General features: G+C 43.7%; 2 protein-coding genes across 4 annotated transcripts; one reads left to right on the top strand and one right to left on the bottom strand.

Moving 5' to 3' along the window:
• Window positions 1–41,290: 41,290 nt before the first annotated feature.
• SLC46A3 (solute carrier family 46 member 3) lies at window positions 41,291–90,847 on the top strand. 3 transcript variants are annotated; one of them, XM_049867783.1, is made up of 6 exons: window positions 41,291–41,488; window positions 69,199–69,411; window positions 75,247–76,117; window positions 77,966–78,049; window positions 81,397–81,553; window positions 89,796–90,847. In XM_049867783.1, exons 2-6 carry the CDS (start codon window positions 69,223–69,225, stop codon window positions 89,878–89,880), a joined length of 1,386 nt encoding a protein of 461 aa, XP_049723740.1. In that variant the 5' UTR covers window positions 41,291–41,488; window positions 69,199–69,222; the 3' UTR covers window positions 89,881–90,847. The 3 variants fall into 3 exon arrangements, with proteins under 3 accessions (XP_049723740.1, XP_049723741.1, XP_049723742.1); XM_049867784.1 differs by lacking the exon at window positions 41,291–41,488 and adding an exon at window positions 52,498–52,725; XM_049867785.1 differs by lacking the exon at window positions 41,291–41,488 and having other exon boundaries at window positions 69,391–69,411; window positions 75,108–76,117.
• A 25,106-nt stretch (window positions 90,848–115,953) lies between these two features.
• Window positions 115,954–136,085, bottom strand: POMP (proteasome maturation protein). The gene is made up of 6 exons (XM_049867346.1): window positions 135,886–136,085; window positions 132,873–132,970; window positions 131,120–131,180; window positions 126,978–127,079; window positions 121,206–121,299; window positions 115,954–116,460 (listed from the first exon to the last, which is right to left on the bottom strand). The coding sequence occupies exons 1-6, from the start codon at window positions 135,886–135,888 to the stop codon at window positions 116,393–116,395; spliced, it is 426 nt and encodes a 141-aa protein (XP_049723303.1). The 5' UTR covers window positions 135,889–136,085; the 3' UTR covers window positions 115,954–116,392.
• Between the last annotated feature and the right edge of the window lie 2,834 nt (window positions 136,086–138,919).

Raw genomic sequence — 138,919 nt, 5'->3', positions numbered from 1 at the left:
GCACCACCAGGGTTCAGAGCCACACATAGTGAGCAATTGCAAAGTAAGCACAGTCTTGTCTCCCAGCCTCCTTCCGTTTCCACTTTCCTTGCCACTTTGGGAGCTCAGACCTCCAGGTGGTGACCCTGCTCCTCTCCTCGTCCCTGTTGCCTCTGCTACAAGCTCCTCTTTCCTCTGCTTCATCGAACTGGTGACAGTACTTTGCACGTGTCCAGTTCAGTACAGAGTTATGACACACTTTCAAATTGGTCTTCCACTTTGGATTTTGATCTTCACACAGCTTTGTGAGATGGTCATCAGCCTCACCTTTCAACAAGGAAAATGAGGCTCTGAGAGGTGGTAATTTGCCAAGGTTCAAGGAGCTCACCTTCCTTGTGCCTCCTTTCCTTAAAATCTTTCCAGCCTCTAGTAAACTAATTTATCCAAATAAATAAATAAATAAAACCAAACTCATCACAGTAGAGTCTATTCCAACTCATAGCGACCCTATAGGACAGAGGAGACCTGCCCCATAGGGTTTCCAAGGCTATAATCTTTCCCGAGGCAGACTGCCACATCTTCCTCCCACAGAGCCACTGGTGGGTTCAAACTGCTGATCTTTCACTTAGCAACCGAGTGCCTACCCACTGTACCACTAGAGTTTACATGATGGATGTCTTCCTCCAAGAAATACTGACTTTTATAAGAGGGGATTTTTTTTTTTTTAATTTTTATTTGCTTTACATGAACGTTTATAAATCAAGTCAGTCTATCATACAAAAACTTATATACATCTTGCTATATACTCCTGGAAACCCTGGTGGAGTAGCGGTTAAGTGCTAAGGCTGCTAACCAAAAGGTTGGCAGTTCGAATCCACCAGGTGCTCCTTGGAAACTCTACGGGGACAGTTTTACTCTGTTCCTATAGGGTCGCTATGAGTCGGAATCGACTTGATGGCAGCAGGTTTTTTATATACTCTTAGCTTCCCTCAAATGAGACAGCACACACCTTCTCTCTATTCTCTATTTTTGTACCCTTGCGGCCAGCTTCTGACCCCGTCTACCCTCTCATCTCTTTTCCAGACAGGAGCTGCCCACATAGTCTCATGTGTCTACTTGATTCAAGAAGCTCACTCTTCATCAGTATCATTTTCTATCCCATATTCCAATCCAATCCCTGTCTGAAGAGTTGGCTTTGGGAATGGTTCCTATCTTGGGCTAACAGAAGGCCTGGGGGCCACGACCTCTGGGGTCCTTCTAGTCTCAGTCAGACCATTAAGTCTGGTCTTTTTACGAGAATTTGAGGTCTGGATCCCACTGCTCTCCTGTCTCCCTCAGGGGTTCTCTGTTGTGTTTCCTATTAGGGCAGTCATCGGTCGTAGCCAGGCGCCATCTAGTTCTTCTGGTCTCAGGCTGATGTAGTCTCTGGTTTATGTGGCCGTTTCTGTCTCTTGGGCTCATAATTACCTTGTGTTTTCGGTGTTCTTCATTCTCCTTTGATCCACATGGGTTGAGACCAAATGATGCATCTTAGATGGCCGCTTGCTAGCGTTTAAGACCCCAGGCGACACTCTCCACAGTGGGATGCAGCATGTTTTCTTAAAAGATTTTATTAAGCCAATTGACTTAGATGTCCCCTGAATCCATGATCCCCAGACCTCTGCCACTGCTACGCTGGCCTTCTAAGTGTTCAGTTTATTCAGGAAACTTCTTTGCTTTTGGTTTAGTCCTGTTCTGATGACGTCTCCTGTATTGTATGTTGTCTTTCTCGTCACCTAAAGTAGTTCTTATCTACTATCTATCTAATTAGTGAAAACCCCTTTCCTTCTTTCCTTCCCTCCCCCCTCTCATAACCATCAAAGAATATTTCCTTCTCTGTTAAAACTATTTTTCAAGTTCTTATAATAGTGGTCTCATACAATATTTGTCCTTTTGCTACTGACTAATTTCACTCAGCATAATGCCTTCCAGGTTCCTCCATGTTATGAAATGTTTCACAGATTCCTCACGGTTCTTTATCGATGCGTAGTATTCCATTACGTGAATATACCATAATTTATTTATCCATTCATCTGTTGGTGGGCACCTTGGTTGCTTCCACCTTTTTGCTATCGTAAAGAGTGCTGCAATAAACATGGGTGTGCATATATCTGTTTGTGTAAAGGCTCTTATTTCTCTAGGATATATTCCAAGGAGTGGGATTGCTGGCTCGTATGGTAGTTCTATTTCTAGCTTTTTAAGGAAGCACCAAATCGATTTCCAAAGTAGTTGTACCATTTGACATTCCCACCAGTAGTGTAGAAGTGTTCCAATCTCTCCACAGCCTCTCCAACATTTATTATTTTGTGTTTTTTGGATTAATGCCAGCCTCACTGGAGTTGAGATGGGATCTCACGGTAGTTTTGATTTGCATTTATCTAAGGGCTAATGATCGTGAGCATTTCCTCATGTATCTGTTAGCTTCCTGAATGTCTTCTTTAGTGAAGTACCTGTTCATATCCGTTCTCCGTTTTTTAACTGGGTTGTCTTTTTGTAGTTGAGTTTTTGCAGTATCATGTAGATTTTAGAGATCAAAAATGTTATAGCTAAAAACTTTTTCCCAGTTTGTACGTAATCTTTTTACTCTTTTGGTAAAGTTTTTGGATGAGCGTAAGTGTTTGATTTTTAGGAGTTCCCACTTATCTAGTTTCTCTTCTGCATTTTTAGTAATGTTTTGTACACTGTTTATGCCATGTATTAGGGCTCCTAGCATTATCCCTATTTTTTCTTCCATGATCTTTATTGTTTTAGATTTTATATTTAGGTCTTTGATCCATTTTGAGTTAGTTTTTGTGCATGGAGTGAGGTATGGGTCTTGTTTCATTTTTTTTTTTTTGCAGATGGATATCCAGTTATGTCAGCACCATTTGCTAAAAAGACTGTCTTTTCCTCATTTAGCTGATTTTGGGCCTTTGTCAAATATCAGCTGCTCATATGTGAATGGATTTATGTCTGGATTCTCAATTCTGTTCCATTGGTCCGTGTATCTGTTGTACCAGTACCAGGCTGTTTTGACTACTGTGGCAGTATAATAGGTTCTAAAATCAGGTAGTGTGAGGCCTCCCACTTTGTTCTTCTTTTTCCGTAATGCTTTACTTATCTGGGGCCTCTTTCCATTCCATATGAAGTTGGTGATTTGTTTCTCATTAAAAAATGTCATCGGACATAATGAGAAGGAGAAACAAATCACCAACTTCATATGGAATGGAAAGAGGCCCCGGATAAATAAGGCATTACGGAAAAAGAAGAACAAAGTGGGAGGCCTCACACTACCTGATTTTAGAACCTATTATACTGCCACAGTAGTCAAAACAGCCTGGTACTGGTACAACAGATACACGGACCAATGGAACAGAATTGAGAATCCAGACATAAATCCATTCACATATGAGCAGCTGATATTTGACAAAGGCCCAAAATCAGCTAAATGAGGAAAAGACAGTCTTTTTAGCAAATGGTGCTGACATAACTGGATATCCATCTGCAAAAAAAAAAAAATGAAACAAGACCCATACCTCACTCCATGCACAAAAACTAACTCAAAATGGATCAAAGACCTAAATATAAAATCTAAAACGATAAAGATCATGGAAGAAAAAATAGGGGCAACGTTAGGAGCCCTAATACATGACATAAACACTCTGCAAAACATTGTAAAGCATGTAGAAGAAAAACTAGATAACTGGGAGCACCTAAAAATCAAACACCTATGCTCATCCAAAGACTTCACCAAAAGAGTAAAAAGACTACCTACAGACTGGGAAAAAGTTTTTAGCTATGACATTTCTGATCAGCACCTAATCTCTAAAATCTACATGATACTGCAAAAACTCAACTGCAAAAAGATAAATAATCCAATTAAAAAAACGGGCAAAAGATATGAATAGACACTTCACTAAAGAAAACATTCAGGAAGCTAACAGATATATGAGGAAATGTTCACGATCATTTGCCATTAGGGAAATGCAGATCAAAACTACAATGAGATTTCATCTCACTCCAACTAGGCTGGCATTAATCCAAAAAACACAAAATAATAAATGTTGGAGAGGCTGTGGAGAGACTGGAACACTTCTACACTACTGGTGGGAATGTCAAATGGTACAACCACTTTGGAAATCGATTTGGCCCTTCTTTTTTTTAAAAAAAAGCTAGAAATAGAACTACCATACGATCCAGCAATCCCACTCCTTGGAATATATCCTAGAGAAATAAGAGCTTTTATACAAACAGATATATGCACACCCATGTATATTGCAGCACTCTTTACAATAGCAAAAAGATGGAAGCAACCAAGGTGCCCATCAACGGAGGAATGGATAAATAAATTAGGATATATTCACACAGTGGAATACCACGCATCAATAAAGAACCGCGAGGAATCTGTGAAGCATTTCATAACGTGGAAGAACCTGGAAGGCATTATGCTGAGTGAAATTAGTCAGTAGCAAAAGGAGAAATATTGTATAAGACCACTATTATAAGAACTTGAGAAACAGTTTAAACTGAGAAGAAAACATTCTTTTGTGGTTATGACGGGGGAGGGAGGGTAGGAGAGGGGCATTCACTAATTAGATAAGAATTACTTTGGGTGAAGGGAAAGACAGCACACAATATAGGGGAGGTCAGCACAATTGGACTAAACCAAAAGCAAAAAGTTTCCTGAATAAACTGAATGCTTCAAAGGCCAGCGTAGCAGGGACAGGGGTATCGGGACCATGGTTTCAGAGGACATCTAAGTCAAATGGCATAATAAAATCTTTTAAGAAAACATTCTGCATCCCACTTTGAAGAATGGCATCTGGAGTCTTAAACGCTAGCAAGCAGCCATCTAAGCTGCACCAATTGGTCTCAACCCACCTGGATCAAAGGAGAATGAAGAACACCAAGAACACAAGACGATTATGAGCCCAAGAGACAGAAAGGGCCACATGAACCAGAGACTACATCATCCTGAGACCAGAAGAATTAGATGGTGCCAGGCTACAACCGATGACTGCCCTGACAGGAAACACAACAGAGAACCCCTGAGGGAGCAGGAGAGCAGTGGGATGCAGACCCCAAATTCTCATAAGACCAGGCTTAATGGTCTGACTGAGACTTGAAGGACCCCTGTGGTCATGGGCCCCAGACCTTCTGTTGGCCCAGGACAGGAACCATTCCTGAAGCCAACTCTTCAGACAGGGATTGGACTGGGCAATGGGTTGGAGAGAGATGCTGGTAAGGAGTGAACTTCTTGGATCAAGTGGACACTTGAGACTATGGTGTCATCTCCTGCCTGGAGGGAAGATGAGAGGGTGGAGGGGGTTAGAAGCTGACAAAATGAACAGGAAAAGAGAGAGTGGAGGGAGAGTGCAGGCTGTCTCACTAGGGGGAGAGTAGTTGGGAGTGTGTAGCAAGGTGTATATGGGTTTTTGTGTGAGAGACTGACTTGATTTGTAAACTTTCACTTAAAGCAAAATAAAAATTATTTTAAAAAATGTCGTTGGAATTTGGATTGGAATTGCGTTGTATCTACAGATGGCTTTTGGTAGGATACATATTTTTACAATGTTGTCTTCCTATCCATTAGCAAGGTATGCTTTTCCCTTATGTAGGTCTCCTTTGGTTTCTCGCAATAGCGTCTTGTAGTTTACTTTGTATAGGTCTTTTACGTCTCTGGTAAGATTTATTCCTAGGTATTTTATCTTCTTGGGGGCTACTGTAAATGGTATTGATTTGATGATTTCCTCTTCAATGTTCTTTTTGTTGGTGTAGAGCAACCCAACTGATTTTTGTATGTTTATCTTGTATCCTGATATTCTGTGGAACTCTTCTATTAATTTCAGTAGTTTTCCTGAGGATTCTTTAGGGTTTCCAAGCCATCCATAAGTTATTGTATTAGTTCATTTTATGTTAGCTTACTATATCCTAGCTTCTTGCTTTGTTTTGTTTTGATATGTCCAAATAGGTTGCTTGAGTGAGCTAGCTTGATTATTTTCACCTTTGAAGCTCTAACATCCTGTCACCAGATGGCTATAGCTGTTACCAGGTATATGAGCCTAGGAGTCCATTCACTTTTCTTGTGTGGATTCAGCTCACGTGTCCAGGTAGTTGGTCATCAAGTGTGTGGTACAGGCTCTGTCCTACAGTCTTAAAGGGGCAGGGGTGATTGGTGTAGGTACCGGTATCTGGTTGCAGCAGGGGGTCACGTTCTGAACAAGGCAGGGGGCTGACAACCATCCCCTGAGTGTCCGTGAGGAAAGCGCATCCCTGTTCCCTCCAGCACACAGGTGGGTGGTTCTGCAGACGGACCTCGCACACCCAATTTTTTGGGTTGTAAGGACTGGGAGGTACCAGTTATCCTTGGACCCCTGTCACTGATGGCTGGATGACCTGAGTGGAGCCACCAGTCCTTAGGCCCCTGATGTGGGTAGTTGAGGACCCTGTTTAACAGGCGAAGTGGTGTCAAACATCAAACACCCACCTCTCCTCCGCACAGCTGAAACAGTTGCAGTCTGCCAACAATGGTCTATTCTCCTGAAATAGGCCCAATCAGATCCACGCCAGGGGGAAAGGTATTCAAAGTCCGTGGACCGTTTATGCCTGGACAGGAGCTGCTTCTGTCCTAAGCTCACCAGGTTAGTGGAGCTGGCAGATTATCTTTTCCCCAGTTGTGAATTTATTCCTTCTCAAAGCCTAGGAGAATGGCTCCGAACACACAGCAGGGACTATCTCAGGCCCAGGGAAATCAGCAGCCACTGAAGCCAGCTTAGGGGCTGAGGACAGGGTAAAATACACTCAAATACTTAGCTCTTGCTGAGAGCACCAGTCTTCTCTAGTTCTGGAGGTGTTAGTAGGCTGTGTGGCTGGCTGTTTCTCCCTGAAGAAACTCTGGCCGAACACTACCACCAGCCCACCACAGCCTGAGGGTTCCCGGCAATTCAGGTCCGGCAACCCCTCTCTGTTTCTGAACTGTCTCTCCCTTCCCCTGTTGCTCAGTCCATTTTCTAACATTGCCTTTGATATTCAGGGCTTCTAGTTTGTCATAAAGGTAGTCGTTTCACTTGTTTTTTTGTGTCTTTGTTGTAAGAGAGTTCACCGGAAGCATCTGACTACTCTGCCATCTTGGCGCCTCCCAGCAAGAGGTGAATTTTTAGAAAGCAACATTGGTATTGGTTATGAATTGAATCATGTCCCCCCAAATATATGCTGAAATCCTAACTCCTGTACTTGCGAATGCAACTTTGTTTCCAAGGGATTTCCTTTTGTTATGTTAATGAGGTCACACCCGAGTAGTTGTTCTGTGTCATTGAGCCAATTCACTTTCAGAGCAACCCTATAGGACAGGGTAGACAGAACTGCCTCATAGGGTTCCCAAGGCTGAAACATTTACAGGAGCAGATCACCAGGTCTTTTCTCCTGCAGAGCCTCTGGCAGGTTGCAACTACTGACCTTTTGGTTAGCAGCTGAGTGCTTTAGTCATTGAGTCACCAGGGTTCCTTATACCAGAGTAGGGTGGGTTCTAAACCTAATCCCTTCTGAGTGGTGTCTTATAAGGAGGAAAACGACACAGCGATACACACACAGGAGGAGACACCATATGATGACAGAAAAATATGATACATGCAAAAGCAGCAAAGAAAAGCCAAGTGTAGCTGGCAGCCACCAAACTGGGAGCGAGGCCCACAGGGACTCAGCACGGCTGAGACCCTGATTTAGACTCGGCCTCCAGAAATGTGAAGAAATAAATGTCTGTTTTTTAAAGCCACTCACTTGGGGCATTTTTTGTTATAGCAGCACTAAGAAACCGAGACAGTATCTAAGAAATGACTCCCAAATCTTGAGACTCTTATCATTGTTGTTTGTGTTTCTCAAGGAAAATAGCTACATGAAGAATCAAGACTGGGCCATGGCGAAATATAAATTATCATATTTTCAGAGAGTGAAGTGATAATTGTCAATGTTGTTGTTAGGTGTTGTCCAATGGATTTTCAACTCATAGTGAAGCGGTAATAAGTTTACATAACTTGCAATTTTTTTATTGTGTTTGCAAATTTTGATAAATAAATCTAAATACTTAAATTTAGAAATGGGAGCAGCATCCTTCTGTGTGCCTTCCAATTCACGACATCTAAACAAGTCTACGTCCTCCTCTAAGCCCCAAACCCCAGGAAGAATATAATGTGCATCTCAAGTTTGGTTACCCACAAGAGTGTTTGCAGAAATGAGCCTGATTGAATTTAATAATCATGCCTTTTTAATAGCCACGGACCATTCAGCAAGACAATTAAATGCCTAACTAGAGTAAAACATGAAGAACTAAAAGAAAAAAGCCTTATGCCCCAAAGCTGGGAAAGCTGGGAGGCCCAGGCCTTTGAAGTACTTTTACAGGGCTCTGGCAGGAGACTTCTTTAAACTGAGGAAACAGGAAGTGCCTAGATAAAATGTTTGTTTTGTTTTCTAAGGGGATGGTCTTTCTAGACACACTCTTCCAGGAAACCAGCCCTTTCCCACCTAGATGTTTGGGTTTCCTGAGGAAAAATAAATAACCTCTCCCTGTGCCTGAGAGAACCCCAGGGCCATCAGTCAGTGATAGAAGCTGCCCTCCTGGGTAATATCAGCACCAAGGAAGAAGAGGAGTGACTTTAAAGAAAGGGCCAGAGGAGAAATGGGGAGACATTGGAACGGTTAGAGACACAGCCAACCACAGAAGCAGTGGGCGGGAAGGGCAGGCAGATAGATTAAAAACCCTCTGCCATCCAGTCGATTCTGACTCATAGTGCCCCTATAGGACAGAGTAGAACTGCCCCCATAACGTTGCCAAGGCTGTAATCTTTATGGGATCAGATCACCAGGTCTTTCCTCCCACAGAGCAGTTGGTGGGTTCAAACTGGCAACCTTTCGGTTAGCAGTCAAGCACTTAACCACTGTGCCACCAGGACTCCTAGGCAGATAGCAGAGGGTATGCTGTCAGCATAACATTGCAAAGGAAGATGGCTACCTCACAGGGTCCCAGAGAGGTCCAGTTCAGACCCAGAGCACTGCAGAACGGAGAGGCTGATGTGAAACCATTCTCAAGAATTCCGTTTTGTTCAGAGCTCCCCGTGAAGGACCGTGGTGGGAATTGTCTGGTTCACGCGGGCCATGGAGTCCCCTGGTGGAGATGGACTCGAACCAAGGCCCCTGGGGGAGCTTCGGGTCTGTGGGGCTGGGCAAAGGTGGAGTATGGCTCAAATGGTATTGCAAAGAGTTGTGGCAATTTCTCCGTCTTCCCAAATAACAGATTATTTCGCTGACAAAGCTAGCTGCAGCCCTATCTTCGTAATACTTCCCTTTAAAGGGTGTTTCCCCTCCACCCCCCACATTCCGCCCAAACTAATTTCCCATCACCTTTAGTCGGCTCCAACATTCCTCCGGGGGCAGAGGTGCTTCAGTGGTAGAACTCTCCCCTTCCATGTGGAAAACCTGGCAATCTGCTCCACTGTGTGGGACAGTTCTGCTCTGTCACATGGGGTCGCCATGAGTCAGAATCAATTCAGTGGCACACAACAACAACAAGCCGATGCTGACCAGGTGTCAGCAGAGCTTCTAGACTAAGACAAACTAGGAAGAAAGGCTTGGAGATCTCATTCAAAATGGCAAAGAGAGAACTTTCTAATCTTTTGCTAACATGTGGCTCTTAAAAACCACAGGCATGTGAGTGAAGTCAGGCCATGAGTCAACATTTCCCTAAAAAAGCAAAAGCCCTAGAGAGAAAAAAAGAAATCAAAATATATCCCAATGTAGGAGGGTGTGTTTCTGAATATATGTAAGAATCGACATGGTTTCTTCATAAATTAGTTCTAATATTTTGAGAGAAGTAAAATTAGTATTTGCCTTGAACCAAGAAATTTGATATGTTTGCAATAGTTCAGAGATAAAAAGCAATACTGTTTTCCTCATAACAGATTTATTTCCATATCAGTTCCAGTACCAGCTGCCATTGAGTCGGTTCCAAACCACGGTGACCACTGAGTCGGTCCCAAACCACGGTGACCACTGAGTCGGTCCCAAACCACGGTGACCACTGAGTCGGTCCCAAACCACGGTGACCACTGAGTCGGTCCCAAACCACGGTGACCACTGAGTCGGCCCCAAACCACGGTGACCACTGAGTCGGCCCCAAACCACGGTGACCACTGAGTCGGCCCCAAACCACGGTGACCACTGAGTCGGCCCCAAACCACGGTGACCACTGAGTCGGCCCCAAACCACGGTGACCACTGAGTCGGCCCCAAACCACGGTGACCACTGAGTCGGCCCCAAACCACGGTGACCACTGAGTCGGCCCCAAACCACGGTGACCACTGAGTCGGCCCCAAACCACGGTGACCACTGAGTCGGCCCCAAACCACGGTGACCACTGAGTCGGCCCCAAACCACGGTGACCACTGAGTCGGCCCCAAACCACGGTGACCACTGAGTCGGCCCCCAACCACGGTGACCACTGAGTCGGCCCCAAACCACGGTGACCACTGAGTCGGTCCCAAACCACGGTGACCATTGAGTCGGTCCCAAACCACAGTGACCCTGTGTGTCAGAGCAGAACTGTGCTCCGCAGGGTTTTCAGTGGCGGATCATCCAGAAGTAGGTCTCCAGGCCTTTCTTCTGAGGTGCCTCTGGGTGGACTCCAGCATCCAATCTTTTTTTTTTTTAACTGTACTTTTTTTAGATGAAGTTTTACAGAACAAACTAGTTTCTCATTAAACAGTTAGTACGCATATTTTTATTGTTTTATGACATTGGTTAACAACACTACGACATGTAAACACTCTGTTCTCGACCTTAAGTTCCTTTTCCCAGCTTTCCTGTTCCCTCCTGCCTTCTAGCCCTTGCCCCTGGGCTGGTGTGCCCCTCCCGTCTGGTTTTGTTTTATGGGCCTGTTTAATCTTTGGCTGAAGGATAAACCTCGGGAGTGACTTCATTACTGAGCTAAAAGGGTGTCCGGGGGCCATACTCTTGGGGTTTCTCCAGTCTCTGTCAGGCCAGCAAGTCTGGTCTTTCTTTTTGAGTTAGAATCTTGTTCTACATTTTTCTCCAGCTCTGTCCGGGACCATCTATTGTGATCCCTGTCAGAGCAGCCAGTGGTGGCAGCCGGGCACCATCTTGTTGTACTGGACTCAGTCTGGTGGAGGCCATGGTAGATGTGGCCTTTAGTCCTTTGGACTCATCTTTCCATTGTGTCTTTAGTTTTCCCCATTCTTACTTGCTCCTGAAGGGGTGAGACCAGTGGAATATCTTAGATGGCTACTTACAGTCTTTTAAGACCCCAGACGCTACTCACCAAAGTAGAATGTAGAACATTTTCTTTATCAACTGTGTTATGCCAATTGAGCTAGAAGTTCCCCTAGATCTTGGTCCCTACAGCCTCAGCCCAGCAATTCAGTCCCTCAGGGAGTTCGGATGTATCTATGGAGCTTCCATCATTGCATCCAATCTTTCAGTTAGCAGCCAAGTACGTTAACCATTTGCACCAATATTTTTGGAGACCTTTTTGATACAGGAACTGAGATAAACAGAGTTTCTTGGAAGTGTGAAGTAATAGTAGTATCTGCTCAATTCTGAAACATCTGAAGATTTCCCAAAAGAAACCTCGTAACATTCTTTTGATAATTGTAAAATAGAATAGGAAGCAAACCTGAATAAGTACATAGGGTCGAAAAACAAGTCAGCGTAGCCTAAATATAAGATACAAGGTAATTCTTTTAAACTTCCAGTACAAAATATACCTCAGACCACAATGAATGTACTGAGTTAACCCAAACAACTCTCGTTTCAGATGTCTGAGCCATGCAATTTCTGGCATAGGGTCAGAGGATGCAGGAAAACCTTAGCATCCGAAAGATGGGCTATAAGGGGTCTGCAAGAACTAATAGGAGTCTCAAATTTATTTTGCCCCTAAAAAAGTTTGTTTTAGAGAATTTCTGAGAAACTACATTAGATCGTTAAAAAAAATAATTCCTGGGCTTTGCCCTGCTGATAGCCAACATAAACACTGCATGCATCCCACTGGAGCAAAGATAATTCCTGGGCTTTGCCCTGCTAATAGCCAACATAAACACTGCATGCATCCCACTGGATCAAAGATACTGCCTCATCAAAGAAAAACTAGACGACACCAGGAATCGAATCTTCCCAACTGTGGGAGAAACACTGCCAAAAGGAGAGGAAAGCAAGGCAGCAGATTTTCTTAAAATGCTGAGAATTTTTTTTTAAGTTCTTTTTTAATACATAAATAAATGATGTTTATTGAGCTGAGTCCCTGGATGATGCAAATAGTTAACACACTCAGCTGTTAACTCAAAGGCTGGAGGTCGAAGTCCACTCAGAGATGCCCGGGGAAGAAAGGCCTGGTGATCTCCTTCAAAAATATCATCCATTGAAAACCCATGGAGCACAGTCCTACTCTGACTCAAATGGGGTCGCTATGAGTCAAAGTTGAGGCAATGGACAACTGGTTGCTGTTGTTAGTTGCTCTTGGTTATTTAGCAATTTGTATGTCCCAGCACTATTTGCTAAGAGCTTTTTTTTTAAAACATACTATTCCACTTAAGTCCCACAACCCTCCTATGAAGTAGGTACTCTTATTATGCCCACTCGACAGATACTGAAACTGATGCACAGAGAGGTTAGTAACTTGCCTAAGGCTACAGGGTGTGCCTGTTGCTGCCCCTTGTACTCTCAGCTGGCTATGTTGTTGTTGTGGTCGTGTGCAGACAAGTTGATTCCCTCTCATAGCAACCCCATGTGACAGAGTAAAACTGCCCCATAGGATTTTCTAGGCTGCAATCTTTATAGGAGCAGATTGCCAGGTCTTTCTCCCACAAAGCCCCTGGTGGGCCCGTAGTGCCAAACTCTCAGCAACTGAACACTTAACCATGGCACCACCAGAACTCCTTTATGTTGTTGTTAAGTGCCATCAAGTTGGTTCTGACTCATAGCGACCCTATGTACAAAAGAATGAAATACTGCCAGTCCTGTGCCATCCTCACAATCTTTGTTATGCTTGAACCCATTGTTGCAGCCACTGTGTCAATCCATCTCGTTGAGGGTCTTCCTCTTTTTCAATGACGCTCTACCTTAACAAGCGTGATGTCCTTCTCCAGGGACTGGTCCCTCCTGATAATATGTCCTAAGTACGTTCCTGATCATACGTTACCTCCTGAAATAGTTGAATGTCGACCAATTCATTTTGGTAGTGTGACTCTGTGTATTCTTTCCATTTTCTTTTGAAGTTTCCTGCGTCATTCAATATTTTGCCCAAAGAATTCATTTTGCAACTTCATGCTTGAATTTTTTCTTCAGTTCTTTCACCTTGAAAAATGCCAAGCATGATCTTCCCTTTTGGTTTTCTAACTCCTAGTCTTTGCACATTTCATTATATTTTACTTTGTCTTCTTGAGCAGCCCATTGAAATCTTCTGTTCAGCTCTTTTAGTTCATTATTTCTTCCATTTGCTTTAGCTACTCTACATTCAAGAGCAAGTTTCAGAATCTCTTCTGACATCCATTTTGGTCTTGTCTTTCTTTCCTGTCTTTTTAATGACTCTTGCTTTCTTCATGTATGATATCCTCAATGTTATCCCACAGCTCGTCTGGTTTTCGGTCATTAGTGTTCAATGTGTCAAATCTGTTCTTGAAATAGTCTCTAAATCCAGGTAGGATATACTCAAGGTCATACTTTGGCTTTCATGAACTTGTTCTAATTTTCTTTGGCTTCAGCTTGAACTTGCATATGAGCAATTGATGGTCTGTCCTGCAGTCAGCCCCTGGCCTTGTTCTGACTGATGATATTGAGCTTTTCTATGGTCTCTTTCTACAGATGTAGTCGATTTGATTCCTGTCTATTCCATCCAGCAAGGTCCATTTATGTTGTTGACAAAAGGTATTTGCTACGAATAAGTCGTTGGTCTTGCAAAATTCTATCATGTGATGTCCAGCATTGTTTCTATCACCAAGACCATATTTTCTAACTACTGGTCCTTCTTCTTTGTTACTAACTTTGTCATTCCAATCGCCAGTAATTATTAATGCATCTTGATTGCATGTTTGATCAATTCCAGGCTGCAGAAGTTTGGAAAAATCTTCAATTTCCTCATTTTTGCCATTGGTGGTTGGTGCGTGAGTTTAAATAATAACCTATTAACTGGACTTCCTTGTAGGCGTATGGATATTATCCTATCACAGACAGCATTGTGCTTTAGGATAAATCTTGAAATGTTGTTTTTGATGCCATTCCCCTTCAACTAGTCATTCCCTGCATAGTAGACCATATGGTTGTCTGATTCAAATGACAAATACCAGTCCGTTTCAGCTCACTAATGTCTATGATATCAATCTTCATGTGTTCCATTTCATTTTTTACAACTTCAGGTTTTCCTAGATTCATACTTTGTACATTCCACGTTCTGATTATTAATGGATGTTTGTAGCTCTCTTCATATTGTGTCTTGCCACATCAGCAAATGAAGGCCCCATAAGCTTTACGCCATTCACGTCATTAAGGTCAACTCTACTTTGAAGGGGTAGCTCTTCTCCAGTTGTATTTTGAGTGCCTTCCAACCTGAGGGCCTCATTTTCCAGCACTGTATCAGACAATGTTCCACTGCTATTCATAAGGTTTTCAATGGCCAGTTTTTTTTAGAAGTAGACCACCAGGTTCTTCTTTCTAGTCTGTCTTAGAGTGGAAATTACACTAAAATCTGTCCACCATGAGTGGCCCTGCTGGTATTTGAAATACTGGTGGCTTAGCTTCCAGCATCACAGCAATACAAAAGCCACCACAGTACAACAAACCGACAGGTGAGCGGTGGTCCTTTATATTACTGTAAAAATGGCATGGGGCCAGTGTCTGACCTCCTCTAACTTCACAAGGGGGAAAGAGAATCAAGATTAACAGCCCAAGGTTGATTCCTATGAGGCAAAGGTCAGACATGTCTCCACTCTCCGTCATCTTTACCAACTCTGACACCAACCGTCCCTCCCACAGCACTGTCTATTGAGTTCGACAATTCATTTCAGTGACCACACAGAACTCACAGACCATACTCAAGATTATGAGGTTTATTAGGGGAGTAACAGTTACAACTCAGGCTCAGGAACACTCAGGATACAGTTCTTCCATTAGAACAGTGTCTTCCCAACTGTGCTAGAGGGCACGCCTCACCTGGCTCTAGGCAGCTCCCCAGAGGCACTCAGCTTTCTCTTTCCGTGGGCCAGGAAGCCTACCTCTTTGTCTCCTGCTGCCAGGTCTCTCCCTCCTGCTACCGCTTCTCACCGTCTTCAGGGTTACAGCGTGCCCTCTCTCTCTCTCAGTTTTCTGCTTCCAGGAGCTTCTCAGTAGCAGGGATCCTGGCTCCGAAGTGTGCGTTCTCTGCTCCTGGCTGTTCTTCCCTGGTGGTGTTAGGATCCTCCTCTCTACTCTGAAATTGGCTCTCTTTAAAGGCAAAACAGACCAATCCCCTTGGTGGCCCACAATTACCCTATCACACAGTTCCACCCTGGGTGGGAGTTACAAGACCATGGCTAGAAAGGCCACACAGAAGTAGTCAATAACACTGCAATTACATTATATTATTTATATATAATATTATTGGTTATATATTACACTATAATATATATGTGTGTGTACCCTTGACAGAGGTGCCATAAGAATGAATGGTAACACAAAGTAGATATTTAAAGTTTATATTTTAATTAACAAATATTTATGGAGTCCTGACAATACACAAAAATTCATTTCAGCTCTTGACTGAAAAATCAGCCAGCTGTTTGAGAAGATGAGAAAATGATTCCTTCTGGTGGTCGTGATAGCTGTTCCCTTCAACTTGGAAGAACTCTCTCTTCTGTCCCATTCCCAGCAGAAAATAAAGATTATACCAAAAGGTAGTGTGATGGCAAACATTACTTGTCAGCTTGGCTCGGCTGTGATTCTCAGTGGTTTGGCAGACACTGTATGATTACGTTCTGTTTTGTTATCTGGTGTGAGCAGCCAATCAGTTGAAAGCGGAGTTTCCTTGGAGTTGTGGCCTGCCTCCAGTATGTACATGGATGTTCTGGCAGTGCTGACACTTTCTCTCGATCCTGCACTCGTCTTGTCACCTGACCTCCAGTTCTGGGGTTGTAAGCCTGCAGAAGTCTCCAGCCTGCCACCTGACCTGCAGATTTTGGATTGGCCAATCCCTGCAACCCAGTGAGCCAGCAGATGCCTCTAGCCTGCCACCTGACCCATGGATTTGGGAGTTCCCAGTCCCCACAACTGTGTAAGCCAGTTCCTCACAATTTCATAGCCATTTCCCTGAAGTAAATCTCTATATGTGTTTATACACACCCCACTGGTTTTGGTCCTCTAGAGAACGCAGACTAAGACAGTTTTTGCAGCTCTGTTTTTACCATTGATTGATTACACCACTAGCTGAATACCAGGATATCAGTCAGGATAGAATAGGTTCTGCTGCTGCAACACACACACATACATCCCAGTGACTTAACACAGCAAAAGTTTATTTGTAGCTCATGCTTCCTGTGCAGTGTAGGTTGCAGGATGGGGAGGTGGAGGTGATGGTGGCACTCTTCTCATCGTAAAGGTCCAGAGATGAGGCTGATGGACAGAAAGAAGATCCTCCTAGGTAAATGCCTCTGTGACACTGGAAACATGTCAACAGAATTGCACACTCTCAATATTGCCTCCAGGAAGCAGCATACGTAACTTCCACCCATGTTTCACTGGCCAAAGCAAGTCATATGATACGCTTAACTTTAAAGGGAGAACAGAATGCAAACTCAAGATGTGCCCAGAAAGGTGAAGAACTGGACAGTTTATTCACATACAGCCCTAAAGACTATGACATTGAGTAAAGAAAAATTGATGTCAGAATCAGGAAGTGTCTAATCACAAAAGACCAGTTGCCGTACAGTAGAACTGTGTTCCATGGAGTTTTTGTTATGCATTGAATTGTGTCCCCAAAAATGTGTGTCAACTTGCCTAGGCCATGATTCCCAGTATTGTGCGATTGTCCACCACTTTGTGATCTGATGTGATTTTCCTGTGTTGTAAATCCTACCTCTATGATGTTAATGAGGTGGGATTAGTGGCAGTTATGTTAATGAGGCAGGATTCAATCTACAAGATTAGGTTGTGTCTTAATTCAATCTCTTTTGAGATATAATAGAGAGAAGGAAGCAGAAAGACATAGAGACCTCGTACCACCAAGAACGTAGTGCCGAGAGCAGAGTGCATCATTTGGACCTGGTATCGCTGCGTTGAGAATCTCCTAGTCCAGGGGAAGATTGCTGATAAGGAACTTTCTCCAGAGCCAGCAGAGAAAGAAAGCCTTCCCCTAGAGCTGGCGCCCTGAATTTGAGCTTCTAGCCTAGGATAAACTTCTGTTTGTTGAAGCCATCCACTTGTGGTATTTCTATTATAGCAGCAGTAGATAACTAAGACAATTCTCAAAGGCTGATTTTTTTGGAAGTTGATCTCCAGGCCTTTCTTCCAAGATACCTCTGGGTGGACTTGAATCTCCAATCTTTCAGATAGAAGCTAAATGGGTTAACTGTTTGCACCAGCTAGGGACTCCTAGTCACAAAAAAAGGCTCCCCTTAACTTAATGGGAAGAGGCCCAGTGGCACAATGGCTAAGCATTTGGCTGCTAACTGAAAGGTTGGTGGTTTAAATCCACCTGGTGGCTCCACGGGAGCAAAACCTGGCCATCTGCTCCTGTAAGGATTACAGCCTAGGAAACCCAGTGGGGCAGTTCCACTCTGTCCTATAGGGTCACTATGAGTTGGCATTGACTTGAGAGCACACAACGACTTTGCAGGTCTTGAGCCCTGCTGGCATGAATGATACTAGTTAATATTTGAGTAGGTGGGTACGTACATGGGAAAAAGGACATGGACGGAGCTGGTAGCTGCCGGTAAAAACAGACACAACAAATACTACTCAGTTTCTAGTTCATGAATTTACAGGTGGGCCCTGGGTTTATCAGATACTTCTGGGATACATGTACTGGCCACAGAAGGAGGGGCATAGAAGCAAATTTTAGGAAGAGGAGAAGTTTGAAACTACTTTGCCCACGAGCCAGTGACTCAGAACAAAATATCTAGAAAAACAAAGCAGACACGTGAAGAGACAAAAACTCAGCTCTGGCTGACTTCGGGTTTTCACTGTGGCCCTTATCTTGGAATCATTAAATTTCCAAAGTCCATGGTCTTCTCTGTGCTGGGCCAGTGGGGTGAGATGACCTTCCATTTCTAATAAAATTTAACTAATGCTCTTTCTAAAATAAAACACCATAGAGGACCAGGAAAATGGAAGACGAACAAGAGCATGTCTTGAGAAGGTAACGTTCACGCCACTGTCCACCGAGGCATCTCTCAAAAGGTGGATGTGGTTCTTTTAGGGCTGGATTTGCCTAGAAAATGGGAATGTTTGTCTCTGATGAAGCTGTTGAATCATCCACCATCTACACAAGCTTTGTTTGCCCTCTCTCACACCACTGGAAAGGTTAAAGCAAACTTTAAAATCTCAAAACAAGGACTCATTTGATTGATAATAGAACCAAGCAGGTTGGCAGCTAAGAGGTTAAGGTTTTTAGCTCTAGCTCTTTCTTCCTGTTGCTAATGGCTTTCTGCTTTGCTGCTATGCATTTATTTGCTTCTTATCATGGTTGCCATTTTATGGGATACAATCTCAATTGTGTTACCAGCTCCACAACACCAAGAGGGAGAAAAGATGAAAAAGCCCTTTCTGCCCAGGCACAAGAAAGTGCTCTAACCTCTGGCTACTCAGCGTGTGGTCCTCTGACCAGGTAATATCAGGATGACCTGGGAGCTCACTGGAAATGCAGAAGCTCAGACCTGCTAAACCAGAACCTGCATTTTAACAAAAGCCCCAAATTATATAAGCCAGAAACCAGTTGCCATTGAGTTGATTCTGACTCCTGGCGACCCCATGTGTGTCAGAGTAGAAACGTGCTTCATAGGGTTTTCAATGGATGGTTTTTCAGAATTGGATCACCAGCCCTTTCTTCCAAGGCACCTCTGGGTGGATACAAAAGGCCAACCTTCTGGTTGGCAGCCGAGCATGTTAACAGTTTGCACCACCCAGGGGCTCCCCAAGTTACAAGTATCCACATTAAAGTGTGAGAAGCACTGTTCTCCAGTGTTTGAAACCACCTGCCATTACTGCTGTCCTCTGTGGAACAGAAGAAACGAGAATCGAGGCCGTTTCCCAGCCTACCTTCTCTCCCTTCTTGCTGGCAAAGCAGTAAAATTCGCACCAAATGCCTGATGCCAAATTCTCCCGCCTCAGAGACTTTATGCAGTAACCAGTGTTTATGTGAATGGAAGGAATCCCTGGATGGCGAAAACGTTTATGCACTTGACTACTAGCCGAAAGGTTGGCAGTTCAAACCCACCCTGGTGTGCCTCAGAAGAAAGGCCTGGAAATCTGCTTCTGAACGATCACAGCAGTTCTACTCTGCACACACGGGGTGGCCATGAGTCGGAATTGACTTGACAGTAACTAACGACAACATATAAATGGAATTGTGCTCGCTAAGAAAGGTCAAGTCCATTTCAGTCTGTCCCTGTAGAATTAAAAGTACAACTTATTTTTTCTTAAAAAAAAAAAAAATCATTAGTTTTCAATGCTTGCTTCCGTAAACAGCATGTTAATTTTCTCCTCGACTTTAGTAATTAGGCACACACGTCAACCATTTCATTTTTAACTTTCTTCTCTCCCTCCATAAACGTTTGCCAAGTACAGACAGGGACAAGTGACAGTTTACATAACGTGCGTTTCTATTTACAGATATTCAGTGGAATGTTGTCCTTGTTTTGTTTTGTTTTGTTTGTTTTATTGGAGACTAACTGGGCAGTCTGGGCTATGTCCTGTTTTACTATATTTATCTGGTCTGGTCTAATATCTGTGTCTGTGGCGTCCTGAGAGAGATCACTGGGGAGAAAGACAGGAGACTTATTCTCTGCATTTTTAAAAAGCTATCTGCCATCACACTTTACCTTAAAATTTGAATGCTCAGTATCAGAGCAGTTTAATTTGAAAATTAGATTTTACCATACTATGGAAAATATCATCCTGATGTATATATTAATTAAGTATCCACCTGCTTTGGGAATTGAAATGAAGGAGCCAGCATTTAAAAAGATATTTTACTTTTCATGAGCACTTATTTTTTAACTCCAAGATGCTTGTTTTTGCCCTCAAAAGATGGCATTGGTACAGTTGATGCAAATTTGTGTGTCAACATTACTGATGGTAACCCATAAACTGTGTTCTCTGGAGGGTTTTTATGACACACTGTTCTCGACAGCCTTTAAATAATCTGTAGTGAAACAGCAAAGACTATATTTCCAGGTGACAATGAGGCTGGAAGTGATGTGACGTTTGTACGTGATGAGGTCCTCATTTTTCTGAAATGAGGAGTCTTGTGAAAGAGGAATTATGACTTGTATTTACAACAACTTTTCATAAACATCCCCAAATTCCAGGCACAAGACAAAAGGCATGAGTCATATCACAGTGGGCATTATAGCTAGGGAAGTGGCCCTTGTGAAGATTGCTTCCCTAATGCCTGAGAATGGCTCTGGGGAGGTCTGTAGGAAGTTGATAATAGGTTATTTCACTCAAGTATCACCAGTACAAATTTGGTTTTTGATCAAGACCATTTCCTTAGCTAAAAATGTTATGCTTCCAGAACATGGCTTGGTTTTTAGGAGGTCATGAGTGGAAAGACTGAAAACAATCCAGATGACTACATTTCATCGGTGTTGGCATTTGTACCTGCATGGTGGAGATTATCCTGATGGGTGACTTGTGTTCTTCTATGTGTTGTGGGTTTGGGGCACAGAAGGCCCTCTCCCCCTTGAATCTCTCTCCCAACAGCTTGTCAGCCTGCATACAATCCTGCTTAAAGGAGATGCTCCTTTGAGTCAACATGGGAGTAAGCACACAAGCTTGTATGCACATTCTGGAACCCCAAGTCCAGAAATCTCAGTTCACATGATCTGAGGTGAGTTTATTGTTGTTGCCTTTGGGTGCTGTTGAGTTGATTCAGACTCATGGCAACTCCACGTGACAGAATAGAACTGACCCATAGGGTTTCCTAGGCTGTAATCCTTATGGGAGCGGATCACCTGGTCCTTATCCTGAAGAGCCACCGGGTACATTCAAACAGTTAACCTTCCAGTTAGCAGCTGAATGCTTAAACATTGCGGCACCAGGGCTCCTGAGTTGAAGTTAGGAAACTGCATTTTTACAAGCACTCTTTTTTTTTTTTCCAGATGACCCTAAGCAGATGGTTCTAAGGAGGTGAATAAGCTTAGAGAAACCTGGCTAAAATCTAGCCAAAACAGAATCACCAAACTGTTGCAACAAGTTGACTCCTACTCAAGGTGACCACAGAGTAGACCTGAGTATCAGAGGAGACCTGTGTTCAACAAGGCTTTCCAGACTGTGACCTTTTGGAAGCAGATCTTCAGGCCTTTCTCTCAAGGCACTCCTGGGTGGGTTCGAACCATCAACCTTTCAGTTAGTAGTTGAGCACTTAACTGTTCGCACGACCCAGGACTCCCAAACCTAGCTAATTCCTTATTCTTCAAAAATTCCTAGATGTCTGAAAGGGAAAGGACATTATGCAAATAATAAATTTTTTGGCTGTGTGAGTTCATCGTTCAGGTAGGAGATAGAAGAATAGGGTCAAAACTCACTTCCGGAATCCAGAATTTATGCAAGTTAAGACGCTTGCCCAGGATCCTACAGCGAGTAAGTGAAATAGCAGGATTTGAATCCAGAGTCAGCTGAGTCTGAAGCTCACCCAGGCCCATCCTCGTGGCTGCCCCTCGATTGTTTCTATTTGGGTGTGAGGAGGAGAATGTCAAGATGACCCTGAGGTTTTCAGTTTGGGGGGCTGAAAGTTTACAGAAGTGGGAAGAGGGAGGAAAAAGTTAAAGGGCTCCCTTTGGAATTCACTCATTCTATTTGGCGAGGAGACAGCAGGCTGTTGGCAATGCTGACCTGGCACTGGATGGAGGTGGCTTTGGGACCTGTTGTTGGACTGATTGGTAAGAGTGGAAGCAGAGAGTGGATAAGCTCAGCCGAGAGGGAGAAGGGGAAGAGGGAGAAATGGGGAGAATGAGAGAAGCCAGGTGGAAGCCACAAAAACCAAACCCATTGCTGCCGAGTCAATTCCATCGAAACCCTAAAAGAGAGTAGAACTGCCCTCTGCCCCATAGGGTTTCCTAGGTCACAGTCTTTATGGGAGCAGATTGCCAGGTCTTTTCTCCTTCAGAGACACTGGGTGAGTTTGAACCGCCAAGTTTTCTGTTAGTAGTTGAGCACTTAACCATTTATATCAACCACGGACTCCTCTTTAGCTATTACCGGCCCCCCCTAAAAAAAGTCTGTTGCCATTGAGTTGATTCTGACTCTTAGCCACCCTATAGGATAGAACAGAACTGCCCCCATAGAATTTTCTAGGCTGTAAACTTTATGGAAGCAGATTGCCGGGCCTTTTTTCTGGCAGAGCAGCTGGTGGGTTTGAACCTCCGACCTTTCAGTTAGCAGCTGAGCAGTTAACCACTGCACCACCAGGGCTCCTTACCACAAGTGGAGGGGTTAGGATTTACAATGCATATTTTGAGGGGACACAATTCAAACCATAGCACTCAGTGGGAAACTCCAGCATTTTGGCTTCAAAGCTGTCCCATAATTCATGCCAAGGCTCCCGGTGGCCTTTAACTAGAGTCAGGGCCGAGCTCTGTAGGATGCTTAATTCTCCCTTGATATTTATCTGCAGAAAACACTACCTACATGGTTCAACCGTGAACCTACAGAAGGCAAGGCAATGATTAAGTAGCTCAGTCTTGATGCTTTTCCCCAATCTGATTCTGAAAAGGTTTTCGACTAAGTCTCTGAATTTCCTGTGCTAATTACATAGGTTGCATATTTGGCTCCATGCGATTTTTTGTTATTTTAAGGACATATATAGGCCTCCTAGAGGAAACAGGACAGACATAAACACACTAACTTTTTGTTGTGGCTGTAGGTGCTGTGAACAATAGCAATTGCTGGGACAAGCAGAACCACTGAGGAATGCGTTCCTCTTTTTAGTGTTAATATTATAAACATGGAGCCCTGGTGGTGTGGCAGTTAAGTATTCAGCTGCTAACCAAAAGGTCAGCAGTTCGAATCCACCAGCCACTCCTTGGAAACCTCATGGGGCAGTTCTACTCTGTCCTGTAGGGTTGCTATGAGTCAGAATCGACTTGATCGGTATAGGTTTTTTTATTATAAACCTTATGTTTACTCCATACCTGTTTCCAAAGAGCTCAAAAGGTTTTGCAGACAATTTGTAAGAGGTTGCCAATCCATCACCTGCACCAGATTGGTGTGGGAACCCTTGGGACCAAGACTACAAATTGTTGTTGTTAGGTGCTGTTGAGTTGGATCCGACTCAGTGACCTTATGTGCAACAGAACAAAGCACTGGGGGGTCCTGTACCATCCTCAGAATTGTTGCTATGTTGAGCCCACGGTTGCAGCCACTGTGTGGATTCAACAAGCTTCTGAATTGTAACAATTCTAACCTCTTTGTTTTGATGCCCCAACCCTAGGGGTGGCATCTGCTCCTGACAGTTACTAGCTCCGTGATGTCTTCCTGTTTCTTTTCTACTTTTTCAGTTTTCCAATACCCGATGAACAATTCTTTACCGTGTTAAGATAACTGGTGTTGCTTCTGTCTCCTGGCTCCACCCTGGACCGGGTGGGCAATGTAGCATGTTTTGAGGATAAAGATGAATCAATAAACAGAAAATTACAGAATTTATCATTTTATTTTAGCCCCTAAGGCTATCTGAGCATCTTTTCTTGGCTCCTGGGTAAACCCCCACAGACTGTTAGTGACCAGACAAAACACTCAGTTATCTGCTCTTGTGTTGTTGTTAGGTGCCATCGAGTGGTTTCCAACTCATAGTGACCCTATGTGTAACAGAATGAAGCACTGCCAGGTCCTTCACCATCCTCACAATCATTGCTATGTTTGAGCTCATTGTTGCAGTCACTGTGTCAATCCATCTCCTTGAGGGTCTTCCTCTTTTTTGTCCACCCTCTACTTTATCGAGCATGATACCCTTCTCCAGGGACTGGTCCCTCCTGATAACACATCCGAAGACAAATAACACTTCAGTATTCCCCTACATCTTCTTACTAGGTCACTGTCTGGCAGGTTAAACCAAATTATCACAGGTCTTTAACTACTTTCTGCTGGGGGACTGTTGCATTTAACGAAGAGAGAAAGATTCCGTGCCTGGAGTTACCCTTGATCATAGGGCCTGGATTTCACTGTAATTTCCCAAAGCAAGGCCTCCCTCATCAGGTTCTGCCTAAAGCGGTCAATGTCCCTTTCTGGGTATGTCTCCATGACAATGATACGTTCAATGTGAATATATCTTCGCTCTCCATCTGCTTTTCAGCAGCTTTAGAGTAAGGGGTGGGTTTCCTTCTTGTTACGGATCGAATTGCGTCCCTGAAAGTATGTGTTGGAATCCTAACCCACGTACCTGTGGATAAGGAGCCCTGGAGGTGCAAACGGTTAAGTGCTCAACTGCTAACCAAATGGCAGTTCGAACCCACTCAGCAGCTCCATGGGAGAAAGACCTGGAGGTCTGCTTCCATAAAGGTTATAGCCAAGAAAACCCTATGGCACAGTTTGGCTCTGTCACCTGGGGTCTCTATGAGTTGCAATGGAGAGCACCTAACAACGCCACCTGTGGATGTAATCCATTTGGGAACAAGATTTTCTTTATTATGCTAATGAGGCCATCTCAGTGTAGGGTGTGTTCTAAACCTAATCATCTCTGAGCTATAAAAAGAGCGGACTAGACACAGGAATGAGGACAAACAGGAGAAGATAGATGCCATGTGAAGATAACCAAGGAACAAAGTGTTGCTGGGGCTACAGAAGCTGAAAAGAGACAAGGATCTTTTGCCAGGCCCAACAGAGAGCCTTCCCCTAGAGCTGTGCCCTGAATTTGGACTGCTCGCCTCCTAAACTGTGAGAAAATAAATGCATGTTCTTTAAAGCCACCCACTTGTAGTATTTCTGTTACAGTAGCACTAAGAAACTAAGGCCCTTCTACTCTATATTCCTCATGGTAGAGTGCCAGGCATATAATACATGTTCAGTAGAGAGGAGATTCTCAGTTAAATTCACTGCACTGTGATTTTCATTTCTGCAATGGTGATTACCCCAAATGTTTTCCTAGATAGTACAAGATAGAATAAGGAAGATCTAAGAAGAACTGATGCCTTTGAATTATGATGTTGGTGAAGAATATTGAATATACCATGGACTGCCAGAAAAATGAATAAATCTGTCTTGGAAGAAGTACAGCCAGAATGATCCTTAGAAGTGAGGAGGGAGATACTTGATCTCACATACTTTGGACATGTTATCGGGACGGACCAGTCCCTGGAGAAGGACATCATGCTTGGTAAAGTAGAGGGTCAATGAAAAAGAAGAAGACCCTCAATGAGATGGATTAACACAGTGGCTGCAACAATGGGCTCAAACGTAGCAATGGTTGTGAGGATGGCGCAGGACCGGGCAGTATTTTGCTCTGTTGTACACAGGATTGCCATGAGTTGGAGCCAAACTGAGGGCAAGTAAGAACAACAAGAAGTGTAGGTCAGGAAGCAGTGAAGCAGTTTTGGGCTTCTGAGAGCTTGAGAAGGGAGCTGTGTCTGACATAAGAACAGCAGAAGTAGGCACATCATATAACATTTGCTCTTATTTGAAACTCTAACTCCTCAGACTACTTAAGGAAGAGCTACCAGGTGACAGTGAGTTAGAACAGGCAAGTCCTACAAGGAACATTAGACACCTTCTGGTCAGACCCCTCCGCCTCTACTTGAATCCCCTTCAGCGTATGAAGATATGTGTTCCAAGCAAGCTTTAACTGTAATGAGGGAGAAAGAGAGATAGTTGCTATTGAGTCATTTCCTACTCATGGCAACCTATGTACAATAAAGCTAAACACTGACGCCTTTGAATTGTGGTGTTGGCAAAGAATATTGAATAAATCACAGACTGCCAAAAGAGCGAACAAATCTGTCTTGGAAGAAGGACAGCCAGAATGCTTCTTAGAAGCAAGGACGGCAAGATTGTGTCTTATATACTTCGAACATGTTGTCAGGAGGGATCAGTCCCTGGGGAAGGACATCATGCTTGGTAAAGTACAGGGTCGGCGGAAAAGAGGAAGATCCTCAACGAGGTGGATTGACACAGCACCGGCAACAGTGGGCTCAAGCATAACAACGATTGTAAGTATGGCACAGGACCAGGCAATGTTTTGTTCTGTTGTGCATCGGGTCACCATGAGTCAGAACCAACTCAACGGCCCCTAAGAACAACAACAACATTCTGCATCATCCTCAAGATGGCTGGCATGTTCGAGCCCATCATTGCAGCTACCGTGTCAGGCCATCTCGTTGAGGGTCTTCCTCTTCTTCACTGAACCTCTACTTTACCGACCATGATGAACTCCTCCAGCAACTGATTCCTCCTGACGACGTGTCCAAAGCAAGTGATCAGACAACGTTCTGTTGTGAGCCATGAGGTATTCACTAGCTAATCTTCAGACTAAAATCACCAGGCATTTCTTCCTACTCTGTCTTAGTCTGGTAGCTCCTCTAAAACCTGTCCACCATGGGTGACCCTGCTGATATTTGAAATACCGGTGGTGTAGCTTCCAGCCTCACAGCAATACCCAAGCCACCGTAAGACAACAAACTGCCAGATATGAGGTAGCACTGTAAGGGCAGCCCTCTTCATATGCTGCAAAATATCCTTCTCCGGAAGTGAAATGAAGGGGAGATGGAGCAGAGGGGCCTGGTTCCCCAGGAAGCCAACTCTGGAACGGAGATTCGCATGCAGGAAGTTCACTGAGGAGTGCTCCAGGGCTGGACACTGGGGCAGAGTGGAGGAAACAGGTCTGGGCCGAGGGAGGAGCAGCAGCTTTAGCTGTTCTCCGGGAGCTCTGGAGCTGGGGTGGCCCCTTAGAATTGTGCTGACTTGAAGCAATGAGCTTGGGCTTCATTCTCCCCTCTCCCCCTCACTGGAGTCCCTGGTGGCACAAATTGTTAAGCACTCGACTACTAACTGAAAGGTTGGTGGTTCGAACCCACTCAGAGGTACCTCTGAAGAAAGGTCTGGGGATCTGCTCCCAAAAGGTGACAGCCTTGGAAACCCTATGAAGCACAGTTCTACTCCGCATACATGAGGCCACCATGAGGTGGAATCAACTCGAGGACAACTAATAACAACAACGACCCTCCCTCACTGACTGGTGCTTAGGTGCAAGTTACCCCCAGGAAGGGGGCTCCTTTCCCCTGTATTTCCCAGGCCGGAGCTGAACCGCAGGCCCAGCAGCCAGTACCCAGTCTGCACGGGGTCTGGGCTGCACCCCCAGCAACCCCTACAGCAAAGTGCAGTGACGTGCAATGGGAGCTGGAGGAGGCGGTTGGGGAGACTGTGAGGAAACCATTGCAGAGATGAGGGCAGTATTGCAGGAAGGATCACAACGATCTGCCATTGAATTGAGCCTTTAAAATGTTGAATAAATTCGCATTTGTAAAACAGTATTTTGGAATCCGAAGGATCTTAAAGATCATCTCCTCGAACCCTTCATTTAAAGGCTGGGAGCAAAGAGGCTTGGAGAAGCTGAGACGCTCCCAAGTTCAAGAGGCAACTTGAAAACTAAGCTGGGAACAGTTCACCTAAAGCCCAGGTGAGAACTTTCACAGATCACTAATAATGACAGAACAATATGGGTGGAGACAGTGACAATCCTGACACAATGCAAGGTATGTAATCAATGTCATTGAACTGTACATGTAGAAGTTGTGAAGAGATGCATGTTTGGATATGTATATTGCCACCAAAAACAAAAAAAATCAGGTGACAAAAAACTAGGTATAATATGACTCCAGTGTTATAAACCTGGAAAAAGGCGAATGCAGGTAATATATTGTTTAATCATGTGTTTGTACTTATGGGGTGTGTATGTGTGTGTGTGTGTGTTCAGATATCTGTATAGTTTAGGATAGATGGAGGAGGAATGGGTACAGAACAAAGGAAGATCATGCAGGAAGATGCAAATTACTGATCATGTCCTATTTTGTTCTAGCTCTTGGCTTGGGTAGTGCCACTATCAGTGTTCGTTATAATGTTTTATTGCTAACGCATGTTACATATAGTCTCTCGTAGGTATTAGCTGATACCTTAAAGATAAAATAAAGGACATATTAAAAAATAGTAGTAAACTGGGACCAAGCCCATTGCTGTCGAGTTGATTCCAACTCACAGTAACCCTATGGGACAGAGTAGAACTGCCCCTATAGGGTTTTTTCCAAGGCTGTAATCTTTACAGAAACAGACTGCTACAGCTCTCCTCAACAGAGCAGCTGATGGGTTCGAACTGCCAACTTTTTAGTTCGCAGCTGAGGGCTTAACCACTGCACCACCAGGGACCAAATGTTACAACTACAGTGGCTGTAAATACGATTTTTAATTAAAGTTCCCAGTTTGAAAGCATAACTCAAACCAAAAACTAAGCCCATTGCCTTGGAGTCAATTCTGACTCATAGTGACCCTAAAGGACAAAGTAGAGCTGCCCTACAGGGTTTCCAAGGAGCACCTGGTGGATTTGAACTGCCGACCTTTTGGTTGGCAGCTCTTAACGATTATGCCACTAGGGTTTCCTGAAAGCATAAACCAGTAAACCCCCATAAAGCTGGATGTAAACTGTGCTGCCTGTCAAACCGACAATGCTATTCACAAGCTGTGCTCTGCCTCTAGTGAGGACAATCCACAAGAGGCCTGAGTATCACCACACAGTATGCTCTGAGTGACCCGTAACAGAAAACAGAGTAAGCTACCTTCTGTGAATTTGTTCCAGGTGGGAACAGGAAAGAACAGGTCTTCCTCTCCCTCTCCTTCTCCCCCTCCCTGTCTATCACATTATCCAGACTTCTTAAGTAACAGAGGCTCGCTATTTAATCTGTGGGGCAAGAGCTCCAGTCCAGAGATGGTAAAATTAAAGCGCCAAATACCTACTGGCCCTCAACAATGCTCATTTTCCCTCTTGCTATCGCATGTGTACAGCAAATTCTTTATAAACGAATGTTTGTTTCTTTTATAGAGAATTTTCCCCAGATAACTGCTTAAGAAATCTTACTGAATCAGCTTCCCCCAAGTCCTCCTGTTAGATACCTTGGCCAACATTGAGGTATCCTGACAGAAATTCCTACAGAAAGTGGTAAGATGTCAAGAGAAGAACCATTTGGCTGAAAGTAGCAGAAAACCCTGGTGCAAATGACTTAAACAGTGTTATGGATGGAATGGTGTTGCCCAAAATGTTATGCTGAAGTCCTAACACCTCCCTATCCCTAAATACAATCCTGTTGGGAAACAGGGCTTTTCTTTTGTTATGTTAACAAGGCTGTGGCTGAGCAAGATGGGTCCTAAACCTAATCCTTTCTGTTGATGTTGTTGTTGGGTGCTGTCCAGTTGATTCCGACTCATAGCTACCCCACGTGACAGAGTAGAGCTGGCCCTTAGGGTTTTCTAGGCCGTAATCTTTACAACAGCAGGTCGTCAGGTCTTTCTCCTGAGGAGCCACTGGGTGGGTTCAAACTGCCAACCCTTTGGTGAGCGACCCAAGTGCTTAACCATTGTGCCACCAAGATCTAAAGTAAGGTTAAAAAGATGTGTATGTGGGAGTATAAAAGGGGAACAGAAAGGGGAACTCATCTGTGATAGCCTCTCTCTCCCAGATTTTCAAAACGTGCAATTTGCTGATAACATTTTCTATCTCTCTGACTTTTGCCCTCTGGTCATTTGACAGTTGCTCCTGAGGGGGTGGGGCGGGAGGTATTACCTCTGTTCTCCTCTGCTAATGCAGATATTTAGACGCATGTCAGAAAAGTCCACCACTCCCCCACGTCAACCCTCTTGCTGTAGCTAGTTGCTGCAGCACTGACTCAGGGTGCCCTCGTGCATAACAACAAAATATGGCCGAGCTCTTAACCATTGCACCACCAGGGCTCCTTGCCCACCCAGTGCCGCTGATTCCGACTCATTGCAGTGCCTCGTAATTCTGAATATCAAGTTTAAATGCCGTAGAAGCAGTGGCATAACACCTAGCGTATCTGACAACTGGAACGAGTCTTTTTTTTTTTTTTCAACCCCCTCTTAACTGCAAACAATAAAATTATTTTTGAAAATTACTAAAAATAATTTTATCCTTATAGTTAATTTTATATTTGTTTGCTTGATGCTTTTTCAGCTTTAAAGCAATTAAAAAGGACACATTTCCATTTGAAGATAGAATTCAAACTCAGCTAAATATCATGTAGGAACTAAAACACGTATTCATCAAACAAAAATATTAAGGCCAGCCCACATTCAGAAGAGGGAAATTTGGCTCCACTTCTTGAAGGGATGAGTATCAAAGAATTTGTGGACATATTTTAGAAGTGGCCACAACCAAACTAGATGCAGTTGACTCTGACTCATGGTGGCCTCCTGTATGTCAAAGTCAACTGTGCTCCATAGAGATTTCTTTCTTTTCTTTTTTTAATACTATTTTGTTGTGTTTTCGGTGGAGGTTTACACAACAGTTTAGGTTGCCATTCAACAATTTCTACACGAATTGTTCAGCGACGTTGGTTACAGTCTTTACAATGTGTGAACATTCTCATTATTTCCATTCTGGTTGTTCTGTTTTCCAGGGCATTTTCAATGGCTGATTTTTCAGAAGTAGATCTCCAGGCCTTTCTTCACACAGCAATTATTTAGAACCAATAGACAGGTTCTTGGGGGAGAAGTATTTGATCACTGGTGTTGTTTAGAATAAAAGCATAACTGAAAAGTCGCTGGTTCAAACCCACCAGCTGCTCTGTGAGAGAAAGGTGTGGCAGTCTGCTTCCTTAAATATTTACAGCCTGGGAAACCCTACAGGCAGTTCTACTCTGTCCTACAGGCAGGGGAAGATTATCCAACAGGCGAGGTAAGCCCAGTGCTTATGGCTGGCATCTGTCTCTCTCCCAACCCCACATCAGCTTGCTACAGAATCAAAGCCTCTTTTCAAAATTACAATCATTGACGGGGCGGATGACTGAGTGACCAAGGTAAACACCGGCTTTCATGTACTTACTAATCTTTGATGTGGTGAAGCCCATGTGAAATTGTTCACTGCAGATGACCTGGTAAACAAGGTAAGCACCATACTTACCTTGCCTATTGGATAATCCACCCCTGCCTCCAGGGTCACTAGAAGTCGGAACTGACTCGACGGCACAAAATGAAAACACCACCAACAAAGATATTTGAAGGATGAATGAATGAACAGATGAGTGAATGCAGAAGTCTTACAGGATGAGGAAAAAAAAGGTAAACACAAGAAACCAAACTACGATAGGGATCTGGGTCAAAACCCAGCTTCCAGGGGTATTAGTCAAGGTTCCTGGTCACAAATAACAGAAATTGAATGTGATTAGCTTAAGCAGAAAATGAAAAGAACTTTCTAGAAAGTTAAGTCCCTGAGAGAATAGATAGGGAGGCTGAGAAGTCAGAGAAAAGTCTAGAGCTCGCCACAGGAGCAGTCCGCTTGGGCCACTGCCCTGGCACATTAGCTGTGGTGCTTCTCGACTACCACCAGACCAAGCCAAACCAGCTGCTGTCAAATAGATTTCACTCATGGCAGCCCCACGAGAGTCCGAGTAGAACTGTGCTCCACAGGGTTGTCATGGCTGCGACCTTTCAGAAGCAGATCGCCAGGCCTTTCTTCTGAGGCACCTCTGGGTGGATTCAAACTGCCAATCGTTTGGTTAGCAGCAAGTGCTTAATGGTGTGTGTCACACAGGGACTTCCTGGACGGTCACAGCCACCAAGATAATCTCAACTTGATGACTGAGTCACTCTTTCAAGATTCAAAGTCTCAGAGAGAGACTCTGGTTCATCACATGATGCGGTTGCCGGGGTGGGGAACGGGAATAGCTACTCTCCTCGGGTTCCCAACGTAGTGGTAAAGTGCTACAGCTGCTAAGCAAAAGGTCGGCAGTTGGAATCCACCAGGCGTTACTCGGAAACTCAGTGGGGCAGTTCTGCCCTGTTCTATAGGGTCGCTATGAGTCGGAATCAATCCGATGGCAACGGGTTTGGTTTGGTTTTTGGTCAGCTTCCCAAACGGGAAGGATGTTCACATGCTAAGTGGCCAAAGGTCACAAAGGTCAGCTCTTCAGTGTTTTCCTGGACACCGACATGCTCTACATGAATGATTTTTTCCTCTGGGCAGCAGTGTACCAAGGGGGACGAGGAGACGCTCTGCCCCAGGTACAGATAACAAGGGGTTACACTGTCAGTGAAATGTAAAGACATATTAAAAATGAATAAAAAGTGGTCTGCTTTTTATTGCCAACTGGGGCCAGCCATTCTAAACAGCCCAACCGAAAAACCAAACCCACTGCCATAAAGTCTACGTACAACAGAACAAATATCTACTGTTTGCCTTTATGTGCCAGACAAAGTACTAGGTACTTGGAATATAACCTGTTGACATCCAGTCAATTCAAACTCACAGTGACCCTCTAGGACAGAGTAGAACTACCCCAAAGGGTTTGCAAAGAGGACCTGGTGGATTTGAACTGCCGACCTTTTGGTTAACAGCCGCAGCTCTTAACCACTACGCCACCAGGGTTTCTGCATGGAATATACGGTCTATTAAATAAGACATGACCCCTGACCTGAAGAACTCACAGCCCAGTCCAGGATATAAGAGTCAAGAAAGTGAATTAGTATGATACTGCTGCCCTGGTGGCACGGCAGTTAAGTGCTCAGCTGCTAACCGAAAGTTCGGAGGTTCAAACCCACCTGCTGCTCCTCGAAAGAAAGATGTGGCAGTCTGCTTCCATAAAGATTACAGCCTTAGAAGCTCTATGGGGCAGTTTTCCTCTGTTGTATAGGGTCGCTACGAGACAGAACTGACTCAGCCACAATGGGTTTGGTTTTATGGTTTTATGGTATGATACAGAGTGGTTAGTGCTGTGACAGAGAGTTCTGTGAAAAGTAGAGGAAAGCCACCTAACTCAAGGTGTTGAGGGAGCAGGGCAAGTAGGGAAGGCTTCCTGCGGCCACTGCCCCTCGCCTTATCTTGAAGGATAAATTGGATGGCTAGGCAAGACAAAGAGTCCTGGTGGCAAAACACTTAAGTGCTCGGCCACTAACTGAAAGGTTGGCAGTTCAAATCCACCCAGTGGCTTCACAGGAGAAAGACCTGGAGATCTACTTCTGTAAAGACTACAGCCAAGAAAACTGTATGCAGTTCTGCTCTGTCATATGGGGTTGCTATGAGTTGAAATCAGCTTGATGGCACCCAACACCAACAAAGCAAGACAGCTAAGGGAAGAAGAGCGTTAGCTACCTCATGCTGCTCTAACAGAAATACCACAGGTGGGTGGTTTCACAAACAAACTTCTTTTCTCACAGTTTAGGAGGCTACAAGTCCAAATTCAGGGCACTGGCTCTAGGGGAAGTCTCTCTCTGTCTGCCCAGGAGAAAATCCTTGTCTCTTTCAGCTTCTCTTCCTGGGTTCCTCAGTGATCTCCACGTGGCATCTGTCTTCCCCCATCTCTGCTGGCTTCTCTGTGCCTTATCTGCTCCATTTATATCTCAAAAATGATTGGCTTAAAACACACTCTACACTTAGGTTGCCTCACTGACATAACAAAGGAAACCCTATTTCCAAATGGGATTGCATCCACAGGTGTGGGAGTTAGGAGTTGCAATACATATTTTGGGGGGATAGATCTATCCATAATAGGCCCATTAGGCCAAAAAGTCCCATGGCACCAAACTCAAGTTGGTACAAATTCAAATGTTTTAAAAATAGCCCATATACTCATCTAAAGACTTCACCAAAAGAGTAAAAAGACCACCTACAGACTGGGAAAGAATTTTCAGCTATGACATCTCAGACCAGCGCCTGATCTCTAAAATCTACATGATTCTGTCAAAACTCAACCACAAAAAGACAAACAACCCAATCAAGAAGTGGGCAAAGGATATGAACACACATTTCACTAAAGAAGATATTCAGGCAGCCAACAGATACATGAGAAAATGCTCTCGATCATTAGCCATTAGAGAAATGCAAATTAAAACTACAATGAGATTCCATCTCACACCAACAAGGCTGGCATTAATCCAAAAAACACAAAATAATAAATATTGGAGAGGCTGCGGAGAGATTGGAACTCTTATACACTGCTGGTGGGAATGTAAAATGGTACAACCACTTTGGAAATCTATCTGGCGTTATCTTAAACAGTTAGAAATAGAACTACCATACAACCCAGAAATCCCACTCCTCGGAATATACCCTAGAGATACAAGAGCCTTCACACAAACAGATATATGCACACCCATGTTTATTGCAGCTCTGTTTAGAATAGCAAAAAGCTGGAAGAAACCAAGGTGTCCGTCAACGGATGAATGGGTAAATAAATTGTGGTATATTCACACAATGGAATACTACGCGTCGATAAAGAACAGTGACGAATCTCTGAAACATTTCATAACATGGAGGAACCTGGAAGGCATTATGCTAAGTGAAATTAGTCAGAGGCAAAAGGACAAATATTGTATAAGACCACTATTATAAGATCTTGAGAAATAGTAAACTTGAGAAGAACACATACTTTTGTGGTTACGAGGGGGGGAGGGAGGGAGGGTGGGAGAGGGTTTTTTACTGATTAATCAGTAGATAAGAACTGCTTTAGGTGAAGGGAAAGACAACACTCAATACATGGAAGGTCAGCTCAATTGGACTGGACCAAAAGCAAAGAAGTTTCCGGGATAAAATGAATGCTTCAAAGGTCAGCGGAGCAGGGGCGGGGGTCTGGGGAGCGTGGTTTGCGGGGACTTCTAAGTCAATTGGCAAAATAATTCTATTCTGAAATCATTCTGCATCCCACTTTGAAATGTGGCGTCTGGGGTCTTAAATGCTAACAAGCGGCCATCTAAGATGCATCAATTGGTCTCAACTCACCTGGAGCAAAGGAAAATGAAGAACACCAAGGCCACACGACAACTAAGAGCCCAAGAGACAGAAAGGGCCACATGAACCAGAGACCTACATCATCCTGAGACCAGAAGAACTAGTTGGTGCCCGGCCACAATCAATGACTGCCCTGACGGAGCACAGCAGAGGACCCCTGAGGGAGCAGGAGATCAGTGGGATGCAGACCCCAAATTCTCATAAAAAGACCAAACTTAGTGGTCTGACTGAGACTAGAGGAATCCCAGCGGCCATGGTCCCCAGACCTTCTGTTGGCACAGGACGGGAACCATCCCCGAAGACAACTCATCAGACATGAAAGGGACTGGTCAGAGGGTGGGAGAGAGACGCTGATGAAGAGTGAGCTAATTATATCAGGTGGACACTTGAGACTGTGTTGGCAACTCTTGTCTGGAGGGGGGATGAGAGGATAGAGAGAGAGGGAAGCCGGCAAAATTCTCACGAAAGGAGAGACTGAAAGGGCTGACTCAAGAGGGGGAGAGCAAGTGGGAGTACGGAGTAAGATGTATGTAAACTTATATGTGACAGACTGATTGGATTTGTAAACGTTCACTTGAAGCTTAATAAAAGTTAATAAAAAAAAAAAATAGCCCGTATAAGCAGATTTTCAGCCACTTAGAGCCTGCCTACTTTACATACCCTGAGAAACTGCTCCCAGTATCTGCTACCCTACAAATAAGACAAAATCCTGTGGACTCTAGGATGCTGCCGAGGAGGCCCGGTGGTGCAATGACCAAGTGCTCAGCTGCTAACCACAAGGTCGCTGTTTGAACCCACCAGCCACTCCTCTGGAGAAAAGAGCTGGTGATCTGCTCCCGTAAGTACTAAAAAAAAAAAAATTTTTTTTTTTTTTTGTTACAGCTGACAAAATCCTATGGGGCAGTTCTACCCTGGCCTATAGGGTCACTATGCATTGGAATTGTCGATGGTGATAGGTTTGGTTTTCCAGTCTCATACAATGTACACAACGACCCTCAGCTTTTTCTGTAGAATGGAGATAATAATAGTACCTACCTCAGTGGCACAACGATTAAGTGCTCGGCTGCTAACCGAAAGGTTGGCAGTTCAAACTCACCCAGTGGCTCCACTGGAGAAAGACCCTGTGATCTTCTCCCATAAAGATTACAGCCAAGAAAACCCTATGGGGCAGTTCTACCCTGTCACATGGTGTTGCCATGAGTCAAAATCAAGGTAACCTAACAACACCCTCAGAGGGTAATTGAGGATTACCTGAAATGTATGTAAAGAACTAAGCGCCGTGCCTGACACATAGCAGATGTTAGCTCTGAATAGTATTCTATCCTCCAAACTCTATAACATAGGCAAAGCTGAAACAAATATATTAAACTACTCTAATATCAAATCTGAGGAGCCCTGGTGGCACATTGGTTAAGCGCTCAGCTGCTAACCGAAAGGTCAGTGGTTCCAACCCACCAGCCACCGTGCAGGAGAAAGATGTGGCAGCCTGCTTCCTTAAAGGTTACAGCCTTGGAAACCCTATGGGGCGATTCTACTGTGTCACGTGGGGTCGCTGTGAGTCAGAATCAACTTCACGGCACCAAACAACAACATCAAGGAGGCTCCAAACAACAACATCAAGGAGGCTCCAAACAACAACATCAAGGAGGCTCCAAACAACAACGTCAAGGAGGCTGCTGCCATTTGGAGCTCTCTGACTTCAGATACTCCCTGCCTTTCCTCAGAAAGATGTGGCAGCCTTCTTCCGTAAAGGTTACAGCCTTGGAAACCCAGTGGGGCATTTCTACTCTGTCCTGTCGGGTTGTTATGAGTCAGAATCGAGCAGACCCAACTGCAGTGGGTTTGGGTTTAGTGAGGTTTTATATCAGTCTGGATAGGAGTTGGGCTGTGTTTAATCTTTGTTGCACCAGAGGCTTCAAACTCCTGTAATATCCTTGTTCTTGTCTTCTCTTTAAATAGAACCCAAACCTCAAAACTGTCTCAGCTGCTGTTGTTGTTGCTCTCTGCCTTGGAATCAGCCAAGACTCATGGTGATCCTGTGAACAGTGGAATCCTTAGGGTTTGCAATGGCTGATTTTTCGAAAGTAGATCACCCTCTTTTCAGGTGTAATCCACTGCTATTATATTGGAGCCCCCCTGATGATGTAGGTCAAGGTGTGGGGGAGCGGGAAGCATTCTATAATCTTATAATCAAATATCAGTCTTTTCTGGGCATGTGTCCTCGGCTGATAAGGAGCCATGGTGGTGCAGCGGTTAAGCACTCAACTGCTAACCAAAAGGTTAGTGGCTGGAATCCACCAGCAGCTTCGAGGGAAAAAGACATGGCAATCTGCTTCTGTAAAGATTGCAGCCTTGGAAACCTTATGGGGCCATTCTACTCAGTCCTATAGGTTCGCTATGAGTAGGAATCGACTGGAGGGTAGCGGATTTGGTTTTGGTTGTTGGTCCTGGGCTGTGACCTCTAGGAGCCTTTCTTAGTTTTCATTCCTTCCATCAGGTGAGACTGATGGCATAAGGCTCTGCGAGTCTCTTTTTTTTCTCTGAAGGCTAGGCCTTTTGTTACCAAGAATACTCCAGGATACTTCACAAAGATTACTCTTCCCTGCCCCTGCCAGAGCCAGGAAGGGATCTTTAAGGTGAAAAGCTGGTGGGGTTCCTAGAGGTAAAACCCACCAAAGTGTGGGGAACCTCTAGGGCTAGGCCTCCAGGATTTTCTCTCTCTTAAGCTAGTCCACACTCAACCTGCCTCAATTCATGTAAATGACCATTTAAGTGTCCCTTTTTACCAGTGTATGGCTCTAGCACCCTCTGCTCCAGGTAAGAAGATCTTGGCTGTGACTGGGGATTTCCCTGGCTCTCCAGATTTTGGGGTGGTAGTATGCCCTGTGCACTCAGTTCTCTGCTAGGCCCAAAATAAGTCACTGATTTCCAGTTTGCTCAGATTTTTCTTGTTCTAAGAACAGGAGTTAGTCTCTGGGTCGGGCAAACAGTTAAGCACTGGATTACTAACGAATAGTTTGGTTGTTCAAATCCAACCAGAGGCACCTTGGAAGTAAGGCCTGGCAATTTGCTTCTGAAAGGTCACAGCCATTGAAAATCCTATGAAATAGTTCTACTCTGCACACACGGGGTTGCCATGAGTCAGAATCAACTCAATGGCAACTACCGACAAAAACAGGAGTTATGGCTTCCAAGCTCTTTCCATGGCAGAACTGGAATTGGAAATTCCTCAATACGTCTTTTTTTGAAAGAATACAGTAGAATAAACAGGTCTGAATGAACAGTTTTGTGGAGGAAATGCATTAGAGGGGGAGTCCAGGATAAACCTGGCTCTGGCTTGGATGAGAAGTGGAGCACTAGATGGGGTTCAGCTGCTAACTGAAAGGTCAGTGGTTCCAACCCACCCAGTAACTACATGGGAAAAAGACCTGGCCATCTGCTTCTATAGAGATTACAGCCTAGGAAGCCCTGTGGGGGTTAATTGAGAGTTCTGCTTAGTTATGTTCTGAATATGTGGGACTATGTTCTAATTACCTGAAGGATTTCTGGGTATCACAATTCTTAACCACTGTGGCCCTGCTTGGAAACCCCCGTGGGGCAGTTCTGCTCTGCCCTACAGGATCACTACAAGTCAGAATCAACTGGACGGCAACAGCCTGGTGGCACAGTGGTTAAGAGCTCGGCTGCTAACCAAAAGGTCAGCAGTTGGAACCCACCAGCCACTCCTTGGAAACCCTGTGGGGCAGTTCTACTCTGTCCTATAGGGTTAAAAAAAAAAAAAATAGGGTTGCTGTGAGCCAAAATCGACTTGATGGCCACACGTTTGGTTTTTAGTGAAGCTAAACATTTTCTTTTTCTCTCTTGATGAAGAATCAAATTTCAGGTAGAATTACAATTAGCTTGGGAGTTGCACGTTCTAGACTGATTTTTTAAATAAAGGGTTCCCATTCCCGACATTATTACATATCATATTTGAATATTGTTTGTAATCACAGTTTGCTGAATATTCTGGTGTATATTTCTTTTAAGTGATTCAGCAGGACAGAGCATATAGTCATAAACTCAACCTCTTACAAATATAAATGTCAGATGATTATTCTCCGTGATTCCCAAGTATAGATTTAGTGTGTTGTTTCGTTAGGCGCCGTGGAGTTGATTCTGACTCATAGTGACCTCATGTGACAGAGGAGAACTGCCCCATAGGGTTTCCTAGGCTATAATCTTGAAACCCTGGTGGCGTAATGGTTAAGTGCTACGGCTGCTTACCAAGAGGTCGGCAGTTCAAATCCTCTAGGCGCTCCTTGGAAACTCTATGGGGCAGTTCTACTCTGTCCTATAGGGTCGCTATGAGTCGGGATCGACTCTATGGCGGTGGGTTTGATTTTTTTTTTTAATCTTTATGAGAGCAGATCTCCAGGTCTTATCTCCCTCAGCCCGATAGGTTTAAACTGCTGACCTTCCAGTTAGCTGCTGATCACTTAACCTTTGCGCCACCAGGATTCCTTAGATTTACTGTACAATTCCATAATTTGGGAGAAGTGGACAAAACCATGTTATTCAACTCATCTGACAAATACTTACTGCATGGTAGCCACCATTCTAGATGTGGGCACACAGTCATAAGCAAGTCAGCCATAGTCCCTACTTGCATGCAACTTATATTCTAGTGCAGAGAATAAAGCCACAAAATGTGAACATACAAATAAAGAAAACAACATGATAATATGAAGTGTGAAAGAAATCAGACGGGAAGCTCTTGAGCTAGAGAGCAGCAGAAGTGGACCTCGTTTCCTACTTGGGGAGAATGGTTAGAAAAGACTTCTCTAAGGTTTCATTCAAGCTAAAGCCTAAAGGAAGGGAAGGAGCTCCCCATGGGAAGAGTTGAGGCAAGCTGGAGATGAGGAGAAAGCATTCCAGGAGGTTAACACAGCATTGCCAAAGACCCTGAGATGAGGAAGAGCTTGCTGTGTTCAAGACATTGAAAGAAACCCAGTGCAACTCCGGAGTGGTGGTCCTGATGCTGGGAGAAAGTTCTGTTGGCTGAGGGCAGATCATAGTGGTCAGGTCACCTGAGGCCTCTCAGGCCATGGTGAGGAGACTGAGTTTTATTTGGAACTCAGTAAAGAAGCCATTAAAGGGTTTCAGGCAAGGGGACAATGAAATCCTATATCCATGTAGAGGAGATCATGCTTTGTCCTTGAGTGGATAATGGGTTGTTGTTGGGTGCATCCAAGTTGATTTCAACTCATAGTTGACCCCGTGTGACAGAATAACACTACCCCACAGGGTTTTCTAGGCTGTATTCTACGAGTCTGCATGGACTCCACGGCAACAGGTTTCGTTTTGGGTTTTTTGTTTTTTTTTTTTATCTTTATGGAAGCAGATTGCTGGGTGGGTTCAAACTGCCAAATTTTGGTTAGCAGCCGAGCACTTAACCATTGTGCCAGCAGCGTTCCTTGGAGAATGTGTCAAAGTGGAGCAAAAGTAGAGGTGGAGTGTCCAAGAAAGAAATTGGTGCAGTCCAGGTAAGTGACAACAGGGGTCTCGGGTAAAGAGCTGAAGATAAGAGGATACTCTAAACGCCATCTATATTTTGGAGTCAGAGGCTCATAAATTTAACTGACTCTTCTGAGATTAAACACACCCCTACTCCCACTCACAATCCCTAAAAATTGGGACTGACTCCTCTTAAGAGAAAAAAGTGATAGCTGCTCTGAGGGGATCACAGGAAGAAACACCAACTCAGAGCAGTAGCCGGGTTCTTCTCGATAAATTCTCAGACACAGTGGGTATGTGTGTCTGATCAAGCAAGGTTCAGATTCAAATTCAAACATTGCTGAATACCCTCCAAGTGTCAGATCCTATTTCGCCTGGTAGAAAATAAAGCCTCATTTAAGTTACTAGACAAAACCATCAAATTTGAGCTTCCATCTTACTGATTGTGAGCAGTCTGTTCTTCATTCTCTGAGATCTCTCTTCCTTGGACAGTAAGATCCTCTCCCCACCCTGCCACCCCCGCCCCCAGGGGCTTATTGAGTCCTGTTTACTGTTCTTGCGCAGAAGAGAAACCAAAAGGTCTGGTCGGTCAGCTTTCAGTTCCAACTTCTGCTTTGGTGAGGCGGGTGCAGAAAGCAGGAAGTGCAGATCTCAGGGCTAAAGGTTGAAGGTCTGCTCACTGCAGACTGTGCTGCTGAAGCAAGGGGAAGATTGGTGAAGCCTGGGGGTGAATGACAGATACAGCAAGGATCACTCCACATCACGGGAGACTGGGTTCCCCGTTACAACTCTAGTGCCAGATATTTTCATTTACAGGTAAGCAGCTATTTCTTCCAAGGGGTTCCAAGGTCAGAGGGTGTGCAACGTCATTCCTCTGTTTCTAACTGACCCCCCGCCACCCCCCCCCCCCAGGACAAAAATAAGTCACTGATTTCCAGTTTGCTCAGATTTTTCTTGTTCTAAGAACAGGAGTTAGTCTCTGGGTGAGCCTTGGTGTTGAGCCTGGCTCACCAAGCCCATCCTGGTTTGGTTTATTTTTTTACAGCAGTATTTTGTTGTGTTTAAGGTGAAAGTTTACGCAGCAAATTAGGTTCCCATTTAACAACTTCTACACAAATTATTCAGTGATATTGAGTACATTTTTGACAGTGTGTCATCATTCTCATTCAATCCATTCTGGTTGTACCGTGTCCAGTACTCTAGTTTCTCTGCTCCCTTACTTCTCATCTTTGCTTTAGAGTAATCGTTGACTGTTTGGTCCCTGTAGATGATTCTCTAAAGGACCTTATTACTCATGGGTAATATTCTTTATTTTATGAGTCAACCTGTTATTTAACTAAAAGGTGACCTCAAGGGATAATTTTGGTTTAAGGCTTAAAGAGTATATCAGGGCGATAGTCTCAGGGAGTCCTCTAGTCTCAGCTGGTCCAGTAAGTCTGGACTTTTTAAGAATTTGAGTTCTGTTCTGTGTTTTTCTCCTGCTCTATCAGGGTCCGCCTACTGTAGCCCCATCAGAACGGTTGGTAGGGGTAGCTAGGCACCATCTAGTTCTTCTGTTTTACCCCCCTTCTACCACCACCACCATCAGGGTAGACTTCTTCCTGAAGGACATTATTGGACTTTTCTGACCACTGAGTTTCCTTAGGACCATCCCAGCCCACCAGAAGTGTTGTAATAACTTGAAACCTCAAAGGGAATTGGTCACGGTTTCTGATTTACCAGGGAACTCCTTGGTCCCCTGGCATATTTGCCCACTCACTCTCCAGCAACCTTCAAATTCCATTTACCCATGGGCCAGTGGTAGGACAGAGCCCTGACTTTGGTCAAGTTAAAAATGAGCTGCTCAGTTCAAGAGGAGCCCCACCTGCCTTCTAGCAGATACAGGGATATATCAGTTATATTTATCATGTAAAAGTGACAAACTTTGGTAACCAAAAAGTTAACGCTGATTCCCAGATCTGTGGTTTGCTGACTGGGTTTAAGGGAGAACATCGGATTTATGAGCAAGGTGATGGTTGTGAATTGAATTGTGTCCCCAAAGAAGAACTGTGGAATCCTAACCTCTGCACCTGTACATATGACCCTACTTGGAAATGGGGGTTTTCTTTTGTTATGTTAATGGATCATACCAGAATAGGGTGGATCCTAAACCTAATCACTTCTGAGTTATGTCATATGGAAAGGGCAGAATAGACACAGACATACACAGAGGGAAAACAGACACTGTGTCACAATGGAGATAGATGCACCTACAAGCCCAGGAACACCAAATAGTAGCCGGTAGCTACTAGAAGCTGAAAGAGACGAAGGACCTTCCCCTGGAGCCAGATGCTCTGAATTAGGGCTTCTAGCTCCCTGAAACCCTGTTGCTGTTGAATCGATTCCAACTCATCGTGACCCTACAGGACAGGGTAGAACTGCACCATAGTTTCCAAAGAACGCCTGGTGGATTTAAACTGCTGACATTTTGGTTAGCAGCTGTAGCACTTAACCACTATGCCACCAGGGTTTCCATAGCTCCCTGGTTTCCTAACTCCCTGAACTGTGAGGAAATAAATTTCTGTTCTTTGAAGTCACCCACTTGTGGTATATTTTGTTATGGCAACCCTAGGTAACTAAGACAATAATGATGTTACTTCTGGATAATTTAAGTTTGCAATGGTGGAAGCTCTGGGTGTCGAAAGCAAGAGAAGAGGGTGAGGTTGAGGTGAGAGATTGAGTCACAAGTTTAGATAAGATTAATGAGGGAGGAGAAGGAAGTTGAGGCAGAGCTGAGGAGCACTGCCATTTGAGAAGTACACCTGCAGAAAAACCGAGAAGGAGCTTTGAGAGTAGGAAGAAGACAGAGTTGTTTCATGGAATCCAAAAGGAGAGAAAATGTCAAGAAAGAATAAGTTTAACAGTGTCCAAAGTAACAGAGGGCAAGTAGGACAAGGGTTGAAATGAGGTTATAAATTTCTCAGGTAGATAAGACCTATTCAGTTCTGTTTTAGCTTATTATTGACCACACTCATATGATTGAATTATGTTTCCTTTCAACAATTTGTGCTTGGAACTGAATGGTCTTGGACTCTTATTAGCAAAGTATTGATACCCTCTTACTAAAGCTCTAAGTGGTTTGACAGGTCTTTTCATCACATCCTACTTTGCTGATTTTTTTCAGAAGTAAAAAGCAACTTTCTTCTTAAAACCAACAGACTCTAGTAGCTACTATACCCCACTTGGCTTTTGCCTCTTGAATGTGGCACCACCCAGCACAGCACAGGTTCTGGTGAGTTCAGTATGTCTATTCCTGTGTCAGGTGATGACTCATTCTCCCACCAGTTTTTATGGGGACACTATGGAAACTTCTTTTGAACAATATGGTATGACGTTATTTGGGCTTCACTTGGCTTGACCATATCATTTATGTACTTAGTTTCATTAGTCTGAGGTTATTAAAGCAGTTCTACTCGTGCCAATGTGATCATAAGTAGAAATACAAACATTATGTCATATATAATATATGTAAGGAGGCCTGGTGACATAGTGGTTAAGAGCTACAGCTGCTAACCAAAAAGGTTGGCAGTTCGAATCCACCAGGCACTCTTTGGAAACTATATGGGGCAGTTCTACTGTGTCCTACAGAGTTGCTGAGTTAAAATCGAGTCGACAGCAATGGGTTTGGTTTCTGGGCTTTGGAGGCACAGTGGTTAAGCACTAAACTGCCAACCAAAAGGCCAGCAGTTGGAACCCACCTAGAGGCTCTGCAGGAGAAAGGCCTGAAGGTTTGCTCTCATAAAGATTGAACCCATTAAACAAAAAATATTGCCATTCAGTAGACTCCAACTCATAGCGACCCTATAGGGCAGAGTAGAACTGCCGCATAGGGTTTCCAAGACTGTAAATCTTTACGGAAGTAGACTGCCACATCTTTCTTCTACAGAGTGGCTGGTGGGTTCAAACCACTGATTTTTCAGTTAGCAGCCGAACACTTAACCATTGTGCCACCAGGGCTTCTAGTAAAGATTGCAGCCTAGAAAATCCTATGGGGCAATTTTACTTTATCACATGGGGTCGCTGTAAGTCAAAATTGACTTGACAGCACACAACACAAAGAACATGATATATATATATATACGTATCTCTCGTATTATACATACTGATATACTTCTGCTCGATTGTATGTATTTAGAATATGCTTACATTAAAAATATTAGATCATTGACCTGGAAACATTAAATTAAAAAATCCTCTTGGAGATCTCTACAAGAACACACGTGTTGACCCAAGTTTCAGCAACATGGCAAGGGAGATTATGCCTGTTGATTTGCTGCTTCTTCCATTCACTCCTCGCCTTTATTTTCAATTTCTTCTCTCAGAGCCTTTGGGGGAGGAAGACTTGAGTAACAGTAGTAGAAGGTACTCAATGAGCGGTAGTTACAGGTCTGTGATAGTTTCTCTATACTTGGTTTTAACATCATTCATTACTCCTTTCACACCAAATAAGTGGAATTTTTTTTTTAAATAACATTGTATTGTGTTTTCAGTGAAGGTTTACACAACAGTTTGGGTTCCCATTCAACAATTCTCCACAAGTTGTTCAGTGAACTCTGTTGCATTCTTCACAATGCATGAACATTTCTCGTTATTTCCATTCTGGTTGTTCCATTTCCATTCATCTAGTTTCCCTGCCCACTTACGTTCTCATCTTTGTTTTAAAGTCATTGTTGACCATTTGATCTAGTATAGGTGATATTTTTTTAAGGAGCACAGTACTTATAGGTGATATTCTTTATTTTTTGAGCCAATTTGTTATTTAGCTACAAAGTGACCTCAGGGGTTAATATTGGTAAACTTATTTGGTGATTGAGCTGTGACGTGTTAACTTCTTGTGCTTCATGCCCAGTACCCAGTCACTGCTAGATCCCAATTGATAGTCAGTTAAAAGCTTCTGTAATTTAATACATGAGGAGCCCTGGTGGCGCAGTGGTTGAGCTTGGCTACTAACCAACAGGTTGGCTGTTCGAATCCACCAGCTGCTCCTTGGAAACCCTATGGGGCAGTTCTACTCTGTCCTATACAGTTGCTATGAGTCAGAATTGACTCAATGGCAACGGATTTGGTTTTTGGTTTTTAATTTAATACATAGGCAAGTATTCAATTCTACTTGGAAAAAAAGAAAAGGCTTACATGCCGAATGTTGTCATTGTAGAAGTGAGTGTCAGAAGGAGCTGAGGGCTGCCCTTCTCATTGGTGTGGATGAGTAGGGACAGAGGAGCATGGAGTATATTAGGTACTCATTCTTTCTGTACCATAAGGAACAGCATCTTCTAGATGCCTTTTCCTTTCCATTGGTTTTCATGAGAAATTACGGCCTAGGGGTGTGGAAGTCATTAGAGCTGTTTCCTGACCATAGCAAAACCTGTGAAAGCTGGAACCTGTGTAAGCCTGTCAGATGTCAGAGAAGGAAACTCACTGAGTGCTTATGAGGTAGGATTTTCAATAGAGAGCAACAGAAAAGTGGTAAGATTGCATCCCGTCAAAGGTGGAAAACTTGCCAGACCTGGAAAAACAAGGCAGTCCTGTCAAGTTCTGGTTCTCACAAGTTTCACTGTATTTCCTCCTCCTTTGGAGCCATGATAGGATTGCACTTATTCACATGGTCCTCTGACTTGTATTTGCCCAATCTAATTTTTTTTTTTTTTTAATGTTAGCAGAAGTGATGCTTACCATTGCTAGGAGGGATCCTTTGTTGTTGTTGTTGTTAGGTGCTGTCCAGTTGGCTCTAAGCCATAGCAACCCCATGCACAACAGAACAAAACACTGCCTCGTCCTGCGCCATTCTCACAATTGTTGCTATGCTGGAGCCCATTGCTGCAGCTGCTGTATCAATCCATCTCATTGAAGGTCTTCCTCTTTTTCACTGACCCGCTACTTGACCAGGCATGATGTCCTTCTCCAGGGACTTATCCCTCCTGACATGTCCAAAGTATGTGAGCTGCAGTCTCACCGCCCTTTCTTCCAAGGAGCATTCTGCTTGTACTTCATCCAAAACAGATTTGTTCGTTCTTTTGGCAGTCCATGGTGTATTCAATATTCTTCCACAACACCACAATTCAAAGCCGTCAATTCTTCTTCCGTCTTCCTTATTCATTGTCCAGCTTTCGTATCCATATGAGGCAACTGAAAATACCATGACTTGGGTCAGGCACACCCTAGTCCTCAAGGTAACATCTTTGCTTTTCAACACTTCAAAGAGATGTCTTGCAGCTGGTTTGCCCAGTGCAATGCATCTTTCGATTTCTTGACTGCTGCTTCCATAGGTCTTGATTGCAGATCCAAGTAAAATGAAATCCTTGACAACTTCAATCTTTTCTCCGTTTATCATGATGTTGCTTATTGGTCCAGTTGTGAGGATTTTTGTTTTCTTTATGTTGAGACGTAATCCAAACTGAAGGCTGTGGTCTTTGATCTTCATCAGTAAGTGCTTCAAATCCTGTTCACTTTCAGCAAGAAAGGTTGTGTCATCTGCATAACGCAGGTTGTTAATGAGTCTTCCTTCAAACCTGATGCCCCATTCTTCTTCATATAGTCCAGTTTCTCAGATTATTTGCTCAGTATACAGATTGAATAGGTATGGTGAAAGGATACAACCCTGATGCACACGTTTCCTGAGTTTAAACCATGCAGTATCCCCTTGTTCTGTTTGAATGACTGCTCCTTGATCCATGTACAGATTCCTCATGAGCACAATTAAGTGTTCTGGAATTCCCACTCTCCACAATGTTATCCATAATTTGTTATGCTCCACACAGTTAAATGCCTTAGCATTGTCTAAAACACAGGTAAACATCTTTCTGGTATTCTCTGCTTTCAGCCAGGATCCATCTGACATCAGCAATGATATCCCTGGTTCCACGTTCTCTTCTAAACCTGCCTTGAACTTCTGGTAGCTCCCTGTTGATACACTGCTGCAGCCGCTTTTGAATGATCTTCAGCAAAATTTTGCTTGCATGTGATATTAATGATATTGTTTGACAATTTTCACATTCGGTTGGATCACCTTTCTTGGGAATAGGCATAAATATGAATCTCTTCCAGTCAGTTGGCCAGATAGCTGTCTTCCAAATTTCTTGGCATAGACGAGTGAGCACTTCCAACACTGCATCTGTTTGTTGAAACATCTCACTTGATATTCCATCAATTCCCAGAGCTTGGTTTTTCACCAGTGCCTTCAGTGCAGCTCCTGATCAGATGTTACCTCCTGAAATGGTTGAACGTCTACCAGTTCTTTTTAGTATGACTCTGTGTGTTGCATCCATCTTCTTGTTTTTGCCCAATCGAATGTAAGCAGAAGTGATGCTTATCACTGCTAGGAGGGAGCCTTTAAGAGCTCCAAATTATTTATTTACTGTTTATTTGCTACTTTTTTATTTACTGAGATTTGGGGCATTACATCTTGATTTTAAGGAGCCCAGGTGGTGAAATCGTTAAGCACTCAGCTGCTAACCGAAAGATCAGCGGTTTGAATCCACCCAGTAACTCCTCAGGAGGAAAGACCTGGCCATCTATTCCTGTAAAGATTACAGCCTAGGGAACCCTATGGGGCAATTCTACTGTGTCACATGGGGTGACTATGAGTCAGAATGGACTTCACGGCACCCCACAACAATTTCTTTTTTTATTTTTTATTACTGTACTTTAGATGAAGGTTTACAGAACTAGCTTCTCACTAAACAGATGGTGAACATTGTTTTATGACATTGCATAACAAACCCACAACATGTCAACACTCTCCCTTCTCAACCTCAGATTACCTATTACCAACTTTCTGTCCCCGCCTGCCTTCTAGTCCTTGTCCCTGGGCTGGTGTATTCCTTTAGTCTTGTTTTGCTTTATGGGCTTGTCTAATCTCAGGCCAAAGGGTGAACTCTGGGACTGACTTCATTACTGAGCTAAAAGGATGTCTAGGGGCCATACTCTTGGGGTTTCTCCAGTCCCTGTAAGACCAGTAAGTCTGGTCTTTTTTTGTGAGTTAGAATTTTGTTCTACATTTTTTCCAGCTCTGTTTGGGGCCCTCCACTGTGATCCTTGTCAGGGCAGTCAGCGGTGGCAGCTGAGCACCATCTAGTTGTACTGGACTCAGTCTGGTGGAGGCTGTGATAGTTGTGGTCCCTTAGTCCTTTGGACTAATCTTTCCCTTGTGTCTTTAGTCTTCTTCATTCTCCCTTGCTCCCGAAGCCGCGAGACCAGTGGAGTATTTTAGATGGCCACTCACAGGCTTTTAAGACCCCAGATGCCATTCACCAAAATAGAATTAGAACATTTTCTTTATAAAGTATGTTATGCCAGTTGAGCTGGATGTTCCCTGACACCATTGTTCCCACAGCCCTCAGCCCAGTAGTTCGGTCCCTCAGGGAGTTTGGATGTGTCTATGGAGCTTCCATGACCTTGCCTTGGACAAGTTGTGATGGCTTCCCCAGTATTGTGTACTGTCTTACCCTTCATCAAAGTTACCATTTCTCTATTGTCTATTTAGTGTTTTGCCATCTCCACCCCTCCCCTCCCTCCTAACCATCAAAGATTGTTTCTTTTTGTGGGTAAACCTTTTCAAGAGTCTTTATAGTAGTGGTCTCATACGATATTTGTCCTTTTGTGATTGACTTATTTCACTCAGCATAATGCCTTCCAGATTCATCCATGTTGTGAGATGCTTCACATTTTCATCATTGTTCTTTATCGTTGTATAGTACTCCATTGCATGTATATACCATAGTTTGTTTATCTGTTCATCTGCTGATGGGCATCTAGGTTGTTTCCATCTTTTTGCTATTGTGAACAATGCTGCAGTGAACATGGGTGCCCATTTGTCTATTTGTGTGATGGCTTTTATTTCTCTATGATATATTTCTAGGATTGGGATTGCTGGATCATATGGTATTTCTATTTCTAGCTTTCTAAGGAAGTGCCTTATCATTTTCCAAAATGGTTGTACCATTTTCCATTCCCACCAGCAGTGCATAAGAGTTCTGATTTCCCTGCATTCTCTCCAGCATTTGTTATTTTCTGCTTTTTTTAAAATTCATGTCAGTACTGCTGAGGTGACCAACAATTTCTGGAGTTTATAGGGACCAGCACCTGATGTGGTCTTTTTACTCCTGATAGGAAAGATAGTTCACAAGAGGGTCTAAGCCAGTCAAAAACTTTAGAAGTAAATGCAGCAGGCGTAAAGATAGGTTACTCACCTCACTGCCATCGAGTCAATTCTGATCCGCAGAGACTCTATCAGACAGAGTACAACTGCCCCATAGAGTTTTCCAAGAAGTGGCTGGTGGATTCGAACTGCTGACCTTTTCATTAGCAGCTGAGCTCTTAACCACTGCACCACCAGGACTTCAAAGAGAAGTAGCTATTTTAATAACGATTACTATCTATGGTCCTGCAGTGCTTTGCAATGTTCACAAACACTTTTGCAAAGTGTTTTGCATAGATTGCTTCACTTATTCTTCATATTGTCCTTGTGGGGTAGTCACAGGTACTGCCACCCCATCCAGACCAACTCTTTCTGGTCAGAGTTGGCTGTTTGTTCCTTATTGTTCTCACTTTTTTTTTTTTTTGCCCCCCTCCTCCATCTTTAAGCCAGAAACATCATTGCCATTCTCTGACCATTTTTCCCTAGCCACATCTCCCTCTCTCTATCCTCTTCTGCCTCCCCCTTTCCACTTTTGAATAAATTAATTTATTTTTATTTTTATTGTGGTAAAATACATATAAAATTTGCCATTTAAGCCATTTTCCCATCTCGTTTTGGATTTGCCTCTCATCTAGAAATATCATGTTGCACTGGCTTTTCAGAAATGGAATCTCTCTTCCTAGGAAACTATATCATATTCATCTTTGTACACCTTCTAACATTCCTGTTCCACTGTTTTCAGACTCAAAATCTGTAAGTGCCTCATACATGCTTATTTGAAGAAGCTGTGCAGTGGCAAGTGCAAGGTTAGAAGCTCCGTTGAAGAGATTCTGGCTCGTAGTGACCCTATAAGGACAGAGTAGAACTGCCTCATAGGGTTTCCCAGGCTGTCATTTTTACAGGAGCAGACTGCCACATCTTTCTCCTGGCTTGTGGGTTCGAACCGCCAACCTTTTGGTTAACAGCCCAGCACTTAGCCATTGCGCCACCAGGGGTCCTAGTAAAGGCTGCAGCCTAGAAAATCCTAATCGTGGCAATCCTGTGTGTGTCAGAATAGAACTGCGCTCCACAGGTTTTCAGTGGTTGATTTTTTTGGATGCAAATAACCAGGCCTTTCTTCTGAGGTGCCTCTGGGTGGGCTCCATCCTCCAACCTTTCAGTTAGCAGCCAAGTGCATTAACCGTTTCCACCACCCGGGGACTCCCCAAAATCATCAAACACAATTCCAAATCCTATAGTGAATTCTAATCCTTTCTTACTGGGACGCCCCAGGCTTCCGCACGGTGTGCATTCCCTACAAGGCCTAATAAACACCCAAAGGTGCGTGCCTGGTGGGCCTGGCTGGAGGGTATGGGCACCTCCTCCTCTACCCAGGGACTGTGCTGTGTACACCTTGCGGAAGGTTCAATTATAACAGCCTGCCAAGACTCTGACAGATAAAGAAATGGGAGGTTCACAGAAATTAAATAATTTGCCCAACGTCATACCACTAGCAAGAGGCAGCGACAGATACCAAGCCCCGGCTACCCGACCTCAAAACCCACGTCCTTTGCTTTGAGCACTCTCTTTCCAGCGCCCTCCCCGGGCGCCACCTGACCCCTACGCCTCCCCTTCCCTTCTGTTGCGGGCGCTTGTTCACGGGCAGACTCGGGCTGTACAGAGAGCTCCCTCACAAAGACGTTACGTTTCCAACAAATCTGCCGGACTCGTAAACACATTGCAACTGCACAGGCCCCTAAGGGAGCCCGCGGCGCGACCCGTACCCTCCACTGCTGGCGGAGGCACCTCCACCGGGGTCCTCCCCTCGGCCTGCCCGAGCAGCGAGAGTGATGTCCAGCCGGACCAATCCCTGCGGGGGACGGGCCGCGGGGCCCAATCGCAGGAAGGCCAGGGCGGGCGATGGCAGTGTGGGCGGGGCGGGGCTCGGCCGCCGGGCGGCGCGGGGCTCGGAGCAGGCGGGGGGCGGCTATCCCGCGGCTCCGCCTCTCCCCGGCGGCCTGCGGCGGAGTCACCGCCGAGCGGGGGCGGGACCGACGGACCGCAGACCTACGGAGTGACTGACGAGCCCACCTCCAGCTCGCCGGGGCCGAGCCCGCAGGGCCTGGAGAAGCGGAGGGCTGCGCTGGCCTTGTAGACCTGATCCCCGCGGCGACGCTGGCCGTGTAGACCTGCCTGCGCCCCTCCCACGCAGCGCCGGCCGCGTAGACCTCCCTGCACCCCTCCCCGCGACGCTGGCCGTGTAGACCTGCCTGCGCCCCTCCCCCGCGACGCCGGCCGTGTAGACCTGCCTGCGCCCCTCCCCCGCAGCGCCGGCCGCGTAGACCTGTCTGCGCCCCTCCCCCGCAACGCCGGCCGTGTAGACCTGCCTGCGCCCCTCCCCCGCAGCGCTGGCCGTGTAGACCTGCCTGCGCCCCTCCCCCGCGATGCTGGCCGTGTAGACCTGCCTGTGCCCCTCCCCCGCAGCGCCGGCCGCGTAGACCTGTCTGCACCCCTCCACCGCGACGCTGGCCCTGTAGACCTGCTTGCCCCCCTCCCCTGCAGCCTTGGCCGCGTAGACCTGCCTGCGCCCCTCCCCCGCAGCGCCCCTCCCCCGCAGCGCTGGCCGTGTAGACCTGCTTGCGCCCCTCCCCCGCAGCGCCGGCCGTGTAGACCTGCTTGCCCCCCTCCCCCGCAGCGCCGGCCGTGTAGACCTGCCCCAGCCCCTAACTGCAGTCAGTGCCCAGCTCGTCAGCGGCTGCCCCTCACGCCCCTGGGAGCTTGGCCGGCTACCCTAGTCGCCAAGGGAGAACAGAACATCTGAGGAGACAGCCTGCAAAGATCCGGGCCTGAAAAAGGCTTAGACCCGCCCTAGCCTGGCAGAAGGATTGTAATCGTGGGGGTGAGTTTAAAAAAGAAAAAAAGCCCTTTCGTCCCTGAACTGCTGTTTAAAAGGCCTTTGTTAGTGAGCAAGAAAATTATAACAGTCGCACAACTGTCGCGACCCAAAAGGAACCTCTCCGTTTGCTTTATGAAAAGTAGCTGGCGATGTATGATGTGGGATTCGTAGTGCAATCACTAGATGGTCAAAATGGGTGATAATTTATAAAAACGATTTCAAAGAATCTTAAAAGTACTTTGAGTCCTAAAATGAAAAATGGAAAGCTTGACAGTCTCAGTTTACTGAGTACAGTAACCAGTCAGCTGCCCTGGAGTGGACTCCTCATGGTGACCCCATGTGTGCAGAGTAGAAGGGTTTTCAATAACTGGATTTTCATACATAGGATTTTCTTTTTTGTTGTTGAGAAAATACGTGGTAGAACATACACCAATTCAGCAGTTTCTGCATATACAATTAAGTGACATTGACTGCATTCTTCAAGTTGTGCAATCATTCTCACCCTTCTTCCCAATTATTCCTCCCCCATTAACATAAACTCACCGCTCCCTAAGGTTCCCATCTATTCTGAGAAGTTGCTGTTGTCAATTTGATTCTATATAGACAAATTTTAAGAGTCTAATTCTCAAGGCAGACATTCTTTACTAGTTGAGTTAAAGTATTACTTGGTTTAAAGAAGACTTCAGGGGATATTTTTGTTTTAAGGTTTAAAGATGATCTCAGGGCGGTAGCTATGGGGGTTCATCTAGCATCAGTTGCTCCAGAAAGCCTGAATTTCCTGAAAATTTGAATCCTATTCTGCAGTTTCCCCTTTTGATCAGTATTCTTCTATAGAATTTTTGATCAAAACATGCAGTAAGGGAGGTGGAGCCAAGATGGCAGAATAGAGCTTCTGTTGAGACCTCTTTACAACAAAGACCCGAAAAAACAAGTGAAACGAGTATATTTGTGACAAGCTGGGAGCCCTGAGCATCAAAGGCAAGCTTAGACAACAAACTGAGGGGCAGGGAAAGAAAGAGACCATTCAGAAGCAGAGAGGAGTTGCCGGACCTGAATCACAGGGAGCCCTCAGGCACCCTTCCCACAGCGGCGCCAGAGGCAGGCTGGTCCTAGTGTTCGGCCGCAGTTTCCTCAGGGAGAAGCAGCAGCCACACAGCCCATTCACACCTCCAGAACCTGAGGAGAAGGGCCTTCTCAGCAAAAGCTAAGTACTTGCATATATTTTACCGCGCACCTCCCCACCCCCAACCCAGCTTCAGCAGCTGAATCCCTAGGCCTGAGATAGACCATGGTGAGCACCTGGAACCATCCTCCCGGCCTTGGGGAAGGAAAAAAATTTGCAACTGAGGGAAAAAGATAATTTGCTAGCTCCATTAACTGGGGGAGCTAAGGACAGAAGCAGCTCCTGCCCAGGCATAAACCGTCCGTGGACCTTGAGCACCTTTCCCTTCTGCATGGACCTGTGTGGGCCTATTTCGGGAGAATAGGCCCTTGTTGGCAAACTCCAACCATTTCAGCAGTGCAGTGGAGAGGTGGGTGTTTGACGTTTGACATTGCTTTGCCTGTTAAACAAGGTCCTCACCTACCCACAACAGGGACCTGAGGACTGGTGGCTCCACTTGGGTCGCCCAGGCACCCGCGACGGGGGTCCAGGGATAACTGGTACTTCCCAGTCCTTACAACAAAAACTTTGGATGCCCATGACCCTCTGCAGGGCCTACCCACCAGCACGCTCTAGGGAACAGAGATGTGTTTTCCTCAGAGACACTTTGGGTTCAGCTCTCAGTCCCCTGCCTTGTTCAGAGTGTGAACCCCTGCTGCAATCGGTTACGGGTATATACGCCAATCACCGCCCCCTCCCAAGACTGTAGTACAGAGCCTGTACCACACACTTGATATCAGCTACCTGGAAATCTGAGCTGAATTCCTACAAGAAAACTGAATGGACTCCTAGACTGATATACCTGATAACAGCTCTAGCCAGCTGGGGACAGGTCACCAGAGCTCCAAAGGTGAAAATAATCAAGCTAGCTCACTCAAGCAACCCATAGGAATATACCAAAACAAAACAAAGCAAGCAGCTACGACACAGTAAGCAAACATAAACTAATACAATAACTTATAGATGGCTCGGAGACAACAGTCAATATCAAGTCACATAAAGAAACAGACCATGATCACCTCAACAGACTCTCAAAACAAAGAATCCAGGGATCTTTTAGATGAAAGTGCATTCTTGGAATTAAGAGATGCAGAATACAAAAGTTTAACATACAGAGCCCTTCAAGGCATCAGGAAGGAAACGAGGCAATACACAGACAAGCCAAGGAACACACAGATAAAGCAACTGAAGAACTCAGAAAGATTATTCAGGAATATAATGAAAAGTTTAATAAGCTAGAAAAATCCATAGACAGACAGCAATCAGAAGTTCAGAATATTAGCAATAAAATTACAGAATTAGATAATGCAATAGAAAGAGGAGCAGAACTGAGCAAGTAGAAGCTAGAATTTCTGAAATCAAAGATAAATCACTTGGCACTAATATATTTGAAGAAAAATCAGATAAAAGAATTTAAAAAAATGAAGAAAACTTAAGAATCATGTGGGACTCTATCAAGAGAAATAACCTATGAGTGATTGGAGTACCAGAACAGGGAGGGATAACAGAAAATACAGAGAAAATTGTTGAGGATTTGTTGGCAGAAAACTTGCTTCCCTGATATTGTGAAGAATGAGAAGATACCTATTCAAAGTGCTCATCGAACTCCACATAAGGTAGATCTTAAAAGAAAGTCACCAAGACATATCATAATCAAGCTTGCCAAAACCAAAGATGAAGAGACAATTATAAGAGCAGCGAGGGATAAAAGAAAAGTCACCTACAAGGGAGAGCCAATAAGGATAAGCTCCGACTACTTGGCAGAAACCATGCAGGCAAGAAGGCAGTGGAATGACATATTTAAAAAATTGCCTGCCAAGAATCGTATATCCATCAAAACTGTCTCAAATCTGAAGGTAAAATTAAGATATTTTCAAATAAACACAAGTTGAGGGAATTCATGAAAACCAAACCCAAACTACAAGAAATACTAAAGGGAGTTCTTTGGTTGGAAAATCAATAATATCAGGTATCAACCCAAGACTAGACCACTGGGCAGAGCAACCAGAAGTCAGCCCAGACAGGGAAATCCAAAAAAAACAAAGCAAGATTAAAACAAAACAAAAAAAAAAGAGCCCAACACAGGGTAACGGTGATGTTATTATGTAAAAGAAGACAACATTAAAATAATAAAGAGGGACTAAGAAATGTAATCATACACCTTCTATATGGAGAGGAAGATATGGCGATACAAAGAAAAAAAAAGTTATAAATTTAGAAAAATCGGGGTAAATAATAAGGTAACCACAAAGGAGACAAACTATCCTACTCATCAAAATAAAATACAAGGGAGAAATACAGACTCAGCAGAAACAAAACCAACAACAACAAATATGAGGAAAGGACAATGTATAAAGAAAATCTACTCAGCATATAAAATCAAGTGGGAAAAAGAAGCTGTCAACACACCAAAAAAGACATCAAAATGATAGCACTGAATTCATACCTAGCCATAATTACCCTGAATGTAAATGGACTAAATGCACCAATAAAGAGACAGAGAGTGGCAGAATGGATTAAAAAACAAGATCCGTCTATATGCTGCCTAGAAGAGACACACCTTAGACTTAGAGACACGAACCAACTAAAAGTCAAAGGATGGAAAAAAATATATCAAGCAGACAACAATCAAAAAAGCAGGAGTGGCAATATTAATTTCTGACAAAATAGACTTTAAAGTTAAATCCATCAGAAAGGATAAGGAAGGACACTATATAATGGTTAAAGGGACAATACAGCAAGAAGATACAACCATATTAAATATTTATGCACCCAATGACAGGGCTGCAAGATACATAAACTCTATGAGCTTTGAAAAGTGAGAGAGACAGCTCCACAATAATAGTAGGAGACTTCAACACACCACTTTTGGTGAAGGATAGGACATCCAGAAAGAAGCTCAATAAAGACACGGAAGATCTAAATGCCACAATCAACGAACTTGACCTCGTAGACATATACAGAACACTCCACCCAACAACAACCAAGTATACTTTCTTTTCTAGTGCACATGGAACATTGTCTAGAATAGACCCCATATTAGGTCGTAAAGCAAGCCTTAGCAGAATCCAAAACATTGAAATATTACAAAGCATCTTCTGTGACCATAAGGCCATAAAAGTGGAAATCAATGACAGGAAGAGCGGAGAAAAGAAATCAAACACTTGGAAACTGAACAATACCCTGCTCAAAAAAGACTGGATGATAGAACACATTAAGGATGGAATAAAGAAATTCAGAGAATCCAATGAGAACGAAAACACTTCCTATCAGACCCTTTGGGACACAGCAAAAGTGGTGCTCAGGGGCCAATTTATCAATAAATGCACCCATCCAAAAAGAAGAAAGGGCCAAAATCAAAGAATTATCCCTACAACTTGAACAAATAGAAAGAGAGCAACAAAAGAAACCCACTGGCACCAGAAGAAAACAAATAATAAAAATTAGAGCTGAACTAAATGAAATAGAAAACAGAAAAATAATTGAAAGAATTAACAAGACCAAAAGCTAGTTTTTTGAAAAAATCAACAAAATTGATAAACCACTGGCCAAACTGACAAAAGAAAAACAGTAGAGGAAGCAAATAACCCGAATAAGAAATGAGATGGGCGATATTACAACACTCCAAACTGAAAATAAAAGAATCATATCAGATTACTATGAAAAACTATACTCAAACAAATTTGAAGACCTAGAAGAAATGGATGAATTCCTAGAAACACACTACCTACCTAAACTAACACAAACAGAGGTACAACAACTAAATAGACCCATAACAAAAGAAGAGATTGAAAAGGTAGTCAAAAAACTCCCAACAGAGGCAGGGCCAAGATGGCGGACTAGGTGGACGCTACCGCGGATCCCTCTTGCAACAAAGACTCGGAAAAACAAGTGAATCGATCACATACATAACAATCTACTAACTCTGAACAACAAACACAGATTTAGAGACGGAGAACGAACAAATACGGGGAGACAGCGAATGTTTTCAGAGCCAGGAGCCAGCGTACCAGTCAGGTGACCTTCGGAGCCCGATTTGGGGCAGAGCCCAGGGGGGCAGACGGCACAGACAAGGGGCCCAGCCCTAGCCCCCAATCTCATCCCAGGAGGGAGCCCAGCCGCTTCACGCGGGCGGCGTGGCGGCACAGCCGGTGGGAGAAGTCCCCGGGAGGCAGTGACTGGTCTTGGAGCAGGGAGAGCAGCGTCCCAGCCGGGGAGCCGCCCCGCCGGGATTTTAGCGGGAAGCGGGCGTAGCGCAAGCACGGGGAGCAGCTACACTCCCCTGAATTGACCCCGGGGGCGGGGCCCAGCCGTTCGCGCGGGTGGCACCCACCCGGTTCGCGTGAGCCACACCGTGGCGCAGCCGGTGGGAGAAGTCCCCTGAAGTCAGTGACAGGTCTTGGAGCGGGGAGAGCAGCGTCCCAGCCGGGGAGCCGTCCCGCTGGGATTTTGGCGGGTGCGGGCAGGGCGTGAGCGCGGGGTGCAGCTCCATCCCCCTGAATTGACCCCGGGGCGGCCCAACCCGGTTCGCGCGGGCGGCGTGGCGGTGCACCCGGTGCAAGAAGTCCCCGGGAGGCAGTGGCTGGTCTTGGAGCGGGGAGAGCGGCTTCCCAGCCGGGACGCGCAGTCACGGCGCAGGCGCGGGGAGCTGCTCCGCTCTCCTGAGCTGACCCCGGGGGGGGGAGCCCACCCTGTTCGCGGGGGCGGCACGCCACGCGGCTGGCAAGACGGGGAGTCCCCGGGAGGCAGCGACTGATTTTGGACTCGGGAGTGCACCGTTCCAGTAGGGGAGCCTTAACCTTGGGGGTGGGGCTGACAGCGGAGGATCTGACCATGACGCCAGCGGGCCAGACCCCCTGGGGGGCAATCTCCACACAGCCAGTATATAGGTGACGTGCCCCACGGAAATCTCAGATATAATAGTCATTCCAAGTAAGACAAACAACTCGGGCTATATTCTGAGGTGCTACTCTCCTAGCTCTCTGATCCCTCCCCCACCCTCCCCAGGCGGCTCCATTAACATCTGAATAGCCTGAGCCAGAGGGAGAACTCTGATAGGGATCTGACTGCATTTTTTTTTTAGCGGATTTTCTGGAAAAACTAGTTTCCCAGTAATGGCTCGGAGACAGCAGTCCATATCAAACCACATAAAGAAGCAGACCATGACAGCTTCTCCAACCCCCCAAACAAAAGAATCAAAAATCTTTCCCAAATGAAGATACAATCCTGGAATTATCAGATACAGAATATAAAAAACTAATTTACAGAATGCTTAAAGACATCACAAATGAAATTAGGCAAACTGCAGAAAAAGCCAAGGAACACACTGATAAAACTGTTGAAGAACTCAAAAAGATTATTCAAGAACATAGTGGAAAAATTAATAAGTTGCAAGAATCCATAGAGAGACAGCATGTAGAAATCCAAAAGATTAACAATAAAATTACAGAATTAGACAACGCAATAGGAAGTCAGAGGAGCAGACTCGAGCAATTAGAATGTAGACTGGCACATCTGGAGGACCAGGGAATGAACACCAACATAGCTGAAAAAAAATCAGATAAAAGAATTTAAAAAAATGAAGAAACCCTAAGAATCATGTGGGACTCTATCAAGAAGGATAACTTGCGAGTGATTGGAGTCCCAGAACACGGAGGGGGGACAGAAAACACAGAGAAAATAGTTGAAGAACTCCTGACACAAAACTTCCCTGACATCATGAAAGACGAAAGGTATCTATCCAGGATGCTCATCAAACCCCATTTAAGATTGATCCAAAAAGAAAAACACCAAGACATATTATCATCAAACTTGCCAAAACCAAAGATAAACAGAAAATTTTAAAAGCAGCCAGGGAGAAAAGAATGGTTTCCTTCAAGGGAGAATCAATAAGAATAAGTTCAGACTACTCAGCAGAAACCATGCAGGCAAGAAGGGAATGGGATGACGTATACAGAGCACTGAAGGAGAAAAACTGCCAACCAAGGATCATATATCCAGCAAAACTCTCTCTGAAATATGAAGGCGAAATTAAGATATTTACAGATAAACACAAGTTTAGAGAATTTGCAAAAACCAAACCAAGGCTACAAGAAATGCTAAAGGAGATTGTTTGGTCAGATGACCAATCATATCAGGTACCAGCACAATACAAGGTCACAAAACAGAACGTCCTGATATCAACTCAAATAGGGAAAGCACAAAAACAAACAAATTAAGATTAATTCTAAAAAATAAATAAATAAAATAATACCCATAACAGGGAATCATGGAAGCCAATAGGTAAAAGATCACAATAGTCAAAAAGAGGGACTAAATACAGGAGGCACTGAACTGCCAGATGGAGAGTGATACAAGGTGATATAGAACGATACAAGTTAGGTTTTTACTTAGAAAAATAGGGGTAAATAATAAGGTAACCACAAAAAGGAATATCAACTCCATAACTCAAGATAAAAGCCAAGAAAAACGTAACGACTCAACTAACATAAAGTTAAACATTATGAAAATGAGGATCTCACAATTTACTAAGAAAAATGTCTCAGCACAAAAAAGTATGTGGAAAAATGAAATGGCCAACAACACACATGAAAAGGCATCAAAATGACAGCACTAAAAACTTATTTATCTATAATTACGCTGAATGTAAATGGACTAAATGCACCAATAAAGAGACAGAGAGTCACGGACTGGATAAAGAAACACGATCCATCTATATGCTGCCTACAAGAGAAACACCTTAGCCTTAGAGACACAAACAAACTAAAACTCAAAGGATGGAAAAAAATATATCAAGGGAACAATAAGCAAAAAAGAAGCAGAGTAGCAAATATTAATTTCTGACAAAATAGACTTTAGACTTAAATCCACCACAAAGGATAAAGAAGGACACTATATAATGATAAAAGGGACAATTGATCAGGAAGACATAACCATATTAAATATTTATGCACCCAATGACAGGGCTGCAAGATACATAAATCAAATTTTAACAGAATTGAAAAGTGAGATAGGCACCTCCACATTTATAGTAGGAGACTTCAACACACCACTTTCGGAGAAGGACAGGACATCCAGTAAGAAGCTCAATAGAGACACGGAAGACCTACTTACAACAATCAACCAACTTGACCTCATTGACTTATACAGAACTCTCCACCCAACTGCTGCAAAATATACTTTTTTTTCTAGTGCACATGGAACATTCTCTAGAATAGACCACATATTAGGTCATAAAACAAACCTTTGCAGAGTCCAAAACATCGAAATATTACAAAGCATCTTCTCAGACCACAAGGCAGTGAAACTTGAAATCAATGACAGAAAAACTAGGGAAAAGAAATCAAATACTTGGAAAATGAACAATACCCTCCTGAAAAAAGACTGGGTTATAGAAGACATCAAGGAGGGAATAAGGAAATTCATAGAATGCAACGAGAATGAAAATACTTCCTATCAAAATCTCTGGGACACAGCAAAAGCAGTGCTCAGAGGCCAATTTATATCGATAAATGCACACATACAAAAAGAAGAAAGAGCCAAAATCAGAGAACTGTCCCGACAACTTGAACAAATAGAAAGTGAGCAACAAAAGAACCCATCAGCCACCAGAAGAAAACAAATAATAAAAATTAGAGCTGAACTAAATGAATTAGAGAACAGAAAAACAATTGAAAGAATTAACAAAGCCAAAAGTTGGTTCTTTGAAAAAATTAACAAAATTGATAAACCATTGGCTAGACTGACTAAAGAAATACAGGAAAGGAAACAAATAACCCGAATAAGAAACGAGAAGGACCACATCACAACAGAACCAAATGAAATTAAAAGAATCATTTCATTACTACGAAAAATTGTACTCTAACAAATTTGAAAACCTAGCAGAAATGGATGAATTCTTGGAAAAACACTACCTACCTAAACTAACACATTCAGAAGTAGAACAACTAAATAGACCCATAACAAAAAAAGAGATTGAAACGGTAATCAAAAAACTTTCAACAAAAAAAATCCTGGCCCGGACGGCTTCACTGCAGAGTTCTACCAAACCTTCAGAGAAGACTTAACACCACTACTACTGAAGGTATTTCAAAGCATAGAAAAAGACGGAATACTACCCAACTCATTCTATGAAGCTACCATCTCCCTGATACCAAAACCAGGTAAAGACATCACAAAAAAAGAAAATTATAGACCTATATCCCTCATGAACGTAGATGCAAAAATCCTCAACAAAATTCTAGCCAATAGAATCCAACAACACATCAAAAAAATAATTCACCCTGATCAAGTGGGATTTATACCGGGTATGCAAGGCTGGTTTAATATCAGAAAAACCATTAATGTAATCCATCACATAAATAAAACAAAAGATAAAAACCACATGATCTTATCAATTGATGCAGAAAAGGCATTTGACAAAGTTCAACACCCATTTATGATAAAAACTCCTACCAAAATAGGAATTGAAGGAAAATTCCTCAACATAATAAAGGGCATCTATTTTTTTATGCAAAGCCAACAGCCAATATCACTCTAAATGGAGAGAACCTGAAAGCATTTCCCTTGAGAACAGGAACCAGACAAGGATGCCCTTTATCACTGCTCTTATTCAACATCGTACTTGAAGTCCTAGCCAGGGCAATTAGGCTAGACAAAGAAATAAAGGGTATCCGGATTGGCAAGGAGGAAGTAAAGCTATCACTATTTGCAGATGACATGATCGTATACACAGAAAACCCTAAGGGATCCTCCAGAAAACTACTGAAACTCATAGAAGAGTTTGGCACAGTCTCAGGTTATAAAATAAACATACAAAAATCACTTGGATTCCTCTACATCAACAAAAAGAACACCGAAGAGGAAATAACCAAATCAATACCATTCACAGTAGCCCCCAAGAGGATAAAATACTTAGGAATAAATCTTACCAAGGATGTAAAAGACCTATACAAAGAAAACTACAAAGCTCTACTATAAGAAATTCAAAAGGACATACTTAAGTGGAAAAACATACCCTGCTCATGGATAGGAAGACTTAACATAGTAAAAAATGTCTATTCTACCAAAAGCCATCTATACATATAACGCACTTCCGATCCAAATTCCAATGTCATATTTTAAGGGGATAGAGAAACAAATCACCAATTTCATATGGAAAGGAAAGAACCCCCGGATAAGCAAAGCATTACTGAAAAAGAAGAAAGTGGGAGGCCTCACTCTACCTGATTTCAGAACCTATTATACAGCCACAGTAGTCAAAACAGCCTGGTACTGGTACAACAACAGGCACATAGACCAATGGAACAGAATTGAGAATCCAGATATAAATCCATCCATGTATGAGCAGCTGATATTTGACAAAGGACCAGTGTCAGTTAATTGGGGAAAAGATAGTCTTTTTAACAAATGGTGCTGGCATAACTGGATATCCATTTGCAAAAAAATGAAACAGGACCCATACCTCACACCATGCACAAAAACTAACTCCAAGTGGATCAAAGACCTAAACATAAAGACTAAAACGATAAAGATAACGGAAGAAAAAATTGGGACAACCCTAGGAGCCCTAATACAGGGCATAAACAGAATACAAAACATTACCAAAAATGATGAAGAGAAACCAGATAACTGGGAGCTCCTAAAAATCAAACACCTATGCTCATCTGAAGACTTCACCAAAAGAGTAAAAAGACCACCTACAGACTGGGAAAGAATTTTCAGCTATGACATCTCAGACCAGCGCCTGATCTCTAAAATCTACATGATTCTGTCAAAACTCAACCACAAAAAGACAAACAACCCAATCAAGAAGTGGGCAAAGGATATGAACACACATTTCACTAAAGAAGATATTCAGGCAGCCAACAGATACATGAGAAAATGCTCCCGATCTTTAGCCATTAGAGAAATGCAAATTAAAACTACGATGAGATTCCATCTCACACCAACAAGGCTGGCATTAATCCAAAAAACACAAAATAATAAATATTGGAGAGGCTGCGGAGAGATTGGAACTCTTATACACTGCTGGTGGGAATGTAAAATGGTACAACCACTTTGGAAATCCATCTGGCGTTATCTTAAACAGTTAGAAATAGAACTACCATACAACCCAGAAATCCCACTCCTTGGAATATACCCTAGAGATACAAGAGCCTTCACACAAACAGATATATGCACACCCATGTTTATTGCAGCTCTGTTTACAATAGCAAAAAGCTGGAAGAAACCAAGGTGTCCGTCAACGGATGAATGGGTAAATAAATTGTGGTATATTCACACAATGGAATACTACGCATCAATAAAGAACAGTGGCGAATCTCTGAAACATTTCATAACATGGAGGAATCTGGAGGGCATTATGCTGAGCGAAATAAGTCAGAGGCAAAAGGACAAATATTGTATAAGACCACTATTATAAGATCTTGAGAAATAGTAAAAACTGAGAAGAACACATATTTTTGTGGTTGCGAAGGGGGGAGGGAGGGAGGGAGGGAGAGGGTTTTTTATTGATCAATCAGTAGATAAGAACTGCTTTGGGTGAAGGGAAAGACAACACTCAATACATGGAAGGTCAGCCCAATTGGACTGGACTAAAAGCAAAGAGGTTTCCGGGATAAAATGAATGCTTCAAAGGTCAGCGGAGCAGGGGCGGGGGTCTGGGGAACATGGTTTGAGGGGACTTCTAAGTCAATTGGCAAAATAATTCTATTATGAAAACATTCTGCATCCCAGTTTGAAATGTGGCGTCTTGGGTCCTAAATGCTAACAAGCGGCCATCTAAGATGCATCAATTGGTCTCAACCCACCTGGAGCAAAGGAAAATGAAGAACACCAAGGTCACACGACAACTAAGAACCCAAGAGACAGAAAGGGCCACATGAACCAGAGACCTACATCATCCTGAGACCAGAAGAACTAGTTGGTGCCCGGCCACAACCGATGACTGCCCTGTCAGGGAGCACAACAGACAACTCCTGAGGGAGCAGGAGATCAGTGGGATGCAGACCCCAAATTCTCATAAAAAGACCATACTTAATGGTCTGACTGCGACTATAGGAATCCCGGCGGCAATGCTCCCCAGACCTTCTGTTGGCACAGGACAGGAACCGTCCCCGAAGAGAACTCATCAGACATGAAAGGGACTGGTCAGCAGGGGGGAGAGAGATGCTGATGAAGAGGGAGCTAATTAAATCAGGTGGACACTTGAGAGTGTGTTGGCAACTCTTGACTGGAGGGGGGATGGGAAGATAGAGAGAGAGGGAAGCTGGCAAAATTGTCACGAAACGAGAGACTGAAAGGGCTGAGTCAATAGGGGGAGAGCAAGTGGGAGAAGGGAGTAAGATGTATGTAAACTTACATGTGACAGACTGATTGGATTTGTAAATGTTCACTTGAAGCTTAATAAAAGTTAATTAAAAAAAAAAAAAAACTCCCAACAAAAACAAAGCCTGGTCCGGGCAGCTTCACTGCAGAGTTCTACCAAACTTTCAGAGAAGAGTTAACACCACTACTTCTAAAGGTATTTCAGAGCATAGAAAAGGACAGAATACTACCAAATTCATTCTATGAAGCGACCATATCCCTGATGCCAAAACCAGTAAAGACACCAAAAGAAAGGAAAATTAGAGACCTATATTCCTCATGAATGCAGATGCAAAAATCCTCAACAAAATTATAGCCGATAGAATTCAACAACATATCAAAAAAATAATTCACCATGTCCAAGTGGGATTCATACCAGGTATGCAGGGATGGTTCAACATTAGAAAAACAATTAATGTAATCCACATAAATAAAACAAGAGTCACGTGATTTTATCAGCTAATGCAGAAAAGGCATTTGACAAAGTTCAACACTCATTCATGATAAAAACTCTAGGCAAAATAGGAATAGAAGGAAAATTTCTCAACATAAGAAAGGCCATTTATACAAAGCCAACAGTCAACATCGCCTTAAATGGAGAGCCTGAAAACATTCCCATTGAGATCGGGAACCAGACAAGGATGCCCTTTATCACCACTCTTATTCAACATTATGCTGGAAGTCCTAGACAGAGCAGTTAGGCTAGATAAAGAAATAAAGGGCATCCAGATTGGCAAGGAAGAAGTCAAAGTATCTCTGTTTGCAGATGACATGATCTTATACACAGAAAACCCTAAGGAATCCTCCAGAAAACTACTGAAACTAATAGAAGAGTTCAGCAGAGTATCGGGATACAAGATAAGCATACAAAAATCAGTTGGATTCCTCTACACCAACAAAAAGAACATCGAAGAGGAAATCACCAAATCAATGCCACTTACAGTAGCCCCCAAGAAGATAAAATACTTAGGAATAAATCTTACCAGAGATGTGAAAGACTTATACAAAGAAAACTACAGTACACTTCTGCAAGAAACCAAAAGAGACTTACATAAGTGGAAGAACATACCTTGCTCGTGGATAGGAAGACTTAACGTTATAAAAATGTCTATTCTACCAAAAATGATCTATACATTTAATGCAATTCTGATCCAAATTCCAAGGACATTCTTTAATGAGATGGAGAAACAAATCACCAACTTCATATGGAAGGGAAAGAGGCCCTGGATAAATAAGGCATTACTGCAAAAGAAGAACAAAGTGGGAGGCCTTACTTTGCCTGATTTTAGAACCTATTATACCGCCACAGTAGTCAAAACAGCCCGGTACTGATTCAACAACAGATACATAGACCAATGGAACAGAACTGAGAATCCAGACATAAATCCATCCACATATGAGCAGTCGATATTTAGCAAAGGCCCCAAAACAGTTAAATGGGGAAAAGACAGTCTTTTTAACAAATGGTGTTGGCATAACTGGATATCCATCTGCAAAAAAATGAAACAAGACCCATATACCTCACTCCATGCACAAAAACTAACTCAAAATGGTTCAAAGACCTAAATATAAAATCTAAAACGATAGAGATCATGGAAGAAAAAATAGGGACAACATTAGGAGCCCTAATACATAGCATAAACAGTATACAAAACATTATGAAGAATGCAGATGAAAAAGTAGATAACTGGGAGCTCCTAGAAATCAAACACCTATGCTCATCCAAAGACTTCACCAAAAGAGTAAAAAGACCACCTACAGACTGGGAAAAAGTTTTTAGCTATGACATTTCTGACCAGCCCCTGATCTCTAAAATCTACATGATACTGCAAAAAGTCAACTGCAATAAGACAAATAACCCAATTAAAAAATGGGCAAAAGATACGAATAGACCCTTCACCAAAGAGGACATTCAGGTAGCTAATAGACATGAGGAAATGTTCACAATCATTAGCCATTAGAGAAATGCAGATCAAAACTACAATAAGATTTCATCTCACTCCAACAAGGCTGGCATTAATCCAAAAAACACAAAATAACAGATGTTGGAGAGGTTGTGGAGAGACTGGAACACTTATACACTGCTGGCGGGAATGTCAAATGGTACAACCACTTTGGAAATCGATTTGGCGCTTCCTTAAAAAGCTAGAAATAGAACTACCATACGATCCAGCAATCCCACTCCTTGGAATATATCCTAGAGAAATAAGAGCCTTTACACGAACAGATATATGCACACCCATGTTTATTGCAGCACTGTTTACAATAGCAAAAAGGTGGAAGCAACCAAGGTGCCCACCAACGGATGAATGGATAAATAAATTATGGTATATTCACATAATGGAATACTACGCATCGATAAAGAACCGTGAGGAATCTGTGAAACATTTCATAACATGGAGGAACCTGGAAGTCATTATGCTGAGTGAAATTAGTCAGTTGCAAAAGGACAAATATTGTATAAGTCCTTGAAAAATAGTTTAAACTGAGAAGAAAACATCCTTCGTGGTTACAGGAGTGGGGTGGGAGGGAGGGCGGGAGAGGGTCATTCACTAATTAGATAGTAGATAAGAACTACTTTAGGTGAAGGGAAAGACAGCACACAATACAGGGAAGGTCAGCACAATTGGGCTAAACCAAAAGCAAAGAAGTTTCCTGAACAAACTGAATGCTTCGAAGGCCAGCGTAGCAGGGGCGGGGGTTTGGGGACCATGGTTTCAGGGGACATCTAAGTCAATTGGCATAATAAAATCTATTAACAAAACATTCTGCATCCCACTTTGAAGAGTGACACCTGGGGTCTTAAACGCTAGCAAGCAGCCATCTAAGATGCATCAATGGTCTCAACCCACCTGGATCAAAGGAGAATGAAGAACACCAAGGACACAAGGCGATTACGAGCCCCATAGACAGAAAGGGCCACATGAACCAGAGACTACATCATCCTGAGACCAGAAGAATTAGATGGTGCCCAGCTACAACTGATGACTACCCTGACAGGGAACACAACACAGAACCCCTGAGGAAGCAGGAGAGCTGTGGGATGCAGACCCCAAATTCTCATAAGACCAGACTTAATGGTCTGACTGAGACTAGAGGGACCCTGGTGGTCATGGCCCCCAGACCTTCTGTTGGCCCAGGACAAAAACCATTCCCAAAGCCAACTCTTCAGACATGGATTAGACTGGACAATGGGTTGGAGAGGAATGCTGGTGAGGAGTGAGCTTCTTGGATCAGGTGGACACCTGAGACTATGTTGGCATCTCCTGCCTGGGGGGAAGATGAGAGGGTGGAGGGGGTTAGAAGCTGGCGAAATGGACACAAAAAGAGAGAGTGGAGGGATAGGCGGGCTGTCTCATTGAGGGGAGAGTAACTGGGAGTGCGTAGCAAGGTGTATATGGATTTTTGTATGAGAGACCGACTTGATTTGTAAACTTTCACTTAAAAAAGCACAATAAAAATTATTTAAAAAAAAAAAGAAAAAAACCTGCAGTAATAGTAGCCAAGTACCATCCAGTTCTTCTGGTCTCATGGCAAAGGAGACAGTTGTTCATGGAGGCAGTTAGCCACACATTCCATTTCCTCCTCCTATTCCTGACTCTCCTTTTTCCCCTGTGGTGCCATGTAGGGTTTTCAGTGGCTGATTTTTTGGAAGTAAGTGGCCAGGCCTTTCTTTTGAGGTACCTCTGGTTAGATTTGAACCTCTAACCTTTCGGTTAGTAGTGGCATGCTTTAACTGAGTGCTTTCACCATTTGCATCACCCGAGGACTCCACTGACAACTCCACAGTTAGTCTCTTAGGACATGCTTACTGCTCTCTGTTCTATAGTTGGTTTTTTTAATGTTTATACCACAAAATTCTTCAAACTTCATCCTCATTTCATTGAAAATCTAGCCTCTGAGTTAGGAATGGAACTGATGATCACTCTCCTTCATTTTTCTTGTAGGATTCAGCTACCTGCCCAAGCAATATGAAGATTTTTTTTATAGAACCTGCAATTTTCCTTAGTGCATTTGCTATGAGTTTGGCCCCACCACTGACAACACAGTATGTTTATAGGAGAATATGGGAAGAAGCAAGCAACCACAGCATTGCATTTCAAAGCAACATTTCTGAGTGTCAAAAAAATAAAAGCAACCCCATTTTTGCACTCCAGGAGGTAAGAAATTAAAATAGCCATAAAATGGAATTTGAAAAGGGACTGTGTAACTGGGTTTTAAATGAAAGAAAGGCATCGTACTCCTCCTTATACAGTGGCCTCTCAAGGGTGACTGTAACCCATTGCTGTCAAGTAGATTTTGACTCATGAAGACGCCATGTGTTACAGAGTAGAACTGCCCCCATAGGATTTTCTTGGCTGTAATCTGTTTTTGTTTTTGTTTTTAATCTTTATAGAAGCAGATTGCTAGGCCTTTCTTCCATGGCACTATTGGGTAGGTTTGAACCACCAACCTTTGGGTTAGCATTCTATCACAAACACTTGTGCCATCCAGGGACCCTAACACAAGTACCCCCAAACCAAACCAGACTCATTGCCATTGCATTGATTCCAACTCATAGTGACCATATAGACAGAGTAGAATTTCCCCGTAGGGTTTCCGAAGCTGAAATTTTTATGGAAGCAGACCGCCACATCTTTCTGCCACAAAGCAGTTTCTGAGTTCAAACTACTGACCTTTTGGTTAGCAGCCGAGCACTTAACCAGCACACCACCAGGGATCCCATCAGTACCAAACCGCCTATTGGCGTTGAGTCAATCCCGACTCATACCAACCCTACGGGACAGAGTAGAACTGCCCCATATGGTTTCCAAGGAGCACCTGGTGGATTTGAACTGCTGACCTTTTGGTTAGCAGCCGTAGCTCTTAACCACTATGCTACCAGGGTTTCCCACAAAGAGGAACTTTGTATTTGCTTTGAGGAACTTGCACTCTTAGGAAATGATGGAAACTATGTATGAAAAATAAAGATGAAAACCCTGACAAGGTAGCTGACTGCTGGCTGAATGGAGCAGACAGTAGACCCCTGGGCATTGAAAAGGTAGGGCTCATTGACAGCTGCGATGGGCAATGGGGAAGACGAGGGAAATGGAACCTTTGAACTCAGCGTAGAAGGAAAGACAAGATGAGTGGACAGGCAGGACAAGCAAGAAAGGAAGTGCTGAGGTTAAGAAGCATACTGGATGTTTTTGAAAGAGCTCTGGGAGCAACAGTGGTGGATGAAAAGAAGGGCCAGATTTGGAAGGCTCTAAACATCATCCAGAAGCCCTGGTAGCCCAGTGGTTAAGAGCTTGGCTGCTAACTAAAAGATCAGCAGTTTGAATCTACCAGTCTCTCCTTGGAAACCCCGTGGGGCAGTTCTGCTCTGTCCTGTAGAGTTGCTATGAGTTGGAATCGACTCGACAGCAGCGGGTTTGGTTTCGTTTAAACATCATCCAAGGAGCCCTGGTGGCACAGTGGTTAAAGGACGGGGCAGTCTCTATCACATAGGGTTGCTAACGAGTCAGAATCTACTTGACAGTACCTAACCATGGAAGAGAGTTCAGGCTTTATTGGAAGACGAGCCTGAGGTGGGGAGGAAATTGCAAAAAATGGTCCTAGAGGGAAGGCTGTAGAAATTCCTGAGTGTGAGCCTAGTGCCAGGCAAGAACTTGCTGGTTGAGTCCTGGCTGCTCAGCATAGCCCCTGTTCTTACTCATCTCCTTGTTTCTGTGGGAGAAATGTCCTTGGAACTGATTCTGTGCTGCCATGAAGACATCAAGGTTCTGGCTAAAGTGAGATCATATGGGAAATAGGCTGAAAGAAGTTAGGGGTACTAGGGCCTGAGAGTAAACGAGACGGGCCCAGGGACTCACAGCATTGTTTTGTCTTCCTTCAAGAATGTTTCCTATTATACGTCATTCCCAGGGTGAGAAGATTCCAGGCTCGTGTCTGTATTTGATTCTGAGCTTTCCTTCGCCAGATCTCTTAGAACAGGGAGGGAAGATGGAGGAGAGGACTTCAGTGTCTAGAAAAGTCTGCTGCTTTTGTCCTCCTAAGGAGCATTGGTGGTGCAATGGTTAAGCGCTAGGCTCCTAACTGAAAGGTCAGCGGTTCAAACCCACCAGCCACTCGAGGGAAAAAGGTGTGTCAGTCTGCTTCTGGGAGGATTACAGCCTTGGAAACCTTATGGAGCAGTTCTACTCTGTCCTATAGGGTCACTATGAGTTGGTATCAACTCAACAGCAATGGGTTTGGCCTTGATTTCTTGTCCTCCTGGATGAGTGAGGGGAGACAAGCTGTGATCCAGCCCATTGATAGCGAGTCCTCTGCGTCTATACAGGTGACAGGTGCTGCCCTGAACTCCAGCCTGGCCAGCTGCTCAAGCCCCCAATGCCCTCAGCAATGGTCCCCTTTTGAAGACGTTTACAAAATTTTTAAATGGGTTGACTAGTTTTTCATTTATTGTTTTCTTGATAAGATTAATGTTTAGGGGAACACACTGCCCTAGATGACTTCCCTGATAGTTGTTGCTCAAGACCTACAGGTGCTGTGCTCTTTCTCGGATTGGGGAACCAGAAACCATCCTGTCACCTGCAACTGGGACAGGGCCTGGTGGCCCACCACCATTTGGTCCTTAGGACAGAGGGATATGTGTGTTTCCCAGGAGGCACTGCCTCTGGCCCTTTTTCTGGATCTGTCTCTGCTCAGCTTCTCAGAGAACATTCTCTTTCCTCAGAGGTCAAGAGTAAACACTTCCTGTAGTTCCCTGAGCACCTTTCTCTAGTACCCAGTTCTGCTGGGTGGGCTCTGGCCACATGCTCACTCAAAGAAATTTAAGAGTTGTAGCCCGAAAAATGTGTGATGTCATACAGTACAAGGTGAGTCCCTAATTATATAAATAAATGTTTTTTTCTTACCACACAGTCATAGTATGCAGTGTTTTCTTACACACAAAAGAACAGTTGTATGTAAGAAGACAGTGCATACTATGATCGTGTGTTGGACTTTATACTGTAGTACCATATTTATTTATCCCAGGATAACCCCCAAACCAAACCCACAGCTGTCAAGTTGATTCCTACTCACAGCAATCCTATAGGACAGAGTAGAACTGCCCCATAGGGTTCCCACGGCTGTCTTTACGGAAGCACACTGCCACATCTTTATCCCATGGAGCAGCTGGTAGGTTTGAACCACCAACCTTCTGGTTAGCAGCTGAACACTTAACCATCGCACCACCAGGGCTCCTGCTAACATGATACTTAGTAGTAAAAAAACTGAATGCTGTTCTTGTAAGATTGAAATAAGGTGAGGACGTTGATCTCACCATTCCTTCCCATGTGACAAACACACACATATTGAAATGGAGAATGATATATATTTCAGGGCATGGATATAAGAGTCCAAACTGAGCTATCTTACTTATGTTTAACATTATGAACGTCTATATGGATGAAAGTCTTATTTTTCAGTCTATTGGGACAGATAGGTATTTGTGTGTGTATGTACTCATTTGTTCCACTGTCGTCAAGTCAACTCATAGCAGCCCTATAGGACAGAGTAGAACTGCCTCATAAAGTTTCAAAGGAGTGACTGGTGGATTCGAACTGCTGACCTTTTGGTCTTAACCAGTGCACAACCAGGGTTCCATAGCAACCCTATGCATATGTAAATAACTCGATACTGATTAGATCACTAAGCCTTTCCTCCGAGGTGCCTCTGAGTAGACTCGAACCTACAGCCTTTCAGTTAGCAGCCAAGCAAGTTGAGTGTTTGTACCACCCAGGGACTCCTGTTTGGGAAAAATTGAGGATAGCACTGAAAAGTTAGGTTGGGCCCCATCTTGAAGGCCTTCAATACCAATCTAAGGATGCGAACTTTATTGGGAAGCAACGGAGAGATAAAGACTGGGGACTGGGGTGGGGAGGAGTGGCACTGTGGTTAAGAGCTCCGCTGCTAACCAAAAGGTCGGCGGTTCTAGCCCACCAGCAGTGGCTACATGGGAGAAAAGACTTGGTGATCTGCTTTCATAAAGATTACAGCCTTGGAAACCCTACGGGGCAGTTCTACCCTGTCCTATAGGGTCACTGTGGTCAGAATCGACTTGAGGGCACACAGCAACAGTGGGGAGATGCAGAAAGCTATTAAGCAAATGAAGGACATGCCTTGGCAAGAGTTCCCAGGGTCAGTGTCCATGATTTGCAGAGTGAGAGGACTGGCAGTCATATATTGAATTGAGTAAAGAGAGCAGCTCGATGCCAGGGTAGTCGAGTTGAAAACTAATGAGGGTCATTTGAGGGATGACTGTGGGGCTGTAAAGAAAGTGAAGGGTATGAGAAGCACTGAGTGGCTAAGATAGATTATATTGGTGGTGGGGGAGAAAAGTGCAGAAAGACAAGAAGCAAAGACGACAAGTTTTGAGTCTGAGTGGCTAGGACATTACCTGGCAACATGGAGTGGCTTGACTTAACACGAGTATGTTGTTGTTGTTAGGGGCCTTCAAGCCCATTCTGACTCACGGTGACCCTTTAGGACAGAGTAAATCTGCCCCACTGGGTTTCCTGTGCTGTAATCTTATGGAAGCAGATTGACAGGTCCTTCTCCCTCAGACCCGTTGGGTGGGTTCAAACTGCCAACTTTTTGGTTAGTAGCCCAGTGCTTAACCATTGCACCACCAGGGCTCCTGCATAAATACATAAAAATAGGCTCACTATTAAAAAAACATTAATCCAGTGTTTGATATTGTTCATCAGTTGTTTAGGGTGCATAATGGATTGGATTGTGACCTCCAAAAATATGTGTTGTAAATCCTAACCCCTGTACTGGTGGATGTAATCCCATTTGGGATTAGAGTTTTCTTTGTTATGTTAAAGAGACCAGATCAGTGTTGAGTGTGTCTTAAACCAGTCACTTTTGAGATAGAAAAGGAGCAGATTAGATGCAGAAGCAAGCAGGCATGAATGAGGGAAAGCTAGATGCCCTATGGAGATCTCCAAGGAATGCCAAGAAGAATGCTAGGGAAGATGAGGCAAAGACCTTCCCCCAGAGTGGACAAAGAAGCCCTCCCTAGAGCCAACACCCTGAATTTGGACTTTTAGCCTCCTAAACTGAGAAAATACATTTCTGTTCATACAGCAGAACTAGGTAACTCAGATAGATGTTACATGGATACGTCTCTCACTTTTTCTTTAATGAGCTTAGTAGCTCATGATAAAAATGGTACATCCTCTTTATATTAAACTTGTTTTAAAATCACCCGAAATTCTTCCCATCAACTAGGGCAACCACTGTGTGTTTTGTCTTTGTCTTGGTCTTCAGGGCAGTGGAGTCTGCCTGACTCCTTAGTTCATCCCGTGCCACCATCTTTAGTCGATAGAAAGCTTCTCTTTGGGTCTATTTTATTTTTCATTTTCTTTTGTTTAGTAAACAAAGGAATAAGTTTCTTACTGGTCTGTTTTTGGAGACACGTGTAAAAAGGGCAGCCAAGCTTTTCCTGACTGAAGTTCTATCGAGCGTGGAGTTTATGTGTCTCACTCATTTTCTTAGAGAGCAGGCCGGAAGATGTGTCATGGTAAAGGGCCTTGCTCTTGCTTTAGAACAGTGGTCATAATCTCTTAGTGCCAGCTGTTCAGAGAAGAAAGAAGAATCATTATGGGACAGTATCAAAACCTTTGAGGTCTTTTGGGGGATTTTACCCCACGAATCCTCTATATAAGACCAATACTCCAAAGGACAGGCAAAAGGAGAAAAGACAGACACATACCAACACACAAATTTTTCTTTTCGTGTATGAAAGCCTCCATCTTGGTACTTGAATATTATGACTGAGAGCTGATACTTATCTCTTGATATTTGCTTTGTGAACTGGATGAAGATGTAAGCTGTATCGGACCCAAGATGCAGAATTCCCATCCACCACCTACTGGTGAGGCCAAGAAAAGTATGCGTGATAACTGTCTTTATACACATTGTATTCGATGTCTGTAAACACATTTTCTTCTTTTTCTTTGCAGGAAGTTCAGAAAAAAGCGTCTCTTTTTAGTCTGCAGGTGGACATAAGTGGGTTGATTCCTGGGGTAGTGGCCACATTCCTACTTCTGTCTCACAGTGATCACCAAGGACGGAAACTGCCTTTGGTCTTGTCGTCTGTGGGTACTCTTGCCAGCACTGTTTGGCTCTGTTTGCTGGCCTATTTTGCCTTGCCTTTCCAGCTTTTGATTGCATCCACCTTTATCTGTGCCCTTTGTGGCAATTATACCACATTCTGGGGAGCCTGTTTTGCCTACATAGTGGATCAGTGCAAAGAAAAAAAACAGAAAACAATTCGAATCGCTATCGTGGACTTCCTACTTGGACTTACTACTGGACTGTCAGGACTGTCTTCTGGCTATTTTATTCGAGAACTAGGTTTTGTGTGGTCATTTCTAATTCTTGCTCTGGCTAATGGTATTAACTTGATCTACATTTTATTTTTCCTCGGCACGCCCATTAGAGAGACTCCATCTCAGAATGCTTCCATGTCATGTAGCGAAGCCTTTAAAAACCTCTTTTACAGAACTTACATGCTCTTTAAAAACACTTCGGGTAGGCGAAAGTTTTTGCTCTGTTTGTTACTTTTTACGATGGTCACTTATTTTCTCGTGGTCATCGGCGTCTCCCCAGTTTTTGTCCTTTACGAATTGGATTCACCGCTCTGCTGGAATGAAATTTTCATAGGTTACGGGGCAGCTTTGGGGAGTGCCTCTTTTCTGACCAGTTTCCTAGGCATATGGATTTTCTCGTACTGTATGGAAGATATCCACATGGCCTTCATTGGACTTTTTACCACTGTGGGTGGAATGGTTATGACAGCTTTTGCCAAAACAACCCTGCTGATGTTTCTAGGTGAGTAAAAACTGTGTAGGCTGAGAACTCGCCATGTACTGATAGTTGCATAAAATGAATTTAGTCTTTTGGGTGAGAAAGTTGAATAATAAAGCTTTCTATTTAACTCATTCTAGTTCAGTTAAAGGTTATTTGTTGAAAGCTAGTTTGCCAGAAGCCAATAAGGTGACAGCCAATTTGCTAAAGAAATAAAAAAAAATTATTGGATAGTCCGAGTTTTCCAAACGTGTTTTGAGACGCGCTCTTCTCACGAATCGGTTCTTCAGCATGACTTTCACTGACCTGACCAGTTCTTAAACGGCTGCTGGGAAGACCCTCAATGAGTACATTGAGAATGGTTATACTCAATATGCTCAAAACGATCTATAACAAGAAATTCACATTTATTAAATATGTTCAAGAAGAAGATGCTTTGAAACAAGGTTTTGCAAATTGATCTTTCAGCAAATTGGTCGTTTCACGAATCGGCTTTGGGGTGGATTACTTGCTGGCAGATTGGCCTGCTTCCTTGACCACCTACCACTTGCGTGTTTTTCGGAAGGCTCGGGTGAGAGGCTGCATCTGCAGGCGTTATCTGAGCTGTAAAGCAGGACCTTGGGAAGGGCCAGCTTGGTCTTTTCTCCAATCAGTGGTAACCCCTTTCTCCCTTGCAGGAAAGCAGTGTGATCAAACAGAGGTGGGCTTAATTTCCACCTACAGAAATAGGTGATCTTGGGGCAAGTTACTGAGCCTTGATTTTCCCATCTGTAAAATGGGCATAGTACAGGGTTATAATGAATAGAAGAGACAACTGTAAAGCACCTAGCAGAATGTCTAGAGTCAGTAAATGCTAGGTTTTCTCCCTGTCTCCCTTAGTGCTGCCAAGGGCCAAGTAAGTTAATATTCTAAAAATGCTACTGACTATTGTTGTCGTTAGGTGCCGCTGAGTTGATTTTGATTCCTAGCTACCCCGTGTGATAGAGCAGAGCTGCCCCATAGGGTTTTCTAGGCTGTCATCTTCAGGAAAGCAAATCACCAGGTCTTTTTCCTGCTGAACAGCTGGGCGGGTTTGAACCACCAGCATTTCAGTTAGCAGTCGTGTGCTTAAACATTGCGTCACCCACCAAAACGCAAAAAACCCGTTGCTGTCAAATCAGTTTCAACTCATAGCGACCTTATAGGACAGAGTAGGACTGCCCCATAGGGTTTCTAGGCTGTAATCTTTATGGGAGCAGATAACCAGGTCTTTTCACCTGCGGAGTGGCTGGTGGGTTCGAACTGCCAGCCTTTTGGTTAGCATCTGAGTGCTTAACCACTGTGCCACCAGGGCTCCTTTACTGACTATTAAGGGTCATAATTTTAGATGGGGGCAATTTGTGTTTATGAAGCTATTCAGCCACAAAAATTAACAAGCATGATGGTGTGGAATTGGTTTATCAATAAATGAATCAATATAGTAAAGGAATGCTAACACTTAGAATGCTAAGTCTGAAAAAAGCAAAGACAAAAACCAATCAAACAAAAAAAAACTAACAGTCATAAGTCGCTGAGCAAGAGGTTACTACCGTAGTTAGTGGAAATGGGCAGATCGGTGCCGATTGGCAGATTATATAGATCTGGACTTAAAACTTAGAACGCTTGTTCTTAGCCCTTGAGTACTAATTCTAGAGTAAACTAACCTTGAACTGACTTGTCCACAGTCTATTTTAATTTGTTAAATAGAATTCTGTGAATAATTAATTCAGTCTTTAGATGCACTGAGTTACAATGTTGGTAGAATTAAGATACTTAGAGAGTGTTTCACAGTTGAAGTTGACCTTTCGTTTTCTTATTTACTTAGTGAATGATTTCCAATCATTTCTCTCACAGTCAGGCTGCTGTTCATTTTTACGATTATGCCGCTCTCTGTTCTACGGTCCATGTTGTCCAAAGTGGTTTGTTCCACCGAACAAGGTGAGTTTCGATCGCTTTAGGAATAAAATGAATCCACAGTCGGTCCCAGCTCAAACCTGTGTATGATCCATGTTTGATTCTTGAGAATGTTCTACACCCCTTTTTCTGAATGGAACTCCTTTTGAATTAAGTGGTAGTTCTATGTTAGGGAAGGGCTTTACAGGGCTCATCCTGTCCCAGGAGGAGAGGAGACTACAGGGCCAAGGGGATATACCCCCCTGGGAGCTCATAACCCCCACTTCTCTATGAGACTACACTCTGGCTACTGGAACCCCCCCCCTAATTCCTAGCTGAAACAGCCCAGGCTCACTTCCATGGAATGCCTGGCAGAGCCCCTTCTTCAGGCCCTTTCTCCCAGTGTGCTTACCTCTAGGTCAAAAAAAAAAAAGGGGGTGGCCAAAAAGCAACTTTCTAGTAGGGTCTGGCTTGAGCTTGGACTTGCCGAATTGGATGCCTGTAAACCAAAAAACCAAACCCACTGCCGTGGAGTCGATTCTGACTCATAGCGACCCTATAGGACAGAGTAGAACTGCCCGATAGAGTTTCCAAGGAGCGCCTGGCGGATTCAAACTGCCGACCTCTTGGTTAGCAGCCGTAGCACTAAACCACTACACCAGGGTGCCTATACCAATGTGTAAAAGACCCTTTCTGAGCAGGATGAGAGTGGGCTTCAGGCTGGGGACAGAAGACAAAGAGATTTTCATGCTCCTCCGTGGAGAGTTTGCAGTTCTGTTCTACACTCTCCCCCTTTTGGTCAGGATTCATCTATACAGTCTTTGATCAAAATGTTCAGTCATGGCAGCCATTGTTCTTATTAAAAAATAGCCCTTTCGTGAAAATATTATGTACTTTAAAGGGACAGGAAGGTTGCTGCAAGGTTTCATTGCTCTCAAAGAAGATACCTTTCATTAGCTCTATTAAGAAAGGTGAGAAAACAGAATTTGGGTATTATTTTGAAATGTGCTGTATGTACCTCTGACACTTTTATCTTCTCATCACCAGGTGTTCCTTGTGAAATTGCAACACAGTAAAAACTTGATTATTTTTGAGGTCTAGTGAATTAAAAAAATTTTAGAGAACAAACTTTTGCATTTATTGTTTAATTGTGTTCATCTCTGGCAACTATTAACAAGTGTAACTGGCTCGGAGAAGTTCAGGAAGCAGCTGAAGCTACTTCATAATCGTACATTGTTGGTATCAGAGCGGATGGTGCACTGTCTGACCTGCTTCCCATTAAAGCTGTTGCATAAGAGGACCAGGTCCCGTGCAGTCCTCCATAGCACTGTTCGTGGCTCTAGCAAGAGATCCAGAAATAAAGTAATGATGTAGTTAGACAAGTAGGAGGACTTCCTCCTGATTAAACTGACTTAAAATATTACTATAAGTCATGGAGACAGTATACCTATATGCTCCTATACTTTGCAAGTTTAGTAGATAGATCCCTTAGTCAACGTGGACATGAACTGCAGACCAAGTCAAAACCAGTGGAAAAATGATTATTTCTCTCTGATTGTGAGCTTGGACTGGACATGCAGTCATATCATGGTCTTGGACAATGCTTAATGGCCCGCCGTTTGCCAGACTTACTGTGTAGCAGTCGTGAGTGGCAGCAGAATCCCCCTTCTTTTTGATTTTGCAAACTACCTTGGAGCAGAGGCAGTTACAAGAGGGTGAAACAGAAAAATATGTTTTAATCAATCGCTGATCATCAAACTGTAGCATAAACCTTCACTAGAGCAGAGGGTAGTTATTTAATGACCCAGAGTGGAATCTTCCGGTGACTGAATGTTTTTATCGGTTGAGAGGGAGGGATGGAATTCGCATTGCAGCCTGTGTGATAAAGAACTCACCTCTCTCCCCGTAGCTGTCCCGCAAGCCCGACCTGAGACCCGTGCTTGCCAGGGCCCAGTCTGCCCTTGCAGGGTCTCACAGATTAGCCGGGGGTGGAAGGTGGGAGACAGCATCTTGAAGGGCACGGTCAGTTGTGGCTGTGGCTGAGGCCCTGGCCGGTTTGTAGAGACATCGCTACTCGCCATTGCCTCTTCAGGGTTTTACCGTTATGGTCATTGGAACCAAGCTATTTTGTGTTTTCAAATGCACCCACATTGAGTTCAAACACTTTTTTTTTTAATGTGATTTTTTTTATTGTGACAATATATGTGACACATTTGCCATTGTGACCATTTTTCCATTCTTTTTTAAATTTTTTGTATTTTTGTTGTTGAGAAGATACGCAGCAGAACACGCACAGTTCAGCAGTTTCTACATGTACAGTTCAGTGACATTGATGACATTCTTTGAGTTGTGCAGCCATTCTCACCCTCCTTTTCTGAGTTCTTCCTCCTCCATTAACATAAACCCACTGCTTCCTAAGGCTCCTTCTAATCTTTCGAGTTGCTGTTGTCAGTTCAATCCCATATTAAAAAACCCGTTGCCACTGAGTCAATTCCGACTCATAGTGGCCCTTTAGGACGTAAAACTGCGCTGTAGGGTTTACAAGAAGCTGCTAGTGGATTCAAACCGCCAACCTTTCGGTTAGCAGCCGTAGCTCTTAACCAGTGCACCACCAGGGCTCCAATCCCATATAGATGGATCTTAAAAGAGCACAGTGCTCAAGGCAGACATTCTTAACTAGTTAAGCTAAACTACTGTTTGATTTTAAGAAGACTTCAGGGGGATATTTTGGTTTAAGCTTCATTTTTTACCATTTTTAAGTATACAATTTAGTGACATTCATTAATTCACCATGTTTACAGCCACCACCACTATCCATTTCCAAACCTTTTTCGTTCCCCTAAGCAGAGTGGCGTGGTGATTAAGTGCTACGGCTGCTAACCAAAAGGTCGGCAGTTTGAATCTGCCAGGTGCTCCTTGGAAACTATGGGCAGTTCTGCTCTGTCCTATAGGGTCGCTATGAGTCGGAATCAACTCGACGGCAGTGGGTTTGGTTTTTTTTTTTTTTCTTTTAAGCAAAAACTCAGTACCCCTTAAGGAATAGCTCCCAGTCTCCCTCCCCCAGCCCCTGGTAATCACTAATCAATATTGTCTCTGTGCATTTGCATATTCTATTTCATGTAAGTGGGGTCATACAGTGTTCATCCTTTTGTGTCTGACATTTCACTCAGCATGTTTTCACGGTTCAAGGAGAACTCTTTACCTCAGTTCCTTCATCTGCAAAATGGGTTACCGCCCTCTGTCTCAGAGATTTTGAGGGAATAACTTTCAGTCACCCAGAAGCGCCCCCAGATTTGCTGTCTTCAATGCATAACCATTTCTCCGTTAAGGTTTTGTTTGTTGTTTGGTAATCAGCCTTTCCTTGTTCTCCTTCCACCCCCTGCCCCCAACAGGTACCCTGTTTGCGTGCATTGCTGTCTTAGAAACACTGGGTGGAGTCCTTGCAGTTTCTGCTTTTAATGGCATTTATGCAGCCACTGTTGCTTGGTATCCTGGCTTCACTTTCCTTCTCTCTGCAGCTCTGCTACTGATTCCAGCCATCAGTCTATGGTATGTACTTATTTTTAATCATTTTATCAAAGGGTAGCTGGATTACATGAACTCCCTAACACTGCCAGGAAAAGCACATAGGTTTATTGAAGTTTTGCCTCAGAATGTACTTTTCTCAAGAACTTTTGAGACATGAAGACATCTGTCAAGAATTTTGGAGACTTAAGAACAGACCAAGCTGACCAGAAATGGGCCAGAAATTGGGCTAGATAGAGACCCCAAGAAGTTGCCCCTGTCCTTTTAAATATGAAAAAGTGATCAAATTAGCACAGAAGAATAGAGATGTATATATTCAAACTCTGATTTCCTGTCGTGTCATATCCCCTGATGGTCACGGTGATGAGATGTACTTTAGTGTGGTTTCTTGAGTAAATGAAAAGAGCAGCTAGAATGCCTGGAATATTAGGATACCTGAGTTCTTTTTCCAGAGAGCTGGCTTATTTAATAACTCCCCTTTTTAAATGTAAATATTCAAATAAATACAAAGCAGCAAATTTTATTCACGGATAGTGGTTTGGGTGGGTTAAACACTCAGATGCTAACTGAAAGGTTGGCAGTTCGGACCCACCCAGAAGCTCCTCAGGAAAAGACCTCATGATCTGATCCCATGAAGATTAAAACCAAGAAGACCCTGTGAGGCAGTTCTGCTCTGTAATACTGGGGGTTGCCTACGAGTCAGAGGGGACCTGACAACACAAAACAACAAGTGTGTATAATAAAGAGCTGGACCAGAGACATGAACATAAAAGCAGTAATTTATCCTTTTACCTGTCAGTTGTCAAACAGCATTAGTCAGCTAGATAAGTGGTCGTCCAAGCACCCGAGCAAGTATACTTGACACAGACTGTGGTGCCGAAGCATGGAGCTAAAAGCTCACTGCCCCGTCTCTCCTGGGCTTGTCCATGTTGAGCGCCACAGTGGTGGAAATCAGTAGAAAAATGGTCAACAAGCAGTCAGGAATTCTCGCCGTCCCCCTGAGCAGTGTGGGGTGTGGCTGTGAGTAAGGGAGAAGAGGGTGCCAGGACCGTGGGTGACCTATGTGAGCAGTGTGGGGTGTGGCTGTGAGTAAGGGAGAAGACGATGCCAGGACCATGGGTGACCTATGTGAGCAGTGTGGGGTGTGGCTGTGAGTAAGGGAGAAGACGGTGCCAGGACCATGGGTGACCTATGTGAGCAATGTGGGGTGTGGCTGTGAGTAAGGGAGAAGACGGTGCCAGGACCGTGGGTGACCTATGTGAGCAGTGTGGGGTGTGGCTGTGAGTAAGGGAGAAGACGATGCCAGGACCATGGGTGACCTATGTGAGCAGTGTGGGGTGTGGCTATGAGTAAGGGAGAAGACGATGCCAGGACCGTGGGTGACCTATGTGAGCAGTGTGGGGTGTGGCTGTGAGTAAGGGAGAAGACGATGCCAGGACCGTGGGTGACCTATGTGAGCAGTGTGGGGTGTGGCTGTGAGTAAGGGAGAGGACGGTGCCAGGACCGTGGGTGACCTATGTGAGCAGTGTGGGGTGGGGCTGTGAGTAAGGGAGAAGACGGTGCCAGGACCACGGGTGACCTATGTGAGCAGTGTGGGGTGTGGCAGTGAGTAAGGGAGAAGACGGTGCCAGGACCGTGGGTGACCTATGTGAGCAGTGTGGGGTGGGGCTGTGAGTAAGGGAGAAGACGGTGCCAGGACCGTGGGTGACCTATGTGAGCAGTGTGGGGTGTGGCTGTGAGTAAGGGAGAAGACGATGCCAGGACCGTGGGTGACCTATGTGAGCAGTGTGGGGTGGGGCTGTGAGTAAGGGAGAAGACGGTGCCAGGACCACGGGTGACCTATGTGAGCAGTGTGGGGTGTGGCAGTGAGTAAGGGAGAGGACGATGCCAGGACCGTGGGTGACCTATGTGAGCAGTGTGGGGTGTGGCAGTGAGTAAGGGAGAAGACGGTGCCAGGACCGTGGGTGACCTATGTGAGCAGTGTGGGGTGTGGCAGTGAGTAAGGGAGAAGACGGTGCCAGGACCGTGGGTGACCTATGTGAGCAGTGTGGGGTGTGGCAGTGAGTAAGGGAGAAGACGATGCCAGGACCGTGGGTGACCTATGTGAGCAGTGTGGGGTGTGGCTGTGAGTAAGGGAGAAGACGATGCCAGGACCATGGGTGACCTATGTGAGCAGTGTGGGGTGTGGCTGTGAGTAAGGGAGAAGACGATGCCAGGACCGTGGGTGACCTATGTGAGCAGTGTGGGGTGTGGCTGTGAGTAAGGGAGAAGACGATGCCAGGACTGTGGGTGACCTATGTGAGCAGTGTGGGGTGTGGCTGTGAGTAAGGGAGAGGACGGTGCCAGGACCGTGGGTGACCTATGTGAGCAGTGTGGGGTGGGGCTGTGAGTAAGGGAGAAGACGGTGCCAGGACCACGGGTGACCTATGTGAGCAGTGTGGGGTGTGGCAGTGAGTAAGGGAGAAGACGGTGCCAGGACCGTGGGTGACCTATGTGAGCAGTGTGGGGTGTGGCTGTGAGTAAGGGAGAAGACGATGCCAGGACCGTGGGTGACCTATGTGAGCAGTGTGGGGTGGGGCTGTGAGTAAGGGAGAAGACGGTGCCAGGACCACGGGTGACCTATGTGAGCAGTGTGGGGTGTGGCAGTGAGTAAGGGAGAAGACGATGCCAGGACCGTGGGTGACCTATGTGAGCAGTGTGGGGTGTGGCAGTGAGTAAGGGAGAAGACGGTGCCAGGACCGTGGGTGACCTATGTGAGCAGTGTGGGGTGTGGCAGTGAGTAAGGGAGAAGACGGTGCCAGGACCGTGGGTGACCTATGTGAGCAGTGTGGGGTGTGGCAGTGAGTAAGGGAGAAGACGATGCCAGGACCGTGGGTGACCTATGTGAGCAGTGTGGGGTGGGGCTGTGAGTAAGGGAGAGGACGGTCCCAGGACCGTGGGTGACCTATGTGAGCAGTGTGGGGTGGGGCTGTGAGTAAGGGAGAAGATGGTGCCAGGACCGTGGGTGACCTATGTGAGCAGTGTGGGGTGGGGCTGTGAGTAAGGGAGAAGACGGTGCCAGGACCACGGGTGACCTATGTGAGCAGTGTGGGGTGTGGCAGTGAGTAAGGGAGAAGACGGTGCCAGGACCGTGGGTGACCTATGTGAGCAGTGTGGGGTGTGGCAGTGAGTAAGGGAGAAGACGGTGCCAGGACCGTGGGTGACCTGTGTGAGCAGTGTGGGGTGGGGCTGTGAGTAAGGGAGAAGACGGTGCCAGGACCGTGGGTGACCTGTGTGAGCAGTGTGGGGTGGGGCTGTGAGTAAGGGAGAAGACGGTGCCAGGACCGTGGGTGACCTGTGTGAGCAGTGTGGGGTGGGGCTGTGAGTAAGGGAGAAGACGGTGCCAGGACCGTGGGTGACCTGTGTGAGCAGTGTGGGGTGGGGCTGTGAGTAAGGGAGAAGACGGTGCCAGGACCGTGGGTGACCTGTGTGAGCAGTGTGGGGTGGGGCTGTGAGTAAGGGAGAAGACGGTGCCAGGACCGTGGGTGACCTGTGTGAGCAGTGTGGGGTGGGGCTGTGAGTAAGGGAGAAGACGGTGCCAGGACCGTGGGTGACCTGTGTGAGCAGTGTGGGGTGTGGCAGTGAGTAAGGGAGAAGACGATGCCAGGACCGTGGGTGACCTGTGTGAGCAGTGTGGGGTGTGGCTGTGAGTAAGGGAGAAGACGATGCCAGGACCGTGGGTGACCTGTGTGAGCAGTGTGGGGTGGGGCTGTGAGTAAGGGAGAAGACGATGCCAGGACCGTGGGTGACCTATGTGAGCAGTGTGGGGTGTGGCTGTGAGTAAGGGAGAAGACGATGCCAGGACCGTGGGTGACCTATGTGAGCAGTGTGGGGTGGGGCTGTGAGTAAGGGAGAGGACGGTGCCAGGACCGTGGGTGACCTATGTGAGCAGTGTGGGGTGGGGCTGTGAGTAAGGGAGAAGACGGTGCCAGGACCGTGGGTGACCTATGTGAGCAGTGTGGGGTGTGGCTGTGAGTAAGGGAGAAGACGATGCCAGGACCGTGGGTGACCTATGTGAGCAGTGTGGGGTGGGGCTGTGAGTAAGGGAGAAGACGATGCCAGGACCATGGGTGACCTATGTGAGCAGTGTGGGGTGGGGCTGTGAGTAAGGGAGAGGACGATGCCAGGACCGTGGGTGACCTATGTGAGCAGTGTGGGGTGGGGCTGTGAGTAAGGGAGAAGACGATGCCAGGACCATGGGTGACCTATGTGAGCAGTGTGGGGTGGGGCTGTGAGTAAGGGAGAGGACGATACCAGGACCGTGGGTGACCTATGTGAGCAGTGTGGGGTGGGGCTGTGAGTAAGGGAGAGGACGGTGCCAGGACCGTGGGTGACCTATGTGAGCAGTGTGGGGTGTGGCTGTGAGTAAGGGAGAAGACGATGCCAGGACCGTGGGTGACCTATGTGAGCAGTGTGGGGTGGGGCTGTGAGTAAGGGAGAAGACGATGCCAGGACCATGGGTGACCTATGTGAGCAGTGTGGGGTGGGGCTGTGAGTAAGGGAGAGGACGATGCCAGGACCGTGGGTGACCTATGTGAGCAGTGTGGGGTGGGGCTGTGAGTAAGGGAGAAGACGATGCCAGGACCATGGGTGACCTATGTGAGCAGTGTGGGGTGGGGCTGTGAGTAAGGGAGAGGACGATACCAGGACCGTGGGTGACCTATGTGAGCAGTGTGGGGTGGGGCTGTGAGTAAGGGAGAGGACGGTGCCAGGACCGTGGGTGACCTATGTGAGCAGTGTGGGGTGTGGCTGTGAGTAAGGGAGAAGACGATGCCAGGACCGTGGGTGACCTATGTGAGCAGTGTGGGGTGGGGCTGTGAGTAAGGGAGAAGACGATGCCAGGACCATGGGTGACCTATGTGAGCAGTATGGGGTGGGGCTGTGAGTAAGGGAGAGGACGATGCCAGGACCGTGGGTGACCTCTGTGAGCAGTGTGGGGTGGGGCTGTGAGTAAGGGAGAGGACGATGCCAGGACCGTGGGTGACCTCTGTGAGCAGTGTGGGGTGGGGCTGTGAGTAAGGGAGAGGACGATGCCAGGACCGTGGGTGACCTATGTGAGCAGTGTGGGGTGTGGCTGTGAGTAAGGGAGAAGACGATGCCAGGACCATGGGTGACCTATGTGAGCAGTGTGGGGTGGGGCTGTGAGTAAGGGAGAGGACGATGCCAGGACCGTGGGTGACCTATGTGAGCAGTGTGGGGTGGGGCTGTGAGTAAGGGAGAGGACGGTGCCAGGACCGTGGGTGACCTATGTGAGCAGTGTGGGGTGTGGCTGTGAGTAAGGGAGAGGACGGTGCCAGGACCGTGGGTGACCTATGTGAGCAGTGTGGGGTGGGGCTGTGAGTAAGGGAGAGGACGGTGCCAGGACCGTGGGTGACCTATGTGAGCAGTGTGGGGTGTGGCTGTGAGTAAGGGAGAAGACGGTGCCAGGACCGTGGGTGACCTATGTGAGCAGTGTGGGGTGTGGCTGTGAGTAAGGGAGAGGACGGTGCCAGGACCGTGGGTGACCTATGTGAGCAGTGTGGGGTGTGGCTGTGAGTAAGGGAGAAGACGGTGCCAGGACCACGGGTGACCTATGTGAGCAGTGTGGGGTGGGGCTGTGAGTAAGGGAGAAGACGGTGCCAGGACCGTGGGTGACCTGTGTGAGCAGTGTGGGGTGGGGCTGTGAGTAAGGGAGAGGACGGTGCCAGGACCGTGGGTGACCTATGTGAGCAGTGTGGGGTGTGGCTGTGAGTAAGGGAGAAGACGATGCCAGGACCGTGGGTGACCTATGTGAGCAGTGTGGGGTGGGGCTGTGAGTAAGGGAGAAGACGATGCCAGGACCATTGGTGACCTATGTGAGCAGTGTGGGGTGGGGCTGTGAGTAAGGGAGAGGACGATGCCAGGACCGTGGGTGACCTATGTGAGCAGTGTGGGGTGGGGCTGTGAGTAAGGGAGAGGACGGTGCCAGGACCGTGGGTGACCTATGTGAGCAGTGTGGGGTGTGGCTGTGAGTAAGGGAGAGGACGGTGCCAGGACCGTGGGTGACCTATGTGAGCAGTGTGGGGTGGGGCTGTGAGTAAGGGAGAGGACGGTGCCAGGACCATGGGTGACCTATGTGAGCAGTGTGGGGTGTGGCTGTGAGTAAGGGAGAGGACGGTGCCAGGACCGTGGGTGACCTATGTGAGCAGTGTGGGGTGTGGCTGTGAGTAAGGGAGAAGACGGTGCCAGGACCGTGGGTGACCTATGTGAGCAGTGTGGGGTGTGGCTGTGAGTAAGGGAGAAGACGGTGCCAGGACCACGGGTGACCTATGTGAGCAGTGTGGGGTGGGGCTGTGAGTAAGGGAGAAGACGGTGCCAGGACCGTGGGTGACCTGTGTGAGCAGTGTGGGGTGGGGCTGTGAGTAAGGGAGAGGACGGTGCCAGGACCGTGGGTGACCTATGTGAGCAGTGTGGGGTGTGGCTGTGAGTAAGGGAGAAGACGGTGCCAGGACCGTGGGTGACCTATGTGAGCAGTGTGGGGTGGGGCTGTGAGTAAGGGTGAAGACGGTGCCAGGACCGTGGGTGACCTGTGTGAGCAGTGTGGGGTGGGGCTGTGAGTAAGGGAGAGGACGGTGCCAGGACCGTGGGTGACCTATGTGAGCAGTGTGGGGTGTGGCTGTGAGTAAGGGAGAGGACGGTGCCAGGACCGTGGGTGACCTATGTGAGCAGTGTGGGGTGGGGCTGTGAGTAAGGGAGAGGACGGTGCCAGGACCGTGGGTGAGCTGTGTGAGCAGTGTGGGGTGGGGCAGTGAGTAAGGGAGAGGATGGTGCCAGGACCGTGGGTGACCTATGTGAGCAGTGTGGGGTGTGGCTGTGAGTAAGGGAGAAGACGGTGCCAGGACCGTGGGTGACCTATGTGAGCAGTGTGGGGTGGGGCTGTGAGTAAGGGAGAAGACGGTGCCAGGACCGTGGGTGACCTGTGTGAGCAGTGTGGGGTGGGGCTGTGAGTAAGGGAGAGGACGGTGCCAGGACCGTGGGTGACCTATGTGAGCAGTGTGGGGTGGGGCTGTGAGTAAGGGAGAAGACGGTGCCAGGACCGTGGGTGACCTATGTGAGCAGTGTGGGGTGGGGCTGTGAGTAAGGGAGAGGACGGTGCCAGGACCGTGGGTGACGTATGTGAGCAGTGTGGGGTGTGGCTGTGAGTAAGGGAGAGGATGGTGCCCGGACCACGGGTGACCTACGAGCACGCGCTGCAGGCATCCTACACCAAAACCAAACCCGTTGCTGTGGAGCCGACGTGAACTCCTGACGACCCTTGTGTGTCGGAGTAGAACTGTGTGGTCCACAGGGTTTTCAGTGGCTGATTTTTTGGACGTAGATGGCCAGGCCTTTCTTCCAAGGCACCTCTGGGTGGGCTCAAACGTCCAACCTTTCAGTTAGCAGCCAATCATCCAGGGATTCCTTAAGCATTCTACCAAGACAAAACTCTTACTTAAAGGGCTGAATCTATGTTTTATTCGTAGTAGGAGCTCAATACTTATTTCTCAATTGAATTCTGATCCTTAGTTCTGTGTAAGACACAGTACTATAGTGTTTACAGTTTCTCTGTAGTGTTGATGAAAAGTTATGCTTATTAGGTATCTTTTTTAAAAGAGGCTACTCACCGACTGAATTGGCAGAATTAATAATACATGTAGGCTAGTGAGCACATGCCGGGTGTCAGTTTTACACACTGGTGGTAGTAGTTATTCAGCACTATCATTTTGGGAAAACAATTCATGAGCATGTATCAGAACCTTTTTTAAAAATGTTCATAGTGTTTGATCCAACTATTCCCTTGAGAAGACTATCCAACGAAATAATCAGGAATGCCATCAAAAAATGTGTATATAAAGAAGCTTATTTTGGCAAAAGAATTAAAAATGACTAAGATGTCCAATAGGAAAATGGTTAAATTATGGCAAACCAAAAAATAAAAACTAAATCCATTGCCGTTGAGTTGATTCTGACTCACAGCAACCCTATAAGATCGAGTAGGAACTGCCCCATAGGGTTTCCAAGATTGTGATCTTTACGGAAGCTCACTGCCACATCCTTCTCCCGTGGAGCGTGGTGGGTTCAAACCACTGACCTTTCAGTTAGCAGCCAAGTACTTAACCACTGTGCCACCAGGGCTCCTAAAAGCTGTGGAACCGAGGAAAAGATGGACGATAGATGACTTATGCATTGCCTTAATGTCAATTTTGAAATGTCTTTTTTGCTTTTATAGTATTATCAAGTGCACCAACTGGAATGAGGGGAGCTATACACTTCTTGTACAAGAAGAACCTGGGGAAGACACTTCAGACAGATGATTAACAGTGATAAAAAAAAAAAAACGGTGATAAAAAAAAAAACTGAATGCCGTGACTTCTGGAGAATGTAAACTAACTCCCTACTCAATGCCTCATTAATACACATGTCCTCTCTTCTAATTGCAACAGTCCGAGAAAAGCTCCTAGCCTTTGCTTGTCATGGTACCATGCACTGGGAGCACTTTGTGAATATCATGGTCATGTATATCCAATAAGGAGCCCTTGTGGCACAGTGGTTAAAGCACTCAGCTGCTAAGCAAAAGGTTGGCAGTTGAAACCCAGCGGCCACTCCAGGAGAGAAAGATGCAGCAGTCTGCTTCCAGAAGGATGACAGCCTTGCCCTGGAAGCTCTACAGGGCAGTTCTGCTCTGTCCTATGCAGTTGCTGAGTCAGAACCGACTCAGTGGCAGTAGGTTTGGTTGTTTGGTTTGAGTATATCCAATACGTAAAACCAAACCAAACCCGCTGTCGAGTCGATCGGGACTCATAGCAACTGCATAGGACAGAGTAGAACTGCCCTGTAGGACAGAGTAGAACTCCCCAAGTCTGTAATCTTTATGGAAGCAGACTGCCAAATCTTTCTCCCTTGAAGCAGCTGGTGGGATCAAATCTGTGACCTTTCGATTAGCAGCCGAGTGCTCAACCACTGCACCAGCAGGGCTCCTATTCAGTACACAGAAGACCAAAGCTCAAAATACTGTCCACTTCTGGACTTAAAAAAGAAACGGAAATTTAAAGATATAAGGAGGGATTTGAAAACTTGATGAGGTCAAAAGCAATGATCTCTTACATAATCCAGTCTCACATAGAGTCAAAGGAGGACTCTTTACCTCAGTTTCTGTATCTTCAAAATGGGTTACTGACCTCTCAGAGATTTTGAGAGTGTAACTAATGGAAATGATGATGCATCACTGATAGGAAAACAACAATAGACATTTGAAAAATCTATAAAAGAATCTTACCTATACTTGAATAATGCTTTGTTTTATAGAAATGGAGTTTTTAAAAGCACTTTAGAGAACATTTATTTTTCACTTTTCCTAGTATGTTTCATTAATGAAAGACATGATGATATTTCTGTAGTAACACAGGGGTGATTGGAGAAAAAATATAAAATTATAAATAAAATTGTTTCTAAAGAAATTCTAAAACTGAGTACACAGCTCATCATTATGTAAAGTAACAATGTTATAACACCAGCATTCACTCCATATTTCAGGAGGAGGACAGCCACATTGCATAACCCCTAGCAAGGAGTTCTGTTCCTAGCTAGTCCCACAGTGCTGCTCCTGCCTAGTCCCACAGTGCTGCTCCTGCCTAGTCCCACAGTGCTGCTCCTGCCTAGTCCCACAGTGCTGCTCCTGCCTAGTCCCACAGTGCTGCTCCTGGCTAGTCCCACAGTGCAGCTCCTGGCTAGTCCCACAGTGCTGCTCCTGGCTAGTCTCACAGTGCTGCTCTTGCCTAGTCCCACAGTGCTGCTCCTGGCTAGTCCCACAGTGCAGCTCCTGGCTAGTCCCACAGTGCAGCTCCTGGCTAGTCCCACAGTGCTGCTCCTGGCTAGTCCCACAGTGCTGCTCCTGGCTAGTCCCACAGTGCTGCTCCTGGCTAGTCCCACAGTGCTGCTCCTGGCTAGTCCCACAGTGCTGCTCCTGGCTAGTCTCACAGTGCAGCTCCTGGCTAGTCCCACAGTGCAGCTCCTGGCTAGTCCCACAGTGCAGCTCCTGGCTAGTCTCACAGTGCTGCTCCTGGCTAGTCCCACAGTGCAGCTCCTGGCTAGTCCCACAGTGCAGCTCCTGGCTAGTCCCACAGTGCAGCTCCTGGCTAGTCCCACAGTGCAGCTCCTGGCTAGTCCCACAGTGCAGCTCCTGGCTAGTCTCACAGTGCTGCTCCTGGCTAGTCTCACAGTGCTCTAGTTCATCCTTCCCACTGCGTTGAGAAGGGTACAGGCTGTCCCCAGGGCTACGAATGTCCAATTTACAGACAACTCATACTTAAGAATGGACTGCCATTCTTAAAACTTTGAGTTAAATACATTGGTTCATAATGGCGAGTGCACTCACTACTTTGTGACGCCTGTGAAAACATTGCATGGTTTGGAATCACTTCTTAAGTGCTTTATATGCATAGAAAGGTCAAACACCTACCACATGCTAAGACAAACATTTGACTAACTGACCTTATGTAAGAACCTCAAAATCACCAACATGCTGGAGCCCGTCATTTCAACTACTGTGCCAGTCCATCTCACTGAGGGCCTCCCTCGCCCTCGCTGACCCTCTACTTCACCAAACACGATGTCCTCTTCCAGCGATTGACCCTCCTGATGACTGTCCACAGCAAGCAAGCCGAACAATGTTCTGCAATAGCCACTCATGGGCTTGAAATTACTGAGATTCTACATGAAACCAAAAACCAAACCCATTGCCACCAAGTCGATTCTGACTCATAGCAACCCTATAGAACAGCGTAAGACTGCTCCATAGGGTTTCCAAGGCTGTAATCTTTAAGGAAGCAGACTGCCATATATTTCTCCCCCGTGGAGCGCTGGTGGGTTCAAACCGCGAACCTTTTGGTTAGCAACCAAGCACTTAAACCACTGCACCACGAGGGCTCCTTGAGATTCTACATAGCTGGGTTTTATATGTAACAGATTATAAATCCAAAAGCAAGAATTATGTATAGTATGAAATAACCTCAAACACATTAGCACTTTCTGTACCCAACAAATTGTATAATATTGTTCTTGAGAGTAGATAAGATGGTCTATGAAGTTAAACAAGGTGTTCGGCATTCCATGATTTTATACATTTCATTTGAGGAGGGCACAGATGGTGTTGTTTAACACAGTTGAAGGACTAGCAGATGGCTTCTCAGTTGAGCAAAAGCTCTATTTGAGATGCAGTGAATATATCTGGGGACAGGACTGAGGTGGCCCAGAATCAAAATATAGCATGAATGAGCTTAGCCATCTCCCGAGGTGTCCCATCCTAGGACAGACATGTATGTGCGACCTTAGGAGACTAGAAACACTCAGGCTGATTGGAGAGTATACTCGACAGAAACCAAAAACATAAGCTATAATCTAATCTCCTGAAATGCAACCTGATTTTCTGAAGAAAGTATTAACGGAAGGATAGTGATGATCTCTATGAAGTCCAAATATAGGGAGTTAAAAGAGGAAAAACGTGTTCCTTGTATCCAGCACCATTCAAGAGAAGTTAGATAGACCAGATCTAATGTAAATGAGGAAACCCTGGTGGTGTAGTGGCTAAGCACTACGGCTGCTAACCAAAAGGTCGGCAGTTTGAATCTACCAGGTGCTCCTTGGAAACCATGGGGCAGTTCTACTCTGTCCTATAGGGTTGCTATGAGTTGGAATCAACTCGACGGCAATGGGTTTGGTTTTTTTTTTTTTAATGGAAATGAATATTTTCACAAAAGAAGTGAACTTCTCTTTCCATGAGGCTGGACGACTCAATAGAATCGTCCATAGCGTGTACTGCACAGCCTCAAAACCGTCCAATTCCTTTTCCTCACTCCTGAGTTCACCACTACCTGCCTGTCAGCCTGTCGTGCGGTGGTGCCTTGCATGTTGGTGTGATTCTGGAAGCTATGCCACCAGTATTTCAAATACCGGCAGGGCCACCAATGATGGACAAGTTTCAACAGAGCTTCCAGGCTAAGACAGACTAGGAAGAAAGGCTTGGCGATCTACTTCTGAAAACGTTCACAAGAGAACATTGTCTGATTTGCTCACTTTGGGCACATCATCAGGAGGGATCAGTCTCTAGAGGAGGACGTCATGTTTGGTGAAATAGAAGGCCTATGAGGGCGAATAACACCCTCAATGAAATGGATTGGCCCAGTAGCCTCAATGATGGACTGAACCAAGGGGATTATACAGGACTACACAATATTTTGTTCTGTTGTACATACGGTTGCCATAAGTTGAGTTGACTTGATGGCAGCTCTCTCTCTCTGATGGTTGAGATTGTGTATCAACTTGGCTGGGCCATCATTCTCAGTGTTTTGGCAGTCGTATAATGTTGTGACCACTTCCCTGTTGAGATTTGGTATGTGATCATCCCCACGATGGAATCTGCAGTGAGTGGTACCGGCGGGTGCAGGGCCTGTGGTGGCTCACGGCCCTCTCAGCCTTCATCTCTCCGCCCTCTGCCACCTAATCCTTCCTGCTGTCTTTGCTGGGGCTTTTGTTTGTTCTGGATCCTGCAGCTGGCTCCTGTTTATCTGACCTCCAGTTCTTGGGACCTGAGCTAGCACCTTAGTCCTGGCCGCCAATCTTGAGATTCATTGACCTTCACAGCCTGTAAGCAATGGCCCTGCTCCTCGGCCCTGCTGATCTTGGGTTCACCACCCCTGCGGCTATGTCAGTCAAGAGAAGCCTCTTTCTTGCCTCAAGGACTTGGAACGTTACAACCTCTCTAAAAGGTGAGTGAGCCGTTTCCTTGATATAAATCTCTCTGTGTGTGTGTGTGTGTGTGTGTGTGTGTGTGTGTGTGTGTGTGGAAGCAGCGGTCAAGAAATCAAACGACATATTAAAAAAAAAAAAATATTACACGGGGCAAATCTGCTGCAAAAGACCTCTATAAAGTGTTGAAAAGCAAAGATATCACCTTGAGCACTGAAGTGAACCTGACCTAAGTCATACTGTTTTCAGTTACTTCATATGCATGCAAAAGCAGGACAATGAATAAGGAAGACTGAAGAATTGACGCCTTTGAATTGTGGTGTTGGCAAAGAATATTGAATATACTATGGACTGCCAGAAGGACAAACAAATCTGTCTTGGAAGAAGTACAGCCAGAATGCTCCTTAGAAGCAATGATGGTGAGACTTTGTCTTACACATTTTGGGCATGTTATCAAAAAAAAAAAAAAAAAAAATTTTTTTTTTCTTTTATCAGGAGGGACCAGCCCCTGGAGAAAGACATCATGGTTGGTAAAGTAGTTTGTCAGTGAAAAAGAGAAAGCCCCTTAATGAGACGGATTGACACAGTGGCTGCAACAGTGGGCTCTAACATAACAGCAACTGTAAGGATGGCACATGACTGGACACTGTTTAATTCTGTTGTACGTAGGGTCGCTGTGAATCAGAACTGACTCAATGGCTCCTAACAACAGCAACAGGTGAAAGCTTGCACAGCAAATTAATTTTCCATTGAACAATCCACACACACAGTGTTCTGTGACACTGGTTGCTATCCCCACAATGTACCCGCACTCCTCCTGTCTCCCCCTTGCCTTCCCTGTTTCCATCCATCCAGTTTCCCTGCCCTTCCCTGCCTTCTCATCTGTGCTTCCGGGCAAGTGTTGCCCATTTTGTCTCGTGTAGTTGGTTGTTCTAAGGATCACATTCCTCATGGGTGCTAGTGTTTATTTTATAGGCCAATCTATTATGTGGCTGAAAGGTGACCCCCGGGAGTTGCTTCAGTTCCAGATTAAAAGGATGTCCTAAGGTGATAGTCTCAGGGGTTCCTCCAGTCTGTATCACTCAAGTAATCTGGTCTTTTTTTTTTTTTTATTAACTTTTATTGAGCTTCAAGTGAACATTTACAAATCAAGTCAGACTGTCACATATAAGTTTATATGCACCTTACTCCGTACTCCCATTTGCTCTCCCCCTAATGAGTCAGCCCTTCCAGTCTCTCCTTTTGTGACAATTTTGCCAGCTTCCAACTCTCTCTATCCTCCCATCCCCCCTCCAGACAGGAGATGCCAACACAGTCTCAAGTGAGCACTTGATATAATTAGCTCACTCTTCATCAGCATCTCTCTCCTACCCACTGTCCAGTCCCTTTCATGTCTGATGAGTTGTCTTCGGGAATGGTTCCTGTCCTGGGCCAACAGAAGGTTTGGGGACCATGACCGCCGGGATTCCTCTAGTCTCAGACCATTAAGTATGGTCTTTTTGTGAGAGATCTGCATTTCTCTAATGGCTAATGATCGTGAACATTTCCTCATATATGTTAGCTACCTGAATGTCTTTAATGAAGTGTCTATTCATATCTTTTGCCCATTTTTTAATTGGATTATTTGTCTTTTTGCAGTATGATGTAGATTTTAGAGATAAGGCCGTGATCAGAAATGTCATAGCTAAAAGCTTTTTCCCAGTCTGTAGGTAGTCTTTTTACTCTTTTGGTGAAGTCTTTGGATGAGCATAGGTGTTTGATTTTTAGGAGCTCCCAGTTATCTACTTTTTCTTCTACATTCTTAATATTTTGTATACTGTTTATGTCATGTATTAGGGCTCCTAACGTTGTCCCTATTTTTTCTTCCATGATCTTTATCGTTTTAGATTTTATAATTAGGTCTTTGATCCATTTTGAGTTAGTTTTTGTGCATGGAGTGAGGTATATGGGTCTTGTTTCATTTTTTTGCAGATGGATATCCAGTTATGCCAACACCATTTGTTAAAAAGACTGTCTTTTCCCCATTTAACTGATTTTGGGCCTTTGTCAAATATCAGCTGCTCATATGTGGATGGATTTATGTCTGGATTCTCAATTCTGTTCCATTGGTCCATGCATCTGTTGTTGTACCAGTACCAGGCTGTTTTGACTACTATGGCGGTATAATAGGTTCTAAAATCAGGTAAAGTAAGGCCTCCCACTTTGTTCTTCTTTTGCAATAATGCCTTATTTATCCACGGCCTCTTTCCCTTCCATATGAAGTTGGTGATTTGTTTCTCCATCTCATTAAAGAATGTCCTTGGGATTTGGATCAGAATTGCATTAAATGTATAGATTGCTTTTGGTAGAACAGACATTTTTATAATGTTAAGTCTTCCTATCCACGAGCAAGGTATGTTCTTCCACTTATGTAAGTCTCTTTTGGTTTCTTGCAGAAGTGTACTGTAGTTTTCTTTGTATAAGTCTTTCACATTTCTGGTACAATTTATTCCTAAGTATTTTATCTTCTTGGGGGCTACTGTAAATGGCATTGATTTGGTGATTTCCTCTTCGATGTTCTTTTTGTTGGTGTAGAGGAGTCCAACTGATTTTTGTATGTTTATCTTGTATCCCGATACTCTGCTGAACTCTTCCATTAGTTTCAGTAGTTTTCTGGAGGATTCCTTAGGGCTTTCTGTGTATAAGATCATGTCATCTGCAAATAGAGATACTTTGACTTCTTTCTTGCCAATCTGGATGCCATTTATTTCTTTATCTAGCCTAACTGCTCTGGCTAGGACTTCCAGCACAATGTTGAATAAGAGTGCTGATAAGGGGTTCCCGATCTCAATGGGAATGTTTTCAGGCTCTCTCCATTTAAGGCAATGTTGGCTGTTGGCTTTGTATAAATGCCCTATTATGTTGAGAAATTTTCCTTCTATTCCTGTTTTGCTGAGAGTTTTTATCATGAATGAGTGTTGAACTTTGACAAATGCCTTTTCTGCATCAATTGATAAAATCATGAGACCCTTGTCTTTCATTTCATTTATGTGGTGGATTACATTAATAGTTTTTCTAATGTTGAACCATCCCTGCATACCTTGTATGAATCCCACTTGGTCATGGTGAATTATTTTTTTGATACGGTGTTGAATTCTCTTGGCTAGAATTTTGTTGAGGATTTTTGCATCTACATTCATGAGGGATATAGGTCTATAATTTTCCTTTCTTGTGGTGTCTTTACCTGGTTTTGGTATCAGGGATATGGTGGCTTCATAGAATGAATTTGGTAGTATTCCGTCCTTTTCTATGCTCTGAAATACCTTTAGTAGTAGTGGTGTTAACTCTTCTCTGAAAGTTTGGTAGAACTCTGCAGTGAAGCCATCCGGACCAGGCTTTGTTTTTGTTGGGAGTCTTCTGACTACCTTTTCAATCTCTTCTTTTGTTATGGGTCTATTTAGGTAGTGTGTTTCTAGGAATTCACCCATTTCTTCTAGGTCTTCAAATTTGTTTGAGTATAGTTTTTCATAGTAATCTGATTCTTTTAATTTCAGTTGGGTCTGTTGTAATATTGCCCCTCTCTTTTCTTATTCGGGTTATTTGCTTCCTCTCTGGTTTTCCTTTTGTCAGTTTGGCCAGTGGTTTATCAATTTTGTTGATTTTTTCAAAAAACCAGCTTTTGGTCTTGTTAATTCTTTCAATTATTTTTCTGTTTTCTATTTCGTTTAGTTCAGCTCTAATTTTTAGTATTTGTTTTCTTCTGGTGCCTGTGGGTTTCTTTTGTTCCTCTCTTTCTATTTGTTCAAGTTGTAGGGATAATTCTTTGATTTTGGCCCTTTCTTCTTTTTGGATGGGTGCGTCTATTGATATAAATTGGCCTTTGAGCACCACTTTTGCTGTGTCCGAAAGATTCTGATAGAAGTGTTTTCATTCTCATTGGATTCTCTGAATTTCTTTATTCCATCCTTAATGTCTTCTATCATCCAGTCTTTTTTGAGCAGGGTATTGTTCAGTTTCCAAGTGTTTGATTTCTTTTCCCCACTTTTCCTGTTACTGATTTCCACTTTTATGGCCTTATGATCAGAGAAGATGCTTTGTAATATTTCAGTGTTTTGGATTCTCTTAAGGCTTGCTTTATGACCTAATATGTGGTCTCTTCTAGAGAATGTTCCATGTGCACTAGAAAAGAAAGTATGGTTGGTTGCTGTTGCATGGAGCGTTCTGTATATGTCTACGAGGTCAAGTTGGTTGATTGTGGCATTTAGATCTTCCATATCTTTATTGAGCTTCTTTCTGGGTGTCCAGTCCTTCAGCGAAAGTGGTGTGTTGAAGTCTCCTACTATTATTGTGGAGTTGTCTATCTCACTTTTCAATGCTGATAGAGTTTGTTTTATGTATCTTGCAGCCCTGTCACTGGGTCCATAAATATTTAATATGGTTATATATTCTTGGCATATTGTCCCTTTAATCATTATACAGTGTCCTTCCTTATCTTTTCTGATGGATTTAACTTTAAAGACTATTTTGTCAGAAATTAATATTGCCACTCCTGCTCTTTTTTGATTGTTGTTTGCTTGATATATTTTTTCCATCCTTTGAGTTTTAGTTTGTTCGTGTCTCTAAGTCTAAGGTGTGTTTCTTGTAGGCAGCATACAGATGGATCTTGTTTTTTAATGCATTCTGCCACTCTCTGTCTCTTTATTGGTGCATTTAGTCCCTTTACATTCAGAGTAATTATGGATAGGTATGAATTTAGTGCTGTCATTTGTCTTTTTTTGTGTGTTGACAGTTTCTTTTTCCCACTTGATTTTATGTGCTGAGTAGATTTTCTTTGTGTTGTCCTTTCCTCATATTTGTTGTTGTTGATTTTGTTTCTGCTGAGTCTGTATTTTTCCCTTGTATTTTATTTTGATGAGTAGGATAGTTTGTCTCCTTTGTGGTTACCTTATTATTTACCCCTACTTTTCTAAATTTAAATCTAACTTTTATTTCTTTGTATCACCGTATCTTCCTCTCCATATGGAAGATGTATGATTACATTTCTTAGTCCCTCTTTATTATTTTAATGTTGTCTTCTTTTATATAATAACATCACTGTTACCCTGTGTTGGGCTTTTTGTTTCTTTTTAATCTTGCTTTGTTTTTTTGGATTTCCCTGTCTTGATTGACTTCTGGTTGCTCTGCCCAGTGTTCTAGTCTTGGGTTGATACCTGATATTATTGATTTTCTAACCAAAGAACTCCCTTTAGTATTTCTTGTAGTTTTGGTTTGGTTGTTACAAATTCCCTCAACTTGTGTTTATCTGGAAATGTCTTAATTTCACCTTCAGATTTAAGAGACAGTTTTGATGGATATATGATTCTTGGCAGGCAATTTTTTTCCTTCAATGTTTTAAATATGTCATCCCGCTGCCTTTTTGCCTGCATGGTTTCTGCCAAGTAGTCGGAGCTTATTCTTATTGGCTCTCCCTTGTAGGTGACTTTTCTTTTATCCCTCGCTGCTCTTATAATTGTCTCTTCATCTTTGGTTTTGGCAAGCTTGATTATAATATGTCTTGGTGACTTTCTTTTAACATCTACCTTATGTGGAGTTCGATGAGCACCTTGAATAGATATCTTCTCATCTTTCACAATATCAGGGAAGTAAGTTTTCTGCCAACAAATCTTCAACATTTTCTCTGTATTTTCTGTTATCCCTCCCTGTTCTGGTACTCCAATCACTCGTAGGTTATTTCTCTTGATAGAGTCCCACATGATTCTTAAGGTTTCTTCATTTTTTTTAATTCTTTTATCTGATTTTTCTTCAAATATATTAGTACCAAGTGATTTATCTTTGAGTTCAGAAATTCTAGCTTCTACTTGCTCAATTCTGCTCCTCTCACTTTCTATTATCTAATTCTGTAATTGTATTGTTAATCTTCTGAATTTCTGATTGCTGTCTATGGATTTTTCTAGCTTATTAAACTTTTCATTATGTTCCTGAATAATCCTTCTAATTTCTTCAGTTGCTTTATCTGTGTTCGTTGGCTTGTTTGGCGTATTGCCTCATTTCCTTCCTGATGTCTTGAAGGGTTCTGTATATTAAACTTTTGTATTCTGCATCTGGTAATTCCAGGAATGCACTTTCATCTAGACGATCCCTGGATTCTTTGTTTTGAGAGCCTGTTGAACTGCTCATGGTCTGTTTCTTTATGTGACTTGATATTGACTGTTGTCTCCGAGCCATCTATAAGCTATTGTATTAGTTTATGCTTGCTTACTGTGTCATAGCTGCTTACTTTGTTTTGTTTTGGTATACCCCTGTGGGTTGCTTGAGTGAGCTAGCTTGATTATTTTCACCTTTGGAGCTCTGGTGACCTGTCCCCAGCTGGCTAGAGCTGTTAACAGGTATATCAGTCTAGGAGTCCATTCAGTTTTCTTGTAGGAATTCAGCTCAGATTTCCAGGTAGCTGATATCAAGTGTGTGGTACAGGCTCTGTCCTACAGTCTTAGAGGGGCAGGGGTGATTGGCATATATACTGGTATCTGATTGCACCAGGAGGTCACGCTCTGAACAAGGCAGGGGGCTGAAAACCGACCCCCAAGTGTCTCTGAGGAAAACGTGTCTCTGTTCCCTAGAGTGTTTTGGTGGGTGAGTTCTGCAGAGGGACATGGGCACCCAAAGTTTTTGTTGTAAGGACTGGGAGGTACCAGTTCTCCCTGGACCCCTGTCATGGGTGGCTGGGTGACCTGAGTGGAGCTACCAGTCCTTAGGTCCCGTTTTGGGCCAGGGAGGACCTTGTTTAAGAGGCAAAGCAATGTCAAACGCCAAACACCCACCTCTCCACCACACTGCTGAAATGGTTGGAGTTTGCCAACAAGGGCCTATTCTCCCGATATAGGCCCACACAGGTCCATGCAGAAGGGAGAGGTGCTCAAGGTCCACTGACAGTTTATGCCTGGGCAGGAGCCGCTTCTGTCCTGAGCGCCCCCAGTTGATGGAGCTAGCAAATTATCTTTTCCCTCCAATTCCAAATTTTTTCCTTCCCAAAGGCCGGGAGGATGGCTCCAGGTGCTCCCCAGGGTCCATCTCAGGCCCAGGGATTCAGCCGCCTAAGCCGGCTTGGGGGTGGGGGAGTGCGGTAAAATATACGCAAGTACTTAGGTTTTTGCCGAGAGCTGCCCTTCTCCTCAGGTTCCGGAGGTGTGAGTGGGCTGTGTGGCTGCTGCTTCTCCCTGAGGAAACTGCGGCCCAACGCTAGGAGCAGCCCACCACCTCCGCCGCCGCTGCTGCTCCAGGAATGGTGCCTGAGGGCTCCCGGCGATTCAGGTCCAGCAACTCCTCTCTGCTTCTGAACGGTCTCTTCCTCCCCCTGCCCCTCAGTTCATTGTCTAAGCTTGCCTTTGATGCTCAGGGCTCCCAGCTTGTCACAAATATACTTGTTTCACTTGTTTTTTCAGGTCTTTGTTGTAAAGAGGGCTCGACGGAAGTGTCTGTCTATTCCGCCATCTTGGCTCCGTCCATCTGGCCCATGTTTTTTTGATTGGATTGTTTGTCTTTTTGTTGTTGAATTGTTGAAGTTTTCTCTAGATTTTAGAGATTAGACCCTTGTCAGATATGTCATTGCCAAAATTTTTTTCCCACTCTGTAGGTTCTCTTTTTACTCTTTTGGTAAAGTCTTTTGATGAGCATAAGTATTTAATTTTTAGGAGGTCTCATTTATTTTATCTTCTGTTGTTCGTGCATTTTTAGTTGCGTTTGATAGTGTATTCATGCCATAAGTTAGGACCCCTAGCTTTGTCCTTATGTTATCTCCCAGGAACCTTTTTAGGTTTAACATTTAGGTCTTTGATCCATTTTGAGTTTGTTTTTGTGTATTGTGTGTGGTATGGAGCCTATTTCATTTTTCTGCAAGTGGATACCCAGTTTTGCCAGCATCATTTGTTAAAGAGACTCTTTCCCATTGAATGGACTTTGACCCTTTGTTGAAGATCAGCTGTCCATAGCTGGATGGATCTACTTCTGGGTTCTCAAGTCTGTTCCATTGGTCTATGTGTCTTTCATTGTACCAGTCACAGGCTGTTTTGGTTACTGTGGCTATTTAGTAAATTCTGAGGTCTGGAAGCCTGAGGCCTCCTACATTGTTCTTCCTCTTTAGCAACACTTTAGGTATTCGGGACCTCTTTCCTTTCCATATAAAATTGGAGATTAGTTTTTCCATTTTGTTGAAGAATGTTTTGAGATTTGGATTTGGATTGCATTATATCTATAGATTGCTTTGGGTAGTATTGACATTTTCACAGTATTAAGTCTTCTAGGCCATGAGCGTGGTATGTTTTCCCATTTATTTAGGTCTCATTTGGTTTCTTGCAGTAGTGTTTTATAGTTTTCTATAAGTCTTTTGCATTCCTGGTTAGGTTTATTCCTAAGTATTATATATTTTGGGGGGCTGTTGTAAATGGTATTGTTTTCCTGATTTCCTTTTCAGAGTTCTCCTTTTTAGTGTAGAGGAATCCATCTGATTTTTCTGTGTTGATCTTGTGCCCTGCCACTTTGTTGAACCCTTCTATTAGTTCCAATAACTTTCTTGTGGAATTTCCAGGATTTTCTATGTACAGAATCATATCATCTGTAAATAAGTATAGTTGTACTTCCTCCTTACCAATTCAGATGCCGTATTTTTCCCTTTCTTGCCTTACTGCTCTGGTCGGATTTCCAGTTCAATATTGAATAACAGTGGTGATGATTGGCATAATTGTCTCGTTCTCATTCTTAAGAGGAATGCTTTCAGCATTCTTTTTAAGAACCACCTGAGGCGTTAAAAATAATAAAAATTTTGTGGTGTCACTTCCTGGGATTCAGTATGTCTGGCGTGAGGTCTTGGAATCTGAATTTTAAAACCTCACCAGGTAACTGATAAACATCCAGGTTTGGAAACTACCGCCCTAAATGAGTGCTTCTAAACCCTGTGGTGTAGTGGTTAAGTGCTATGGCTGCTAACCAAGAGGTCGGCAGTTCAAATCCGCCAGGCACTTCTTGGAAACTCTATGGGACAGTTCTATTCTGTCCTGTAGGGTCACTATGAGTTGGAATTGACTCATCGGCAGTGGGGTTTTTTTGTTTGTTTGTTTAAACCCTATCTGTACCTTAGAATGACTGGGGGGTGGTCACTTAGTATTTGTGAAATCAATACAAATACTAAGGTTTATTCTAGGCCAGTGATTCTCAATCCAACCTTGGTTGCTAAACACAATCACCTGGAGTTTTTAAAGTTCCCATGCACAGGCCTAAGCCCAAACCAGTTAATTCAGAATCAGTACACTGAATCAGTAACAGATCTAGACATCAGTATATTTTTAACATTCCCGAGGTGATTCTAATGTGGCCAGGGCTGGAAATCACTTGTCTAGGTCAGGGGTAAGCAAATGTTTTCTGTAAAGGGCAAGATAGTAAATATTTTAGGCTTTGCAGGTTATATAGTGTCTGTCACAGCTATACAACTCTGCCTTTATAGCACAAAGCAGCCAAAGGCAATATGTAAATGACGGGCATAGATGTGTTCCTGCAAAACAGGCAGCAGGCTGAACTTAGAGTGTGGGCAGCAGTTTGCGGAACCTTCTCTACGTGGGTGTTGGTGGTCTTTGAGTTGGCTCTGATCCATGCCACCCCGTGTACAACAGAATGAAATGTTGCCTGGTCCTGCACCATCTTCATAGTCATGGGCTCAAGTCCATAGTTGCAGCTACCATGTGTTCTGAGTGACTTCCAACCTAGGGGCTCATCTTCTAGCACTGTATTGGACAATATGCTGTTGCGATACATGAAGTTTTCATTGGCTCATTTGTGGAAGTAGATCACCAGGCCTTTCTTCCTAGTCTTTCTTGGTTGGAAGCTCTGCTGAAACCTGTCCATTATGGGTAACCCTGTTGTTATTTCAAATACTTTTGGCATAGCTTGCAACATCACAGGAACACACAAGCCACCACGGTATGACAAACTGACAGACGGGCTCTAGAAAGAGGACACACACATTCTGGTTACTGGAAACTAATGTCCCTTTCTTTTTAAATACTGGCATTTTAGGTTATAGAATACATAAAAACAGTGTAAATATAAAAATGTTGGTACAATGCCTGGATTAGTGGAGGCTCAAAAACCAGTCTCACCTGATTAGCTCCAGACAGTCCCTTGAGCCAGATTAATTCTAGCTGCACAAACAGAATTAAGTTTATGGACCTAGCTAGCCTCAAATCATTGCTTAGAAATTGCTTCCTTGGGGGTGACATGTAGCTAGAATGTGATGGCTTCACTATCAGACATTTATCAAACAAGCTTTTCCAGAAAAGAGAAGCAAGGAACACTTCCCAACTCATTGTATGCAGTGACCCTGATACAAAGCCAAACAAAGAAATTACAAGAAAACTACAGACAAATGTTCCTCATGAACATAAAAATTCTCAACAAAATATTAGCAAGTTAAATCAAGCAATACAGAAAAAGGGTCACTCATGACCAAGTAAGGTTTAGCCAGAGAATGGTAGGCTGGTTCAACATTTGCAAGTAATCAATTCACCATATTAACAGACTAAAGGGAAAAAAAAAATCATATTGAATCTGACTGTGAAATAACTAAAAAAAAAAAAAAAAACCAAACCATTGCCATCGAGTCAATTCAGACTAATAGCGGCCCTATAGGACAGAGAGAACTGCCCCACAGGGTTTCCAAGGAGCGCCTAGTAGATTCAAACTGCTGACCCTTTTGGTTAGCAGCACTCTTAACCATTAGACTACCAGGGTTTCCAAAATAACAATTAGTAATGGTGAAAATCAAATCAAGCACTTTCACAACACCAATGTGCTTTTCTTTTAAAATTCGTTTATCTGTTCATTAAAAGTATTAGGTTTAGAAGCCAACTCTTCAGACATGGATTGGACTGGACAATGGGTTGGAGAGGGATGCTGGAGAGGAGTGAGCTTCTTGGATCAGGTGGACACTTGAGACTATGTTGGCATCTCCTGCCTGGAGGGGAGATGAGAGGGTGGAGAGGCTTAGAAGCTGGTGAAATGGACACGAAATGAGTGGAGGGAGAGAGCAGACTGTCTCATTAGGGGGAGAGTAATTGGGAGTGTCCTCTAGGGTCACTATGAGTCGGAATCAACTCGACGGCAGTGGGTTTGGTTTTGGGGTTTAATTGGGAGTGTGTAGCAAGGTGTATATGGGTTTTTGTGTGAGAGGCTGACTTGATCTGTAAACTTTCACTTAAAGCACAATTACAAAAAATAAGTGTTAGGTTTAGGGCATCAAAAGAATAACACTGGAAATGCATTACAAAAACATTGAATAAGAATCTATGTATGAGTCCATAATGAAACTTTAAAGTTGTTGTTGTTGTTAGGTGCTGTCGAGTCGGTTCTGACTCATAGAAACCCCGTGAACAACAGAATGAGACACTGCCTGGTCCCGCGCCATCCTCACAATCATTGTTATGCTGGAGCCCATTGTTGCAGCCACTGTGTCATGGAGGGGAAAAGGGGGAAAACCTGCTTTACCCAGGCTTGTCAGCCATCAAATGTAGGTAAGAAAATATCACCAGTTTACAGCCCCTTCCCATACAATCACATTATAATTGATTCAGGCAAAGATTTTTAATAAATGCTAAAACCTTTGGGTGAAAGGTTCTTGGGGAAGAGGCTATACACTACTTCACAGATTACTTATCAATTACAAAAGGAAAATTATACTTTCACAATGGAAAGATCTGGCAGCCACCACCTGTTACCCAAGTGATCAAATTTAGCACGTGATAGCCTGTACATGTGATAGCCTGACATTATGGGACTTCTGTTGAGATGCAATAAAAGGTACCTACCTCGTAGACTTATTGTCAAAAATGTCCTGAATCTAATCGTGAGGAAATAGTATGATAACGATTGATGGATCCATATGAAGTTTACATAGGTGTTTATATGAGTATTGTTCTTTCAGTTTTTCTCTAAGTTTGAAATTTTTCAAAATAAAAAGTTGGTTAAAAAAGTAATTTGCTTTATGCCTTGCAGTGTGATGTATTTGAGTTACGATGACCCACACTTATGACTGTCTTTTTTTCTTGTCCATCTTAGTAGTATCTTGCAAAACATAACTTGCTTATGTTATCATTCTCAGATGTTCACTCAAAGATGTTCAGTTTTGTGGTTTACTGTTCAAAACACTGCCATATTTATTAAGATACTGATAATAAAAGGCAGTAATAATGCAAGCTTTTTAAAAAATGAGGTATTCGACTTATGTCTGAACCGACTTACAATGGAGTCACCTGAACAGAACCCTGTCCTAAGCTGGGTAATTTATTTGTACATCATACATAAAAATAAAAATGGTGGTCTAAGCCTGAGTTAAAATCAGTTCATCTGTCCAAAAGCAAATAATCTTAGGGAAAATTAAAGCAGAATTCAACCTGATCCTCCACTGACCCAAATCCACATTCCCTACGTGGCCCAGAGAGCCATAGTTTTTGACACAGAGATGAACAATATAGCTCTTTTTCCTGTCTTCTTGTGATGCAGTGGATCACTTTTCTATGGCCTCTTTCCCATGGTCTTATAACTCCCACCAAATGATTGGGTGGGACTATGCCCTGGTGGCACAGTGGTTAAGAGCTATGGCTGCTAACTGAAAGTTTGGCAGTTCGAATCCACCAGCCGCTCCTTGGAAACCCTATGGGGCAATTCCACTCTGTCCTATAGGGTCACCATCAGTCGGAATTGACTTCACAGTGCTTGTGGCCCACGAAGGGGATTGGACACCTTGTAAATAAGGTGCATGGCACCCTAATAGGGGTTGTTGTTTTAGGTGTCTTCGAGTCAGTTCTGACTCATAGTGACCCTATGTACAGCAGCACAGAACATTGCCTAGTCCTGCACCATCCTCACAATTGTTATGCTTGAGCCCATTGTTGCAGCCACTGTATCAATCCATCTTGCTGAGGGTCTTCCTCTTTTTTGATGACCCCCTACTTTGCCAAGCATGATGTCCTTCTCCAGGGACTGAGCCTTCCTGAAAGCATGTCCAAAGTATGTAAGACATAGTCTTGCCATACTTGCTTCTAAGGAGCATTCTGGCTGTACTTCTTCCAAGACATACTTGTTTGTCCTTCTGGCAGTCCATGGTATATTCAGTATTCTTTGCCAACACCACAATTCAAAGGCATCCATTCTTCTTCAGTCTTCCTTATTCATTGTCCAGCTTTCACACGCATATGAAGCAACTGAAAATAATACGGCTTGGGTGAGGTGCATCTTAGTTTTCAAGATGACATCTTTGCTTTTTAACACTTTAAAAAGATCTTTTGCAGCAGACTTGAAAATTTTTTTTTTTTTTTCCATGTGTCATTTGATTTCATGACTGCTTCTGGGTCTGTGGGTGTTGACTGTGGATCCAAGTAAAATGGAATCCTGGGGTGGGACCATGCAAATAAGGTATATGAAACCATAACAAGGGGATAGGTCAGTTTTGCCATTCCAGTAGGCTTAATATGAACCATCCCAGAGAAGGAAAGGAGGGAACCTCACCACCTCCAAGAAGAGATGGGAGTGGAAACTTGCTGGCAAGACCGCGAGAAGCAGCCACTGAGAAATGGCAGCAGCAGAGGCAGCAGAACCAGCAGACCAGCAGGGGACAGTTCAGTGAGCTGAGTGTCTTCAGGAAGGAGGCTTGGTGGCAAAGTGGGGTGCCTCTGGGCACTTTTCAAAGGAGCTAGGCTTGCTGACCCAAAGAGCGAGAGAGCTGAGTGCCTTCAGGCTGAGGCTTACTGGCAGAGGGGTGTCTCTGGGCACTTACTGGCAGAGCTAAAAAGCTTTATAACACTTGCCCAAACCGGGCAAGAGCCAAGGAACTGAGGGGCCAAGGGCCAAAGAGAGGTCTGCCCACAGGCATGGCTGAGGGTGTCCTGATCAAAGAGCTGTATCCTGAATTGTAACCTGTTACTACCCTAGTAAACCCCATAACTGTGAGTATGGTCTGTGAGTTGTGTGTGGCAATGAATTATCGAGCCCCGCCGAGAAGTAGAGTGTGCTATGGGAGGAATGGCTCGTGTCGGAATTGGTAAAAAATTAGAGAGAGCAGGTATGTCTAACCTTCACCTCGTAAGAATCAGCCTCGAGTTTTTGATCTTGATTCTTCTTCCCCCTTTTGAAGTTAGAGAAGGTCAGCCATCTCCACCGCACCATTTTACACTCCTCTAGGTCAAGACCTTGAAAAGAAGCAAAAAGGCAAAGCACAACCAACAAAACACGTCTACTGTCTCCCGAAAGATATTTAGGATCTGGAACCAAACCCTCAATTTTTTAAAACTTTACTTTCCACTGTTAAATGAAAAAATGTAAAACGTCCTTTATGCTTTTTCAACCAAAGAAACAAAGTGATGAAATTCTACTTGAAAAGCTAACAATGTGCTCATATTCTTCAAGAGCGTTTAAGCATCTAAAATAAAACAAAAGCACAGGCTTGACAAGCATTTATTGTACTTGAGGGAACCTGAATTTTGAAATCATGAACTAATTAAGTCCAATAAAATCTTGTAGCATTTTTGGTTCTGCTTTATTGGAACAGCAAGTCAGAAAGTTTGATTAATATGTGCCTACCTTCCATGTGTTTGATACAACATTTATCCGATTGTGGCTTCCACTGAAAGATCCTACGTTACACAATTTTTCTATTTGTCAAAAGTAATCTACTTCTTCAGATCTTTATATTCTTGAATGACTTGGAAAGAAATAATGTGGTGCATACGTGAGCAGTGTGGTATACTCACGTGTACCCCTGAAAGAGGGATGATTCCCACCGAACAGGGTAAATTAATGATGAAAAGTGGTATTTTTACAGTGGGTAGGCATGAAGAGGTGTATTCAGTAAGAACATTCACGGTGTGCCAAACAGCTCAATGTTTTGCCAAACCCCCAACACTTTTAGACAGCAACACCTACAAACTCTTTTGTTTATATGTATTTTGAACATGTTATCAGGAGGGACCAGTACGTGGAAAAGGACATCATGCTTGGTAGAAGGTTGGCAAAAAAGAGGAAGACCCTCAACAAAATGGACTGACACAGTGGCTGCAACAATGGGCTCAAACATAGCAACTGAGAGGATGGTGCAGGACCGGGCAGCGTTTCGTTCTATTGTATCTAGGGTTGCTATTTGTCGGCATGGACTCAACTGCACCTAACAACAATACATAAACAGTGAAACCTGTGAGAGCTGGAACATGTCAGAACCGCCTTGTTTTTCTGGGTCTTGCAAGTTTTCCGCCTTTGACAGGGGGCAGTCTTTTCTACTACTACCAGTGGAAAATATTTGGGAGTTTTCCTTCTCTGACAAGTTTCCACCTTACACAGGTTCTGGCGTTCGCAGTTTTGACTGTATATATACACACCCACGCACATGTATATAACCATTCTCTTTTATTGAGTCTTATTTTAGTGTTAATTAAATTTTAACCATGCACCAACCTGTAAAGTACCTTGAACCCAAGGATTCGTATTTCATAAGCAAAAACAGAGACAATACTAAACAGGAAAATACTAAACAACTTCAACAAAATCACAGGATCTGAAAGAAAAAATACCTGATGGCAAGAAGCTCAGAGGGAACTGCAACTAATTCTTATCAAGAAACCTGAATAGTTTCCCAACTGCAAGCAAGTTAAGCACTGTGGACTAAAGAGATTGAGAAACATTAGCAAAATTGTCAGCACTGAGGCATACCAGAAGTCTTAACTGGTGCCAGTCAGTGTTGCTAAAATAAAGGCAAAAACAAGGAAAGCAAGCATAGAAATCAAAAGGTCTCAATTCTGGAGCACTTGTAAAAAATACACCTTCTGGTATCCACTTGAGGTTAGTCATATTAGAATTTCTGAGAATGAGATGTGGACACCAAAACTTCTTGAAAAAGACTGCCCCACATAAGGTAATTTTTATGAGCGTGCAGAGATGTGTAAGACCACTAATATAAACACAAAGAAGGTAAACAAACAAAAAAAAAAGGCCAAGAGAAAAGCAAAAAGATCATCAGAAATTAAGTGCTGTTCGTGATTACCATTTCTATCTTTAAAGCATCAATGTTTCCATTTAGACTATGCTCATTAATTTGACAGTTCCCTTTAGTGGGTGTATTATGAAAAGGACCCTGGTGGTGCAGTGGTTAAGTGCTTGGTTGCTAACCAAAAGGTTGACGATTTGAACCCACCAGCTGCTCCGTGGGTGAAGGATGTCACAGTCTACTTCCATAAAGATCACAGCCTGCCATGGAAACCTTATGAGGCAGTTCTACTCAGTCTTATAGGGTCGATATGAGTCAGAATTGCCTCAAAGCCACGGGTTTTTCTAGTGGACAGGAAGGGGATACTGGCAGTCCCCAGGGTTATGAACATCGGATTTATGTACAACCCATAGTTACAAACCAAACCCTGTAAAGCCTGTTAAAAATTCGAGGTACATACAATGGTTTGTAATAACAAACGGGCACTGTTTTGCAACAGGCATCAAAACGTTATGATGATGAATGTATTCTTATGTTAAAGATGTTTTAGTGTATCTACAAGTGTTTCTTTAATGGTTTTTACACATAGAAAGTACATTATATAGGATATACTAAGACAAATATTTGACTGACATTAGATACAAACCATACCTAACTCTTCCTACTTATGAACAAATCCAACTTAAAGGCAGACTTAGGAACGGAGCTCATTCATAACCCAGAAATCGCACATACAGCATGCTATTCCTAGAACCAAGGTTCAGGAGAAATCTCCCCAACATTCTCGTTAGTTTAAAGGGAATGTATCTAAAAATGACCAGGAAGTCAACCTTCGTTACTTCTGTATTTTCTCACAATTTAACCATTAAGTGGGTTGGCAAATACTGTGTAGGCAAAGACTGTTTTAAACTTAATCGCAACAGTAATCCCGGGGCAAAAGAATGTTCAAAAAGATGTTACTTATCTCAGGGGAGTCCTCGTGGCGTAGTGGTTAAGAGCTCAGGCTGCAGACCAAAAGGTGAGCAGCTCAGATCCTTGGCAGCCCTCTGGGGCAGGTCTACTCTGTCTCGTTGGGTAGCTATGAGTTGGAATTGACTCAGCGGCAGTGGGTTTTTTTTTAATACTATTGACAGTTTGAACCGGATGATTCTGTGCTGCAGGGGGACAATCTAGATAGACGTAGTTTTATGATAGTCATTAGCAACTATTTTTAAAGAGACATAAAAGGCTACTGTTTTAATCTAAGAAGTGTTTACATCATCTCCCTTCTGTACTTTCAATGATTACAAAATCACCAATGGCCTGTGCATTGTACGGTGTTTACCAGCATCCCTGGCATCTACCCACTAGGGGCCAGCAGTAACCCCTGCCAACCCCACCAAAGACGTGACAACCAAAAATGTCTCCGTAGACGATGACAAACATCCCTAGGGGAGAGGAAGAGCACACTATTGCTATCAGATGAAAACCACTGACTTATCTAATAAAAATATTCCTGAAAAATTGTGCGTATATAAACATTTTGATCATCAAAGAATAATTATTGAGACTTCGTAACAGTTTAGTGTACAGTATAATTACTTTAAGGAGCCCTGGTGGCACAAAGGTTAAGCACTCAGCTGCTACCTGGAAAGGTCGGCCGTTGGAACCCACCAGTCACTCCTTGGGATGAAGACCTGGCAACCTGCTCCCATACAGATTACAGCCTAGGAAACCCTATGAGGCAGTTCTACTCTGTCATATAGAGTTGCTATAAGTCAGAATCAACTAGAGGGCACACAACATTAGTTAGTATTGTTTTGTGAAAAATGATAAATTTACTAATGTCCCAAAAAAAAATTTTTTTTTTTTTCTGGTGACTGTATTTCTCTATCACATGTTCCTATTGTAATTTCATGTATAGCTTTTTTTGTGTATGTGTGCTTTAGGTGGAAGTTTATAGCTCACGTTAGTTTCTCATACAAAAATGTATACACATAATGTTCTGTGACATTAGTTGCAGTCCCCACAATGTGACAGCACATTCCCCATTTCCACCCTTGGTTCCCTGTGTCCACTCAACCAATTCCTGTCCCTTCCTGCCTTCTTATCCTGCCTCCGGACAGGAGCCGCCCATTTGGTCTCATTTATCTGACTGAGCTAAGACGTACACCTCATGAGTATTATTGTTTTGTTTTATAGTCTTGTCTAATCTTTGCCTGAATAGTGGGTTTCAGGAATAGTTTTAGTTCTGGGTTAACAGGTGTCTGGAGGCCATAGTTTTGGGGGTTCCACCAGTTTCTGTCAGAACATTGTCTGGCCTTTTTACATGAATTTGAGTTCTGCTCCTTACTTTTCCCCTGCTCTGTCCGGGACTTTGTTGTGTTCCCTGTCAGGGCAGTCACTGGCGGTAGCCGAGCACCATCTAGTTCTTCTGGTCTCAGGCTGGTGGAATCTCTGGTTTACGTGGACCTTTTGTCTCTTGGGCTAATACTTTCCTTGTGTCTTTGGTGTTCTTCATTCTCCTTTACTCCAAGTGGGTTGGTACCAATTAATGCATCTGAGATGGCTGCTCACAAGCTTTTAAAACCCTAGACACCACTCACCCAAAGTGGGATGCGCAACTTTCTCAATAAACTTTGTTATGCCAATTGACTTTTAAGTCCCCTGAAACTATGGTCCCCGGACCCCAACACCAGCTGCTCTCTCTCTCAAAGTGTGTGGATGTGTTCAGGAAACTTCTTAGCTTTGCTTTGGTCCAGTTGTGCTGACTTTCCTGTATTGCGCGATGTCCTTTCCGTCGCTGAAGATGATACATCTAGTTAGTGAATTTCTCTCTCCCTCCCTCGCCACCCTCGTAACCAAGAATGCTTTCTTCTGTTTAATCATTTTCTTGAGTTCTCAATCAATATATTTGTCCTTTTGCAACTAATTTCACTCAGCACAATGCCCTCCAGATTTATCCCTGTTGTGACATGTTCTGCGAATTCATCCTTGTTCTTCACCGGTGCACAGTACTCCGTCGTGTGTTATGCACCCTAATTTCTCCACTCATGGGCCAGTGGACATTTAGTTTGTTTGCATCTCTTTGCTATTGCGAACCATGCTGCAATGAACGTGGGTCTGCATATATCCATCTGTGTGACACCTCTTTATTTCTCTAGGATATATTCCGAGGAGCCAGACTGCTGGATCATATGGTACTTCTACTTCTAGCCTTTTAAGGAAGCACCAAATTGTTTTTCAAAATGGTTTGGCTGTACCATTTTACATTCCCATCAACAGTGCATAAGTGTTCCAGTCTCTCCATGGCTTCTATAACATTTAGTGTTTTTGGACTCATGTCAGCCTTGTTGGGGTGAGATGGTATCTCATTGTAGTTTCGACTGGTATTTCTCTAAAGGCTAATGATTGTGAGCATTTCCTCCTTATCTGTTAGCCACCTGAATGTCTTCTTTGGTGAAAGTGTTTGTTCATATCCTTTGCCCTTTCATACATACTAAATTGGTGATTTGTTTTTCCATCTTATTAAAAAAATGCCATTGGAATTTGGATCAGGATTGCACCATATCTGTAGATCACTATGGGTAGAACTGACATTTTCACAACATTGAGTCTTCCTATCCATGTTTTTCCACTCTCTTTTGGTTTCTTGCAGTAGTATCTTGTGGTTTTCTTTGATAGGTCTTTTACATCTCCAGTTAGATTTATTCCTAAGTACTTTATCTTCTTGGGGGCTATTGTAAATGGTGATTTCCTCTTTGAAGTTTTTTTTTTTTTTTGTACATTTATCTTGTATCCTGATACTTCGCTGAAATCTTCTATTAGTTTTAGTTTTCTTGTGGATTCTTTGGGGTTTTCTTCGTATAAGATCGTATCATCTGCAAATATGGATACTTTTACTTCTTCCCCCATTTGGACACCCTTTCTTTCCTTTTCTTGCCTTATTGATCTGGCTAGGACTTCCAGCACAGTGTTGAATTAAGAGTGGTGATAAAGGGCATCCTTGCCTAGTTCCTGTTCTCAACGGGAATGCTTTCAGATTTTCTCCATTTAGAATGATGTTGGCTGTTGCTTTTGTATAAATGCCGTTTATTTTACTGAGGAGTTTCCCTCCTATTCCTATTTTACTAGAGTTTTTACCAAGAATGGGTATTAAACTTTGTCAAATGCCTTTTCTGCAACAATGAAAAAGATCAGAGTTCTTATATTTATGTGATGGATTACACTGTTATTCTAATGCCGAACCATCCCTGCACACCTGGAATGAATCCCACTTAGTCATGATGAATTTTTTTTTTTTTTGATGTGTTATTGAATTCTATGGCTAGAATTTCATTGAGGATTTTTGTGTTCATGAGGGATATTGGTCTGTAATTTTCTTTTTCTGTGTTGTCTTTACCTAGCTTTGGTATCAGGGTTATGTTAGCTTCATAGAATGAGTTCAGGAGTATTCCTTCCTTTTCTATGCTTTGAAATACGTTTAGTAGTAGTGGTGTTAACTCTTCTCTGAAAGTTTGGTAGAACTCTGCAGTGAAGCTGCCAGGGCTTTTTTTTTTTTTTTGCTTGAAGTTTTTAAATCACCTCTTCAATTTCTTTGTTATGGGTTTAGCTTTTCTACCTCAGTTTGTATTAGTTTAGGTGTGTAATATGTTTCTGGAAATTTGTCCACTTCTTCCAGGTTTTCAAATTTGCTGGAGTACAATTTTTCAAAGTATTCTATTATGATCCTTTTTATTTCAGTTGGACCTGTTTTGGTATGGCTCATCTCATTTTTTATTTGAGTTATTTGCTTCCTATCCTTTTTTTTTTTTGTCACTTTGGCCAATGGTTTATCAATTTTGTTGATCTTTTCAAAGAACCGGCTTTTGGTTTTGTTGACTCTTTCAACTGCTTATCTATTCTCTATTTCATTTACTTCTGCTCTAATCTTTATTATTTCCTTTCTTCTAGTGTCCGAGGGTTTCCTTTGCTGCTTTCTATTTGTTCAAGTTGTAGGGTTAATGTTTTGATTTTGGCCTTTTTTTTCTTCTTGGATGTGTGCATTTATTGCTATAAATTTACCTCTACATACTGCTTTTGCTGTGTCCCAAAGGTTCTGGTAAGATGTGTTTTCATTCTCATTTGATTCTATGAATTTCTTTATTCCATCCTTGATTTCTTCTATAACCCAGTAGTTTCTGAGCAAGGTGTTGTTTCCATGTATTTAATTAAAAAACCTTTGTTATATACCAGGTTCACAAAGAGTAACTTATACGGAAGAACAACGGTAAAAATATATTTTTAAAGAAATTACTATGGAAATTGCTCTTGGGTGCGTAAGTGTATGTATGTATGAATGTTCTAATTATCTCTGAACATTTAAGCATCTGGTAACACATAAGGTAAGAACAAGGAAAGATAAGTTTTACTTTTCTTTAACAGTGTTACTTAGCAAATATATTAAATAAACATATTATAAACATGTTTATTAAGATATTAAAGCTGTGAAGTACAACAGTTTAGTCTATATCTGCTGGTTGCTTTGTTTACTTTTTCACTTTAAAGACAAGTCCAAAATCAAAACCTCTGATCTTGTAACTTCTAAGGCTAAAGGAATCAAAGATTCTAAACTATCAAAAAAAGTAAATATTGTTCTTACTGAGTATTAATGGACAACATAGAAACAAGATAAACACTGTTTCTGCATTTAATTTGAAGTGTTGCCACTGAAATCAATTACAAATGTTTCTTCTGAAAGATGCTACTATGAAGGTTACAGACTCAAATATTGACAACGGTTTTTCTCAATTAAATTTACAGAATACCTAGAAATGGGTTTAAATGGAACCTGTGGACAGTTTTATAATATTCATTAGCAACATTTTCTTAAAGACATATAAGATGATTGTTTTAATATAAAATAGGAATTTTAAAATCACCTCCCCTTAATGCTTTCAACTGTCACATAGCCATAACCAAAGACCCAAATAATTTCAAATAATCAGTGATACCATTTAGGCAAAAACTATTGTATGTCAGTACTTTTAATGTTGTATACATCCAATAATAGAAAAAAGACAGTTCTACATAAGATACAGCCCCTCTATTCTCATTGTCAGCACACTGTATTACAGTAAACCAAGCTTATATTCCACCATCGAGTGTGGTTCTCCCATTACTTCACTTTGTGATGGATCTGAAAAACAAACACATTTAAAGACTCTCAAAAAAAAAAAAAAAAAAAGGACAAATTGAATGGTTTCACTTACATGAAAATCGAGAGCAGGCAAATTAATCTAAAGTGACAGAAAACAGATTGGTGGCTACCTGGGGCCAGGGCAGGGACTGTAAAAGGACCAAGGGCACTTTCCAGGTTGATAAAAGCGTTCTCCATCTCGATCGACTAACAGTTACACAGCTGTATACATTTGTTTTTAATTCACAGACCTGTCCACTTAAAATGGGTGCATTCTACTATATATAAATTATACTATCATACGGTTGTGATTTAAAAATGAAAAAGAGATTGCAAATGTTCTCCTTTTTCAAGGTTCTTAAGTTTTCCAGAGGCTTCCCAGACAACTCCAGGAACAATCTTTAATTAAGAGATGAAGCAATCTCTTAATCTAATTTGCAAAACCTTTTTATCTGTGTTGTTTTGTGCTCTGCTGCACACACATGCATGTGCAAACACACGCATCAGAAATCTAGGGCAAGAAAACCTTAAAAATCATCGTTCCCTTGTTTTGATAATTATAAATCAGACAAAAGTTTCATTGTCACTGTGATAATACACATAAAAACAACTTTTAAAATTCCTGTTAAACACTAAGCTCCCTAAAGACAAATGAAGCCCCCTCCCTACCCCCAACATAGGGGTAGAAATAGAGCAATAACCTAATGAATTAAACTAAAACCAGTTTGTAAACATAAATGACCATCCACATTATAATGATGACTGCTGATTTAGTCTCTTAGTGCTGCTATAACAGAAACACCACAAGTGGGTAAGTTTAACAAACCGCATTTTATTTTCTCACAGTGAGGCGGCTAGAAGTCCGATTTAAGGGTGCCAGCTCCTAAGGGTGTTGGCTCTAGGGGAAAGCATTCTGTCTGCTCTGGGGGAAGGTCCTTATTCCTTGGCTCCATGATGGTCTTCACATGACTTGGCATCTCTCTTCCCCCATCTCTGCCTGCTTTGCTATGCTTCATCTGCTCTTTTTATACCTCTAAGGTGACTACCTTAAAACATACCCCATACTGACATGGCCTCTTAATGTAACAAAGAAAATCCATTCCCAACTGAGATTACAGTACAAGCACAAGTATAAGGGTTAGGATTTACAACACATGTTTTGGGGGACACCATTTAGTCCACAGCTACCACCAAGAGTAATACACATCAGTATAATCAATTTGGATGTTCCTCATGGGATGCCTTAAGAGACTGGAGATTACTGTATCACATCAGTCCAGAATTCAGTACCCTGGACACCTGTCACACAACAAATCAGCCTCATCAAAAGCTGATATTGCTGTAATTACTAATAAACTGCTGTGTCCACAGTAGGCACTGAAAAGTTAAACTTAAAAAAAAAAACGGTCTGTACCTAAGTACAAAGAGGAATGGGCAAAGGCGTTCACTGCAGCACAGGCTGGTGTTACTGAAGAAGCGAGGAAAATACAAGCATCCTCCAGTGATACATACCGTATGATACCAACTGTGGTAAGAAAACTCAAAACCTCCAAACAATGCCAGGTCTACATACAATTTTATGAAGATACAAAGAAAACAGCCTGGAAGGACATCCACTCGCTAAAAACCGCAGACAACTCTAGGAAGTGAGGGACAGAAATAAATGGGATTGGGGTGGCCAGAGGAGACTTGAGTTTTAGCTGTAATGTTTTATACCTTTGAATAGAGAACATACGCATTTATATACCTTTCTTTAAAAAAATTTTTTTTAAGCTTTTGAGTCTCTCTGATAAAGAATATGCTTATTAAATACAGTACTTGCGTCAGAAGACAAGCAGTACATCCCAAAAGCAAGGCACTGGCCAGCCAGACAACTGGAGCTCTAGAGCCTGGCCTGCCACTAGCTTGGCTTAATTCATCTCTTGCTGTTGTAGTTGCTGGGTGCTGCTGAGTCAACTCAGACCAACAGCGACCCCACGGACAGAGAAGAACTGCCCCGTAGGGTTTTCTGAGCTGTAATCTTTACATAAGCAGACTGCAGCATCTTTCTCCCAAGGAGTGGCTAGTGGGGTCAAGCTACTGACCTTTTGGTTAGTGACCAAGTGCCTTAACCACTGTGTCACCAGGGCTCCTTGAACCTCTTACAGGTCTCAGTTTACTCAGTGAGGGGACCAACGTCAAGGAAAGGCTCCTTTCAGCATTAAGACAAGTGTCAAGTACGTTAGCTGACGTCTGCAGGCCTGGGCCCAGCCATGTGATCTCAGGAACGTTAGGTGACCTCTCCAGGCCGTGCCTTCCTCGGCTACAGGCCTGGGCCCAGCCATGTGATCTCAGGAACGTTAGGTGACCTCTCCAGGCCGTGCCTTCCTCGGCTGTTGTTGTTGTTATTAGGTGCTGTGGAGTAGGTTCTGACCACACATACAACAGAAAAAAACACTGCCCAGTCCCGTGCCATCCTCTCTATTCTTGCTATGCTTGAGCCCACTATTGCAGCTACTTTGTCAATCCATCTCATTGAGGGTCTTCCTCTTTTTCCGCTGACCCTCTACTTTACCAAATGTGATGTCCTTCTGCAGGGAAGGACATAATAATATTGTTTACTGAACATTTTCTGTGGGTGAAGCACCTTAGTAGGCACTATGGACTTCCCAGCTCTCATGAAGCTTATATTTAAGTTGGGGAAAAACAAATAATCAACAAGAAAAATATCATCGTTTAAGTAAGGTAAGGAGGCAGAGTGTTGGGGACTACTTTAGACTGGGTACACAAGGAAGGCCTCTCTGAAGAAGTGACATTTAAGCAGAGATTTGGGAAGTGGCAAGGATAATCTAAGCAGAAGGAACAACTAATGCAAGGCCCTAAATCACCCATATATCATGCAGGCACAGTTTCCACAAGAGGAAAATTACCCAAAGTGCAGAACAATGTCTCGTCCTAAGAAAAACCACCTACCTAATCAAGATATCTTCCCAGTTCCCACCTACCTCAGAGGGATACAGAGTGAATAAGAAACAATGTCCACAAAATAGTCAGTGATCTTTATAAACATGAAATTACATCACAGCACTCCCCTGCTTACAGCCAACCAACGGCTTTCCACTGCACTGAGTCAAACCCACACTTCTTTTCGTGGCCTGCAGCCCTGGCTCAGCTGTGCCCTGCCCGGCATCCACCTCACCTCCTCCACTTTCCTCAGAACATTCCAGCCAGATGGGCTTCTTCACGTGCTCTTACGTACATTAGGGAACAATGCTCTACGGGTTTCTCATGATTCTGCGTATCTTGGAAGAAAGGATGTTTCTAAAATGACCAATCTCAGAAACCAGAGATGGTGTCTCCCCTAAGCACAGGACAGACAGGCTGTGGCCTATTATAAAAGATTCAGGTGCCTTAAACTTGGGGTTTCTCTCCTGTAACAGAATACGCTGTATATGCAGATGCCACCTGTTGTGGATTGAACTGTGTCCCCCAAATATGTGTTGTAACTCGTAAATCCCTATACCTGTGGATGCAATCTCATCTGGGAATACGACTGTTGTGTTAATGAGGATTTACCAGTGCAGGGTATATTTTAAACCAATCACCTTTGAGACGTAAAAAGAACACATTAAGCACAGAGAAGGTACACATGACAAGACTACCAAGGAACCCAGGAACAGAAGCTGTAAAGAGACAAGGACCTTCCCCCAGAGGCAAAAGAGAGAGAAAGCCTTCCCCTAGCACTGGTGCCCTAAATTCCAACTTCTAGCCTTCTGACTACGAGAAAATACATTTGTTTGTTTAAGTCACCCACTTGCTGCGTTTCTGTTAAAGCGGCACCAAGAACTAAGACACCACCTGACCCTCTTCTTGCTGCCTGGTGGGAACCAGGCACATGGGACCAAGGAAAACGCTGACACTCTGACAGCGGCTGCTGCTGCGGGTAATGAGCTTGCTAACTTTAAACGAGGTCTAAGTTCAGGGTGAAAGCTTAGGAATCCCAGGTTTTCCTGCATTCATAAACTTCCATCAGGAAAGATTCTCAAAGAGGAGACTCGCTAGACTTCTGTTAAGTCCATATCATTTCCTTATCGGACATCAGCGACCAAGCAAAATGAAGCTAATTTAACCCTGTCGGGCTCCTCTGTGTCTCCTGAACCGCTGGGGCATAATGAGCAGGGACAGTGCTGGTCAGAAGTATATGTTTACCTTCTCAGGGCCAGAAAAAACAGAGGACGTGGGGATTGTTCTTACTTAAAAGTCATTTATCTTATAGAAAATAGCATATTACTCAGGGAATTTTATTCAAAATGACAGATTTTTCTTTCCTACCCACCAAACACAAAAAAATTTGGGGGTGGGGGGAGGATGTTTTCTAAAGAACACTTTTATTTGTTCTAGTTGTTTTAAAAACTAGTCACATCTGACAAATGTCTTGGATACTAAAGCCATCATCACTGTTTAAGAGTTAGCTAACACAGAATACTGTATAAGACCCACACATTAAACTTTAAATGAATGTAAAATTAATGATGATCATTACTGACTAAAGGAATATAACTTCTGAATTTCACAAGCAATCTTCACTTTTAAAAACAATTAAAGTACAGTTATTACCATTACATCTTATCTTATCGCAGTGAATAAACACAAGCGGATCCCGTTGGCTGTAGGCTCCGTGCCAACGAGGATTTCGTCTGTTCTGCTCACTGTTGTGGCCCTGTACACAGTGGGGTCTCTAGAAAGAGGTGCTGAATGATACTTACCGTTAAGAACATCTTCAAAACCAATAGTCTCATCATTACCCCTCAAAATGTCCAGCGAAAGGTTGGAGCTCGCAAGAAATGGAAGACGTTGAACCTTTGGGAAAAGGATGAAAGGGCAAGATTAGGAAACAAATATACAGAGAATATATAATCTTAATTCCGTGTTCTTCATTCTTGTAAAATTTACAAAACCAAGTAAAACATTAATTTTACAATTTAACCAGTTAAATTGACAAAAACGCCAGTTAATATTTTAGACTCAAGCCAAGTTTTTAAAAATTCCTCAAACTTTCTTGAAAGTATGTAAAGACACTCACATTGTAGCTTTTATTAACACTTAACAATTCCCATCCGGTTTGCACATATTTGCAGGCTTTGCCACAGCATATACCATTGATGAAATGCCATCTCCCAGGGCCTGACACTACACCTTGCTCCAAGGTAAACGTGGGATGATCAAAGTCCTGAAGAGACTCCAACTCAGGGAGGATATTATTCTACTTAGTAAACTGACTACTGTATTTTTCATCACTAACACGCCTACACATACAATGTGCAGAGATGATGAAGGTTAAGTAAAATGGCTCTGGCATAGCGTGCCCACACACATACATGCCTTGTGACATTTCTACAGGTGAATTTCAGCCTCATTCCCACCGGTTCTCCCGTATTACAGGTAAATTTATCACTCTGTTCGTTTTCTTTAATCTTCTGCTTATGTGTATAAAAGTAGTCCAAAAATGTTACTTTTGATCATAACTGTATAATAAACGTATAAGCCACAGTCAAGAAGTCATGGACCAAGTCTGATAGTCCCCCATAATCAGAAAATAAACCACCGAAACTATGCGTTTCTTTTGATAATTACAGTGCATCAGCTCAACAGCTGAATTTGAAAACTTTATCAGGATCGTCTAGATACATTAAAAAAAAAAAAGTATCTTCTTAGTGTTAACTGAAGTCAGCACCACGTAAAAAAAAGTTGGCATAGCATATATACAAAAATAACGTGGGGGAGGGATTTGTGCACGTATAATGCGCGTTACTTGAGGAAAATACAGTACTTCATTTTGTATGTTATTTTGTACTATCTACGAATGTGAGGTATGACTGTTTAAAACAGGCACAGTAATCAGAAACACAGATCGGAATCACTTGTGGGGACTTTTAAAAACACAATGCCATTCTGAACTGTTATTTCTTTTTTTCCAGGTATTACATACACATGCAGTATGACAGATCACTTTTGTGTGTGACCTTTCTAGCCATGGTCTTGTAACTTCCACCCAGGTGACTGCACAGGACTGTGTGATAGGCTCACCAAAGGGACTGGTCAGTTCTGCCACCCTGCCGAGCTTCAAATGAGATACCACAGAGGTGGGAAAGAGAAGAAACCACCACCAAGGAAGGAGAGACTGGCAGGAGAGACGCGCAACAGAGACCTGCAGGAGATGGTGCAGTAGGCTTCCCAACCCATAGAGCAAGAAAGCTTGGTGCCTACAGGCAGAGACTACAGGCCAGGGAGAGGCATGGCTGCGAGCATGGCCGGGGAAAGGCTGTTCTAATGAAAGAACTGTATCCTGAGTGCTCCTGAGCCCCAACTGTAACCTGCTACTTCCCTAATAAACCCTCTAATTGTGAGTATGGTCTGTGAGTTCCGTGTGGTCGTTGCAATGAATTATCAAACTCAGCAGAGAAGTAGAGAGTGCCGTGGGAGGGACAGCTGGCATCAGAATTGGTAAAGATGGAGGAGAGAGGAGGCTTGTCTGACCGTTGCCTCGTAGGGATCAGCCTTGGGCTGTTGATCTTGATTCTCCTCCTCCCTTGTGGATTTAGAGGAGCTCAGACACTGCCCCCGTGCCGTTTTCACAACATATTAATGTAAATCTTTCGCAGGGGGGTTGGGGGTGTTGGAAACACATCATTCCATGCAAAGCTATAGAACGGCACCTAAACATGGTGGAGAAAGCACAAGCTGTGCAGACAGACAGACCTGGATTCAAATTCTGACTTTACCACTTAACCAATCATACGGCTCTGACCCATCTCCCTGTCGATTCCCTCATCTGTGAAACGGGAACACCACCACCTCTGAGTAACGTAGTACACAGTGTGAGGAAAAGAATGCACTCAACACAGTGACTGGCACATAGCTGGCACGCGACAAACTTCAATGTAGCGAAACCAAATTTTCCATTGTTCTGTTCTTTGTTAGTAATCCAGCAATTATAATCAATGCAGGTAATTTTGGATATCAACAGAAGAGTACCAAAAGAGTAACAGGTGGTCAATAACTTGATGACGCTAGTATTTTAAAATACTCATACCTTTAGACACTAAGGAGGCAGGTACGTTAATATTTTTCTCCCCAGAATATATCCAGACTAAAGATCTTATTTCCAATTATGAGTGGCCTGTAGGGTTATTTAAATCTTTACTGTGGAAAAATTTTCTCTGGATTGTCAAGGCTTAAAAAAAGCACGGGGTGGGGAGGCTAGAGGAAGAGGAAGAAACAGAAATAGGAGCCTGTAAGTGAAACCAGAAATAGCAACAGGGCTGGAAGGTACAGTGAAATCAGAGCAACGGTCCAGAGAAGGTATCAAAAGCAGGCAGTTGTGATACATCTTGTCAAGCAAGAATTCGAAAAACACAGGGAGGTCAGGCAACAGGCAAAAAGGGTCAGGATTCTGGGCAAAGATTTTTGGAGTAACGGTTTAAGTTTAGGCTCAAATTTCGAGCAGTATGTAGTTGGAATCTGAGTAACAGACAGGAGACTAGAAACGCTAGTAATTCTTTACCAAACATACATTTTTTCATTTAACTTTCACAGTAATTCTAACAGCCCTACATTGTTCTCACTGCAATGTTCATTTCACATTAAAAGCAAACACACAAAAAATCGCAACTTCAGAAAGGTCTAACATGTTTAAGTTCTAAAGTCTAGTAGGAACTGGAGCCAAGATTCAAGTCCAGGTTATTCTGACTTAAAGCCATGTTCTTTTTAGAGCTTTATTCTCGGAAAAGGGTACTGAAAGCAGTTTCCAGAATGACTTAGCCCATCCAATTGATGGTATTAATAAATTTACTGAAATATGCATAATTCTGGCCAGGTGAGAGTAGGGGATTCACACTAGTAGGAAGGCTACGTGCAAAAGCTAAAAGGTGGGAGAACGCCGTCCAGAAACTGCAAGTAATTTAGGAAAACAGGAGTATGGAGCAGAACAAACGGCAGCCAGCTCATGAACAGAGCCACGCTAGGGAGATGGGTTTTATTTCGACAGTACCAAGTGAGACACTGAAAGGCTGCTGTGAAGGAAGCAGCATGGTCATTCCTGTGTTTTACAAAGATTGTTCTGGCTGAAATGTGTACAACAGAGCAGAGCGGCAACAAGGCTGTTTTAATCATCCGGATGAAGCCTGACAGTGGTCAAAACCAACACAGTGGCAATGGTGATGAAAACGGAACGCAGGCAAGTGAGAAGATTAGGTGACTGAGTGGATGCTGAGGCCAGGGGATTGTGGTTGGGGATGAGGTACCAGGTAAGGGGAATAACCAAGGCTAATGCTACAATTCCATCTTAGGCAGAAAGCTATTCACAGATGATAAGTAGTATGTGAAGATGAACAAGTTATTTTGTACTTACATATGTGAAAATGAAAGTACCTGTGGGACAAGCAATCTGTAGTAGGACGGATCGCTTTTACAGGGCCTTTCTCACCATGGTCTTGTTAACACCCAGCTGGGCAGGACTATACAAATAAGGTACCTGTGGCCCACCAAGGGGATTGGACAGCTTGATAATAATAAAAATGCAAATAAAGTTCATGGCACCCGTGTAGGGGTGGGACCATGCAAATAAGTCCTATGGAACCCTAACGAAGGAACTGGTCAGCTTTACCATCACGCTATGGTTAAAATCAGCCATCGTAGAGGTGAGAGGAGAGGATCTCAGCACCACCAAGAAAGAAGAGCCAGGAGTAGAGCATGTTTTTTTGGACCTGGGATCCTTATGCTGAGAAGCTCCTGGAACCAGGAGACAGGCAGAGGCAGAGGCAGAGGCAGAGAAAGAGAGAGAGCTGTTAACACCCAAGATGGCTAGAAGCAGCAGCAGAGAAATGGTGGCAGCAGAACCAGGAGACTGGCAGGAGACACCCTGGCCCAGAGAGTGAGAAAGCTGAATGCTTTCAGGCAGGAGGCTTGCTGGTGGAACAGGGTGCCTTCAGGCACTTGGCAGAGGTAAGTGTGCTGATCCACTGAGCTAGAGCTGAGCATCTTCAGGCCAAGGCTTACTGGCGGAGTGGGATGCCTCCGGGCAATTATCGGCAGAGCTAAAAGAGCTTTGTAACGCTTGCCTGAGCAGGGCAGAGGCCAAGGGGCCAAGGGCCAGAGACCTGCCTGCAGACACAACTGTAAAGAGGCTGTCCTGATGGAAGAACTGTATCCTTGAGTGTTCCTGAGCCTGAATTATAACCTGTTACTTCCCTAATAAACCCCAGAATCCCAAGTATTGTTTGTGAGTTCTGTGTGGCCACTGCAATGAATTACGGAACTCAGCAGAGAAGTAGAGAGTACCGTGGGAGGGACGTTTGGTGTCAAAGTTGGTAAAGACGGTGGAGATTCAAGGCATGTTTGACCTCTGCCTCACAGGAATCTACCTTAGGCTGTTGATCTTGATTCTCCTTCCCCCTTGTGAAGTTAGAACAGGTCCAGCGCCTCCGCCATGCCATTTTTACACAATGAGAGAAGCCTACAGGTCTACAGCTCATAAGCAATAACCTGGGAGTCATCAGCATATAAATGATAACTAAATCCATAGGACTAAATAGGAAATAATTGGACAAGGAGAGGACTGGGGATGGGATACCAACAAAACCGACATTTAAGGAAACAGACAAAAGGAGAGGAACTGACACGGAGCCACCCGAGAATAAGGGTGCAGAGAGGTAGGATGACAGCAGGAAAAGCATGGTGTTGTAAAGGTCAAGGGAGGAAGGTGTCAATTCGTGCCCAATACCACAGAGAGCAAGTGAAGTGCAGGCAAACAGGTCCACCCGGTTTGGGAGCAGTTTCATTGGTGTGAAGGGACCAGGTAACACTGGATCGAGTGACTATGAGCCAAAGGAGTACACGCCACAAATGAAGGCGACTTCTTCCAGCAGCTCACCTTCCAACACACACTCAGTGAGAGAGAAGTTGCTATAAAAGGATTTGGGATTGATACAATTTTTAAGAGACAAAAGAGGTTCGAATGTGTAAATGCTGCTGACAAGACTGTGCAAGTAGAGAGAGGTTGAAAATGCCGGCTGTGGAATATATCGCTGATAAAGGATCCCTGACACAGTGTGATGTGCTAAGATCCCACGCACAGGTAGGGGGACAGCTCTTACACCCTGGAAGGACACTATCCAAGATTTTATCCTTGAACAGGTATACCCAGCTACATACAAGTGCCTACTAGATATTTCACTTGGATACTCCTAGGGGCATCTCAAATTTAACGTAACCCCCGACGAGGAGAAAACACGAAGGCAGATACAGGTCAGTTTCCAGGCACTGTGCCTAGAACTTGAAGGAGTGTTCCATCCAAAGCCGCCTTTTTTCTGCATGAAGTAGGAATCAAGGTCACATGCGAAAAAGGGGGAAGTAGACTTAGGTCATGGAAGAGCAGGAAAGGTAAAGAAAGTTTCAAACAGCTGTCATGAAAATCTAAGAGTCTTCCAATTGCCATCAACACACACGTGGATGTAGACACAGCTGCGATCCAGACTCACCTGCTGCACCGCCTTGAATTCCATCTGCAATTTTAGTGGAGCAAACAGACCCTGGATGTTTCTCAGGGTGGAAAAATTCATTTTATCTTGGTTGAGCTGGAACTACAAAAGAGGACAATGGAAAAATGTTACACTCCACATTTCCCTTTCAAAACAGTTCCCACTGATACATACGTAATGTACACTTAGATCAACGACTCCGATGTCCAAAAGAATAAAACAAAACACTTTTACTAATTTCTCCTAATAAATTTTGAAACATACATGTCTATTTCATCTAGTATGCAAGTGTACTTCACCAGGATAAAATGTCCACTTAAAATTGGAATTTACAGAATTAATGAAGTAAGGAATATTTCTCATATTGCTGCATTGTTGCGTGCCAATATTTTTCATATTGAGTGCTGTGTGTGATTCCGACTCATGAGCAACCTTCCAGGACAGAGTAGAACTGCCCCACAGGATTTTCCTGGCTGTGGTCTTTACAGAAGGAGTTTTCTTCTGAGGTCTTTCGTCTGAAGAGCTGCTGGGTGGTTCAAATTGCCAACCTTTCAGTTAGCACTTAAACAGTATACCAACAGGGCTCCTTATTATTTTCATATTACAAAAGTATATTCATAAAGCATAATCCTAATTTCATGGAGCCCTGGCAGTACAGTGGTTAAGAGCTCAGATGCTAACCAAAAGGTCAAGAGTTCGAATGTACCAGCCATTCCTTGGAAACCCTATGGGGCAGCTCTACTCTGTTCAATAGGGTCACTATTCAGCTAGAAAATGACTCAATGGTTTTTCTGGAATTCTAATTTCTTTGGAATTCTAATTTTGGTGCTTTTGAAGTACTGCCAAGGTGGCAAAGAACAGGTTTAATTTAAAACCCAGAAAAAGCTATCTATAGTGACAAAAAATTAACGGTGAATTTGAGTATCAGAGTATACTATTTCAAAGGATTTTGTAAAAGAAATAATCAGACCATTATACCACCCTGTTAATTAAATGCCAATGTTCTCTGGTCATTGATTCAGGAGGAAAAAAAAAAAACCCAAGCTCTGAAGTCTATCCAGTTTGTGGTGGGTACTAATCAGCATTGTTTGTCTGGAGTCACACTTCTACTTCTGCTAAGCACTGATAATTAAGAAACTTTGATCACAATATACTTCAGGCAAAACTAAAGGTTAGTGACTCATGATTCTAAAACCATTTCCCAAAATGCCCTATAGCACAGGGAATTTAATATGCAGAGACTGTCAGATCTGTTTAAGCTACACTAACTATAATGATGTAAGTGGTCTCCTGGCATCACTTTTTATTATACTATGCTCTCTTAGAGGAGCCCTGCTGGAGCAGTGGTTAAGTGCTCAGCTGCTAACCCACCAACTGTTCCTTGGGAGAAAGACGTGGCAGTCTCCTTCCATAAAGATTACGGCCTTGGAAACCCTACGGGGCAGTTCTACTCTCTCCCATAGGGTCACTATGAGTTGGAGTCAACTTGACGGCAGTGGGCTCTATTCTCTTGATAAGGTTTTCTCTAACAGCCAGCAAGGAGATCATTTTGATCAAAAATCTGAGGGATAAGTGCTTTCTGAGGGACATGACCTGGAGGCTACATATATGAGGTTTGCAGGTAAAGTGTCTATCAGTATTTAATTTAAAATAATTACTTTACTTGACTGAGAAAAAATGTGACAAATGTCCTTAGGGAAAATCTGCAACATTTTATTATGTATATATGATCTGAAGTCTTAATTTAGGGGTGTCCTTTAAATATCTAATTATCCTAATGATAAGTACATATTATTTTATATAGAAAAATTCCCCTTAGATAACTTTTGATGAATACACCCGCCTTGTCACATGACATTAAACTGCAATTACCAACCAACATATATTCAATATCAGCAACCATATGCAAAATTAGGCTCTGTGTGTCTACCCTGGAAGTTATAATCTAGTTGGGAGGGCATTACATACAGACCAAGGTTTCTCAACCTTTAGCACTACTGACATCTTGGGCCAGATAATTCCTTGTTTGGGGTGGCAATGCTGTCCTGTGCACTGCAGAATGTTTTAGCAGCAACCCTTGCCTCTACCCAATAAATGCCAGTAGGCAGCCCCCTTCTCTCAGCTGGGACAAGCAAAAATGTCTTCAGGCATTGCCAAATGTTCCGAGTGGGGGGACAAAAATTACATATTCGGGAATTATGGTACAGATGGTGATGGTCACCCTCCATCAAATTACTTCTGCAGCTTCCAACCACGGAGAGCTAAACTATAGCCAGCAACATGCCAAGGGCTTCAGATGCTTTACCTCAACGAAACTTCTCAACAGTTCTATGAAGATGTCTTATTACCAACTCTGTTTTACAGATGAGGAAATTAAGAGAAAGAGATGAAAGCAACTTGCTGAAGTTTATTTAAGCCTGTGTAGTTCAACTACACAACCCATGCTAAAAGACCAATAATACATAATAAGTGCAACAAAAATTTTTTTTTAATTACCTCAAAAAAAGTTACATGGAATGTTTACTACTCACCATCCTGGCCACTCTCACTCAGATTTGTCAAAGTTTTTCTTAACTTATATTGCTGTGAACTGAAACAATATTCCAAATCTAACGGCCAGACTAATACACAGGAAAGTGAGACTCTAATAATCTCCCTTGACTAGGCTTCACCTTTTTATTAATAAAGCCCAAGATTACATTAACTCTTCTTCTTAATAGCCAATATAATCTGCTGGTTTTTACTGAGAATACAGTCAATTAAAATCTTTAAGTTTTAGGCAGCGAGTCAGGTTTACGAACCTGAGTGTGTGCTCATTCATTTCCCGAACCTGTATGCAGAACTCCATGTTCACCCACATAAATGTTTTTCTTGAAGCTTTGACCTAGCTATGTGGTCTACTGAGTCATCTGTGGTGTACTCACTTATTCGTCAAAACTGGCTATCTTTACCGGCTGTTTTCTTCCCAAAACCTAATTTACATGCTTTCTATTGTTTTCCTCAGTCTTTGAAAAAACACTTAACAGGATAGACGTAAGTAGAGGCCCAAAATACCCTACTAAAATACTCCCTCTAAACTATTAATCAACACTCTCCGGAACAGTTATCAATCACAAATAATTTACCCAACAGTACTTCCACTCAGCCCATAGTCTACCATCTTATCTTCAAGATTATCTTTTGTCAAATAATATCTCTTGATCTATCTATCTAGTAATTTAATAAGAGTGAATTAAGATTTGTATAAGTTCATTTAATTGCTGCTGTACATTAAAAAAAAAAAAATTTTTTTTTTTTTTTTTTTTTTTAGTACACAGCTTACTTTACTAAACTCCCACAGTAGACTTAATAGTCCACTGAAGAAGAGTGCCAAGATTCTATGTTTCCATAGCCAATCCGTTTTTAGTTAAATGTTTAGAAAAGAGGAATATTTCTTCATCTTCAGTCTACAGGTAATTTTCACTTCCCCTATTATTTCTCAAATGTGATCAACAATGGTTTTATAATAACATTCATACACTTTTAACTCTACAATCTGGGACATCAACTTCTGAGTCAAACAGCACTTTATGAAGTACCTATTCACTGTCTGTCTTCCCCTTTATATATTAAGCCCCTTAAGGATGCGGACTGTGTTATCTTCATCTGTGTACCCAACACACCTAGCAACTGGGTGTGCCCTCAGTAACTTAAAGATGTGGGGCCCGAGAAAGAGGTCAGGGCTAAAGTTGTGGACTCAGAGGTCAACAGCAAAATGACAGGGTGGGAATATGGTAAAAAAAACAAGAGCCTCGAATGAAAAATAGAGAGAGGTGAACTGATCTTTAGAGATGTATATTAAAAAGAACAGGAGGAGAAACGTGTGGAAAGGGAACTTTGGCGAAGCAGTACAATAGTTCAAAAGTCCACCCTTAGAAGACAGACACTGTAAACAAGGCTTCACTCACATTCTTCATGGTCATTATCCTTAGCACTACCCATTGCCATCAAGTCGATTTCAACTCAGTCACCCTACAGGACAGAGTGATCCTTAGCACTAGAAGTGTTTTAATAAAATTGAAAGCACAAATTAAGCACTACTAAAAGTATTTTCCCACTAGAGGATAAAAATAAAAGACACAGGAACTTAATAATATACTTACATTTTTTTCTGATAATTCAAGAGGATGACTGGGCAACAGTTCATTTTTCACACAAGAAAAACTGAAAATAAACATTTAAAAGGGAGGTTAAATGTGACTCAACACCAAAAGCTCAAAACTACATCTATCATGGGTGTGAGCATAACAGGAAAGCCAAGGGGCTTTGTGGGGTGATGAAATTGTTCTGTATCCTGGTTATGCTGGGGTTATAGGTGCCTACACGTGTTAAAATCCACCGAGCTGAACACCCCACCCTCCCGAAAAGGGAAAATTTACTACACAATAATTTTTAAAAATCTACTATAGATACTTATGGTCAAAGACTTCCATTCACTAGGGAGAGCCCTCCAAACAGTGGTTCTAAATGATGCCCCATAATCTAGGAGAAAGTTCGGAAGTGCACATTTATTCCTATTACTCTGATGAGCTGCTTCTTGCACTATATAAAACTACATAAGTCTCTTCCCTCCTGGTCTAATGCGTATTTAATGTTATCTTTAATATTAAACACACGTTGAGCAAATACATTTAGCATTTACTGAACAGCTACTATGTGTAAAGTACTGTTAGGCGATGCACAGTTGGAACCATGCCACCAGTTTCTATCACTCGTAGATAAAGGTGACCATCTTCTGCAAACCAGGAGCTCAGAGCTGAAAGAAACTGTAGAAAATTCTGCAACAATTGTTTATTGAATACTGTCTTTATATAGAGCACTACTCTGGACATGGAATTTGAAAATGGTCTTGCTCATGGCAATCTCAGTCTAACTAGGTACAGAAAGGAGAATTTCAAGGGGGAAAAATCATCAGGACTGAGTTACTAGCTAGCCTATGAATGCGGTAACACTATAAATCAAATTGTATCTCTAATTCCAAAGGCTATATGTTGTACCTCTTTCAATACAAAATAGAAAGTCCGTAATGAGGCATCATGTCTGTCCCCAGAAAGCAGCATTACAATGCTATTTTAATAAGAATACCATCATAATAAGAATCAGCACCCTAAAATCAGATTAGAAATTCAAAGCATAAAATATTTATAGGGAGAAAGGTATTATCCTTATTTAAGCAGAAAAGCGGCCTGCCAAGAGAAAGGACTAGTACCATAAACTAAGACCTAAACATATAGGAACATAAAGGAAAGCGAGAGACAGGGCATAACTGCATGTGAAGCTGGAAAAGAAAAACAGTAAGAGCAGCTCACGTTCAGTGCTAACATTGAGGTACTGCTCTTTTTTCACATTTTGACTTGTCTACTCCTCAAAATGAAGTAATACTATTACTGGTCCTATTTTATAAATTAAACTACTGAGGCAAAGAACAATTAAATAACTTGCCCAAAGGCATAGTAAACAGCAGAGCCAGGATTCAAACCCAGGCAGCCTGAGTTCAGAGTCCATGCTCTTGACTGCTCAAAGAAAGGTGATTACTGGAACAGTTACTAAGGTAGGAGGCCGATCGCTTCCCAAGTTACCAGGAGCAAAAAGAAGAATCCCCTCCCATCACACCACTAGGCACCATCTCCCGGGCTGCCCTACTGGGAGCTCACCACTCCAGTAAGATGCTTCTGCCACTACAGAAAATACCTAAGCACCCTCCCCACCTCTCCCCCAGGTCTAAGGTGTATTACTTAATAGCTCCCAAATTAAATATACCTTTATAGCATGTCAAAATATTTAAGGAATATCAGAAAGAAAAAAGAAAAAAACATTTTACTGTAACAAAGTCATTGCCACAACTCCCCCAGATACCCTTTCCGAAGAAGATCGTGACTCTCAAAAGGTCCACTCGCTGAAAGTTCAGTAACTGGGATACTGTCTTTTAGCTGAGATCCAAGTCCTCTGGAATTCTACAACACAAAAGACACTATTAAATCATTCACTCATTCAAAAAAAAAAACACATGGAATGCCTACGTAAAAAAGCAGTTTAAACGCTGGAGAGAAAGAGAGAAGATACGGTTTCTGCCATCCAAGAGCCCAGAGTCTAGACAATTACGAGCCTTAAGCATTACGGTAGAGGGACATACAGGGGACAATAGGTAAGCCTAAGTCTGGAGGTGGAGGTGGGAAAGACTGCTGAGCTGATCTCAGAATGCTCTCAGGTCAAAAGACATTCCAGGGAAACAGAAAGAACGTATGGGAAGGGATGAAAGTATAAGTGAACAAGCTGTAATTGAACATGACTTGCTAAATACAGCATTAAGAAAGGCGGAAGTAAAGGCCGGCAAGATGAAAAACTGAAAAGCCTTACATGCAAAGACACTTGGGTTTTATTCTAAAGCTACAGCAAGCCTCTGAAGGGTTATAGCATGATCAGATCGGCTTTCAGTAGAAAGCCCCTCCATTAGGTAGTCTATGGAGAATGATTAGCACAGAATGATGAAAGCTAAAAAAGAATCCTAGGGACTATTGCTCCTTAAGGACCAGGAAGAACACAGAAATAGGGACTGAGAAGTGACGGGATAGCTAGAAGAGAGTGGTTACAGAAGCTAAGGAAAAAAGAGACGTTTAGAGGAGGACACCACTATAAAAAAAAAAAAAAGGTATTTAATCAGGATAATATAGAAAACAAGACTCAGTGCATTTGGTACTGAGGTACTGTACACCCTACATGTTTACACTATGAAACTTTCAATCGACAGATATTACGCACTTACGTATCAGGTACTCTGGTGCTGAAGATACGGGTCTACCTCCTACGGTTTAGTCTAATGAAGAAATGTTCAACAAGCAAATAAAATGTGATAAGTGCTACGAGAGGTAAAGTACAAGACACTGACTTTAAATCACTTGTTCAAATACAAACCAAAAGCCGGATTTGGATTTAGTGCCATCGAGTCAGTTCCGACTCAGTAACCCTACAAGACAGAGCAGAACTGCCCTGCAGTTCCAAAAGCTGTAAATCTTTATGGAAGCAGATGGCCACATCTTTCTCCCACGGAGTGGGCTGGTGGACCTTTCAGTTAGCAGCGGAAGCTGTATCCACTATGCCAAGGAGCTTCTCTTTCAAATACAATGTACCTGCAATTCTGCAGAAAAAGGTAAAACAGCCTGCAGGTAATTTAGTATCAAGTCCTCTATAGTGAAAGCCCGTGCTACCTGCCTTGTTTTTCCGGATCTCACAAGTTTTCGGCCTTTGACAGGGTGCAGTCTTACAGTTTTTCTACTGCTCATTTTAAAGGAAAATATGTGCATTTTCCTTCTCTGACAGGTTTTCACCTTACACGGGTCCCGGCTTCACTGCAGTATTCTAGGAGAAACTTTCTATCCTGAGAAACCAGTTTGTTTGTTTTTTTTCATTCATCTCTTAACGTATTTGTGTATTTTATTCAGTCAGGTATGTTATCCTGCCCAGTGTTTCTTCAATCTGCCTCCCTCGTCCAGGCTCTCGGCAGCACTCTCCTGTGTTCTGCGGCCTCTACATGCTTCCATTTTCCAATCCTGCATATCAAGGTTTTCCTAAAGCATACAACCTCCCGCAACCAAAGCTGCCAAAAGACTTTTCGCTGGTTCATCAATATCTGGTTCCAGTTCTTAGCCTGGAACTCAGGGAGCTTCACAACAGGTTCAACTTCCCTGCACACAAGTCATGGTGGAATCTAGCGTCAACTGTCACTAACCCACTATGTGACTGCGGGTCAGTCATGCAACCTCTCTGGGCCTGTTAACTCATCTGTACCAGGCAGCTGAGCTCCTTCCAGGATGAAAGTTCTGATTGTACGTTTTCAAATATATCTCCTGTTACTTTTCTCTGTGAACACCCTCCTCCTGACACACTCGTTCACTGTTAAAGTGACAGAAGAAAAGTTTCTTCCCTGCACAAAGAAAAGAATTCTGATCTCTGGGTTCTAACGTGATCATCACTCGTCCAACGTCCCTCTGTAAAATATCAGGATCGGCACTTAATGTTTCTACTAAAATTGCAGGGAAAAAAGCAGCTATGAAAACCTAGTAGCATTAGTCACATCTGAGGGTGTTTGTGACACTTCTTTACAATGACTGGCAGTATTTACCAGCCAAAACCTTCTAGATTTGGATGGACTACCAGTGCCGGTATGAGTCAGTGGCAATTGTGATCCAGGAGTCTTTCCCAAACGTCACAATTTTTAAGTCTCTTAGATTGTCCTTTTTGTTTCAAGTTAAAAAGAAAAAGAGAGAGAGAGACGCACTAACAATACCGACAACAGAGGGGAGCAACTGTGCACTTTTTCCTTCAAACACCAGGAACCATGCCCGGCGTAGTGCCAACCCAGAACACAAGAGTCACAAACGCGGCCTGTAGTTGTGGGCTGGTTATCAAGGCAGTCCCCAAACGCTCACTCACACCGAAGGCCTCGCCGCCCATGCCCGCCGCTCAGCAGGGCTGGGGGCCAGGGAGAGCGAGGAGGTGGCGCACTCCTAGCTCCCACAGCTTCTCCCCTCGGGGACAGCTAGGCGGCGGCGCGCCTCTACAGGACAGGGCACTGTGGGCTCCGCGCCGCCCACGGGGAAGGGGCCTGGGCCTGCTGAAGGAATCAGAGATGGGGGAGCGCCAACGGAGAGAAGAGCAGGAAGCCGAACCGCCCTTCGCGGGAGCAGCACCGGAGCCCAGCACAGACGACAGCCGCCACCATCCCCCACCCCGTGACTCGACAGATCATGGCGCCCGAGGCCGGCCTCGTCCCGCTGCCGCCGCCGGAGGTCGGGCCGGGAAGCGGCCGCCGGGGCCTGCCTGGGCCACGGTCCGAGCCGCCGGGAACCGGGCCGCGCGGGAACTCACTCACCATCTTCAGCCCGCTCGCCGCACCGCCTCTCGGCCCCGTTTCCCTCGGCCGGCCCCGCCGCTCACTTCCGTTTCCGGGGGCTGCCCCCACATCCGCCGGAAGTGCGTCCGTCCGGGCGAGGAAGGAAGGAGGGCGAGGGGCGCTTGGAGGGAGACTCGCGGGGCCGGGGCTCCCACGCTTGGAGTCCCGAGGGACCTGGGGCCAAGGGCGCAGTGAGGGTGTGGGCTGGGCGAGGACAGGGTCGGGGCGAGGCGTGCCGGAGGGGAGGGAAGACGCGGGCCCCAGATTTATTGGTAGCAAACATCCAGCATTTGTACAGCATTTTAAGATGTGATGCATGGGGTTTCGTGGCTGCATCGCCTTATTTGATACAAAACTCCTGAGGTCGATATTGCCATTCCCGTTTTGCAAAAGGGTAAACGAGGCCTAGGTAGGTTGAGTGATCTGCCTGAGGTCGTTCAGCTCTTAAGGCAAAAGTGGGACCCAGGGTTTTGACGATTTTTTTTTTAATCATGTACTGTGTTCAGGACCCTCTACAGAGGCCAAGAGTACAGAGATAAACCAGGCCGATGGTCCCCGGGCTAGAGGAGCGGGGAACTTAGAGGGACAAATAACAACTAATAAAGCAAGTATTTAAATGTGATACTTTTGACATTTATTGAAGTCTTGCTTACATGTTTTGTTATTTATATTTTATTATAGTATCTTTGGGATATTGGTATTAACCCAATTTTACAGGTGGGAAACCGAAACAAGTTAAATATGCTCAAGGACCCAGCCTGAGCCCTTGGTGGTTGTAACCCTTGTGCTGTATTGCTTCCCAAATAGATGATGTTGGTAGGTGTCCATAGACTCGATTTCAGCACAGTGATTCCATGTGACAGAGTAGAACGGCTCCATAGGGTTTTCTAGGCTGTACTTTTTATGGAGGCAGATCACCAGGCCTGTTCTTCCAGAAAGTCGCTGGTGGGTTCCAACCACCAACCTTTTGGTTAGCAGCCAAGTGCTCAATCTTTGCTCCTCCAAAACCCATTGTCACTGAGTGAATTCTGACTCACAGCAACCCTACAGAGAGAGTAGAACTGCCCCATACCGTTTCCAAGAAGTAGCTGTTGGATTCCAACTGCTGATCTTTTGGTTAGCAGCTCAGCTCTTAACCACTGAGCCGCCGGGACTCTCTCCAGGGCCCCTTAAATATGTGATAAGACTTTATATTCTTTCAGCATATAATGCAGACAATTCAAGGAATCCTTGAACTGATAAGAGGGGACTAATTTGGGCTGGAAGGCACACGGAAGGACGTTACTGGCAGATCTCCCATCTCTGAGATGGGAAGAAAGCCTGTGTGGTTAAAGTTCCTGGAGTATGGTAGAGAGTAGCATGAGATGAGGCTCTAAATAGATGGAGACAAATTTATCCAGGCCATTTAGGCCGGATTAAGGATGCATCTAAAAAAGCCATTGAACACGAACCTTCATCCATTGCCAGTGGGAATGTAAGAGGTACAGCAGATGTAGAAAGCAGTTTCACAGTTGCTCAAAAAGTTGAACATTGAATTATACAACCCAACGATCCCACTTGTAGGCGTATACCCAAAAGACCTGAAAGTGGCAATGAGAACAGACACATATACACCAGTGTACACTGCAGTGCTATTCACCATAGCCAACAGATGGAAACAACCCAAATATCCATCAACTGATGAATGGATTAACAAAATGTGGTGCATACAAACAATGGGATACTCAGCTATAAAGAGGAAGTTCTGATGCATGCCACAACATGGATGAACCTTGAAAACACGCTGAGCGAAATAAGTCAGACACAAAAGGACAAATACTGTATGATATCACTTACATGAAATAAGGATACATTGAAACCAAAAGTAATTAGTGGTTAACCATGGGGAGAGGGGGAGGGAAAGTGGGGATTTTTGCTTAGAGTGCATGGTAGGTATGTGAAAGTTGGGAAAGTTTGGGAAAAGGTTGAGAATGGTTGCACAACTTGAAGAATGTAATCAATGTCACTGAAGTACACATGTAGAAATTCATGTTTTATGTGGTTTTGTATGTGTATTACAGTAAAAAACGAAATAAAAAATTTTAAAAGCTATTGAAGGACCTTGTGGGAGGTAATAAAGTTGTGTTTGCTGTCTGTATCAACTGCCACGGTCATACGACCTTGACATTCTGGGATAACCCAGATGATACGTATTCTGTACTGCTGTCCATAATTTGTTCTCAAGCCCTTCAGAATATCCATGTTTACCTTGAGACCTGGGCTTGGGTGTTTCATTTGCACCTTTACCTGTTCAATCACTTCCACCTAGGGAGGAATTTTAAAATTGCAACTCTTTTTTTTTTTTTTTTTAATCATTTTGATGTTTGTTGATTGCTGTTGCTGATTCAGTCCGTACTTGTTGAGCACGTGCTTGGTGCTAGAATCTGGACCTATAGAGGAGAAAAAGGCATTTCCCTATGCTTGAGATGGTTATATTTTCCTGAGGGAACAGTCATGTAAACAGATATATAAAGTGCGACATGGTAAACGCTGTAATAGAGACGGGAGCTGGGTCAGGAAATGGCTGGGAACAGGGCAAAATAGCATTCAGGGAAGAGGAAGCATGAAGGGCTTTGGAAAGGACGTGTTATAATCTGCACAGTGAAGAACACTTCCATGTGCTTGGAGTTCTGGATGAGTAGGTGGAGCGAGATGAGATGAGGTTGAGGGGTTGGCTGGGGCCAACGAAAGGCCTTGTAGGGTATGCTGAGGTTTTGGACTTCTTGTAGACAACAGAAGATAATGAAGGTCTCTTCACAAACACTTGATATTTTCTTTTTAAAATTACTCCAGTGGCAGAGTGAGGGATAGGCCTAGGATGGGAGAAACTAGGAACCAGGATACAAGTTAGACTGTTGCAACAGTCCAGGCAAAAGGTGATTAAGGTATAAAACAAGGTAATGTAGCACACTGGAGTCGCTGGGTGGTGAAAATGGTTTGCTCTCGACTACCCTAAAGGTCTGCAGTTTGAATC

Source organism: Elephas maximus, chromosome 23 (genome assembly GCF_024166365.1).
Source record: "Elephas maximus indicus isolate mEleMax1 chromosome 23, mEleMax1 primary haplotype, whole genome shotgun sequence".
Taxonomy (NCBI): domain Eukaryota; kingdom Metazoa; phylum Chordata; class Mammalia; order Proboscidea; family Elephantidae; genus Elephas; species Elephas maximus.
This window is presented reverse-complemented; position numbering and strand designations above follow the sequence as displayed.

Coding starts and splice junctions, on each gene's coding strand:
- SLC46A3 (XM_049867783.1), top strand. CDS start 69,223: ATGAAGATTTTTTTTATAGAACCTGCAATTTTCCTTAGTGCATTTGCT. Junction 76,118..77,965: donor AACCCTGCTGATGTTTCTAG/GTGAGTAAAAAC, acceptor TTTCTCTCACAG/TCAGGCTGCTGTTCATTTTT. Junction 81,554..89,795: donor ATTCCAGCCATCAGTCTATG/GTATGTACTTAT, acceptor TTGCTTTTATAG/TATTATCAAGTGCACCAACT.
- POMP (XM_049867346.1), bottom strand. Junction 127,080..131,119: donor TTGAATTATCAGAAAAAAAT/GTAAGTATATTA, acceptor CCTCTTTTGTAG/TTCCAGCTCAACCAAGATAA. Junction 116,461..121,205: donor TTTTGAAGATGTTCTTAACG/GTAAGTATCATT, acceptor TTTGTTTTTCAG/ATCCATCACAAAGTGAAGTA.